Raw genomic sequence first — 144,179 nt, 5'->3', positions numbered from 1 at the left:
GATTTGTTGAGAGCTAAGAAGCCTGCTTCAAAGTCTGCATTTAAGTCGTCTAGTGAAACAAAGTCAGTTCATATTCACCCGACTGATCCCAATGCTGCTCCGACTCATATATCAACAACACTCGACAGCAAATAGGAAGAAGCGCTCATCCAGTTCCTCCGTGAAAACTGGGACATCTTCGCATGGAAACCTTCTGACATGCCAGGTGTACCCAGAGAACTGGCTGAGCACCATTTGCGAGTCGACCCAAAAGCAAGACCTGTCAAAGAGCACCTCCGACGGTCCGCCGTGGAGAAAAGAAAGGCAATTGGCGAGGAAGTGGCTCGGCTTCTGGCAACCGAGTTCATCCGAGAGATTTATCACTCCGAGTGGCTCGCCAATGTCGTCATGGTTCCCAAGAAAGATGATTCACTCCGTATGTGTATTGACCTCAAGCATATCAATCGGGCCTGCCCGAAAGATCACTTCCCTCTCCCCGCATCGATCAAATAGTCGACTCAATTGCAGGATGTGAGCGATTGTCCTTTCTGGACGCGTACTCCAGGTATCATCAGATCCGACTGTATGGACCCGATGAAATAAAAACAGATTTTATCACCCCATTCAGGTGCTTTTGCTATGTTACCATGCCCTTTGGTCTTAAGAATGCTGGCGCCATATTCATGCGCATGATACAGAAGTGCCTGCTCACTCAAATCTGTCGGAATGTGGAAGCGTACATGGATGACATCGTGGTTAAGTCGCGTAAAGGTTCCGACCTGCTGACTGACCTCGCTGAAACCTTTGCCAACCTGAGAAGATATGATATCAAGCTTAACCCGTCAAAGTGTACATTCGGAGTTCCAGGTGGAAAGTTACTCGGTTTCCTCGTTTCCGAACATGGGATCGATGCTAACCCAGAGAAAGTTGGCGCAATACTCCGAATGAAAAGCCTTGTGCGCATACACGACGTTCAGAAGCTTACTGGTTGTTTGGCCACCTTGAGTCGATTCATCTCTCGTCTCGGTAAAAAGGCATTGCCTCTTTACCGATTGATGAAGAAATCTGACAAATTCGAGTGGACTCCTAAAGCTGACGCAGTGTTCACAGAGCTTAAAACCCTGCTTTCCACCCAGCCGGTGCTCGCTGCTCCAATCAGCAAAGAGCATTTACTGCTTTATATTGCAGCCACTGGACAAGTTGTCAGTACAGTTCTCACGGTCGAGCGGGAAGAAGAAGGTAAAGCCTATAAAGTTCAACGCCCAGTGTACTATATCTCTGAAGTCTTAACGCCGTCCAAGTAGAGATATCCGCATTATTAGAAGCTTGTTTATGGAATTTACTTGACTTCGAAGAAGGTTGCACACTATTTCTCATATCACTCTATCACAGTCGTCAGTGATGCTCCATTGTCAGAAATTTTGAACAACAGAGACGCAACTGGTCGAGTGGCAAAATGGGCGATTGAACTCCTTCCGTTGGATATCAAGTTTGAGGCAAAGAAAGCAATCAAGTCCCAAGCAATAGCAGATTTCCTCGTCGAGTGGATTGAACAGCAGCAACCGACTCAAGTCCACTCGAAACCCAGATTGATGCTAGACCTCAAACATGCGGCTGGCGCCTGGGTAGATGAGTTACCATCAGTACTGCGGGGTCTGAGAACAACGCCAAATCGGTAGACTGACCGGACTCCCTTCTTCCCGGTTTATGGAGCCGAGGCCGTGCTGCCAACTGATTTACTTTGTAATGCACCGCGAGTGGAGCTATTCTCAGAGGCAGAAGCAGAACAAGCCCGTCAAGACGTTGTTGATCTTTTAGAAGAAGAGAGAGAGATGGCCCTGGTCAGGTCGACCATCTATCAGCAAGACCTTCGTCGATTCCATGCTTGGAATGTAAGAGGTCGAGCATTTCAGGAGGGAGACCTGGTTCTCCGAGTGGATCAGCAACGTCCACACAAGCTTGCTCCCGCCTGGGAGGGACCCTTCATCATCACCAAAGTGCTCCACAATGGTGCATATCACCTGTACAATGTGGAACACAAGAAAGACGAGCCGCGCGCCTGGAATGCGGAGCTTCTCCGCCATTTTAACACTTAAGCATTCAGACAGTCGAGATGTAATAAGAAGTACCTTTCAGTTTGATTATCAAAGACATGGTTTTGCAGTCTCCTAAATGATTGTTATTACTTATGCATGTGTCCAAAATCCCCCAGTGGGTGGCTTAGCCGCGAATCTGATTCGCCTAAGTTTCAAAAAAAATCCCACCGAGTGAGGAGCAATCCTCTCACTCGGGGGCTTAGCTGCAGTCCCGTACTCGCCTAAGTTTAAAAAATCCTACCGACTGGAGAGCAACCCTCCCACTCGGGGGCTTAGCTGCAGTCCCGTACTCGCCTAAGTTTAAAAAAATCCTACCGAGTGAAGAGCAATCCTTCCACTCGGGGGCTTAGCTGCAGTCTCGTACTCGCCTAAGTTTAAAAATCCAACCGAGTGGAGAGCAATCCTTCCACTCGGGGGCTTAGTTGCAGTCTCATACTCGCCTAAGTTAAAAAAAACTACCGAGTGGAGAGCAATCCTTACACTCGGGGGCTTAGCTGCAGTCTCGTACTCGCCTAAGTTTAAAAAATCCTACCGAGTGGAGAGCAATCCTCCCACTCGGGGGCTTAGCTGCAGTCCAGTACTCGCCTAAGTTTAAAAAATCCTACCGAGTGGAGAGCAACCCTCCCACTCGGGGGCTTAGCTGTAGTCTCGTACTCGCCTAAGTTTAAAAAATACTACCAAGTGGAGAGCGACCCTCCCACTCGGGGGCTTAGCTGTAGTCCCGTACTCGCCTAAGTTTAAAAAATCCTACCAAGTGGAGAGCAATCCTCCCACTTGGGGGCTTAGCTGCAGTCCAGTACTCGCCTAAGTTTCAAAAATCCTACCGAGTGGAGAGCAATCCTCCCACTCGGGGGCTTAACTATAGTCCAGTACTCGCCTAAGTTTCAAAAATCCTACCGAGTGGAGAGCAATCCTCCCACTCGGAGGCATAGCTGCAGTCCTGCACTCGCCTAAGTTTAAAAAATCCTACCGATTGGAGAGCAATCCTCCCACTCGGGGCTTAGCTGCAGTCCCATACTCGCCTAAGTTTAAAACACGCTCAGAGCTACGGTGCAAATACAACGTCTGCTCCATCCTGATCCGCAAGGACGATGAGGTGCAGGTCGACTGCGACCTTATCCTCAGAGCTGCGGCACAAATACAACGTCCGCTCCATCCTGATCCACAAGGACGACGAGGTGCAGGTCATGGATAGCACCAGTTGCCCTTGTCCATGATTCACTCAACTGAGCTGCATCACAGAGTCAGTACCAATTCAGACTAAAAAAACAAGCTCCACTCAGGAGTCAAGAGATTCAAAAGCAACCAAGTTCAGATAAATCCTATGAAGTTCCACACCACAGATTAAAGTACTCGGGCATCAGGCCCGAAGGAGTTTAATGGTTACAGAATCACTCGGCATACCGAGGCAAATTTAATCGGATCATAAAAAGTTTGTTTACTCCGTAGGAGGGGGATTGACAGGCTCGATGAACTCACCCAGGTCGATTCCATCTGCAATTCGAGTAGCGGCAGCAATGAAGGTCTTCATGAAAGACTGGAAGTCGAGTCTCCTGGTGTTGGCAACCTTGATCGCTGCTAGCTTTTCCTCCTTGGCCTCCCTGCAATGGACTCAGACATGCGACAAAGCTACGTCAGCACCACATCGAGTAGATGACTTCTTCCATTCTTGCACTCGACCAGGGATCTCATTGAGTCGAGTCATCAAAGACTCGAGGTCATTTTGGAGCGTCTCCTTCGGCCAAAGCGTCGTGTCGATCCATGACACCGCAACCTTCAGACGAGCGAGGTAGTTTGTGACGCTGGCAAGCTGGGATTCTAGTCGGAGCACGTTCATAGCAGCTTCATCATTGACAGGGGAATTGATGGGGTCCAAGCTTGTCTCGATCGCCCCGTTTCTTCCTCAAAGTTTTGACAGAATTCTGCAACCACAAAGAGCTAATGAGTCGACCAATTTATGGTGACTTGACGACAGCAAAACAGTCAGACAAGAAAAGATACCTTCAAGCATGAGGAATAACTTCTTGGTGAGTGCTCCTAGATAGGCCTCCAGGTCACTTCTCTTATGAGAAATGCCTTCAATCTTGTCGTTCAAAGCTTCCTTGTCTTTCTTCAGACGGGTCACTTCTCGATTGGCCTCGGCAAGAGACGTCTTCGACTTGGCATTGTCTTCCTCGAGCGCCCCGACTGAAGTTAGCTTCTTATCGGCGAGTGTTGTTTTCTCCCGAGCGTCCTTCTGCCCTGCGGCAAGATCATGGTCCTTCTATGCTAAAGCATGTCTCATTTTCTCTCTCTCTATATATATATACATATATATATGTATACAACAAACAAGCACTCGGTTCAGAGAGAAGAACGAGAAGGCGAATAGAGGAACAATCCAATTACATAGTCGGCAAGTTGTTACCTTCCATACCAGCTGCTTCGTCTTTGACCTTCTGCAAGTTCTGCTTGGTCAGATCCATGTCAAGGTTGAGCAGTCTCTGCTTCTCTTTGAATTCAGCAAACTTAGAGATGAGCTCACAAGATTTCTGAAGTTAGTAAAAGATGCATCAGCGGACATAATTGAAGAATATTCGCTTTCGAGTGAAAAGAACTCTAAGACTACTGCAGAATCAAACATTCAACAGTAGTCTCAGGGACTACACCCAATGGGTGCACTTAGCGTGCCCCTACTGGTCCAGGTTCCACTCGACATGGTCCGTCCAGACCGAGTGGAAAGAAAGGAAAAATAAAAATGGCGACAGTTATTCTCAGACCCCAACCGACAGCCCGCAGTCAACCGCGGTCTCGGGGACTACACCCAGTGGCCAGTGGGTGCACTCAGCATGCCCCCACTGGTTCAGGTTCCACTCGACATGGCCCCCACCAGACCGAGTGGAAGAACTGAACAACAAGATATTTTTCATCAAGTCCCCCGCCGAATCACACATTCAACGGCGGCCTCGGGGACTACACCCAGTGGGTGCACTCTACATGCCCCCACTAGTCCAAAATTACAATGGACATAACCTAGTCGACTGAACTGGAAGAACTACTCAGCATAAATTAAAACACCCAGTGGGTGTACAGATGCGAAGAATAGACCAACAAATGGATGCACAATGAAAAGTTTTCGGGTAGCATATCCTAACAGAACAAGCGTCGAGATAGGAGTTAAGTCAGAAATCAACTTACCTGGACATTGGCTCGGAGGGCTGCACTGGCATCATAGGCAGCTTGGATGTTCTCATGCACTGTCTTCACCCGCTCCATCATCAGGTCCGCTTGGCGTATGGCTTCTGCAGCAGCGCTTGTCTGGTCCTCCGGAACATGATGGGTGGTGAAGAACGGAGACTGTGGTTCAGTCGCGACAGCCTGAGAATCCGAGGCATGATGTTGCATAGATGAAGCAGGGGCTGGCACAGCAAAGATGATGAAGGGCATTCACTCGACACTGGAACAACAAAGGTAACAGAAGCCCGGTTCATGTCTCCAGGCTGTTGAGTCTCCGGCTCCGTCACCGGCACCGATTGGGACGTCTGGCTAGCGGACGCCTTCTTGCTCGAAGCCTTGCCCCTCCTTCCCATGGCCCTCTGTGGCACATCTTCGTCATCATCTGGAAGTTCAATGACATTGGGTGTGATACGTCTCCAACGTATCTATAATTTATGAAGTATTCATGCTATTATATTATCTGTTTTGGATGTTTGTGGGCTTTATTATGCACTTTTATATTATTTTTGGGACTAACCTATTAACCTAGAGCCCAATGCCAGTTTCTGTTTTTTCCTTGTTTTGAAGTATTGCAGAAAAGGAAAATCAAACGGAGTCCAATTGACCTGAAACTTCACGGAACTTATTTTTGGACCAGAAGAAGCCTGCAGAGTATCGGAGATGGACCAGAAGAGTCCCGGGTTGCCCACGAGGGTGGGAGGCGCACCCACCCCCTAGGCGTGCCCCCTGCCTCGTGGACAGCCCGGAGATCCACCGACGTACTTCTTCCTCCTATATATACCCATATACCCTAAAAACTTCGAGGAACAGAATAGATCGGGAATTTCGCCGCTGCAAGCCTCTATAGCCACCAAAAACCAATCGGGACCTTGTTCCGGCACCCTGCCAGAGGGGGGAACCCTCACCGGTGGCCATCTTCATCATCCCGGCGCTCTCCATGAAGAGGAGGGAGTAGTTCTCCCTCCGGGCTGAGCGTATGTACCAGTAGCTATGTGTTTGATCTCTCTCTCTCGTGTTCTTGAGGTGATACGATCTTGATATATCGCGAGCTTTGCTATTATAGTTGGATCTTATGATGTTTCTCCCCCTCTACTCTCTTGTAATGGATTGAGTTTTCCCTTTGAAGTTATCTTAACAGATTGAGTCTTTAAGGATTTGAGAACACTTGATGTATGTCTTGTGTGGGATACCCGTGGTGACAATGGGGTATTCTATTGATCCACTTGATGTATGTTTTGGTGATCAACTTGCGGGTTCTGCCCATGAACCTATGCATAGGGGTTGGCACACGTTTTCATCTTGACTCTCCGGTAGAAACTTTGGGGCACTCTTTGAAGTACTTTGTGTTGGTTTGAATAGATGAATCTGAGATTGTGTTATGCATATCGTATAATCATACCCATGGATACTTGAGGTGATATTGGAGTATCTAGGTGACATTAGGGTTTTGGTTGATTTGTGTCTTAAGGTGTTATTCTAGTACGAACTCTATGATAGATTGAACGGAAATAATAGCTTCATGTTATTTTACCACGGACTCTTGAATAGATCGATCAAAAAGGATAACTTTGAGGTGGTTTCGTACCCTACCATAATCTCTTCGTTTGTTCTCCGCTATTAGTGACTTTGGAGTGACTCTTTGTTGCATGTTGAGGGATAGTTATGTGATCCAATTATGTTATTATTGTTGAGAGAACTTGCACTAGTGAAAGTATGAACCCTAGGCCTTGTTTCAACGCATTGCAATACCGTTTGTGCTCACTTTTATCATTAGTTACCTTTCTGTTTTTATATTTTCAGATTACAAAAACCATTATCTACTATCCATATTGCACTTGTATCACCATCTCTTCGCCGAACTAGTGCACCTATACAATTTACCATTGTATTGGGTGTGTTGGGGACACAAGAGACTCTTTGTTATTTGGTTGCAGGGTTGTTTGAGAGAGACCATCTTCATCCTACGCCTCCCACGGATTGATAAACCTTAGGTCATCCACTTGAGGGAAATTTGCTACTGTCCTACAAACCTCTGCACTTGGAGGCCCAACAACGTCTACAAGAAGAAGGTTGTGTAGTAGACATCAAGCTCTTTTCTGGCGCCGCCGCCGGGGAGGTTAGCGCTTGAAGGTATATCTTTAGATCTTGCAATCAAATCTATTAGTTTCTTGTTTTATCACTAGTTTAGTTTATAAAAAGAAAACTACAAAAAAATGGAATTGAGTTTGCCTCATACGCTTCATCTTTTTCATATCTTTCGTGAGAATGATGGAAAGGAAAATTGTGCTCAAGTGCTAGAAGAAGAAGTCTATAAAATGTTTGGCACTAAATCTTTGAATGATGAGCATGATTGCAATGTTGTTAGTATGAATTCCTTGAATATCTATGATGCTAATGATATGCAAAGCCACAAGCTTGGGGAAGCTATGTTTGATGAAGATGATATTTTTTGTCCCCCAAGTTTTGATGAGCAAATTTATTATGATGATAGCATGCCTCCTATTTATGATGATTATATTGATGAAAGTGGGTTTGGAAGAGTGCCAACTTTAGGAAGTGATGATCCCACTATTTCGGAGGATGTTGAATCTTATTGTGATAATTATAAAAGTGGATTTGGAGAGGTCATGACTTTATTTAGTAATGATTCCACTATTTCGGAAGAGGTTCCAAATGATTATGAGAACAAAGTTGCTATCTATGATGATTATTGTGATGACTTGTATGCTATTAAAAATAATGATAACCATGAAGCTTGTCATCATGATTTTAGTTTTCAATTGGATTATGCCTCACATGATAGTTATTTTGTTGAGTTTGCTCCCACTACTATTCCGAATGAGAAGAATTTTGCTTATGTGGAGAGTAGTAATTTCTATGCTTGTAGATCATGAAAGCAATGCTTTATGTGCTAGTTATATTGTTGAATTCATTCATGATTCTACTAAAAATTATTATGAGGGAGGAATATATGCTTGTAGGAATTGCAATAATATCAAGTTTCCTCTCTATGTGCTTAAAGTTTTGAAGTTATGCTTGTTTTGCCTTCCTATGCTAGTTGATTATTGTTCCCATAAGTTGTTTTCTCACAAAATCCCTATGCATAGGAAGTGGGTTAGACTTAAATGTGCTAGTCATATTCTTCATGATGCTCTCTTTATGTTTCAATTCTTATCTTTTATGTGAGCATCATCGAAATCATCATGCCTAGCTAGGGGCGTTAAACGATAGCGCTTGTTGGGAGGCAACCCAACTTTATTTTTGTTCCTTACTTTTTTCCTGTTTAGTAATAAAAAATTCATCTAACCTCTGTTTATATGTAGTTTTATGTCTTAATTAGTGTTTGTGCCAAGTAGAACCTTTGGGAAGACTTGGGGAAAGTCTTTGTCATCATACTGTAAAAAACAGAAACTTTAGCGCTCACGAGAATTGCTGCCATTTTTATTTGGCAAGTGATATTTAGTTAATTATTTTTGTATATGATTAATATATAAATTCCTCACGTCCATAAATTTATTTTAGAATTTTTGGGGTTTCAGAAGTTTGCGTTAGGTACAGATTACTACAGACTGTTCTGTTTTTGACAGATTCTGTTTTTCATGTGTTGTTTGCTTATTTTGATGAATCTATGGCTAGTAAAAGAGTTTATAAACCATATAGAAGTTGGAATACAGTAGGTTTAACACCAATATAAATAAATAATGAGTTCATTACAGTACCTTGAAGTGGTGTTTTGTTTTCTTTCGCTAACGGAGCTTACGAGTTTTCTGTTAAGTTTTGTGTTGTGAAGTTTTCAAGTTTTGGATAAAGATTCGATGGACTATGGAATAAGGAGTGGCAAGAGCCTAAGATTAGGGATGCCCAAGGCAACCCAAGTTAATATTCAAGGACAACCAAAAGCCTAAGCTTGGGGATGCCCCGGAAGGCATCCCCTCTTTCGTCTTCGTTCATCGGTAACTTTACTTGGAGCTATATTTTTATTCACCACATGATATGTGTTTTGCTTGGAGCGTCAATTTATTTTGTTAGGATTTGCTTGCTGTCATTTAGAACAATGTTTTGCATCTTTTATTTCAATAAAAGTGGCATTGATAGCCTTTACTATGCCTATTTTACTAGTCCACATGTTGCTGTTTGAAAACAGAAAGTTTACCGCTGTTGCAAAAATTCCCTAGAAAAGTTAGAATGTGATAAAAGGTTGAAACCTTTTGCATAATAAGCTCTGATAAATTTACTACATTGGGAATTTTCTTTCATAATTTTTGGAGGTAGGGAAGTATGGATCTTGCTGCACTCTTTACAGACTGTCCTGTTTCAGCAGATTGCTATTATGTTTGCATTGTTTGCATATGTTTGCTTCTTTAATGATTCTATTTGAGGATAGGACTATTAAATATGCAGAGGAATTTAGTATGCAATGTTGATTAATAATTTTAGTGATTTGCTACAGAATAGTATGATAAGGTTTTTGCATTGGTTTATACTAACTTATCTCACGAGTCCTTGTTGAGTTTTGTGTGGATGAAGCTTTTGAGATTTAGGGAGACCGTGGTATGAGAGGAATTAAGGAGACACAAAATCTCAAGCTTGGGGATTCCCAAGGCATCCCAAGATAATATTTCAAGAAGTCTCAAACTTCTAAGCTTGGGGATGCCCCGGTTGGCATCCCACCTTTCTTCTTCAACAACAATCGGTTAGTTTCGGTTGATCCTAAGTTTTTGCTTCTTCACAAGATGTTTGCCATTCTTAGAATGTAATTTTATTTTGTTTTGATTGCTGTTTGAATAAAATATCAAGATCTAAAATTATTAAATGAGAGAGAGAGAGAGTCTTCACATAGTTACATAATTATTTAACTACTCATTGATCTTCACTTTTATCTTTTTGGAGTAGTTTGTCATTTACTCGTGTGTTTCACCTATATTCTATGAGTAAATGGTTGAATGAATTGAATATCATAAATCTGAAATTATATATGTTTCATATGCTTATCCCATGGGGAGTAATGGCATTACACATAAGAAGTGGAGGTGGTAAATTTATTGAAGGTTAGCAAACATTGTATTGGTCACTTGAACAATTCATGAAAGAATATTGAAGGAAGAGAGATTTCACATGTAAATATACTATCTTGGACATCTTTTATAATTGTAAGCACTATTTAAAATATGACATGCTAAAAGGTTGGTGTTGGACAAGGAAGACAACATAATGGTTATGTTTTCTTATATCCAAAACAAAGTATATTGTCATGGATCGCCCAACACGTTGAGCTTGCCTTTCCCCCTCATGCTAGCCAAATTCTTTGCACCAAGTAGAGATACTACTTGTGCTTCCAAACATCCCTTAAACCAGTATTGCCATGAGATTCCACCATACCTACCTATGGATTGAGTAAGATCCTTCAAGTAAGTTGTCATCGGTGCATGCAATAAAAATTGCTCTCTAAATATGTATGATCTTTTAGTGTGGAGAAAATAAGCTTTATACGATCTTGTGATATGGAAGCAATAAAAGCAACGGACTGCATAATAAAGGTCCCTATCACAAGTGGCAATATAAAGTGACATTCCCTCGCATTAAGATTTTGTGTGTCCAACTATAAAAGTGCATGGCAACCTCTGCTTCCCTCTGCGAAGGGCCTGTCTTTTCTTTTACCTTATGCATGAGTCATGGTGATCTTCACCTTTCCTTTTTTACATTTTATCCTTTGGAAAGCACATTGTGTTGGAAAGATTCTGATATATATATATATATATATCCAATTGGATGTAAGGCATCCTGAGCTATTATTTTTGACATTACCCTTGAGGTAAAAGGTTGGGAGGCGAATCTATAAGCCCCTATCTTTCTCTGTGTCTGATTAAAACTTTGAACCCATAAATATCGCGTGAGTGTTAGCAATTGTGAAAGACTAAATGATAGTTGAGTATGTGGAGTTTGCTAAATCAAAGCTCTGACATAGACTCTTCCTGAAAATAAGATTAATTGTAATTGTTTGATGACTGATAACATGGTTTGTTAGTTTTCAAGAAAATTTATGATCTATACTTTAACATGTGAATAGCTTGTTACTTGATCATGAGAAGCTTTATGGAATGAGCTACTGTTATGATATATAATGATGCTAGAAAAGGTGATTCAAATTATCATTGATCACACTTGTGCACCTGCTAGCATTCACACTTCATAAATTATTTCTTTTATCATTTACCTACTCGAGGACGAGCAAGAATTAAACTTGGGGATGCTGATACGTCTCCAACATATCTATAATTTATGAAGTATTCATGCTATTATATTATCTGTTTTGGATGTTTGTGGGCTTTATTATGCACTTTTATATTATTTTTGGGACTAACCTATTAACCTAGAGCCCAATGCCAGTTTCTGTTTTTTTCCTTGTTTTGAAGTATTGCAGAAAAGGAAAATCAAACGGAGTCCAATTGACCTGAAACTTCACGGAACTTATTTTTGGACCAGAAGAAGCCCACGGAGTATCGGAGATGGACTAGAAGAGTCCCGGGCTGCCCACGAGGGTGGGGGGCGTGCCCCCTGCCTCGTGGACAGCCCGGAGATCCACCGACGTACTTCTTCCTCCTATATATACCCATATACCCTAAAAACTTTGAGGAACAGAATAGATCGGGAGTTCCGCCGCCGCAAGCCTCTGTAGCCACCAAAAACCAATCGGGACCCTATTCCGGCACCCTGCCGGAGAGGGGAACCCTCACCGGTGGCCATCTTCATCATCCCGGCACTCTCCATGATGAGGAGGGAGTAGTTCTACCTCGGGGCTGAGGGTATGTACCAGTAGCTATGTGCTTGATCTCTCTCTCTCTCATGTTCTAGAGGTGATACGATCTTGATGTATCGTGAGCTTTGCTATTATAGTTGGATCTTATAATGTTTCTCCCCCTCTACTCTCTTGTAATGGATTGAGTTTTCCCTTTGAAGTTATCTTATCGGATTGAGTCTTTAAGGATTTGAGAACACTTGATGTATGTCTTGCGTGGGATACCCGTGGTGACAATGGGGTATTATATTGATCCACTTGATGTATGTTTTGGTGATCAACTTGCGGGTTCTGCCCATGAACCTACGCATAGGGGTTGGCACACGTTTTCGTCTTGACTCTCCGGTAGAAACTTTGGGGCACTCTTTGAAGTACTTTGTGTTGGTTTGAATAGATGAATATGAGATTGTGTGATGCATATCGCATAATCATACCCATGGATACTTGAGGTGACATTGGAGTATCTAGGTGACATTAGGGTTTTGGTTGATTTGTGTCTTAAGGTGTTATTCTAGTACGAACTCTATGATATATTGAACGGAAAGAATAGCTTCATGTTAATTTACTACGGACTCTTGAATAGATCGATCAGAAAGGATAACTTTGAGGTGGTTTCGTACCCTACCATAATCTCTTCGTTTGTTCTCCGCTATTAGTGACTTTGGAGTGACTCGTTGTTGCATGTTGAGGGATAGTTATGTGATCCAGTTATGTTATTGTTGTTGAGAGAACTTGCACTAGTGAAAGTATGAACCCTAGGCCTTGTTTCAACACATTGCAATACTGTTTGTGCTCACTTTTATCATTAGTTACCTTGTTGTTTTTATATTTTCAGATTATAAAAACCATTATCTACTATCCATATTGCACTTGTATCACCATCTCTTCGCCGAACTAGTGCACCTATACAATTTACCATTGTATTGGGTGTGTTGGGGACACAAGAGACTCTTTGTTATTTGGTTGCAGGGTTGTTTGAGAGAGACCATGTTCATCCTACGCCTCCAACAGATTGATAAACCTTAGGTCATCCACTTGAGGGAAATTTGCTACTGTCCTACAAACCTCTGCACTTGGAGGCCCAACAACGTCTACAAGAAGAAGGTTGTGTAGTAGACATCAGGGTGGAGCTGCAAAGCAATTGATTACAAGAAGTTCAGTCGACCATCAAAACGGCTGATAAAGTAAAGGCAAAATGACAAAAGTTATACCCACGTGGGGGGTGACTGCGTCTTCCATCTCCTTGTCAGCATCATCTTGGTATATAGAAGTTCCGGAAGCGGCACTGCAAATTTCAGAATTCACTCGGTTAAAGCAGGAAAACGAATCGACCAAAGTTCAGGTCATGTTAAAACAAAGAGTTTTAGCTCAGTGATTACCCAGAAGCGATAGGGATGTCCACTTTGATCTTGGGCAAGGCCTTCCGGGGTTTTGACGGCATGACTTTGAGTTGCTTCAGGGCTATCTCAGTCGGTGCAGGAGAAGATGTCCTTGTGCGCTTGGAAGTCTGTTCAGTCGGCGGAGTCGCTTTGCCACGGACATTGGCCGGGTCCTGCCTCTGTTTGGAGCGTCTTTCCGTGCGAGGAGGGGAGTCGACCTCCTCACCACTGCTCAAGTCCTCGCTCTCCTTGTCTCCCCTTCCGTCAGAATGCCACTCGCCATTGTTGCCTCCGCTCGCCTCTCCCTCATCCTCCTGCTCTCCGTTGGGCATCGAGTACATCTCAGTGTATATCTGCTAGACACGGGGTCGAGTGGATATCAATCAGTTTCAAGAGCAAACACATAATAGAGCAAGATACACTCGGAACAAAAGAATAAGACCTTGTCAGGTTCGGTGGTGTTGTCGAGTGGAGGAACCCACCTAGACCCCCTGGGGTTGTCTTTGTTGCCAGTGATACCTTGCATTCACTATGCCACCGTCCCCTCATCGACATCCTCCGGGTGGATCCGAGTGTTGTCTTCAACACCGGAGTACATCCACATTGGATGGTCACAGGCTTGGAGTGGCTGAATGCGTCGACTGAGAAATACTTCTAACAGGTCCATGCCAGTCACACCGTCACGGACAAGCTGAACTATTTGCTCAACCAACATATTCACCATCGCTTTCTTAGCTGGAGTTACTCTCAAGGGAGAAGGCTTCTCGACTCGTTCTATGGAAAATGGGGGAATGCCAGTTGACTGACCCAGGGTCGGTTGGTCCTTACAATAGAATCAGGTCGACTGCCACCCCCTGAGTGACTCGGGAAGGATCATAACAGGGAAAGTGCTCTTATTTCTCATCTGGATCCCCAGACCACCTCACATCTGGATCACATGTGTCCTCTCGTCACTCGGATTGGCCTTTTTAACCGACTGAGAACGACAGGTGAAAATGTGTTTGAAAAGGCCCCAGTGCGGTCGACAGCCCAAAAAGTTTTCGCACATGGACACATATGCGGGAAGGTATGTGATGGTGTTGGGAGAAAAGTGATGGAGTTGGGCTCCAAAGAAGTTCAGAAAACCCTGAAAGAAAGGATGGGGAGGCAAAGAGAAACCGCGGTCAACATGGGTCGCAAGAAGGACGCACTCACCCTCTTGAGGTCGCGGCTCGGTCTCGTCCTCCGGAAGCCGCCAAGATTTGTGGGGAATCAATCCCCTGTCCACCAGATCCTCCATATCCTCTTTCTGGATCGTCGACCAGATTCAGTCGCCCTGAATCCAGCCGGGCGACAGGCCGGTCCTCGACGACAACCCTACCCGGCTCGTCTTCTTCCCCTTTGACTTCGTCGTCGCCTTCTTTGCGCGCTCTAGGGCCGCCGTCTTGTCCTTCCCCATTGCGGCAGGTCGAGCTCAGACTGGGCGGTTGCACCAAAGGCAAAGGCAAATGCGGTGGAGAAGTGGAGGAAGAAGGGGGAAATGAGGCGCACAATGCAAAGGCCGTGGCCCGAACGCCTTATATGAGTTGGCTCTCCGAGTGACTGACTTGTGGACCCAGGCGATCCCATCAAATCTCGCAACAGGCGTGCGCATGGTACGTGGCGAAAAAGGTGGCGCGGGGATCAAGGTGCCCCTACCTAATCTACTCCGATTACCATGGTCCTCTCTGCCTCGCGCGCTTCCCCAAATTTCGAATCCCGCAAGATCCAGAAATGGCAGAGCAGTCAATCATACCGGAGATTTTATGCAACATCAGCAGTCGAAGCTTGTCAGCAAAGTTCACTAGACAACCTCTAAATGGTTCAAGGCAACTGAAAATGAAATCGAAGTTGTTGCATGGTTCTCCAATCCAAGTAAAATGCTTTCGTAGCACAAAAATTGGTTCGGAGCCATCTTCAACTTCATTTCCACTCGGACCCAGAACCATTCGGGGGCTAATGACGATGATATGTACCTAGGGTAGGGCAATAGACCTGATATGAACACCCCTCCCAAGGACACTGCCCTACAGTCAAAGACAATCAAAGGGCAGCAAGTTCTACCGACTGAGATAACCTGAGTGTATGCCCACTCGACCAACAACTCCACTCGGATATCCCAATTCCATTCGACAATACGTCATCAATCGACCATACAAGAAACCACTTGGAGTATACAAGATCTAACATCACTCGGGATGGTGATACGTCCATTTTGCATCATGCTTTTATATCAATATTTATTGCATTATGGGTTGTTATTACACATTATGTCACAATACTTATGCCTATTCTCTCTTATTTTACAAGGTTTACATAAAGAGGGAGAATGCCGGCAGCTGGGATTCTGGCTGGAAAAGGAGCAAATATTAGAGACCTATTCTGCACAGCTCCAAAAGTCCTGAAACTTCACGGATGATGTTTTCCAAATATATAAAAAACATTGAGCGCAAGAACTTCACCAGGGGGGCCACACCCTACCCACGAGGGTGGGGGGCGCGCCCTACCCCCATGGCCGCTCCCCCTACCTCGTGGCCCCCCTGGTGGCCCTCCGGTGACCATCTTCTGCTATATGGACTCTTTCGGTGGGAAAAAATCATAAGCCATCTTCTCGGACAAAACTCCGCCGCCACGAGGCGGAACCTTGGCGGAACCAATCTAGGGTTCTGGCGGGGCTATTCTGCCAGGGAAACTTCCCTCCCAGAGGGGGAAATCATCGCCATCGTCATCACCAACGCTCCTCTCATCAGGAGAGGGCAATCTCCATCAACATCTTCATCAGCACCATCTCATCTCAAAACCCTAGTTCATCTCTTGTATCCAATTCTTGTCTGCAAGTCCGGGATTGGTGCTAGTAGGTTGCTAGTAGTGTTAATTACTCCTTGTAGTTGATGCTAGTTGGTTTAATTGGTGGAAGATCATATGTTCAGATCCTATATGCACATTAATATCCCTCTGATTATGAACATGTTTATGCTTTGTGAGTAGTTACTTTTGTTCCTGAGGACATGGGAGAAGTCTTGCTATCAGTAGTCATGTGAATTTGGTATCCGTTCGATATTTTGATGAGATGTATGTTGTCTCTCCTCTAGTGGTGTTATGTGAACGTCGACTACATGACACTTCACCATTATTTGGGCCTAGAGGAAGGCATTGGGAAGTAATAAGTAGACGATGGGTTGCTAGAGTGACAGAAGCTTAAACCCTAGTTTATGCGTTGCTTCGTAAGGGGCTGATTTGGATCCATATGTTTCATGCTATGGTTAGGTTTACCTTAATACTTTTGTTGTATTTGCGGATGCTTGCAATAGAGGTTAATCATAAGTGGGATGCTTGTCCAAGTAAGGGCAGCACCCAAGCACCGGTCCACCGACATACCAAATTATCAAAGTACCGAACGCGAATCATATGAGCGTGATGAAAACTAGCTTGACGATATTCCCATGTGTCCTCGGGAGCGCTTGACATCATATAAGAGTTTGTCCAGGCTTGTCCTTTGCTACAAAAAGGATTGGGCCACCTTGTTGCACCTTATTTACTTTTGTTACTTGTTGCTCGTTACAAATTATCCTATCAGAAAACTATTTGTTACCACTTATTTCAGTACTTGCAGAGAATACCTTGCTGGAAACCGCTTATCATTTCCTTCTGCTCCTCGTTGGGTTCGACACTCTTACTTATCGAAAGGACTACGATAGATCCCCTATACTTGTGGGTCATCAAGACTCTTTTCTGGCGCCGTTGCCAGGGAGTGAAGCGCCTTTGGTAGGTGGAATTTGGTAAGGAAAATTTTATATAGTGTGCTGAAATTTACTGTCACTTGTTATTATGGAAAGTAATCCTTTGAGGGGCTTGTTCGGGGTATCTTCACCCCGACCAGAGTTGCTCCTCAACCCACTGAACCTACTGAAAATGAAAATGCTTGCTTCGAAATTCCTTTGGGTATGGTAGAAAAACTGCTAGCTAATCCTTTTTTGGGAGATGGAACAAAACATCCTGATGAGCATCTAATATATGTGGATGAAGTTTGTGGATTATTTAAGCTTGCAGGTGTACCCGGAGATGTTGTTAAGAAGAAGGTATTTCCCTTATCTTTGAGGGGAGATGCATCGACATGGTATAGGCTATGTGATGATATGGAGTCTTGGAATTACAAACTATTGAAATTGGAATTTCATCAAAAGTTTTATCCTGTGCATCTTGTTCATCGTGATCGCAATTATATATATAATTTTTGGCCTCGCGAAGGAGAAAGCATCGCTCAAGCTTGGGGGAGGCTTAAATCAATGTTATATTCATGCCCCAATCATGATCTCTCAAGAGAAATGGTATTCAAAAATTTTATGCTCGGCTTTCTGATAAGAATCGCACCATGCTTGATACTTCTTGTGCTGGCTCTTTTATGATGAAGACTATTGAATTCAAATGGGATTTATTGGAAAGAATTAAACACAACTCCGAAGATTGGGACCTCGATAATGGTAAGGAGTCAGGTATGACACCTAGTTTTGATTGTGTTAAATCTTTTATGGATACCGATATTTTCCGTAAATTTAGCACTAAATATGGACTTGACTCTGAGATAGTAGCTTGTTTCTGTGAATCTTTTGCTGCTTATGTTGATCTCCCCAAGGAGAAGTGGTGTAAATATCATCCTCCCATAGAAGTAAAAGTAGATGCACCTATTAAAGTTGAAGAAAAGACTATTACTTATAATGATCCATTGTTCCTACTTCTTATGTTGAGAAACCACCTTTCCCTGTTAGGATAAAGGATCATGCTAAAGCTTCAACTGTGGTTCGTAAAAGCAATATTAAAACATATACACCTCCTGAGCAAGTTAAAGTTGAACCTAATATTGCTATTGTTAAAGATCTCTTGTCTGATAATATAGATGAGCATGTTATTTATTTCTGTGATGAAACTGCTAGAATTGCTAAACCTCGTGATGCAGATAAACCTAGACCTATGATAGGCATGCCTGTTATTTCTGTTAAAATAGGAGATCATTGTTATCATGGCTTATGTGATATGGGTGCTAGTGTTAGTGCAATACCTATTGACTTATACAACGAAATTATGCATGACATTGCACCTATTGAGTTAGAAGATATTGATGTCACAATTAAACTTGCTAATAGAGGTACTATTTCACCAATGGGAATTGTTAGAGATGTTGAAGTCTTGTGTGGGAAAACTAAATATCCTGCTGATTTTCTTGTTCTTGGTTCCCCACAAGATAGTTTTTGTCCCATTATATTTGGTAGACCCTTCTTAAATACTGTTAATGCTACCATAGATTGCAAAAGAGATGTTGTTACTGTCGGTTTAGATGATATGACTCATGAATTTAATTTTTCTAAATTTAGTAGACAACATCGTGAAGAAGAATTACCTAGTAAAGATGAAATTATTGGTCTTGCCTCTATTGCCATACCTCCTAGTGATCCTTTAGAACAATATTTACTAGACCATGAAAATGATATGTTTATGAATGAAAGAAGGGAATTAGATGAAGTATTCTTTAAACAGGAACCTATTCTAAAACATAATTTACCTGTTGAAATCCTAGGAGATCCTCCTCCACCCAAGGGTGATCCCGTGTTTGAGCTTAAACCGTTACCGGATACTCTTAAATATGCTTATATTGATGAGAAAAAGATATATCCTATTATTATTAGTGCTAATCTTTCAAAACATGAAGAAAAGAGAATATTGAAAATTCTGAAGAAGCACCGTGCTGCTATTGGGTATACTCTCGATGATCTTAAGGGCATTAGTCCCACTCTATGCCAACATAAAATTAATTTGGAAGAAGATGCTAAACTAGTGCGTGATCATCAACGCCGTCTGAATCCTAAAATGAAAGAAGTGGTAAGAAAGGAGATACTAAAGCTCCTTGAGGCAGGTATAATTTACCCCGTTGCTGATAGTCAGTGGGTAAGTCCTGTCCATTGTGTCCCTAAGAAGGGAGGTATTACTGTTGTTCCTAATGATAAAGATGAATTGATTCCTCAAAGAATTATTACTGGTTATAGGATGGTAATTGATTTCTGCAAATTAAATAAGGCTACTAAAGGAGATCATTACCCTTTACCTTTTATCGATCAAATCCTAGAAATATTATCCAAACATACACATTTTTGCTTTCTAGATGGTTATTCTGGTTTCTCTCAAATACATGTGTCAGCCAAAGATCAATCAAAGACTACTTTTACATGCCCTTTTGGTACTTTTGCTTATAGACGTATGCCTTTTGGTTTATGTAATGCACCTCCTACCTTTCAAAGATGCATGATGGCTATATTCTCTAACTTTTGTGAAAAGATTTTTGAGGTTTTCATGGACGACTTTTCCGTCTATGGATCTTCTTTTGATGATTGCTTGAGCAACCTTGATCAAGTTTTGCAGAGATGTGAAGAAACAAATCTTGTCTTGAATTGGGAGAAGTGCCACTTTATGGTTAATGAAGGTATTGTCTTGGGGCATAAAGTTTCTGAAAGAGGTATTGAAGTTGATAAAGCCAAGGTTGATGCTATTGAAAAGATGCCATGTCCCAAGGACATCAAAGGTATAAGAAGTTTCCTTGGTCATGCCGGTTTTTATAGGAGGTTCATTAAGGAATTCTCAAAAATCTCTCGGCCTCTGACTAATTTATTACAAAAAGATATACCATTTGTCTTTGATGATGATTGTGTAGAAGCATTTGAAATACTTAAGAAAGCATTGATCTCTGCACCTATTGTTCAGCCACCTGATTGGAATTTACCCTTTGAAATTATGTGCGATGCTAGTGATTATGCTCTGGGTGATGTTCTAGGACAAAGAGTTGATAAGAAACTAAATGTTATTCAATATGCTAGTAAAACTCTAGACAATGCTCAAAGAAATTATGCTACTACTGAAAAAGAATTCTTAGCAGTGGTATTTGCGTGTGATAAGTTCAGACCTTATATTGTTGATTCTAAAGTAACTATTCACACTGATCATGCTGCTATTAAATATCTTATGGAAAAGAAAGATGCTAAACCTAGACTTATTAGATGGGTTCTCTTGCTACAAGAATTTGATTTACATATTGTTGATAGAAAAGGAGCTGAGAACCCCGTTGCAGACAACTTGTCTAGGTTAGAAAATGTGCTTGATGACCCACTACCTATTGATGATAGCTTTCCTGATGAGCAATTAAATGTCATAAATGCTTGTCATACTGCTCCGTCGTATGCTGATTATGCTAATTACATTGTTGCTAAGTTTATACCACCTTGTTTCACATACCAGCAAAAGAAAAAGTTCTTCTATGATTTAAGGCATTACTTTTGGGATGACCCACATCTTTATAAAGAAGGAGTAGATGGTGTTATTAGACGTTGTGTACCTGAGCATGAACAGGAACAGATCCTACGCAAGTGTCACTCCGAAGCTTATGGAGGGCACCATGCTGGAGATAGAACTGCACATAAGGTACTACAATCTGGTTTTTATTGGCCTACTCTCTTCAAGGATGCCCGTAAGTTTGTCTTATCTTGTGATGAATGTCAAAGAATTGGTAATATTAGTAGACGTCAAGAAATGCCTATGAATTATTCACTTGTTATTGAACCATTTGATGTTTGGGGCTTTGACTATATGGGATCTTTTCCTTCCTCTAATGGTTATACACATATTTTAGTTGTTGTTGATTACATTACTAAGTGGGTAGAAGCTATTCCAACTAGTAGTGCTGATCATAACACTTCTATTAAAATGCTTAAAGAAGTTATCTTTCCAAGGTTTGGAGTCCCTAGATATTTAATGACTGATGGTGGTTCACATTTTATTCATGGTGCTTTTCGTAAAATGCTTGCTAAATATGATGTTAATCATAGAATTGCATCCCCTTATCACCCTCAGTCTAGTGGTCAAGTAGAATTGAGTAATAGAGAACTCAAATTAATTTTGCAAAAGACTGTCAATAGGTCCAGAAAGAATTGGTCCAAGAAACTTGATGATGCATTATGGGCCTATAGAACTGCATATAAAAACACTATGGGTATGTCTCCGTATAAAATGGCCTATGGAAAAGCATGTCACTTACCTCTCGAACTAGAACACAAGGCTTATTGGGCTATTAAAGAACTAAATTATGATTTTAAACTTGTTGGTGAGAAGAGGTTATTTGATATTAACTCACTTGATGAATGGAGAACCCAAGCCTACGAAAATGCCAAGTTGTTTAAAGAAAAAGTTAAAAGGTGGCATGATAAAAGAATACAAAAGCGTGAGTTTAATGTAGGTGATTATGTATTGCTATACAACTCTCGTTTAAGATTTTTTGCAGGAAAACTTCTCTCTAAATGGGAAGGTCCTTACGTTATCGAAGAGGTCTACCGTTCCGGTGCCATAAAAATCACAACTTTGAAGGCACAAATCCGAAGGTAGTAAATGGTCAAAGAATCAAACATTATATCTCAGGTAATCCCATAAATGTTGAAACCAATGTTATTGAAACCCTAACCCCTGAGGAGTACATAAGGGACACTTTCCGGAACATTTCAGACTCCGAAAAGGAATAGGTATGTGGTACGGTAAGTAAACCGACTCCAAAACAGTTTTTAAGGCAATATTTCTCCGTTTTGGAATATTTAGAAAAATAGAAAAATAAGCAGCAGTCCAAAAAGGACACGAGGGCTCCACGAGGGTGGAGGGTGCGCCCTACCCCCCTGGGCACGCCCCCCTACCTCGTGGGCACCTCGTGGGCACCTCGTGTTCTCGCCGGACTCCATTTTCTTACAAGAAACGTATTTTGGTCGGTAAAAATTCATTATATAACCTGAAGGAAATATGCCCTAGAGGCAATAATAAAGTTATTATTTATTTCCTTATTTCATGATAAATGTTTATTATTCATGCTAGAATTGTATTAACCGGAAACATAATACATGTGTGAATATATAGACAAACAGAGTGTCACTAGTATGCCTCTACTTGACTAGCTCGTTAATCAAAGATGGTTATGTTTCCTAACCATAGACAAAGAGTTGTTATTTGATTAACGGGATCACATCATTAGGAGAATGATGTGATTGACTTGACCCGTTCCGTTAGCATAGCACTTGATCGTTTAGTTTGTTGCTATTGCTTTCTTCATGAATTATACATGTTCCTATGACTATGAGATTATGCAACTCCCGTTTACCAGAGGAACACTTTGTGTGCTACCAAACGTCACAACGTAACTGGGTGATTATAAAGGAGCTCTACAGGTGTCTCCAAAGGTACATGTTGGGTTGGCGTATTTCAAGATTAGGATTTGTCACTCCGATTGTCGGAGAGGTATCTCTGGGCCCTCTCGATAATGCACATCACATAAGCCTTGCAAGCATTGCAACTAATGAGTTAGTTGCGAGATGATGTATTACGGAACGAGTAAAGGGACTTGTCGGTAACAAGATTGAACTAGGTATTGAGATACCGACGATCGAATCTCGGGCAAGTAACATACCGATGACAAAGGGAACAACGTATGTTGTTATGCAGTCTGACCGATAAAGATCTTCGTAGAATATGTGGGAGCCAATATGAGCATCCAGGTTCCGTTATTGGTTATTGACTGGAGACGTGTCTCGGTCATGTCTACATTGTTCTCGAACCCGTAGGGTCCGCACGCTTAAGGTTTCGATGACAGTTATATTATGAGTTTATGAGTTTTGATGTACCGAAGGAGTTTGGAGTCCCGGATGAGATCGGGGACATGACGAGGAGTCTCGAAATGATCGAGACGTAAAGATCGATATATTGGACGACTATATTCAGACATCGGAAAGGTTCCGAGTGGTTTGGGTATTTTTCGGAGTACCGGAGAGTTACGGAATACGGGGGAAGAAGTATATGGGCCTTATTGGGCTTTAGGGGAGAGGGAGAGGCAGGCCGCGCCCCCCCCATTGACTAGTCCGAATTGGACTAAGGGGAGGGGCGGCACCCACTCCTTCCTTCTCTTCCCTCTTCCCCTTCCTTGTCTCCTACTCCTACTACATGGAAGGACTCCTAGTTGGACTAGGAAAGGGGGAATCCTACTCCTGGTGGGAGTAGAACTCCCCTAGGGCGTGCCATAGAGAGGGCCGGCCCTCCCCTCCTCCACTCCTTTATATACGGGGGTAGGGGGCACCCCATAGACACACAAGTTGATCTTCGTGATCGTTCTCTTAGCCGTGTGCACTGCCCCCTCCACCATACTCCTCGATAATATTGTAGCGGTGCTTAGGTGAAGCCCTGTGACGGTAGAACATCAAGATCGTCACCACGCCGTCGTGCTGACGGAACTCTTCCCCGACACTTTGCTGGATCGGAGTCTGGGGATCGTCATCGAGCTGAACGTGTGCTAGAACTCGGAGGTGCCGTAGTTTCGGTGCTTGATAGGTCGGGCCGTGAAGACGTACGACTACATCAACCGCGTTGTCATAACGCTTCCGCTGTCGGTCTACAAGGGTATGTAGACAACACTCTCCCCTCTCATTGCTATGCATCACCATGATCTTGCGTGTGCGTAGGAAATTTTTGAAATTACTACGTTCCCCAACAGTGGCATCCGAGCCTAGGTTTTATGTGTTGATGTTATATGCACGAATAGAACACAAGTGAGTTGTGGGCGATATAAGTCATACTGCTTACCAGCATGTCATACTTTGGTTCGGCGGTATTGTTGGATGAAGTGGCCCGGACCGACATTACGCGTACGCTTACGCGAGACTAGTTCTACCGACGTGCTTTGCACACAGGTGCTGGCAGGTGTCAGTTTCTCCAACTTTAGTTGAACCAAGTGTGGCTACGCCCAGTCCTTGCGAAGGTTAAAACAGCACCAACTTGACAAACTATCATTGTGGTTTTATGCGTAGGTAAGAACGGTTCTTGCTAAGCCCGTAGCAGCCACGTAAAATTTGCAACAACAAAGTAGAGGACGTCTAACTTGTTTTTGCAGGCTATGTTGTGATGTGATATGGTCAAGGCGTGATGAGTTATAAGTTTTGTATGAGATGATCATGTTTTGTTGAAGTTATCGGCAACTGGCAAAAGCCTTATGGTCGTCTCTTTATTGCATAAGATGCAAGCGCCAAATAATTGCTTTACTTTATGGCTATGCGATAGCAATAGTTGCAAGAACAATAGTTGGCGAGACGTCCACATGACGACACATTGATATAGATCAAGATGATTGAAGATCATGGTGTCATGCCGGTGACGATAGAGATCACGACAGTACTTTCGATATGGAGATCAAAGGCGCAAGATGATGATGGCCATATCATGTCACATATTTTGATTGCATATGATGTTTATATTTTTATACATCTTATCTTGCTTTGATTGACGGTAACATTTTAAGATGATCTCTCGCTAATTATCAAGAAGTGTTCTCCCTAAGTATGCACCGTTGTGAAAGTTCTTCGTGCTGAGACACCACGTGATGATCGGGTGTGATAGGCTCTACGTTCAAATACAACGGGTGCAAAATAGTTGCACACGCGGAATACTCAGGTTATACTTGACGAGCCAAGCATATACAGATATGGCCTCGGAACACAGAGACCGAAAGGTCGAGCGTGAATCATATAGTAGATGTGATCAACATAGTGATGTTCACCAATGAAGCTACTCCATCTCACGTGATGATCAGACATGGTTTAGTTGATTTGGATCACGTGATCACTTAGAGGATTAGAGGGATGTCTATCTAAGTGGGAGTTCTTAAGTAATATGATTAATTGAACTTAAATTTATTATAAACTTAGTCCTGGTAGTATTTTGCAAGTTATGTTGTAGATCAATAGATCACGTGTTTGCTTTCATATGTTTATTTTGATATGTTCCTAGAGAAAATTGTGTTGAAAGATGTTAGTAGCAATGATGCGGATTGGATCCGTGATCTGAGGTTTATCCTCATTGCTGCATAAAAGAATTATGTCCTTGATGCACCGCTAGGTGATAGACCTATTGCAGGAGCAGATGCAGATGTTATGAACGTTTGGCTAGTTCAATATGATGACTACTTGATAGTTTAGTGCACCATGCTTAACGGCTTAGAATCGGGACTTCAAAGACGTTTTGAACGTCATGGACCATATGAGATGTTCTAGGAGTTGAAGTTAATATTTCAAGCAAATACCCGAGTTGAGAGATATAAAGTCTCCAACAAGTTCTATAGCTAAAAGATGGAGGAGAATCGCTCAACTACTGAGCATGTGCTCAGATTGTCTGGGTACTACAATCGCTTGAATCAAGTGGGAGTTAATCTTCCAGATAAAATAGTGATTGACATAATTCTCTAGTCACCATCACCAAGTTAGTAGAACTTCATGATGAACTATAATATGCAAGGGATAACGGAAATGATTCCCAAGCTCTTCGTGATGCTAAAATCGACGAAGGTAGAAATCAAGAAAAACATCAAGTGTTGATGGTAGACAAGATCACTAGTTTCAAGAAAAGGGCAAAAGGAAGAAGGGGAACTTCAAGAAGAAGGGGAACTTCAAGAAGAACGGCAAGCAAGTTGCTGCTCAAGTGAAGAAGCCCAAGTCTGGTCCTAAGCCTGAGACTAAGTGCTTCTACTGCAAAGGGACTTGTCACTGGAAGCGGAACTACCCCAAGTGATTGGCGGATAAGAAGGATGGCAAAGTAAACATAAGTATATTTGATATACATGTTATTGATGTGTGCTTTACTAGTGTTTATAGCAACCCCTCAGTATGTGATACTAGTTCAGTTGCTAAGATTAGTAACTCGAAACGGGAGTTGCAGAATGAACAGAGACTAGTTAAGGGTGAAGTGACGATGTGTGTTGGAAGTGGTTCCAAGATTGATATGATCATCATCGCACACTCCCTATACTTTCGAGATTAGTGTTGAACATAAATAAGTGTTATTTGGTGTTTGCATTGACCATGAATATGATTTGATCATGTTTATTGCAAAATGGTTATTCATTTAAGTTAGAGAATAATTGTTGTTCTGTTTACATGAATAAAACCTCCTATGGTCATACACACCAACGAAAATGGTTTGTTGGATCTCGATCGTAGTGATACACATATTCATAATATTGAAGCCAAAATATGCAAAGTTAATAATGATAGTGCAACTTATTTGTGGCACTGCCGTTTAAGTCATATTGGTGTAAAGCGCATGAAGAAACTCCATGCTGATGGGATTTTGGAATCACTTGATTATGAATCACTTGATGCTTGCGAACCATGTCTCTTGGGCAAGATGACTAAAATGCCGTTCTTCGGAACAATGAAGCAAGCAACAGATTTGTTGGAAATCATACATACTGATGTATGTGGTCCGATGAATATTAAGGCTTGCAGCAGGTATCATTATTTTCTGACCTTCACAGATGATTTGAGCAGATATGGGTATATCTACTTAATGAAATAGAAATCTGAAACATTTGAAAAGTTCATATGATTTCAGAGTGAAGTGGAAAATCATCGTAACAAGAAAATAAAGTTTCTACGATCTGATCATGGAGAAGAGTATTTGAGTTACGAGTTTGGTCTTCAGTTAAAACAATGTGAAATAGTTTCACTACTCACGCCACCTGGAACACCACAGCATAATGGTGTGTCCGAATGTCATAACCGTACTTTATTGGATATAGTGCGATCTATGATGTTTCTTACCAATCTACCACTATCGTTCTGCGGTTATGCATTAAAGACAGCTGCATTCACGTTAAAAAGGGCACCATCTAAGTCCATCGAGACGACACAATCTGAACTGTGGTTTGGCAAGAAACCAAAGTTGTCGTTTCTTAAAGTTTGGGGTTGCGATGCTTATGTGAAAAAGTTTCATCCTCATAAGCTCAAACGCAAATCGGAAAAGTGCATCTTCATAGGATACCCAAAAGTTACTGTTGGGTACACCTTCTATCTCAGATCTGAAGGCAAGATATTCGTTGCTGAGAATGGATCCTTTCTAGAGAAGGAGTTTCTCTCGAAAGAAGTGAGTGGGAGGAAAGTAGAACTTGATGAGGTAACTGTACCTGCTCCCTTATTGGAAAGTAGTACATCACAGAAACCAGTTTCTGTGACACCTACACCAATTAGTGAGGAAGCTAATGATAATGATCATGAAACTTCAGATCAAGTTACTATTGAACCTCGTAGATCAACCAGAGTAAGATCCGCACCAGAGTGGTACGGTGATCCTGTTCTGGAAGTCATGATACTAGGTCATGATGAACCTACGAACTATGGAGAAGCGATGGTGAGCCCAGATTCTGCAAAATGGCTTGAAGCCATGAAATCTGAGATGGGATCCATGTATGAGAACAAAGTGTGGACTTTGGTTGACTTGCCCGTTGATCGACAAGCAATTGAGAATAAATGGATCTTCAAGAGGAAGACGGGCGCTGATAGTAGTGTTACTATCTACAAAGCTAGACTTGTCGAAAAAAATTTCGACAAAGTTCAAGGTGTTGACTACGATGAAATTTTCTCACTCGTATCGATGCTTAAAGTCTGTCCGAATCATGTTAACAATTGCCGCATTTTATGAAATCTGGCAAACAGATAAGAAAACTGCAATCCTTAATGGATTTCTTAAAGAAGAGTTGTATATAATGCAACCAGAAGGTTTTGTCAATCCTAAAGGTGTTAACAAAATGTGCAAGCTCCAGCGATCCATCTATGGACTAGTGCAAGCATCTCGGAGTTGGAATATACGCTTTGATGAGTTGATCAAAGCATATAGTTTTATACAGACTTGCGGTGAAGCCTGTATTTACAAGAAAGTGAGTGGGAGCACTACAACATTTCTGATAAGTATATGTGAATGACATATTGTTGATCGGAAATAATGTAGAATTATTCTGCAAAGCATAAAGGAGTGTTTGAAAGGAGTTTTTCAAAGAAAGACCTCGGTGAAGATGCTTACATATTGAGCATCAAGATCTATACAGATAGATCAAGACGCTTGATAAGTTTTTTCAATGAGTACATACCTTGCCAAGATTTTGAAGTAGTTCAAAATGGAACAGTCAAAGAAAGAGTTCTTGCCTGTGTTACAAGGTGTGAAATTGAGTAAGACTCAAAGCCCGACCACAGCAGAAGATAGAAAGAGAATTAAAGTCATTCCCTATGCCTCAGCCATAGGTTCTATAAAGTATGCCATGCTGTGTACCAGATCTATTGTATACCCTACCACTGAGTTCGGCAAGGGAGTACAATAGTGATCTAGGAGTAGATCACTAGACAACGGTCAAAATTATCCCTAGTGGAATAAGGATATGTTTCTCGATTATGGAAATGACAAAAGGTTCGTCGTAAAGGGTTACGTCGATGCAAGTTTTGACACTGATCCAGATGACTCTAAGTCTTCATCTGGATACATATTGAAAGTGGAGCAATTAGCTAAAGTAGCTCCGTGCAGGGCATTGTAGACATAGAATTTGCAAAATACTTACGGATCTGAATGTGACAGACCCGTTGACTAAGATTATCTCACAAGCAACATGATCACACCTTAGTACTCTTTGGGTGTTAATCACATAGCGATGTGAACTAGATTATTGACTCTAGTAACCCTTTGGGTGTTAATCACATGGTGATGTGAATTATTGGTGTTAAATCACATGGCGATGTGAACTAGATTATTGACTCTAGTGCAAGTGGGAGACTGAAGGAAATATGCCCTGGAGGCAATAATAAAGTTATTATTTATTTCCTTATTTCATGATAAATGTTTATTATTCATGCTAGAATTGTATTAACCGGAAACATAATACATGTGTGAATATATAGACAAACAGAGTGTCACTAGTATGCCTCTACTTGACTAGCTCGTTAATCAAAGATGGTTATGTTTCCTAACCATAGACAAAGAGTTGTTATTTGATTAACGGGATCACATCATTAGGAGAATGATGTGATTGACTTGACCCGTTCCGTTAGCATAGCACTTGAACGTTTAGTTTGTTGCTATTGCTTTCTTCATGACTTATACGTGTTCCTATGACTATGAGATTATGCAACTCCCGTTTACCAGAGGAACACTTTGTGTGCTACCAAATGTCACAACGTAACTGGGTGATTATAAAGGAGCTCTACAGGTGTCTCCAAAGGTACATGTTGGGTTGGCGTATTTCGAGATTAGGATTTGTCACTCTGATTGTCGGAGAAGTATCTCTGGGCCCTCTCGAAAATGCACATCACATAAGCCTTGCAAGCATTGCAACTAATGAGTTAGTTGCGAGATGATGTATTATGAACGAGTAAAGAGACTTGCCGGTAACGAGATTGAACTAGGTATTGAGAACATCAAGATCGTCACCACGCCGTCGTGCTGACGGAACTCTTCCCCGACACTTTGCTGGATCAGAGTCCGGGGATCGTCATCGAGCTGAACGTGTGCTAGAACTCGGAGGTGCCGTAGTTTCGGTGCTTGATTGCTCGGGCCGTGAAGACGTATGACTACATCAACCGCGTTGTCATAACGCTTCCGCTGTCGGTCTACAATGGTACATAGACAACACTCTCCCCTCTCGTTGCTATGCATCACCATGATCTTGCGTGTGCGTAGGAAATTTTTGAAATTACTACGTTCCCCAACATAACCTCCCGGGGTTTTTTACTCCCGTATCACGCGAAATCCTCTTGTTTTTGTTTTGAGCTGTTTTCTGTCAGGGTTGTAAAGCCAGGCACTATGTCGTCTCCCTCCTCCTCCAACCATGAGGGCAACGATGCTTGGCTAATGAAGATAGAGCTGAAGAGAGAAGAACCTATGGAGATCAACAAGGATGAAGGGATCAAGAAGGCCATGGAGGACCAAGTTCCAGCAACAGAAGACACCCTTCAACTGGATCACAATCTTCTTACCCCAACAGAAATTGAAGCTTTCAAGATGATTGAGTTGGCTTGTATACAAAATAAGTATCTCACACGTGAAAATATTTTGTTGAAGGATCATATCATCGCACTCAAGGGCATTATCCGCAAGCTAGAAGACCTCCTACGCTCGATGTGCGACTATCCATCATCAACAACTCCACCTTCTTCTCCAACAAAGAAGAATTGAGTATCTGGTATGGGCACTCCACTTGGCAACCACCAAGCTTGGGGGAGTGCCCCGGTATCGTATCACCATCACTTTTATCCTTACCGTTTTTCTTAGTTCGATCCTTTTTGGTAATATTTTGATCTAGTAGAATAAAAGTTCTTAGTATGATCTAGGTGTGAGTTTTGCTTTATGATCCTTCTATGTAATTGAGTCCGTGAGCTATATAATAAATATTAGTGTTGAGTCAAGGGCTTGCTTATTTTTGCCATGATCCTAAGTGAATAAAAGAAAAGAGAAAGAAATAAAAAGAAACAAAGAGATCATGTGACTCTTATGGAGAGTAATGAGCTCACATAGAAAGAGTATGATGAATAAAAGTTATTGAGGGTTGACAAACATAGTTTTGGTCATCGTTGCAATTAATAGGAAGTAATAAAGAAAGAAAGGTCTTCACATATAAATATACTATCTTGGACATCTTTTATGATTGTGCGCACTCATTAAAATATGACATGCTAAAGAGTTGACATTGGACAAGGAAGACAACATAATGGGTTATGTTTTCTTACATCTGAGATAAATTATATTGTCTTGGATCCTCCAACATGTTGAGCTTGCCTTTCTCCCTCATGCTAGCAAAATTCATTGCACCAAGTAGAGATACTACTTGTGCTTCCAAATACCCTTAAACTAGTTTTGCCATGAGAGTCCACAATGCCTACCTATGGATTGAGTAAGATCCATCAAGTAAGTTGTCATCGGTGCAAGCAATAAAAATTGCTCTCTAAATATGTATGATTGATTGGTGTGGAAGAAATAAGCTTTATACGATCGTGTGATATGGAAGTAATAAAAGCGACAGACTGCATAATAAAGGTCCATATCACAAGTGGCAATATAAAGTGATGTTCTTTCACATTAGGATTTTGTGCATCCAACCATAAAAGCGCATGACAACCTCTGCTTCCCTCTGCGAAGGGCCTATCTTTTACTTTTATCTCCGACACTGCAAAAGAGTCATGGTGATCCTCACCTTCCTTTTTACATTTTATCCTTTGGCAAGCACAATATGTTGGAAAGATCCCGGTATATATGGCTAATCGGATGTGAGTTTTCATGAACTATTACTGTTGACATTACCCTTGAGGTAAAATGTTGGGAGGCAAAACTATAAGCCCCTATCTTTCTCTGTGTCCGATTAAAACTCCATACCCATAAGTATTGCGTGAGTGTCAGCAATTGTGAAAGACTATATGATAGTTGAGTATGTGGACTTGCTGAAAAGCTCTTATACATTGACTATTTCCTATGTTATGGTAAATTGCAATTGCTTCAATGACTGAGATTATAGTTTGTTAGTTTTCAATAAAGTTTACGATCAATACTTGATATTTTGATTGAATTATTACTCTAGCATAAGATATCATATGACAAGAATTATATAAGTTGCTTCTCTAAGAATGATCATGATGCCCTCATGTACGTATTTTATTTTTATCGACACCTTCATCTCTAAACATGTGGACATATTTTTTCGATTTTGGCTTTTCGCTTGAGGACAAGCGAGGTCTAAGCTTGGGGGAGTTGATACGTCCATTTTGCATCATGCTTTTATATCAATGTTTATTGCATTATGGGCTGTTATTACACATTATGTCACAATACTTATGCCTATTCTCTCTTATTTTACAAGGTTTACATAAAGAGGGAGAATGCCGACAGCTAGGATTCTGGCTGGAAAAGGAGCAAATATTAGAGACCTATTCTGCACAGCTCCAAAAGTCTTGAAACTTCACGGATGATGTTTTCCAAATATATAAAAAACATTGAGTGCAAGAACTTCACCAGGGGGGCCACACCCTGCCCACAAGGGTGGGGGCGCGCCCCCTACCTCATGGGCCCCCTGGTGGCCCTCCGGTGACCATCTTCTGCTATATGGACTCTTTCGATGGGAAAAAATCATAAGCCATCTTCTCGGAGAAACTCCGCCGCCACGAGGCAGAACCTTGGCGGAACCAATCTAGGGTTCTGGCGGGGCTGTTCTGCCGGGGAAACTTCCCTCCCGGAGGGGGAAATCATCGCCATCGTCATTACCAACGCTCCTCTCATCGGGAGAGGGCAATCTCCATCAACATCTTCATGACTCTTTTGTAGGTTGCTAGTAGTGTTAATTACTCCTTGTAGTTGATGCTAGTTGGTTTAATTGGTGGAAGATCATATGTTTAGATCCTACATGCACATTAATACCCCTCTGATTATGAACATGTTTATGCTTTGTGAGTAGTCACTTTTGTTCCTGAGGACATGGGAGAAGTCTTGCTATCAGTAGTCATGTGAATTTGGTATTCGTTCGATATTTTGATGAGATGTATGTTGTCTCTCCTCTAGTGGTGTTATGTGAACGTCGACTACATGACACTTCACCATTATTTGGGCCTAGAGGAAGGCATTGGGAAGTAATAAGTAGATGATGGGTTGCTAGAGTGACAGAAGCTTCAACCCTAGTGTATGCGTTGCTTCGTAAGGGGCTGATTTGGATCCATATGTTTCATGCTATGGTTAGGTTTACCTTAATACTTTTGTTATATTTGCGGATGCTTGCAATAGAGGTTAATCATAAGTGGGATGCTTGTCCAAGTAAGGGCAGCACCCAAGCACCGGTCCACCCACATACCAAATTATCAAAGTACCGAACGCGAATCATATGAGCGTGATCAAAACTAGCTTGACGATATTCCCATGTGTCCTAGGGAGCGCTTTACATCATATAAGAGTTTGTCCAGGCTTGTCCTTTGCTACAAAAAGGATTGGGCCACCTTGCTGCACCTTATTTACTTTTGTTACTTGTTGCTCATTACAAATTATCCTATCACAAAACTATCTGTTACCACTTATTTCAGTACTTGCAGAGAATACCTTGCTGGAAACCGCTTATCATTTCCTTCTGCTCCTCGTTGGGTTCGACACTCTTACTTATCGAAAGGACTACGATAGATCCCCTATACTTATGGGTCATCAGATGGCAACGGTCAGGCGTTCACTCCGTAGTATTAATGATCAGTTATAAGACTTTATTGCTGGCGTTGCCAATAACGCCTCTTCTTTATGTACATTGAACTCCTTGTAACGTGGGCTGGCTGGGGTCCTGGCGCACTCTATATAAGCCACCCCCTCCACTGAGACAAGGGTTCGGACCCCCTGTAACTTCACGCATAATCCAATCGACCGAGCCTCCGGGCACCGAGACGTAAGGCTGTTACTTCCTCCGCGAAGGGCCTGAACTCATACATCTTGCATGCACAATCTCACCGTAGCTAGCATCTTGCCTCTACATTCCTACCCCCCCCCCTATTCTACTATCAGACTTAGAACCATGACACTAAGGGTTATCCACAAGTTCAAGGGGTTGACTACGATGAGACCTTCTCACCCGTAGCGAAGCTGAAGTCCGTCCGAATCATGTTAGCAATTGCCGCATTCTATGATTATGATATATGGCAAATGGACGTCAAAGCAGCATTCCTTAATGGTTTCCTTAAGGAAGAATTGTATATGATGCAGCCGGAAGGTTTTGTCGATCCTACGAATGCTGACAAGGTATGCAAGCTCCAGCGCTCAATCTATGGGCTGGTGCAAGCATCTCGGAGTTGGAATATTCGCTTTGATGAGATGATCAAAGCGTTTGGGTTTATGGAGAAGCCTGTGTTTACAAGAAAGTGAGTGGGAGCTCTGTAGCATTTCTCATATTATATGTGGATGACATACTATTGATGGGAAATGATATAGAATTTTTGGAAAGCATAAAGGCCTACTTGAATAAGTGTTTTTCAATGAAGGACCTTGGAGAAGCTACTTACATATTAGGCATCAAGATCTATAGAGATAGATCGAGACGCCTCATTGGTCTTTCACAAAGGATACCTTGACAAGATATTGAAGAAGTTCAATATGGATCAGTCCAAGAAGGGGTTCTTGCCTATATTGCAAGGTGTGAAATTGAGCACGGCTCAATGCCCGACCTCGGCAAAAGATAGAGAAAAGATGAGTGTCATCCCCTATGCCTCAGCCATAGGGTCTATTATGTATGCCATGATGTGTACCAGACCTGTTGTGAACCTTGCCGTAAGTTTGGTAGGGAGGTACCAAAGTAATCCCGGCATGGAACACTGGACAGCGGTCAAGAATATCCTAAAGTACCTGAAAAGGACTAAGGATATGTTTCTCATTTATGGAGGTGATGAAGAGCTCGTCGTAAATGGTTACATCGATGCTAGCTTCGACACAGATCTGGATGACTCCAAGTCACAAATCAGATACGTGTACATTTTGAATGGTGGGGTAGTCAGCTGGTGCAGTTGCAAGCAAAGCGTCGTGGCGGGATCTACGTGTGAAGCGGAGTATATAGCAGCCTCGGACGCAGCACGGGAAGTAGTCTGGATGAAGGAGTTCATCACCGACCTAGGAGTTATTCCCAATGCGTCGGGCCCGATGACTCCCTTCTGTGATAACACTAGAGCTATTGCCCTTGCCAAGGAGCCCAGGTTTCACAAGAAGACTAGGCATATCAAGCGTCACTTCAACTCCATTCGTGAATATATTCAGGATGGAGACATAGATATTTGTAAAGTGCATACGGATCTAAATGTAGCAGATCCGTTGACCAAACCTCTTCCACGAGCAAAACAAGATCAACACCAGAACTCTATGGGTGTTCGATTCATCACAATGTAACTAGATTATTGACTCTAGTGCAAGTGGGAGACTGTTGGAAATATGCCCTAGAGGCAATAATAAAGTGGTTATTATTATATTTCCGTGTTCATGATAATTGTCTATTGTTCATCCTATAATTGTATTAACCGGAAATCGTAATACATGTGTGAATACATAGATCGTAATATGTCCCTAGTAAGCCTCTAGTTGACTAGCTCGTTGATCAATAGATGGTCATGGTTTCCTGACCATGGACATTGGATGTTATTGATAACGGGATCACATCATTAGGAGAATGATGTGATGGACAAGACCCAATCCTAAGCGTAGCACAAGATCATGTAGTTCATTTGCTAAAGCTTTTCTAATGTCAAGTATCATTTCCTTAGACCATGAGATTGTGCAACTCCCGGATACCGTAGGAATGCTTTGGGTGTACCAAACATCACAATGTAACTGGGTGGCTATAAAGGTGCACTACAAGTATCTCCGAAAGTATCTGTTGGGTTGGCACAAATCGAGACTGGGATTTGTCACTCCGTATGATGGAGAGGTATCTCTAGGCCCACTCGGTAATGCATCATCATAACGAGCTAAATGTGACTAAGGATTTAGCCACAGGATCATGCGTTATGGAACGAGTAAAGAGACTTGCCGGTAACGAGATTGAACGAGGTATAGAGATACTGACGATCGAATCTCGGGCAAGTAACATACCGATGGACAAAGGGAATTGTATACGGGATTGATTGAATCCCCGACATCATGGTTCATCCGATGAGATCATCGTGGAACATGCGGGAGCCAACATGGGTATCCAGATCCCGCTGTTGGTTATTGGCGAGAGAGATGTCTCGGTCATGTCTGCATGGTTCCCGAACCCCTAGGGTCTACACACTTAAGGTTCAGTGACGCTAGAGTTGTTATGGGAAATAGTATGTGGTTACCAAAGGTTGTTCGGAGTCCCGGATGAGATCCCGGACGTCACGAGGATTTTTGAAATGGTCCGGAGATGAAGATTTATATATGGGAAGTCCTTATTCGGTCGCCGAAGTGTTCGGGGGGTTACCGGTATTGTACCGGGATCACCGAAGGGGTTCCGGTGGTCCACCTGTCCCGGAGGGCCCTATGGGCTGAATATAGAGGTGAACCAGCCCCTAGGTGGGCTGGGCGCCAACTCCCCCCAGGGCCCATGTGCCTAGGGTTGGGGGAAACCCTAGAGGGGGCGCCCCACACCTAGCTTGGGGGGAAAGGCTCCCCTTGGCCGCCGCACCCCCCTCTAGATGCATCTACGGGGGCCGGGCCCCTATCCCTTGCCCCTATATATAGTGGGGGTGGGAGGGCAGCTGTACCCTTCCCCTAACGCAACCCCTCCCCTCACCTACACCTCCTCCTATCCCTACCGAAGAACCACGAGCTCCATCACCACCACGCCGTTGTTTTGTCGGAGTTCTCCCTCAACTTCTCATCTCCCCTTGCTGGATCAAGAAGGAGGAGACGTCCCCGGGCTGTACATGTGTTGAACGTGGAGGTGCCATTTTTCGGCGCTTAGATCGGAATCGACTGCGATCTGAATCGCTGCGTGTACGACTCCACCAACTGCGTTCTTGCAACACTTCCGCTTAGCGATCTTCAAGGGTATGAAGATGCACTCCCCCTCTCTCGTTGCTAGCATCTCCTAGATTGATCTTGGTGACACGTAGGAATTTTTTTTTGAATTATTGCTACGTTCCCCAACAGCTTTCTGTTGGAGATGCACCACCAGTGAATCCAGAAGTCAGTGGGTATCCATACAACATGGGATACTATCTTGTTAATGGCATATATCCAGCATGGTCTACTTTTGTGAACACAATATCAAACCCCTAGGGTAACAAGAATATTCACTTTGTGAGGCGTAAGAAGCATGTAGAAAGGATGTCAAGCGGGCATTTGGGGTTTTGCAAGCTCGCTTTGACATTGTTCATGGCCATGCATGATTCTCGCACCAAAAGAATTTGTGGTGCATCATGACAACGTGTGTGATCTTGCATAACATGATCATAGAGGATGGGCTGGGACAACCTGACTACCGAGGGACTCTGATACCAGTCTTGGTGCAATCGTCATGGTCACCCGCCTACAGTTTTCGCCATAGAAACTTTACAAGATGAGGATGGTTATGATCCTAAAAGGTATGATGCCACATAGAAATTCCTAAATAGGTAAAGTCACCACCATAAGCTGAGGTGAAAGATCGAGTTGTACTTTTCAAAACTCTGCCCCCAGACTATCGCTATGAGTGGGGAACAAAATTTATATACCACTTGTTAAGCCATAGATGGATGAATGATGACTCCAGAAATTTCTTGAAATGCATCAATGGATCAAAAGCCGTGCGGATCATGAAGAACTTCGTAATGATCTCGTGAGCATTTGTGGTTGCTTCATGGTAAATAAACTTCTTCCTATTATGTTCTGCTTCAAATTATTTGGACAATTTGTTATGTTTCAATTTGAATTTGGATTTCGAATCAAATTTCATATATTGTGGATTTGGAAGGATTATCAAGTATGTGTGTCTGAAATAACATTATTTCAATTATTTTATTGATAGTATAGACACGCACGGGCCATTTGTATGCTTACCTAATGGAAATAGGAAAAAATGGATTTTAGGGGAAGATGTATATGGAAATTGAGAAAATACCTCACATGGGAACTTCCCCTAAATTATATGGGCACCCTATAAAACCACTTTTACAGCGAGTTTTTTTACATGAACTGTTGAAGATGCTCTTATTAGGGTAAAGTACATGACAAATCCCATTTGCCGCTCTCTGTAGCAAAGTGTTGGGAAATCATATAGCGGAAGCGAGTGACGGGGACATCATTGTTAGCCCTACTTGGGGCACACTTGTTTGTTTTGCCCCTAGTTTAGAAAAAACTCATTTCTATCCAAACATGTTTGCTCCTGTTGTGATTTTTCTCTCGTCATGGTTTGTCGGGTCAATGGCCTTTGACCGTGAGAGAAACATTTTCTAAGACCCTTTTGCCACTGCTTACAATATCTAATAAAACAATGTGTCACTTACATGTGGGACCCAACCAAATAGAAAAGGAAAGAAAATTCTCTCTACATGTGGGAGCCAACCAAATTGAAAAGAAAAAACCTCTCTCTTCTCTCTCACACTACCGTCTTTCCCTTCTATCTCTATCTCTCTCTCTCACACCTATCAATGATAGTTCTTTGGATGAGCAACTTGTTGCAATTAAAACTTATGTTGTTAACCTTGGTTTGCGGATTATGCTAATTACATTATTGCAAAGTATATTCCTCCTAACTCTACCTATCAACAAAAGAGAATTATTTTAGGGACATTTACATCTATGCCCCTAATTTGCGCCCACTCTCAGATTTACCCCTAATTTCAAACCCTGCTCAAATTTGCCCCTCCGCCGTTAGGTGCACTTACAGAAATACCCTTCTGTGTCGTTACCGTCCGGTCAAAGCAGGTCAAAGGCGGTCAAAGGGCTTTGACCGTCCTGAAAAAAATAGCAAAACAATTCTAAAAAATCTGAAAATTTGTGGGACCAAAGATACTCAGGTTCGCAAGGTGCGTGCAAAGTTTCATGCTATTTGTACATTCCAGGAGCTCGTGTCAGAGGAAAAACAATAAATATGTAAGCCTATGAATAGTAAATTCAAAAAATAGCAAGACAATTCAAAAAAATATGAAATTTTTTGGCATCAAAGAGGCTCGGGTCTGCAAGTTGCGTGCAAATTTTTGTTGTGTTTCGACATTGGAGGGCCTTGTGGAGAAAAAAACAAAATTTTGCTCGGGAAAAAACTTGGGAAAAAATGACTATTTTTTTCTTGCTAGAGCTCCTCGCATGTCATTTGATCACAAAAACTTGCAAGCACCTTGTGCACCCAAGCCACTTTGATGCCAAAAAATTTCATATTTTCTTAAATTTTCTTGCTATTTTATTTCAAATTTATTGTTCACAAGCGTGCAGATTAACTGTTTTTCCTCGCCACGAGCTCCTGGAATGTCCAAATAGCACAAAAATTTGCATGCACCTTGGGCACATAAGTATCTTCGATATCACAAAATTTTAGATTTTTTTGCTATTTTTTCAGGACGGTCAAAGCTGTTTCACCGGACGGTAACGATGCAGAAGGGCATTTCTATAAGGGCACCTAACGGCGGAGGGGCAAATTTGAGCAGGCTTTCGAATTAGGGGTATATTTGATTAGGTGGTTTGAGTTAAGGACAGAAATGCAAATGGCCCATTATTTTATGGCTTGGGACATTATTTTTGGGATGATCCTCATCTCTATAAAAAAGGAGTAGCCAATATTGTTAGGCATTGTATACTTGAAAGTGAAGACGAGGATATATTGAGGAAGTGTCACTCCAGTTAATATGGAGGACACCATGCTGGAGACAGGACTACACATGAGGTACTACAATCTGGTTTTTACTGGACTACTTTGTTTAAAGATGCACAGACGTTTATTCTATCTTGTGATGAATGTTAGAGGATATGCAGTACTGGTAGACGTCAAGAAGTGCCTATGAATTACTCTTTAGTAGTGGAACCATTTGATGTTTGGTTTTTTTATTATATGTGACATTTTCCTATTTCTCATGGGTACACTCATATTTTGATGGTTGTTGATTATGTGACTAAGTGGGTAGAAGCTATCGCTACAAAATGTGTTGATCATAAAATTTCCATCAAAATGCTTAAAGATGTTATCTTCCCTAGGTTTGGAGTCCTTAGAGACATAATGATAGATGGTTGTTCTCACTTTATTCATGGTGCTTTTAGAAAAGTTTTGGCTAAGTATGATGTTAACCATAGAGTTACTTCTCCTTATCATCCTCGGTCTAGTGGTCAAGTAAAACTAACAAACATAGAAATAAAGTCAACCGTACAAAAGACCGTTAATAGATCAAGAATGATTGGTCAAATAAACTAAATGATGCACTCTGGGGCATATAGAACAGCTTATAAGAATCCTATGGTATATTTGTGCATAAAATGATTTATGGTAAAACTTGTCATGTTTCTTTGTAAGTAGAGCACAAAGCTTATTGGGCAATTACTATGACTTCAAGCAAGCGGGGGAGAAAAAATGGATATAAATGCCTTAGATGAGTGGAGAAATGAAGCTTATGAAAGTGCCAAATTATTTTAAAAAAAGTTAAGTTTTGGCACAATAGGAGAATCCAACATAAGGAGTTCAAAGTAGGAGGCCATGTACTATTATACAATTCTTGTTTCAGAAATTTTGCAAGTAAACTCCTGTGCAAATGGACTAGTCCTCACACCGTAGTAGAGGTTTATCACTCAGGGGCTATCAGGTTGGAAGATGAGCATTGCGGGAAACCGAGGGTTCTCAATGGTCAAAGGTTGAAGCATTATATTGTCGGTGATCCAGTTGATGTGGAGGTAAATGTAGTGCACCTAATCAACCCCAACTAATTTATTAAAAAATAATATCATAACCTTTCAAATCCCAAAATTACAAACGTAAGGAAAGGTACACAAAGATCTCCTGAAAATTCCAATAAAATTATTTCGGAAGTTTCTCAAATAAATATCCAATAAAATTGGCCACATAAGGGACATGTGGCTGTGGGCCCTAGGCACCTGCCTTATAGGGGCGCCTAGGCCCCTAGGAATCCCCCTCCTGATAATTCTTGGCGAGGTGACCCCTTAACATACTATACATTTTTTGGTTATTTTCTGATCTCCATATCATGATTTCTTCTCTATTTGTTTCAAGAGTTGATTCTGTTTGGGTTTCTCCCATGGTTCAACCTATAACCATGGCTTCTTCGGGAACCTCTGCTGGGAGGGCCATGATACGTCTCCGTCGTATCTATAATTTTTGATTGTTCCATGCCAATATTATTCAACTTTCATATACTTTTTGGCAACTTTTTATATTATTTTTGGGACTAACATATTGATCCAGTGCCCAGTGCCAGTTCCTGTCTGTTGCATGTTTTTGGTTTCGCAGAATATCCATATCTAACGGAGTCCAAACGGGACAAAAACGGACGAAGCTTATTTTTGGAAAATATGGAAAATTCGGAAGGAAAATCAACGCGAACCAGTGCCCGAGGTGGTCACGAGGCAGGGGGGCGCCCCCCCCCTTAGGGCGCGCCCCTACCCTCGTGAGCCCACCGTAAGGCGGTTGATGCTCTTCTTTTGCCGCAAGAAACCTAATATTCAGAAAAAATCACGGCGAAGGTTTCAGGCCAATCGGAGTTACGGATCTCCATATATATACGAAACGGTGAAACAGAGCCAATACAGAATGCAGAACCAGAGAGAAACAGAGAGATAGATCCAATCTCGGAGGGGCTCTCGCCCCTCCCATGCCATGGAGGCCAAGGACCAGAGGGGAAACCCTTCTCCCATCTAGGGAGGAGGTCAAGGAAGAAGAGGAAGAAGGGGGCCCCTCTCCCCCTCTCCTCCGGTGGCGCCGGAACGCCGCCGTGGCCATCATCATCATCACCGCGATCTTCACCAACACCTCCGCCATGTTCACCAACATCTCCATCACCTTCCCCCTCTATCTACAGCGGTCCACTCTCCCGCAACACGCTGTACCCTCTACTTGAACATGGTGCTTTATGCTTCATATTATTATCCAATGATGTGTTGCCATCCTATGATGTCTGAGTAGATTTTCGTTGTCCTGTCGGTGGTTGATGAATTGCTATGATTGATTTAATTTGCTTGTGGTTATGTTGCTGTCCTTTGGTGCCCATCATATGATTGCGCGCGTGGATTACACCATAGGGTTAGTTGTGTGTTGATAGGACTATGTATTGGAGGGCAAGAGTGATAGAAGCTTCAACCTAGCATAGAAATTGATGCATACGGGATTGAAGGGGGACCAATATATCTTAATGCTATGGTTGGGTTTTACCTTAATGAACATTAGTAGTTGAGGATGCTTGCTGATAGTTCCAATCATAAGTGCATAGAATTCCAAGTCAGGGATGACATGCTAGCAGTGGCCTCTCCCACATAATACTTGCTATCGGTCTAGTAAAGTAGTCAATTGCTTAGGGGCAATTCCGCAACTCCTACCACAACTTTTCCACACTCGCTATATTTACTTTATTGTTTCTTTATCTAAACAACCCCTACTTTTATTTACGTACTCTTTATTATCTTGCAAACCTATCCAACGACACCTACAAAGTACTTCTAGTTTCATACTTGTTCTAGGTAAAGCGAACGTCAAGCGTGCGTAGAGTTGTATCGGTGGTCGGTAGAACTTGAGGGAATATTTGTTCTACCTTTAGCTCCTCGTTAGGTTCGACACTCTTACTTATCGAAAACTGTTGCGATCCCCTATACTTGTGGGTTATCAAGACCTTTTTCTGGCGCCGTTGCCGGGGAGCAATAGCGTGGGGTGAATATTCTCGTGTGTGCTTGTTTGCTTTATCACTAAGTAATTTTTATTTGCCGTTCTTAGTTGTTTTCTATCTTTAGTTATGGGTAGGAAACGCAAAATACCAAAAAAAAATTAGTTGTACCTACTGAACCATTGTTTGATGAACCACTCAAAATCTATCACACTGCTGAAGCTTTTTACTTGGATCATCTTCGATCCCTTTGTGCTCGTGCCGAAACCCCAACTAGCTTAGTTGAGGGCAAATCTTTAGATGAGCATGCTTGTTATGTGTGACACTGTATATCTGAAAAAGGGAAACTATTATGGAGTCAAATTCAACGTTTGCAATGCTATGCTTGGAATTTATGTGAAATATATGATTTCACTTGTTGTTCTGAAAACCCTAAGAAACACCTTCCCTATCAATGTGAGTTTAGTAATAATGGAATCGTATCTTCGTATGCTAAGGGTGTTTATAATTACTATGATGTTCAACAAATTGAAGAATTTGTTGCTTTTAAGGGTGCTTCTGAAATTGCTTCTTTGATTGAAAAGTATGATGCTACTCTACACAAATCTGAAAATTTTGCCATACTTGAATATTGTTATGAGAATTATGCTTCTAATGCTTATGTTAAACTATATATTGAGGACTACTCCGATGTCCAAGAAGAGACTAATATTTTGCAGGAGTCTATGGAAAAAGAAATTGATGAAACTGTGAGCTCATTGGATGAAAAAGATGAGGAGGAGAGCGAAGAACAAAAGGAGGAAGAGCAGATTGATCACCCGTGCCCACCTTCTAATGAGAGTAACTCTTCAACTCATACATTGTTTAATTCCCCTTCGTGCTTACCGAAGGATGATTGCTATGATGACTGTTATGATCCCATTGATTCTCTTGAAATATCCCTTTTTGATGATGCTTGCTATGCTTGTGGCCAAGATGCCAATATGAATGATACTTATGGAGATGAACTTGCTATAGTTCCTTATGCTAAACATGAAATTGTTGTTATTGCACCCACGCATGATAGTCCTATTATCTTTTTGAATTCTCCCGATTATACTATATCGGAGAAGTTTGCATTATTAAGGATTACATTGATGGGTTGCGTTTTACTACTACACATGATGATGTTGATGAATATAATATGCATGTGCATGCTGCTCCTACTTGCAATTATTATGAGAGAGGAACTATATCTCCACCTCTCTACGTTTCCAACATGATAAAATTGCAAGAAACTGTTTATACTATGCATTGGCCTTTACTAGGTGTGCATGAATTGTTCTTTCATGACATGCCGATGCATAGGAAGAGAGTTAGACTTCGTCATTGCTTGATATATGTTGCTTTGTGCTCACTACTAAATTACAAATCATTGTTAATTAAAATTGTCTTTGATATACCTTGGGATCCGGGTGGATTCATTACTTGAGCACTACATGCCTAGCTTAATGGCTTTAAAGAAAGCGCTGCCAGGGAGACAACCCGGAAGTTTTAGAGAGTCATTTATTTCTGTTGAGTGCTTTTATATATATAGTTTAAAAACAACAAAAATAAAGAGGGGAACCCAAAACTTTTTCAAAAAGGAAAGCGAAAGTGAGAAAGACAAGCATTGTTGAAGTGGGAGAGCTCCTTGAACTTTATTCATGCTCACGACAACTTTGTGAATCTTGATTACAGAAACTTTTCAATAAAAATAATTATCCCCTTGTACAATTCCATTTTATTATAAAAATAATGTGCCAAGGTTTGCCTTTAGGATGTTTACATTTGCTTGATGGTTTGTACGGTGCAGGACAGAAACTTTGGCTGTAGTGCATGATTTTACATTTTTAGCTGGAACGTCGAATGGTTCTGATTATTTTTGCACTGTCTTCCTATACAAATTTTTTATTTTTCCTAATTTTGGTAGAATTTTTCAAGTATCAGAAGTATGGTGAATGTTCAGATTATTACAGACTGTTCTGTTTTAGACAGATTCTGTTTTTGATGCATAGTTTGCTTGTTTTGATGAAACTATCAATTTATATCAGTGTATTAAGCCATGAAAAAGTTATATTACAGTAGACACAATGCAAAAACAAAATATGAATTGGTTTGCAACAGTACTTAGAGTAGTGATTTGCTTTATTATACTAACGGATCTTACCGAGTTTTCTGTTGAAGTTTTGTGTGGATGAAGTGTTGATGATTGAGAAGGTTTCGATGTGAGAAGAAGGAAGAGAGGCAAGAGCTCAAGCTTGGGGATGCCCGAGGCATCCCAAGTAAATATTTAAGGAGACTCAAGCGTCTAAGCTTGGGGATGTTGGGGAGGCATCCCCTCTTTCTTCAACAAATATCGGTATGTTTTCGGATTCGTTTCGATCATGGGATATGTGCAAGTCTTGGAGCGTCTTTTGCATTTAAGTTTTTATTTTTATTTTTATGCACCATGCTGGTATGAGATAGTCCTTGGTTGATTTATAGAATGCTCATTGCACTTCACTTATATCTTTTGAGTATGGCTTTATAGAATACTTCATGTGCTTCACTTATATCATTTGAAGTTTGGATTGCCTGTTTCTCTTCACTTAGACAACCGCCATTTGCAGAATGCTATTTTGCTTCACTTATATTTGTTAGAGCACGGGCATATATTTTGTAGAAAGAATTAAACTCTCTTGCTTCACTTATATCTATTTGGAGAGATGACATGAACTGGTCATTCACATGGTTAGTCATAAAATCCTACATAAAACTTGTAGATCACTGAATATGATATGTTTGATTCCTTGCAATAGTTTTGCGATATAAAGGTGGTGATATTAGAGTCATGCTAGTGGGTAGTTGTGGATTGTAGAAATACTTGTGTTGAAGTTTGTGATTCCCGTAGCATGCACGTATGGTGAACCGTTATGTGATGAAGTCGGAGCATGATTTCTTTATTGATTGTCTTCCTTATGAGTGGCGGTCGGGGACGAGCGATGGTCTTTTCCTACCAATATACCCCCCTAGGAGCATGCGTGTAGTACTTTGTTTCGATAACTAATAGATTTTTGCAATAAGTATGTGAGTTCTTTATGACTAATGTTGAGTCCATGGATTATACGCACTCTCACCCTTCCACCATTGCTAGCCTCTCTAGTACCGCGCAAGTTTCGCCGGTACCATAAACCCACCATATACCTTCCTCAAAACAGCCACCATACCTACCTATTATGGCATTTCCATAGTCATTCCGAGATATATTGCCATGCAACTTCCATCATCATCATATACATGACTTGAGCATTCATTGTCATATTGCTTTGCATGATCGTAAGATAGCTAGCATGATGTTTTCATGGCTTGTCCGTTTTTTGATGTCATTGCTACGCTAGATCATTGCACATCCCGGTACACCGTCGGAGGCATTCATATAGAGTCATATCTTTGTTCTAGATATCGAGTTGTAAGTAAATAAAAGTGTGATGATCATCATTATTAGAGCATTGCCCCACTGAGGAAAGGATGATGGAGACTATGATTCCCCCATAAGTCGGGATGAGACTCCGGACTTTACAAAAAAAAGAGGCCAAAGAAGCCCAAATAAAAAAAGGAGGCCAAAGAAGCCCACCAAAAAAACAAAAAAATGAGAGAAAAAGAGAGAAGGGGCAATGTTACTATCCTTTTACCACACTTGTGCTTCAAAGTAGCACCATGTTCTTCATATAGAGAGTCTCTTGAGTTATCACTTTCATATACTAGTGGGAATTTTCATTATAGAACTTGGCTTGTATATTCCAACGATGCGCTTCCTCAAATGCCCTAGGTCTTCATAAGCAAGCAAGTTGGATGCACACCCACTTAGTTTCAGTTTGAGCTTTCATATACTTATAGCTCTAGTGCATCCGTTGCATGGCAATCCCTACTCCTCACATTGATATCTATTAATGGACATCTCCATAGCCCGTTGATACGCCTAGTTGATGTGAGACTTTCTCCTTTTTTGTCTTCTCCACATAACCCCCACCATCATATTCTATTCCACCTAAAGTGCTATGTCCATGGCTCACGCTCATGTATTGCGTGAAAGTTGAAAAAGTTTGAGAACGTCAAAAGTATGAAACAATTGCTTGGCTTGTCATCGGGGTTGTGCATGATGTAAATATTTTGTGTGGTGAAGATGGAGCATAGCCAGACTATATGATTTTGTAGGGATGAGCTTTCTTTGGCTATGTTATTTCAATAAGACATAATTGCTTGGTTGGTATGCTTGAAATATTATTGTCTTTATGTCAAAAGATAGATTATTGCTTTGAATCACTCGTGTCATAATATTCATGCCATGATTAGACATATGATCAAGATTATGCTAGGTAGCATTCCACATCAAAAATCATCTTTTTTATCATTTACCTACTCGAGGACGAGCAGGAATTAAGCTTGGGGATGCTGATACGTCTCCGTCATATCTATAATTTTTTATTGTTCCATGCCAATATTATTCAACTTTCATATACTTTTTGGCAACTTTTTATATTATTTTTGGGACTAACATATTGATCCAGTGCCCAGTGCCAGTTCCTGTCTGTTGCATGTTTTTGGTTTCGCAGAATATCCATATCAAACGGAGTCCAAACGGGATAAAAACGGACGGGGCTTATTTTTGGAAAATATGGAAAATTCGGAAGGAAAATCAACGCGAACTAGTGCCCGAGGTGGTCACGAGGCAGGGGGGCGCCCCCCCTTAGGGCGCGCCCCCTACCCTCGTGAGCCCACCGTAAGGCGGTTGATGCTCTTCTTTTGCCGCAAGAAAGCTAATATTCGGGAAAAAAATCACGGCGAAGGTTTCAGGCCAATCGGAATTACGGATCTCCATATATATACGAAACGGTGAAACAGAGCCAGTACAGAACGCAGAACCAGAGAGAAACAGAGAGATAGATCCAATCTCGGAGGGGCTCTCGCCCCTCCCATGCCATGGAGGCCAAGGACCAGAGGGGAAACCCTTCTCCCATCTAGGGAGGAGGTCAAGGAAGAAGGGGGCCCCTCTCCCCCTCTCCTCCGGTGGCGCCGGAACGCCGCCGTGGCCATCATCATCATCACCGCGATCTTCACCAACACCTCCGCCATGTTCACCAACATCTCCATCACCTTCCCCCTCTATCTACAGCGGTCCACTCTCCCGCAACCCGCTGTACCCTCTACTTGAACATGGTGCTTTATGCTTCATATTATTATCCAATGATGTGTTGCCATCCTATGATGTCTGAGTAGATTTTCGTTGTCCTGTCGGTGGTTGATGAATTGCTATGATTGATTTAATTTGCTTGTGGTTATGTTGCTGTCCTTTGGTTCCCATCATATGATTGCGCGCGTGGATTACACCATAGGGTTAGTTGTATGTTGATAGAACTATGTATTGGAGGGCAAGAGTGACAGAAGCTTCAACCTAGCATAGAAATTGATGCATATGGGATTGAAGGGGGACCAATATATCTTAATGCTATGGTTGGGTTTTACCTCAATGAACATTAGTTGTTGCGGATGCTTGCTAATAGTTCCAATCATGTGCATAGAATTCCAAGTTAGGGATGACATGCTAGCAGTGGCCTCTCCCACATAATACTTGCTATCGTTCTAGTAAAGTAGTCAATTGCTTAGGGGCAATTCCGCAACTCCTACCACCACTTTTGCACACTCGCTATATTTACTTTATTGTTTCTTTATCTAAACAGCCCCTACTTTTTATTTACTTACTCTTTATTATCTTGCAAACCTATCCAACAACACCTACAAAGTACTTTTAGTTTCATACTTGTTCTAGGTAAAGCGAACGTCAAGCATGCGTAGAGTTGTATCGGTGGTCGATAGAACTTGAGGGAATATTTGTTCTACCTTCAGCTCCTCGTTGGGTTCGACACTCTTACTTATCGAAAACTGTTGCGATCCCCTATACTTGTGGGTTATCAGGCCACCTCCAAGGACAAGAAGAGGGAGGAGGAAGAGAATTTCCTTGTGAAGCTCATCAACCCCTACTTCCTCTCCGTTTAGGCTCAACCTAGGTCCACCATGGAGGAGGATAACTGCATATCAGGGACGTGGATGTCCGAAAGAAAGAGGAGCTCAAAGCAAGGTTGGAGACCCCAGAGGAAACTATTGCCGGGTATGAAGGTGTGATATTTGAAAATCTTGATGCACATCATATTGTGACAACAAAATTCAAGGCTAAGGTTGAGGAGGTGGAGAAGGAGAACTTGCAACTTTGTTGGGAAGTGGGATCTTTGGAGGAGTTGCTTCAGTTTTCCCAGAGTGGGATATGTGAGATGCGAAAACTACTTCATGAGTATGAGTGCATGTTTAGGAAGATGGTTTGAGTCAGCCTTGCATGGTTTGCCAGATGCCAAATAATAATCATCTGCCAAAGAATTGAAAAGTGGTAATAGGCATTCCTCCTTCCTTGCTTCTATCAAACCTTGGGAGAGGTTGCCAGGTATCTCACCTCACATCTTTAGGTTATGCATTATGGTTAGTGTTTTAGTGGATTATCGATCTTTTGAAGTTAGGTTGCAAAGTGAGCTATCGCTCCTTCAGAGTGATTGTTGATGTATCTAGTGATACGAGGTTATATGTAATAAAGAGAGGGCTCAAGTTTTCCTTTTTCTTTTGTTATTATACGTTCTAGCATTGCCGCACACCTCATAAAATATATGTTGTGGGTGGACATGACTTTACTGACACTAAGAATTGGAATATGGATGCTAACTTGGTGAATAAAACTGTACCTGGTCTTATAATGGATTCATGAAACTCAGTACAAAAAGAAAGGATGTGCATATGCAAATATATTATCTCCAAAATCTTTGGATCAATAACTAATCTTCAATTTGCAAACTCCAGTGAACTATCTATTATAGTTAGGCATGGAAAACAACTATGTGATCATAGGTTGAACCTTTCTAGCCAAAACTATATGTACTAATAAGCATGAATTATGCTTGTGCATCCATAACCTGAGCCAAGTCGGTCCCGCAAGTGTTCATTGTACCTACCTATGTGACTGAGTAAGGTCACTCCAAGTAAATTTTCATCCTCACACGCAACAAACTACCAACTAAAAACTTCTCTGTTTGAGTTTTTGTTGTGCGTGAATGATAATTTTCCGCGAACTTGTGATGGGGGCACCATCACAAGGGGAAATGGGGAAATTATCGTTTCAACGGACTAAACTCTTGAATGTCCAACATTAAGCGCTTGGCAATCCACATGCTTTCCTCCGGGAAGGGCATTTTGTACTTCTATGTTGAGTCAATCCTTTCTTGAAACCTATTCTTTTAGGGTAAGCTTTGCTTGTTGGAGTAAGACCCATGCTCGATGGTTACTATGACCATATGTGTAGCTTGTTTACTGAAGTTGAAATAAACCTCAAGATTCATGTGAATAGCCAAAGCAAATAAATTTGCTATAAACTTTGATCTTCTCATGCATGGCTATAATTTTGCAGTCTAAAAATTTACTCACTTGAATGATAGTCCTTATTATTGGAAAAAAATATATAAAAAGATAGTTGAGCATATGTCACTTCTTATTTAAAGCACTATAATAGACCTTTCTTGAAGAATTAAGATGAAAAAATCATTACATGATCTGAGTATGGTCAAACATCTTGCATAACATCCAAACTTAGAGTATCTAGTGCTTGGTAAAATTGTCATGGCCTCCACATGTGCTTCTATTTTGAGTGTTGTTGTGTTATTATGTGTAAAATACTTTCGCAAAGTATGATTATTGCATGCCTGTATTATTTTATTACTGGCCTCTCACTTTTGCTCGAGGACAAGCAAGGTCTAAGTTCGGTAGAGCTGGTACGTGCATTTTGCATCACATTTTCAGAGGATAAATACTCTACTTTTATGTCATTTCAATTATTAGCGATTAGCAAGCAAGTTGAAGTGATAGTCACAAAAATTATCTGAGATGTACAGTTTAAACGAGGATAAAATGAGTGTAAAAGCCAGTCATCAACACCCCCGAGGTTAAACCTCGATGGTTCTCGATCAAGCAACATTGAACTCGACATTTAAACCGAAATAACGAGAAGATTTTGGTTCACTTACGATTGATAATGCCTAGATCGTAAGCAAGGTCTAAGCTTAGAGGAGCTGATGTGTGCATTTTGCATCACATTTTCAGAAGATAAATACTCTACTTTTATGCCATTTCAATTATTACTGATTAGTGGGCAAGTTGAAGTGATAATCGTAGAAAATATCTGAGATGTCCAATTTAAACAAGGATAAAAATGAGAGTAAAAATCATTCATCACCATTCCCAAGGTTAAACCTCGAGCGTTCTCGAGAGCAACGTTGATGATAAGGAACTCGACGTTTAAACCGAAATAACAAAAAGATATTGGTTCACTTACGATCAATAAGGCCTAGATATCTAAGATGTCCAATTTAAACAAGGATAAAAATGAGTGTAAAAACCACTCATCACCATTTCCAAGGTTAAACCTCGATCGATCTAGAGAGCAACATTGATGATAAGGAACTCGACGTTTAAATCAAAATACCAAAAAGATATTGGTTCACTTAATAACGCCTAGATATCTAAGACGTCCAATTTAAACAACGATAAAAAATGAGTGTAAAAAGCACTCATCACCATTCCCAAGGTTAAACCTCAATCGTTCTCGAGAGCAACATTGATGATAAGGAACTCGACATTTAAACCGAAATAACAAAAAGATATTGGTTCATTTACGATCAATAACGCCTAGATAGTCTGCCGCTTCTTTCACCTGAAAACTTAGCATGGCTAGACCAGAGGCAAGGTTATTATGCAAGCTTTGTTAGGCCAAGATGGTTAGAACAAAGTATTCATTATAGAAGCATGAATAAAATAGTAAATTAGTATCATTTTATTTCATCTACCTAACACTTCCTTGTCGGAAACAGTTGAAATAACTTGGTATGAAAAACTTATATTAGGAGCATGAGAGCATGTCAAAGAAAAAACATAGCGTTCGAGTATCTCATTAACACCTACAAGTATCGTTAGATCAAGACTCTTCAAGGCATGGTCAATGCATTTGCTCCAGGGTGATGCCTCGCATGCCATGTAGGATCATGTGTCAGGAGAAGTAGGTTCGGACGGGGAAGCAGGATCCTCTGCAGGAGGCGGATGCTTGGAGAAAAAAAGTGTGATCTGATGTAAAAAGCTGAAAAAAATTGAAGTGGAGAATAGAGATGTATGTGTGTACTAGTCTTTATTTTCTATTCTTTGATGATGCCCACTAGTGGCAGCAGCATTGAGAAGAGAAAAAATCAATGTAGATACCCTCAAACTACTTTTTCTCATGAGGCATATGTACCCACCATAGTTAATGCCCTCAGTGCCGCTTCTTTCATTATTTGTCTGAAACTTTCTATCTCGGTAACGACCAAGACCATGTCAAAAAAATGATATATGCAAACTGAGGATTTGTCAGGCCGGCAAACTCATCCACATTGGACCAGATCAGGTCTTTTAAGCGATAGCATACCTGTCAAAGCCATGACAGCAGACAGAATCATCCCAATTGGCGCCAACCTGTGAGATTCCAAATATCCTAATAAACTAGCAACAGATGCAAATCATGCCATCACATTCAAATGGTCCCGTTCTCCCCCTCGCATCTTGCTGGAAGAAAAGAGAAGAGATTCCACTTTTTACAGGAATGTCTCGTACGGCACTAAGCGAGGCAGCAAAGCGTAATCATGTACCACCATGCGCTGCTAAAGCCTGAGCAATAGAATTCTTTGCCATGAACATTCCAGCACATCGGACCAAGAAAGGAAGGCATCAGATCAGATCAGGTAGGGTTCATCATAGAACCCACCGTCGATTGTGCAAAGGCCACACTACACAGCAGATCACTCACCATTTCAAACAGATTACGATGGAAAGCTAAATAGCAGAGCATTTGGGTGTAGGGGCCAAATGAACCGGACAAGAAATGAGCAAGAGAATCCATTCATGTGACAACACCATGTAGGATCAAGAGACTTCATATTATTCATTTAACAAGATTGAGGTGACACATGACAAAATCAGAACACCATCCGTATTTCTCTAGTAGCCTCACCAGGCATCTGATTAAATTTGATTGAATAAACCGAACATATGTGTCCAAAATCACAAGTGAGAAGCACAAGTAGGAATAGATATTACAGTCTTTGAATAGGAGAAAACGGTAACCGATAGGCCAGCCGAAAACTTTGTCCACGCTAACAAAGAAACAGCAACAAAATAGAGAGACGAAGCAGGAGGGTCGCGATAAAGGCCCTCTTGGCTTTCTTTCTTGGGTCCGAAGAATTAGAAGCATTTCCTGTGCACAATGGATGGGCCAGACTCGTCGTACTCAGCCTTTGCAATCCACATCTGCAAGCGCAACAACAAGCAACACTGTAAGCAAAGCAACCAAAATCCATGAATGAAATGAATGAAGTACGATGCTGCAATGTTTATATACCTGCTGGAAGGTGCTGAGAGATGCCAAGATGGATCCTCCGATCCAGACACTGTACTTCCTTTCAGGAGGAGCAACAACCTTGATCTTCATGCTGCTAGGAGCCAAGGCAGTGATCTCCTTGCTCATCCTATCAGCGATTCCAGTGAACATAGTGGTACCACCACTAAGAACAATGTTGCCGTACAGATCCTTCCTAATATCCACGTCGCACTTCATGATGGAGTTGTAGGTAGTCTCATGAATACCTGCAGCTTCCATCCCAATGAAGGATGGCTGGAAGAGAACCTCAGGACAACGGAAACGCTCAGAACCAATGGTGATAACCTGCCCATCAGGCAGCTCATAGCTCTTCTCCACAGAAGAGCTGGTCTTGGAAGTCTCCATTTCCTGGTCGTAGTCCAGGGCAATGTAGGACAGCTTCTCCTTCACGTCCCTCACAATTTCCCGCTCAGCAGTGGTGGTGAATGAGTAACCACGCTCAGTCAGGATCTTCATGAGGTGATCGGTGAGATCACGCCCAGCCAAGTCGAGACGAAGGATAGCATGGGGGAGAGCATATCCTTCGTAGATGGGGACAGTGTGGCTGACACCATCTCCAGAGTCCAGCACGATACCTGACAAGTTCAAGAGGGCACATTGAGTTATTGATAAATGAAAAAAATACTTGTTACATTGACAGTGTATGAGGTGATGACAATTAACTGCCTATCAGGTTTGGTTGACAAATATTAACCAGATGTCACAGAACAAAACTAGTGCTACCACAAAACGATTTGAGAAATTTTACAGATTAACCTCATCTACATGTGAGCATGCTAAATTCCAGGGTTCCTGATTCAAAAGACCAGAGTTGGATATAGATGAGCTCACCTGTGGTACGACCACTGGCGTACAGCGAGAGGACGGCCTGGATGGCGACGTACATAGCAGGGGTGTTGAAGGTCTCGAACATGATCTGTGTCATCTTCTCACGATTGGCCTTGGGGTTGAGCGGCGCCTCAGTGAGAAGGACAGGGTGCTCCTCTGGGGCGACACGGAGCTCGTTGTAGAAGGTGTGATGCCAGATCTTCTCCATGTCGTCCCAGTTGCTGACGATACCGTGCTCGATGGGGTACTTGAGAGTCAAGATACCCCTCTTGGACTGCGCCTCGTCACCAACGTAGGCGTCCTTCTGCCCCATCCCGACCATGACACCGGTGTGGCGTGGGCGGCCCACGATGCTGGGGAAGACGGCCCTGGGAGCATCATCTCCAGCGAACCCAGCCTGCAAACACCACCACCACGAGTGTTATGTTACAACGAGCACTGCGGCATTTCCCTGAACCAAAGATGCAAGACGCTTGCACAATGCGGTGGCTTACCTTGACCATACCGGTACCATTGTCGCAGACGAGGGGCTGGATGTCCTCGGCGTCGGCCATTTCTACCTACAGCAAAAGCTCGCACAAAGCTACAGTTATTGCACATCGATCGATCGATCAATCAAAGGAGAATCTACGCAATCTAGCAGTGAAGGGTGCCGGGTAAATAAATGCAGAGATTAAAATATTTTTTCTCCGTCGAAGAAACAGTGCGAAAATTCTTTCTAGCAGCATGATGGGACTATCAATCAATTCACGAGGAACCCTGTAACTCCGCAACTTAATACTACTATAAGAACAATTAATAACGAAACAGAGAGAGAATGGTTCTCCGGCGCCGCGGCGCAGATCGGGGCGCTCCGGCGCCCGAAACGGCCCAGATCGCGGGCCGCAGCAGATCTGCATTCCCGCGGCGGCATGAATGAACAGCAGAAAAATACAGGGGCGGCGCTCCCATTCCGCGAGATCCGGTCGGATCCGCGGCGGGGAGAGGGGGGGCGGGCGCCCGCGAGATCAGATCGATCGGCCTGGTGGCAGGCGCGGGGGAGGGAGGGAGCGCGCAATGCGGGGCGGATCTCATCTGGGAAGGGGAGGAGGAGGAGGAAGAGGAGGAGGGGGCATGAGATGGTTACCGGGAAGGGGGGGACGGGGAGCGGCGGTGGCGGTCCGGTGGCGCGACGGAGGGCGGAGACGGTGGAGGAGGCGGGGGTGAGCGGTAGGGTTGGGGTGGTGGGGTGGGGGGTATGTATAGCGGGGAGGCGGGCGACGGGGCAGGGGACGGCCGCACTCGTCGCCCCGGCTGGCTCTCGCGGCCCCACGACCCGGCTGGCGTTGGTTTTTGTTTTTTCCGGGGAGGGGAGGACGACGTGCGCCCCGGTGCCCGTGGTTGTGCGCCTGTGCGTGCGGACAACTCAGGCTCGCGGCTGGCACTCGTTGTCTTCGGTTGGGTGGTGCGCTGCTGGCCGAATGCGCCAACGTGATTTTTCTTCTCCACATTCTTCTTTTGAGAATTTTCTTCCCCGCATTTGGTACATGATTAGTCATACTTTTTTTTTGGAAAGAATTGGATGGCGAACCAACATGTCGTTGGATGACCAGGAGAACGATGGTATTTTCAGCTCACCAGGACTCAAATTCTAGACTTGACATTTGGTGCTCGTATTATTTCTGGATTTACTTGTTTCAGTCTTCCGACGATGTTGTTCATTGCGAGGAGACATTCCCGTTCACTATGAGGCAAGGGCTATTGCACGTACAACACAGTGAGGGCAACCCATTTGTACTAGGCCCATGTCATACGGAGTTGCCCCCGCTCAGCTTAGTTTTCAGCTTATTTTCTTTTAGCCCATCAAGCATGCTAAGCAACCCAGCACAACTTACGTAACTAGGAAATTGAGATCTACCACTTAAAAAAGGGGAAATGTTGGAGAGCAGCAATTCGATGCCCATACTCATCTGGACCCACGATGAAGAAGGAAAAACTCAAAACAAATACTAAAAAAATTTAAATTCTTTTTACATGGTAGATAATTTGGTGCGTGAGGTGCGCTTCAAATTTCAGATCATTTGGATATCTAAATAACTCTCGGCAAAAAAAGACAATTTTGGGTTGTAAAAAAGTTTATTGCTCATGTATTGTTCTAGCCCTAATTTGTCTTTTTTGTTAAGAGCTACTCGTATGTTCAAATGGTCTGAAATTTCGGACACACCTCACGCACCAAATTATCTATAATCTAAAAAAATAGATTTTTAAAAAGATATGAATTTTTCTTGACTGGGTGTAGATGAGTCTGGGCTCAAAAATGGATATTCAAAAATGTTAGATTTGTTCTAAAAAGCAGAAAATGTGAGATCTTCCCGAAAACAAAATTACAAAAAGTTAGACGGAGATGCAACCCAACAGCCACGCTGCATGCAGCCCTGCTTGCCCATGCCCTTGCCTTATAGCATCTACAACCGAACCCCTCAAACCCGTCTCAAACGCCCGGGCAGGCCGCCCGGTCGATGCCGGTCACGAAATTTGGACCCAGACGGGTGAGGGAGTCCTGGATTGAGGGGTCCTCGGGCATCCGGCCTGTTAGCCATGGGCCGGACTAATGGGCTGTGAAGATACGAAGACCAAGACTGCATCCATGTCCGGACGGGACTCTCCTTGACGTGGAAAGCAAGCTTGGCGACCGGATATGTAGATTCCCTTCTTTGTAATCGACCTTGTGTAACCCTAGATCCTCCCGGTGTCTATATAAACCGGAGGACTTAGTCCAGATAGGATACTCATTATCATAGCCATACAAGTTAGACCTCTAGGGTTTAGCCATTACGATCTCGAGGTAGATCCACTCTTGTAATACTCATATTCATCAATATCAATCAAGCAGGACGTAGGGTATTACCTCCATAGAGAGGGCCCGAACCTGGGTAAACATCGTGTCCCTTGTCTCCTGTTACCATCGACCTTAGACGCACAGTTCGGGACCCCGTACCCGAGATCCGCCGGTTTTGACACCGACATTGGTGCTTTCATTGAGAGTTCCACTGTGCTGTCGCCAAAAGGTTTGATGGTCCCTTCAATCGTCCGTAATGACGTTGTCCAAGGAGAAATTTTCCTCCCGTGGACAGATCTTCGTGTTCGGCGGCTTCGCACTGTAGGCCAATTCGTTTGGTCATCTGGCAGATCGAAAGCCACGCCCCTTACCATCAGGTCAGATTCGGAAGCTTGAACTACGCCGCGGACATCCGTGGAGACTTGATCTTCGCCGGATTCGAGACCGCGGTAGCCGCTCCCTGTTTCCCCGATGATCATGACCTAAATCTGTCATCAGGCCACATTCAGGAGATTGCTCCTGTAACCGCTCTGGCCCTAGATCCGGAGCAGACTGTGCCATCCGAGGACGGGAGGATCAACCCCACCACGGAGGCCATAGATTCCACGGCGTTGGAGCCGCACATAGACCTAACCTCTCAAGACATCTTTGTCACCGGAACTCCAGACTCGTCTCCGGCCGTACGTTCCGAACCACGTGAACCCGCGGACGCCGAAATTGATCATTTATCGATCTTCAAGTTCAGCGCCGCAGACATCTTCCAGCACTCGCCTTTGGGCGATGTGCTAAATCATTAAAGAACCTGTCCTTGGCGGAGGACTCATAGCCGAACTATATCCGGCTCGAACTAGGGGCTGACGATGGAGAATTTTGCTTCCCACCCGCCACCCACTTCATAGCCATGGTCGAGGATTTGACCGAAGAACTTGATTACGACTCCGAAGACATCGACGGTATGGATGACAATGCCGGAGAAGAAGAGGCCCAGAACCCGCCGTTCACCGAACGCTGGACGGCCACTTCCTCGTATGATGTATACATGGTGGATGCACCAAAGGAGAACAGCGGCGAGGACAAAGAAGATCCAGCTGAGGATAAACCTTCTGAAATACAGTCCAAGCGCCAGCAGCAGAGGCGCCACTCTAAGTCACGCCGCAGTAAAGACAGCAACACCGGCACAGGAGAAGATAACACTCCAGAAGGTGCCGAAAACAACGAATACCCCGTCGATACAGCTAATGAACAAGATGAACGAGAAGGAGGGCAGGTTAGCCCCGGTAAACAGGCCACGCATGAAGACTCAGAGGACGGAAGTTATCTTCCGCTTTCCGAAGATGAGGTGAGCCTCGGCACCGACGATTTCATCATGCCTGAGGCTAATCGCCCCCGCAAGGAGCCTGAAAAAGAAGCAGCAGCAGCTTCAAGCTGACCAAGATCTGCTCAATGATAAATGGACGGATGTCCTAGCAGCCGAAGAGTACGGCCTCAAGCACCCAACCAAAAGCTACCCAACACGCAAATTGCTACCTCAGTTTGACGAGGAGGCGCCGAACTACATACCTCCATTGTATAATGCGGCTGACCGACCACCGCATGGTCGAGACAAAATGACAACTCTCGCCGAACACCAGCCAGCCCCACCTCAGCCCACAGGCAGAGGTAAATTAGCCCATGTTCATACATATGACCTCCGGCAAAACCTGAACAATAAAGCAGGACTTACTAGATCAATCTACGGATCGCGAGGGCGTGCCTCGACACGCGATGACGACCACCTATTCGGACGTGACAAACTTAGTCATGTGCAGGCCGAAAACCGCGGACGGACTCAATCAGAGCTACGTCGCGGTACGGGCCGATATAGAGGCGCTGCACACCCTCATTGCTTCACTGATGAGGTCCTGGATCATGAATTCCCAGAAGGGTTCAAACCCGTGAATATAGAATCGTACGATGGAACCACGGACCCTGCGGTGTGGATCGAAGACTTCATTCTCCACATTCATATGGCCTGCGGCGATGACCTCCACGCCATCAAATACCTCCCTTTAAAACTCAAGGGGTCAGCTCGGCACTGGCTCAATAGTCTGCCTGCAAATTCTATTGGCAGCTGGGAGGACATGGAAGAGGCCTTCCTCGATAACTTCCAAGGTACATATGTTCGACCTTCGGACGCTGATGACTTAAGCCATATAGTTCAACAGCCCGGAGAGTCCGCCAGGAAATTCTTGACTAGGTTCTTAACTAAAAAGAACCAAATCGTCGATTGTCCGGATGCCGAAGCCCTAGCAGTCTTCAAACACAACATCCGTGACGAATGGCTCGCTCGCCACCTCGGCCAAGAAAAGTGATACGTCTCCAACGTATCTATAATTTTTGATTGCTCCATGCTATATTATCTACTATTTTGGACATTATTGGGCTTTATTATCCACTTTTATATTTTTTTTGGGACTAACCTATTAACCGGAGGCCCAACCCAGAATTGTTGTTTTTGCCTGTTTTAGGGTTTCGAAGAAAAGGAATATCAAACGGAGTCCAAACGGAATGAAACCTTCGGGGAACTTGATTTTCTCAACGAACAAGACCCGGGAGACTTGGACCCTACGTCAAGAAAGAAAAGAGGAGGCCACGAGGTAGGGGGCGCGCCTGCCTACCCCAGGCGCGCCCTCCACCCTCGTGGGCCCCTGTTGCTCCACCGACGTACTCCTTCCTCCTATATATACCTACGTACCCCCAAGTGATCAGATACGGAGCCAAAACCCTAATTCCACCGCCGTAACTTTCTGTATCCATGAGATCCCATCTTGGGGCCTGTTCTAGAGCTCCGCCGAAGGGGGCATCGATCACGGAGGGCTTCTACATCAACACCATAGCCTCTCCGATGAAGTGTGAGTAGTTTACCTCAGACCTACGGGTCCATAGTTAGTAGCTAGATGGCTTCTTCTCTCTCTTTGGATCTCAATACAATGTTCTCCCCCTCTCTTGTGGAGAACTATTCGATGTAATCTTCTTTTTATGGTGTGTTTGTTGAGATAGATGAATTGTGGGTTTATGATCAAGTCTATCTATGAACAATATTTGAATCTTCTCTGAATTCTTTTATATGATTGGTTATCTTTGCAAATCTCTTCGAATTATCAGTTTGGTTTGGCCTACTAGATTGATCTTTCTTGCAATGGGAGAAGTGCTTAGCTTTGGGTTCAATCTTGCGGTGTCCTTTCCCAGTGACAGTAGGGGCAGCAAGGCACGTATTGTATTGTTGCCATCGAGGATAACAAGATGGGGTTTTCTTCATATTGCATGAGTCTATTCCTCTACATCATGTCATCTTGCTTAAGGCGTTACTCTGTTTTTAACTTAATACTCTAGATGCATCTTGGATAGCGGTCGATGAGTGGAGTAATAGTAGTAGATGCAGGCAGGAGTCGGTCTACTTGTCTCGGACGTGATGCCTATATACATGATCATACCTAGATATTCTCATAACTATGCTCAATTCTGTCAATTGCTCAATAGTAATTTGTTCAGCCACCATAGAATACTTATGCTCTCGAGACAAGCCACTAGTGAAACCTATGGCCCCCGGGTCTATCTTTATCATATTGATCTCCTACTACTTAGTTATTACCTTTGCTATTTCCTTTGCCTTTATTTTACTTTGCATCTTTTATCATAAAAATACCAAAAAATATTATCTTATCATATCTATCAGATCTCACTCTCGTAAGTGGCCTTATAGGGATTGACAACCCCTATTTGCGTTGGTTGCGAGTATTTATTTGTTTTGTGCAGGTACGAGGGACTCGCGCGTAGCCTCCTACTGGATTGATACCTTGGCTCTCAAAAACTGAGGGAAATACTTACGCTACTTTGCTGCATTATCCCTTCCTCTTCGGGGAAAACCAACGCAGTGCTCAAGAGGTAGCAAGAAGGATTTCTGGCGCCGTTGCCGGGGAGGTCTACGCAAAAGTCAACATACCAAGTACTCATCACATACCCTTATCTCCTGCATTACATTATTTCCCATTTGCCTCTCGTTTTCCTCTCCCCCACTTCACCCTTGCCGTTTTATTTGCCTCCTCTTTTGTTTGCCTTCTTCCTGTATGTATCCTTATTTGTGTTTCCATGTGCCTTCTATTTGCTTGCATCTTTGCTTGCTAAAAATCTATTGATATGGATCCACTTAAAGTGTTCTACTTGGATCCTTCGATCCTTATGTGCTCGTGCTGAAACCCCAACTAGCCTAGTTGATGGGAAATCTTTAGATGAGCATGCTCATTTTGTGTGTCATCGTTTTTCTGAAAAAGGGAAGCTCTTATGGTATCATATCAATAGTTTGCTATGCTTGGAATCTTCGTGAAATTTGTGATTTTACTTATTGCTCTAAGAACCCTAAAAACACCTTCCCTACCTATGTGAGTTCAATGATAATGAAATCTTATCTTCTTATGCAAAGGGTGTTTATAGTTATTATGATATCGAACAAATTGAAGAATTTGTCGTTTTTAAGGGTGCTCATGAAGTTGCTTCTTTGATTGAAAAGTATGATTTTACTCTCAATAAATCTGAAAATTCCGTCATACTTAAATATTGCAATGAAAACTTTGCTCATAATGTCTATGTCCAAGAATTTATTGAAAGAATGAACGTTGCTTTGGAAGAAAATAATGATATGCATGAATCTATATATAATGATGATTCCGATGATTTGGTTGAAATATCCCTTGACGAACATGATGCCTGCTATTCTTGTGGCCATGATGCCAATATTTATGAAGATGAATTTGCTATAGTCTTTATGTTAAACATGAGATCGTTGCTATTGCACCCATACTTGATAGTTCCTTCGATGAAAAGCATGGTTGCAATGATGTTATTATAAATTCTCTTAATGTCAATTGTGTTAATGATATGCAAAACCCTAAGCTTAGGGATGCTAGTTTTGCTATGACTACTATTTGTTGCAATGATCATGATTGGGGTTATTCTACTTTTGATCTTGAAAATTTATTTAAGCCCCATGATGAATATGAGATTGATAATAGTGTTTGCAATATTATTGAAAGTGGGTTTGGAGAGGTCATGACTTTAGTTAATGTTAATCCCACTATTTTGGAAGAGTTTCAACTTTGCATACATGTGGATCTTGTTAAGAATATGTTTTGTGATAGCTATATTGTCGAATTTGCTTATGATCCTACATGTAATTATTATGTGAGAGGAAAATATGGTGGTAGAAATTTTCATGTTACTAAATTACCTCTCGTTATGTTGAGATTGCTATTGTTTCTTTCCTCTTCCTTGCATATGCTAGTTTTTGTTTGCCTGGATAATTTGTTTGCCTATAAGATACCTATGCATAGGAGGTATGTTAGACTTAGATGTGTTTGTCACGTGTTTTATGACGCTCTCTTTGTGCTTCAATTCTTATCTTTCATGTGAGCATCATTGAAATATTATGCCTAGCTATAAGGCTTTAAACGATAGCGCTTGTTGGGAGGCAACCCAATTTTATTTTTATTTCTTGCTTTTTGCTCCTGTTTAGTAATAAATAATTTATCTAGCCTATATTTTTGGTTGTGTTTTTGTGTTTAATTAGTGTTTGTGCCAAGTAGAACCGTTGGGAAGACTTGGGGAAAGTCTTGTTGAACTTGCTGTAAAAAACAGAAACTTTAGCGCTCACGAGAACTACTGTCATTTTTATTTGGAAAGTGATATTTAGTTAATTCTTTTTGCAGATGATTTATAGATAAATTCCTCACGTCCAGAAATTTATTTTAGAATTTTTGTGGTTCCAGATCTTGAGCTAGCTACAGGTTACTACAGACTGTTCTGTTTTTGACAGATTCTGTTTTTCGTGTGTTGTTTGCTTATTTTGATGAATCTATGGCTGGTAAAATAGTTTATAAACCATAGAGAAGTTGGAATACAGTAGGTATAACACCAATATAAATAAATAATGAGTTCATTACAGTACCTTGAAGTGGTCTTTTATTTTCTTTCGCTAATGGAGCTCACGAGATTTTCTACTTTAAGTTTTGTGTTGTGAAGTTTTCATGTTTTGGGTAAAGATTTGATGGATTATGGAACAAGGAGTGGCAAGAGCCTAAGATTGGGGACGCCCATGGCACCCCCAAGATAATCTAAGGACACCTAAAAGCCAAAGCTTGGGGATGCCCCGGAAGGCATCCCCTCTTTCGTCTACTTCTATCGGTAACTTTACTTGGAGCTATATTTTTATTCGCCACATGATATGTGTTTTGCTTCGAGTGTCTTGTATTATTTGAGTCTTTGGTTTTTAGTTTAACACAATCATCCTTGCTGTACACACCTTTTGAGAGAGCCATACATGATTTGGAATTTGTTAGAATACTCTATGTGCTTCGCTTATATCTTTTGAGTTATATAGTTTTGCTCTAGTACTTCACTTATATCTTTTAGAGCACGGTGGTGGATTTGTTTTATAGAAACTATTGATCTCTCATTCTTCACTTAGATTATTTTGGGAGTCTTAATAGCATGGTAATTTACTTAAATCCTAATATGCTAGGTATTCAAAGTTAGTAAAATTTTCTTAAGAGTGTTTTGAATACTAAGAGAAGTTTGATGCTTGATGATTGTTTTGAGATATAGAGGTAATAATATCAAAGTCGTGTTAGTTGAGTAGTTGTGAAATTGAGAAATACTTGTGTTGAAGTTTGCAAGTCCCGTAGCATGCACGTATGGTAAACGTTATGCAACAAATTTGAAACATGAGGTGTTATTTGATTGTCTTCCTTATGAGTGGCGGTCGGGGACGAGCGATGGTCTTTTCCTACCAATCTATCCCCCTAGGAGCATGCGTGTAGTACCGAGGTTTTTGATGACTTGTAGATTTTTCCAATAAGTATGTGAGTCTTTATGACTAATGTTGAGTCCATGGATTATACGCACTCTCACCCTTCCATCCTTGCTAGCCTCTTCGGTACCGTGCATTGCCCTTTCTCACATTGAGAGTTGGCGCAAACTTCGCCGGTACATCCAAACCCCGTGATATGATACGCTCTTTCACACATAAACCTCCTTATATCTTCCTCAAAACAGTCACCATACCTACCTATTATGGCATTTCCATAGCCATTCTGAGATATATTGCCATGCAACTTTCCATCATTCCGTTTCATCATGACACATTCATCATTGTCATATTGCTTAGCATGATCATGTAGTTGACATAGTATTTGTCGCAAAGACACCGTTCATAATTCTTTCATACATGTCACTCTTGGTCCATTGCATATCCCGGTACACCACCGGAGGCATTCATATATAGTCATCTTTTGTTCTAGTATCGAGTTGTAATCATTGAGTTGTAAATAAATAGAAGTGTGATGATCATAATTTTTTAGAGAATTGTCCCAAGTGAGGAATATAAAAAAAGAGAAAGGCCATATAAAAAATAAGAGAAAAAGAGAGAAGGGACAATGTTACTATCCTTTGCCACACTTGTGCTTCAAAGTAGCACCGTAATCTTCATGATAGAGAGTCTCTTGTTTTGTCACTTTCATATACTAGTGGGAATTTTTCATTATAGAACTTGGCTTGTATATTCCAACAATGGGCCTCCTCAAGTGCCCTAGGTCTTCATGAGCAAGCAAGTTGGATGCACACCCACTAGTTTCTTTTGTTGAGCTTTCATACATTTATAGCTCTAGTGCATCCGTTGCATGGCAATCCCTACTCCTTGCATTAACATCAATCGGTGGGCATATCCATAGCCCATTGATTAGCCTCGTTGATGTGAGACTTTCTCCTTTTTTGTCTTCTCCACATAACCCCCCTCATTATATTCTATTCCACCCATAGTGCTATGTCCATGGCTCGCGCTCATATATTGCGTGATAGTTTATAGGTTTGAGATTACTAAAGTATGAAACAATTGCTTGGCTTGTCATCGGGGTTGTGCATGATGAGAGCATTCTTGTGTGACGAAAATGAAACATGACTAAACTATATGATTTTGTAGGGATGAACTTTCTTTGGCCATGTTATTTTGAGAAGACATAATTGCTTAGTTAGTACGCTTGAAGTATTATTATTTTTAATGTCAATATGAACTTTTGTCTTGAATCTTTCGGATCTGAAAATTCATACCACAATTAAGAAGAATTACATTAAAATTATGCCAAGTAGCACTCCGCATCAAAAATTCTGTTTTTATCATTTACCTACTCGAGGACGAGCAGGAATTAAGCTTGGGGATGCTTGATACGTCTCCAACGTATCTATAATTTTTGATTGCTCCATGCTATATTATCTACTGTTTTGGACATTATTGGGCTTTATTATCCACTTTTATATTATTTTTGGGACTAACCTATTAACCGGAGGCCCAGCCCAGAATTGCTGTTTTTTCCTGTTTTAGGGTTTCGAAGAAAAGGAATATCAAACGGAGTCCAAACGGAATGAAACCTTCGGGAACGTGATTTTCTCAACGAACAAGACCCGGGAGACTTGGACCCTACGTCAAGAAATAAAAGAGGAGGCCACGAGGTAGGGGGGCGCGCCTGCCTACCCCAGGTGCGCCCTCCACCCTCATGGGCCCCCTGTTGCTCCATCGACGTACTCCTTCCTCCTATATATACCTACGTACCCCCAAACGATCAGATGTGGAGCCAAAACCCTAATTCCACCGCCGTAACTTTCTGTATCCACAAGATCCCATCTTGGGGCCTGTTCTGGAGCTCCGCCGGAGGGGGCATCGATCACACAGGGCTTCTACATCAACACCATAGCCTCTTCGATGAAGTATGACACTACAAAAAAAAGACACATCCGTGACATTTTGGGCCGAACGAAATTTTTTTCTGTCATACATATGACACTTCTATGACGATAATTGTGACAAAACCCGGTATCATCATAGATGTGGTGGGCTCCTACTTCTATGACAAAAAATCATGACAGAAAATGGGCTTTTCGTCCTGGGCGGGCCGGAGACGCAGCTGCATGACATTCTTTGGGCCGTCCATGACGGAAAAAACCGTGGTAGAAGCAAGGGCGAGGAAAATTTCGGGGAGTTCCCGGTTACGGTGGGAGGTCGGGGGCTGAGCGATGCGCGTTTCTCTCGTACACGTACGTGCGTGTGTGCGAGGCGTTGGCTCTAACTGAACCCGAGCGATTGCACTGCAGGCTACGCGTTACTGAACCCGAGTGATCGATCGATGGCTGTTAACTGAACCCGATCGAGCGATTCCTTCGCTACTGCTGCTAACTGAAGCCGATCGATTGGATGAACAGTGAGCGTTGCGGGGGGGGGGGGGGGTGGATGAACAGTGAGCGGTGGCGTTGCCTCTGGATGAACAGGACCCCGTGGTGTGGTGGAGGGCTAGATGAACAGTAGACGGTGGAGGGGTGCCCGTGGAGGGGTGGTTGAACAGGACCCCATGGTGTGGAGGGCTGGATGAACAGTAGACGGTGGAGGGGTGCCCGTGGAGGGGTGGTTGAACAGTAGCCGGTGGAGTAGCGCGTGGTGGAGGCTGGATGAACAGGAGCCCGTGGAGGCTGGAGGAGGTCGACGGTAGCCCGTGGAGGCTGCAGGAGGTCGACGGTAGCCCGTGAAGGCTGGAGGAGGTCGACGGTGGAGATGAACAGTATCCCGTGGAGTCCCGTTTTGCGGTACGCCACACCCCTCCCGATGAACAGGATCCCCGTTTCGACCGTAGGAGGTCTGTTTCGTCCGTTTTGCGGTACGCCACACCCCTCCCGATCAACAGGACCCCCGTTTTGACCGTAGGAGGTCCGTTTCCTCCGTTTTGTGGTACGCCACACCCCTCCCGATCAACAGGACCCCCGTTTCGACCGTAGGAGGTCCGTTTCCTCCATTCTATGGTACGCCAGGCCTCGTTTCCATCGCCTGTTCCATCCAAGCCCTCCCGATGAACACGACCACGCATTCCGTTCTGACCCAGCCAGTTGGCTCCCACGCGTTCCGTTGCCTCCCGATGAACACGACGCATTTCGTTGCCTCCCCATGAACACGACGCATTCTGTTGCCTCCCCGTGAACACGACGCGTTCTGTTGCCTTCCCATGAACACGACGACGACGCTGTTTCTCCGTTCCGACCCAGCCATGTACACGAGCCCTGGCCGTACATATGCGCGAGTAGGCGTTCGAGACCCCGCCCGGATGTACACATACGTGGACGTATTTTCTTTCTTGCACCCTGGCCGCTGTACGTACGTGTACATGCTACGTGTGCGCCTCTACTACGACATGTGCGCGCCTCTACTATGACACGTGTGCGCCTCTACTACGACATGTGCGCGCCTCTACATCGACCAGTATGTACTTACACGTTCGCGACCAGAATGACAACGCTACGTACGCTTCGACTAGGTGGGTCCCGACTGTCAGGCACTTCCTTACGTGCGAAGATGTAGCTGGTGGGTCCCAGCAGTCAGGGGGGCGAATCATTTTGTTTTTTTGCCCGGACGCACTTCCTTGCGTGCGAAGGTGTAGCTGGCGGGTCCCAGCAGTTAGGGGAAAACATTTTTTTCGAGAAATACGGTGTCCCTCCGGTGGGTCCCTGCTGACAGGTGGAGGAATAATTATTTTGCACGTAACAAGGAGGCACTTCCTTGCTGTGGCCGTGGACCCAGCTGTCAGCCTCTCCATGTACAGTCCACGTCCGATGGAAGCCGTTCCTTGACCACGTTGACCACACCGCGCCGAGAGCACCAGGGCGGTGGACGACGGCGAGGCCTAGGAAGGGGACGATGCGGAGCCGGGAAGACGCGGCAGTGGATGCCCACACGTAGAGGAGTACGAGGGTTCACTGGTTCGCTGCGTGTGAGGCTGTCGTCGCCGAAGAATAACAGGGGGTGTGGGTGAGTAGAGGGATGGCCTGGCCAGCGGTGGGAGTAGTAGGGGCGGTGAGGCCTCCGCCGCGTCGCAACCGACCACGGGAGGCAGGAGCACGAGGCACGACCGACGCTGGTTTGGGCTGCTGGAGCAAGAAGACCAGAGGTTGAAAAAGCACTACGGCCATTGGATGGACATCGTACGGTCACTGGAGCTAGAATCGTGCATATTGACTAAGTTGACAAAGCCCTTCGTCCCCGTCAACTTAGTAGGCCCACAAGTCAGCCTGCCACTATACTAGGTCCCAGCTAACAGGGGGAGTATTCATTTTTTTGTGCGTAATAAGGAGGCACTTCCTTGCGTGCAAAGATATAGCTGGTGGGACCGAGCTGTCAGCGGCGGTAACGTTTTTTTCGCAAAATACAGAGGCCCTTTCTGTGGGTCCCTGATGTCAGGTGGAGGAATCATTATTTTGCGCGTAATAAGGAAGGCATTTCCTTGCATGCGGCCATGGACCCAGCTGTCGGCCTCTCCACGTACAGTCCACTTCAGATGCATGTCGGTCATTGACCACGTTGAGCAGGCCGCGCCGAGAGCACCAGGGCGGTGGACGACGGTGAGGCCTAGGAAGGGAACGACACGGAGGCAGGGAAGACTCGGCAGTTGTTTCCCACGCGGAGGGGAGTACGACTGTACGAGGGTTTACTGGTTCGTCTGCCGTCGCCGGAGAATAACAGCAGGTGTGAGTGAGTAGAGGGATGGCTAGGCCAGCGATGGGAGTACGGTGGGGCGGTGAGGCCTGCGCGGCAGTAGAGCCAGCCGCGGGGAGGAGGGAGCAGGCAGTCCCGCCGGCGCTTGTTTGAGCGGCTGGAGCAGGAAGAGCAGAGATTGAAGAAGCACGACGGCCGTTGGATGGCCATCCAACAGTCACTGCTTGTGCGTCAACCTTTTTTTAGGAAAACCTCAAATCTGTGGAAAACAACATACAACCCATCTGCCATTATTTCTAATAATTTACAGCCCATTTGCTAATTATTAAGGTTTTTTGAGCCCATATTCTTTTTGTTAGCATTACAACCCATATTGTGGCCACGGTTAAAAAATTATACGAAATTTTGCATATTTCGGTGCGGTTCGAACTGTTTTTAATTCCGAAATTTCGACTCACATTCAAACTGATTTTAAAAATAAATGTATATCTATATAACCCAACAAATTCTACACGCATAAAAATTAATGTAATTTAAAATCTTGAAATAAAAAAAGATATTTGAAACTAATTGTCGGTTTGATGTGTTTTAAAAATGCACATCCCATTTCTCATTACTGATGGGCCATTTTCTCGTCCAGCCGAATGAAAGCTCTCCTCGTCTTGAAAGATTTGCAGCCCAACAGGCCCGACAAAGCGACTTACTTGGCAAATCACAAAAAAACTGGGCTGTGGCCGTGGACCCAGCTGTCAGCCTCTCCACGTACAGTACTCTTCCGATGGAATGTCATTGACCACGTTGACCACGTCACGCCGAGAGCACCAAGGCGGTGGACGACGGCGAGGCCTAGGAAGGGGACGACGCGGAGCCGGGGAAGACGCGGCAGTGGATGCCCACGCGGAGAGGAGTACGAGGGTGCACTGGTTCGGCTGCGGTGTGAGGCTGCCTCGCCACAGGGCTGGCTAGCGGTGGGAGTAGTAGGGGGCGATGAGGCCTCAACGACAGCACAGCCGGCCACGGGAGGCAGGAGCAGGCGGTCTCCCCGACGCTGGTTTGGGTGGCTGGTGCAAGAAGAGCAGCGATTGAAGAAGCAGCAGGACCGTTCGATTCAAATCCAACGGTTACTGCTGCTAGAATCGTTTGTTGACTAAGTTGACAAGCCCTGCGTACGCGTCAACTTAGTAGGCCCATAGGTCAGCCTCCCAACCGGTGCGCCCCAGATGTCAGTGGGAGGAATCATTTTTTCGCGTAATAAGGAGGCAGTTGATTGCGTGCGGCCAGGCCAGCGGAGGGAGTAGGGTGGGCCGGGGAAGCCTGCGCGGCATCACAGCGGGCCACAAGAGGAGGGAGCAGGAAGTCCCGCCGGCGCTAGTTTAGGCGGCTGGAGCAGGAAGATCAGGGATTGAAGAAGCACGTTGGCCGTTGGATGGACATCCAACAGTCACTGCTGCTAGAATCATGTGTTCTATGACAAAGCCTTGCGTAAACAAGTCAGCCTCGAAATCTATGACGTGTACAGCCCATTTGCTATTATTTTTATAAGTTTTACTCATTTTCTAATTCATATGGAATTTATTGCAGCCCGTTTTCCATTTTTAGAATTGCCGGCCATTTTCTGGTCAGTACCAGGGTCAAAAAATCAACTAAATATGTCAGAAATTTTGAAAATTTGCAATTTTTTGCTAGGGGACGAAATATTCTTAATCCAAAAATTAATAGCCATACTAAAATAAATTAGTACTATGTCATGTTAAATCCAATGAAATACGTATAAGATATCAGTGAAGAACAAAAACAAAAAAAGAAACTTATATCCCATTTGCTATAATTTTTTTGGAATTTTCAACCCCTTTTGATATTACTTTTAACAGACATTGACCATACTCTTAAGCCAGGCCAGAAGGCATCCCTCCTCGTCTTGAAAGATTTGCAGCCCAGTAATTCGGAGAAAACAAATAGGCCTAGCTTGGGTATTCTTCAAAAAGAAATAGTGTGCTACCTATTTTCCCAAAGAACTGGTGCATGGGCATTTAGCTTTATTTATTTATTTATTTATTTATTTACTTATTTATGTTTAGGGGACCATGAGCATGTACCTAGGCCGGATTCATGTGAGACCTTCCCTTCCAGTTAATTATGGGCTTCTCTATTGGGCCTTCATCAGTGGGCTGCATGTTATCAACAAGTGGAAAATGTGTTCCGTACGAAAAATAGTATGCGCTACGTATGGTACGGGGCACTAAAGGATCAAACCATGCAACGACTTCCAAAACATTGTGTTTGTCGTTCTAACAATACATTTATTCAACCAACAGACGAAATATACTACTGATTGTACATTGAAAACAATAGCAGCAGCAACCAGGGCTGGGGGTGCAACAGAAGCAGTAAGCAGGCCAGAAGAGTGAAGACACAGCTCTCTCTTCCAAACCAAACATCAGCCATCATTACAAAAGGGCTACCAAAAAAGAACAAGTGTATGCATCAAACTAAATAAAGATCCTACTACACCAAGTGTACGCATCTAACTAACTGGCTCAGTTAGACGTTACTATTTATTAAGCTGTGGAGATTGACTGACGACTTGAACCAGATGGGTGCCTGACGGGGGAAACTCCAGCCAGCAGGTCGAAGTCTGATACTTGCGACCCTCTCTCCTACTTTGGGCTGCAGAGCGTGGCGGCACATATCAGGGTATGGTGCATGCAGAGACGCATGGTACGCTGTGTACACACAGTTTTGCCTAATGAACGAAACCATGCTGCCATCATGATCCTTGCCGTCGGTTATCTCCTGGTTAATCGGATAATTTAGTCCGACAAACAGAGAGCGTGTACCAAGGCTACTTACCAGCCTCCAGTCAAAAATTCCTGAAGGCCCAGAGAAGCTGGGATCCTGCTCAAAGACCTTGCAGTGACTGTGATTGTATTCCGCGAAACAACACGTCCGGTATGTGCGAACGATCATCAATCTTTCGCCGTCGTCTGATCGAGCCAGGAACCACCTGCAACTGCCATGCCGCTTTTCTTTGAAAGTTTATGGGATTAGGAAGGGTAGGGACACCAGGCGGCCTACAACATCATATCAAGTTGGAGTCAAATAAAAAAGGGCTCTTGATTTAGTCAATCTTAAGAACAGCATGTTATGAGCATGAATATTTTTTCAGCAAATGTTGACAGTAATATAAGCAAGCCATCATGATATCATAGGAAAGTAACATACTGCTGTAACAGCCGTTTGTAGCGATGACTGGAGTAGGCCAGCAATACGTCCAGCCATAGAAGGAGTCGACAGCGTAAATGAAGCCCTTGTGTTCAATGGCATCAGAGAACCATGGAGGATGTATGATCCTGCGATGGACGTGCAGATTTATCCACTTACCGTAGTGACCTGTCAGATAGGTGAGACCGTGGTTGAAGAACGCAATTAGCCTGAAGTCTTTATAATTCGCAGATCTTGTGGGCACTTGGCAGATTACAACCTTGAGCAAATCAAACTTGGTATCATGTTGGCTACTGTAAGATTCTGAGTATTCTGGGCTGCGGTGCCAAAGCAGTGAAGTGTTAATCGAAGGAAGGGGGATCAATTTCCGGGTGTAGACCTCCACGAGTATCCAGCTGCCGCGACCGTCGACGAGCACCATCCAAGACGTGTTCATGCCAACCCAGTACATACCATTAATGTAGTTGAGGCTGACAGGGATCGGATCACAGTCAAGGGGGTTGATGATCGCCACCCTACGATCGTTATGCTGTGTGACACGCCGTTTCTGAAGATCAGGCGACATCAGCAAGCAAGGAGCTGGCTTAAAAAGCTCTGGCCTGAGGGCTTTGAGTAAACGGTACAGCCCCGACGAGCATGCGGCTAGCGGCATGGTACTGAGATTGTCCACACGCGAAACAATGAGCTTGATTACCTCTGTGGGGAGCGAATTCCAGCCACTCTTTCGGCGGACGCTGCTCGGTTCTGCCATTGTTAGTGCTTGGGTTTCGGACGAGGGGGGAGGTGCCTTAGCGGGGATGGAAGATTGGACGAGATTATGTGCGGACAAAGATGGAGAAGCGAATATGTGCTGCGGGAAGTGGACAGGTGATGATGACTACAGCATGCTGCTTGACTTATGAGACACATACCAGCAATGTAGGGTCATGTCGATGCCAGACAACTTGCTTGAGTGATCACAGTACTGGTACTCCCTATAGTGCTATGCCCCAACTTGCTTGAGTAGAGTAGTAGAGTAGGACTCTGCTCTACTACTAGCACCGGAGGAGTAGTATATTCTAATATAAAATAGTTACAAACTTCAATGCCCGAGCATGGAACGACTATGAACCATGCTCAAAGACTGTGTCTACGTGGTGTTTGGACATGGGCAACAACCTCAACGCCAACGGTGCTGCTCCCGTTGCACCGTATGTGTTTCTGTCCTTCCTGTTCGAAATCGTGGTAGAATTCATGATTTATTTTGTGCTTATTTGGATTAAATCTCGTAGTAACTTGCTCATATATTCAACTAGCGCAACGTCCCCTACAGCCACTCTCGTTTCATGGATGGCCTGGTCGATGCCTCGAAGGAGCCCTTCGTCCACTGTTATGAGTGCCTGATGCCGTTTTGTGGCTCGCTGGCGGACATGGTGCATCACCTCACGGATGCGTGCAGCGGTCACTGCTGGCCCTTGGCGGAGAACATCAAGTACGAGACGTGCTACCCATTCACCATGCCGGAGTCGCTGGAGGATTGACGTGAGAGGGAGGGGGAGGAGATAGCGATGAACGTGAACGTGAGGGGGAGGAGATAGCGATGTCATGGGAGGTGCAGTATTTATAGCGAGCAATGGCACACCTACGTAAGATATGGACTGAGCTGCACTGACTTAACTGCAGGTCCAGTTGCGTCACTGACATGTGGGCCAGACCCCTGTTGGGCCCACGCATTAGTGACCCAATGCACCTGCAGTTAAGTAACAACTATGTGGGCATATTTGTTGGAGTAAATTATGGGGGAGCGAAGGGGTGGAAATATTGCTGGTCACAACGGATTGGACGAGCGTGGGGGAGGAGAGTCATGCATGCAGATTTTTTCACACGGGGTGGAGTGGTGGGACCGCCGGAGGGAGAAGGAGAGTTTGGCAGGCATATTGTTTCCACACATGGAGAGGAAAAGATTTGGAGACGAACGGGCTTCCTGCAGGTATGGGGAACGGTGCATAATAAGTCATCTTGCATGCCGGGCTAGGTATAGTCTCAAGTCATTAAAAACATACACGCCCCACACATGTTCATATTTCAAGGTGCACTGAATTATTGCATGGCGATGATTAAGGCTGGCCATAATGGTGGTATCTTAGCTAGTATCATGCACACATGAATAGCAAACATGCTAATGTGGCAAAGAATTAAAGAAGAGAGGGGGTTAGAGTAACTAGTGTTCATGCATGCATTGGTAAACACATTTTTTGTGAAGAATGATAGCACTAGTTGAGTACTTTTTCAGACTTCAAAAACTATTCCACCGCCTCTACTATCTTGCTAAGAGTAGGTGAAAATTTTGAATTGAGCCCTTTAAACTAGAAGGGAGGTAGTGGTACTCTAATAGCTAACCTTGTTGTGATGACATGATAGGACATGGCACGCACCTGGACGAAGGAACTAGTCTGCATTGTGCATTTAAGTTTTGTCTGAAGTCAATGTACCTCTACTTTCACCAGACTTATAGAAAAATGTGTCAACATTCACAATGTCAAATCAATATTTTTACACTCATTATAAAACGTAGTTCTTATACTCATTATAATCAGTATTGTAGATATTGATATTTTTAGTATAAATTTGGTCGTGGGATTTCATTGATGCCTGTCAAAGCATGGAGGAAGCGGAGCTTAGGGCTTGCATTGCCAGTCTCTACATAGGTATTTCTCTTCATAATCCTGTAATTTTAGAGACTGGTTGCGCTTTTGTGGTAGCGTCTCTTGCATCGGGGGACTATGATAGGTCTGCTATGCGTGACCTGAAGATGAAAGCGTTGAGCATCTCGAAGTTGATCAACAATCTTCAATTGTCAAAGATTAGCCGTTCGGCCAATAAGGTGGCACACTTAATCGCTAAGTATAGCTTTGACAATAGATTAGATGATATTCTTGTAAATAACGTACCACCCTGTGTGGTGAATATTGTATCGAATGAGTGTACTAGTGTGGCTGGTTAATTAATATAAGGTGGTGTTCAAAAAAAAGTATAAATTTGGTCAAACACTTTGCAAACGGTTGACGGGAGTAAAAAGGACCAGAGGGAGTATCATGCATGCGGAGTAGGCAAAAAAATTGCTTGTCTAAAAAAGGCAAAAAAATTGCTCATTTATAGCCGATCGAAGTCTCAAAGGACGCGACCGTGCGAGGGAGGCAAAGGTCGTGGGAGGCGTGACGTTTGACAGAATTAAGTGAAGTTACATCCACGCGCCGGCATGGCGTGCGAACAGGCAGAAGCTATACCGTCAGGCCTACGATATGGGTCTAGTAGACATGACATCTAGTGGGTCCCGCATAGTTCTCGAGAACTCTTTGGGGGCTTGCAGCCGTTTATCCATTGGGCAAGCCAGCAACCCCACGCCGTTCGTACGCCCTACTCGTCCCCGTCTTCTACCTTACAACAGTTCGCTCCTAGTCGTCCCGTCCTTTCACATTAGTTCGCTCCCAGTTTTTTTGCGGGGTACAACAGTTCAACTTCTCCTAACCCTCCTCCAAAATCCATGGCCTCCCAAATCTCCATGGTCGCTGCTGAGTACCAGGTTAGAGCCATCACCGACGATCAGTTCATCGTCATCTACACACGTGGATCCGAGACGGTGAAAGCATGGCTTGCTCGCTTCCTGCGCATGTTCAACAGTTCAACGGATGAGTGGGTCGCTGGGCTAGATGTTGAGTACACCACTGTCCTGGGACGAGAGAAGGATGTAAAGGACGAAGAGAGGAAGAAGCCCGCCATGATCCAGGTTTGCGTACATAACGTTTGCTTGGTCTATCACATATGCCATGCCGACGTTGAGTGCCAGGATTTTAAGAACTTTCTCAAGGACAAAAGAGTAAAATTCATTACTGTAGGCTTTAAGAACGACAGGGATGTCCTGCGTCGGATAGGTCTCGTTGTAGGCCAGCCCTTCGATCTCCAGAAGGCAAGCCTGGTGTCCTCCTCTCAACCTTCAATGCTGGCCCTGGCAGCAGCCATGATTGATCCTTCGTACGGTAAACTGAAGAAACCTCATCACGAGTTTCATCATGCATGGGAGTCGAAGACATTAGATGAAGATCGCATCCTGTACGCAGCAATGGATGCCTACCTTTGTTTAAATATCTACAAGGGTTGGATGAAGAAGCAGAGCCCAGTGTCCGGTTCAAGCAAAGAAGCGTCGGCGAAGAGGAAGAGGAAGAGGGACGAGGAGGAAGTCGAGGACGTGGACTCAGACTCTGAGTAGGTGGCAGTGCCGTCGCTCATGCTGGTTCTACTGCAGTGTCAAACAGACTAGTTGCTTAGTTTATTTTCAAGGGTGTGTTGTGTTGAGGCCCCAGCAGAACTATGTTTATGTTCTTTCTCGTTATTTGAAATCTTTAGTATGTACAGTAGTACTAGTACTATGTCTTACTACTGTTCTTCTTGCAGTTGGTACTACTACTCGTATCTTCGTGTTCCTACTGTACTTAATACGTTCGTACTAGTAGTATAATTTGGGTCAGTCTGTTTGTGAAAGAAGTTCGACGGAGCGAAGGAAGAAGACGACAGAAGAGGTGGAAGAAGCCCTTCTAGCCATCCATGTTGCATCAAACGGCTCACATGAGTCGACTGACCCAAATTGCTCCTTCAGATTGCAGGATCCACGTGGCATTCAAGGTCTCAAAGGTAGATTCCGCGTCCGCACCCGGTTTGCGGGCTTGACGCGCACGCGACCGGCTTCCGCCGCGACAGCCACCATGCGCTCCTCCTCCGCGTGGCCGGAGACGACAATGACACGGTAGTTCCTCCTCACCGGTGTGCTGGAGCACGCGCTCGTCCTCCTCTTCATACACTGCGTGCATAGACGCGGCTCCACCAGCTGCTCGCGTGCTTGGCAGCGCGGCGGCATCACGAGGAGGGACTGCAGATGATGTGAGCGGGCGAGCCTTCGGCTTCATGGCACAGGGATGGCGGCGGCACGACGGTGATGGGCGAGAAATTGTTGGCCGGAGCAGGCGGGCACCGGCATGCGCAACGGCGGCGGCATATTGATGAGTGCGCGTGTGGGAGCTTACATTAGTTATATATATATAAGGTCGGTCAAACTTAAAAGAAAACCATACTAGTACACGTAAACATTAGACTTAGGCAGCGCTTTTATTAGTTAGTACCACAACCATGATACAGAATCACGTGCAAGCGCATGAACCGCGGCCGCGCGGTCGATCGAATGGTGCATCATCGTGTCGCGCTCAAAGGACATCCACCGAACCTTTTTGTGTGTGAAAACAATCCTCGAATATTACTCAACTTTTTTTCCTGTGAAAGTTCTTGACGCTGCAATATTTCCATATATTTGAATTTAGCTCCAGTTCGTGTTTATTCAGATTTGGACGTTTTAGGTGCGCCCTAGTTTTTTTAATACTGATTTTGTGTGTGACTGAGAGAGAACGTGTGTATGTGTCCATATGTGTGTTGTGGCGGAAGGGCAATGTGGAGACGGTGTGCGTGTGATACATACATAGAGAGGTGTGAATGTGCAAATGATCATGCATGAGTGAGACATAGACAGATGCCGATACGTTGTGTATACATGAGAGAACGGTCTTCTAGTTTAGGGCCTGTTTAGTTCCAATAAGTCACCTGACTTATAAGTCAGGTGACTTAAAATCAGTGACTTATAAGTCACGCCTGTTTGGTTGTCATCTGACTTATAAGTCACGTGACCACACCTTCCCACCTTGTTTTTTAATGTAAAGGTGATGGGACCCACGTAAAAAGGGGTCACTTATAAGTTTTAAGTTGGGGTGGAGCAACTTATGACTTATAAGTTGGGGTGACTTATAAGTTGGGTCCGTTTGGCAAAATAAGTCACTTTTTGCACTTTTCGACTTATAAGTTGGTGACTTATTTGGAACCAAACAGGGCCTTACTTGTGTGTGTGTGTGAGAGAGAGAGAGAGGGAGAGAGACAGAGAGAGGAGCATCCGTAACACAACAACCATCTCTCTCGATTCGTCCGTCCCTCGCACGGTCGCATGCAACATATGCATCAACGCGCACATTTTGACACCCTCACCCGGCCCCTGCCCACCTCAAGGCCCACACAATCTCTTCGTGAATACCCATTTCTCTCCTTAGGTTTGTTTTCTCTCAATATCTGACACACACACATAGAGACACACGCTGCACAACACACACACACACACACACCCTCGAGCACACAATTCATCCCCATCCAAGGTTATACGGCGACCACTCTCGCTTGTGCTTCTTTGCACCCCAACATGCACAACACCTCAATCTTCAAATAGGGCATCGAGCAGATCGAAGACGGCGACCACACCGCGCTAGAGAATGCGGGGTCATTTGGAAGCAGGGTGATGTGACGACGGCTGACTGACTCCTCCCCCCACCCCCTCTCTCTCTCTCTCTCTCTTGCACAAAATTACCAATCCCTCTCTCCCCCGCAAAAAATTGTCAATCCCTCAACCCACGAGATCCTTCCCCTCTCATCCATGTTTTCCAGCTCTATCGTCAAACATGTTGTCTCTTTCTCCTTCCACGTATACAGAATCCAGATGCACATGCATCTCATGTATATTAGATGTATCCATCTTTCTCATAAACCTAACTTCTTCCTCTCTCTTTCTCTCTCTATCTCTCTCTCTGTCTCGTTAGGTTTGTCTCCTACTCTCTCGTCCACATACATACAATCTTTCCCGCCCTATCTGCTCCATCTTCAAAAGCTCTCTCTGCACGTTTCATTCACACATTGGGATATGTCAAAATGTTGCTTCTATAATGGTTGATGTAGAGTTATGGTTGTTTTTGTTGCATCCTACAAAGTAATAACTATGAAATGCATTTAGATTCTCATTTGACTGGGATTATGTGAGTTTGAGCATGTTGTGAAGTACTATAGACCTTGTATACATCTTGGGATTCGACAATGATTGTAACTATTGGATTGTATAGACCATTACATTCGAAGTCAATAGCCTAATATATTTATTTCACAATTTCAACAAATGATTAGTTCACTACAAACTAAGAAAACAAATGTGTACTCCCTCTGTTTTAATTTAAGTCCGCATACTAGCATTGGTCAAAGTCAAGTTTTGTAAACTCTCAGAAAGCTTATAACAAAAAATATTAACATATACAATAACAAATAAATACCATTAGATTTATTATTGAATGTACTTTCACATCATACATATTTGTTATGGTAAATATTTGTATTTTTCTATAAACTTGGTCAAACTTTAGGAAGTTTGACTTCGGTCAAACCTAATATGTAGAGTTTACTACTACTACTCGCTAGTTGCTTAGCCGAATCACTCAACACGCCACACGGGGAGTCCAGTGTCACAAAATTTTGAGGTCGGCGGGAAAATCTCCCACGACCCTGATTCGAGCAGTGGGAAGTTACCATCATAGCCTTCGGAACAGGCCTACAGATGACGCTTGGTAGGGGGTTGTTTTCGTAACTTCAGGTTCACCCTACCCAGCCAACCCCACCCGGCACCTAGAGTAGTACACCGGAATACTCCCCATTTTCTATCCCCACCACAAAATAGACTTCACCACGGCACCGCAGCCTTCGTGCTCCTCCCCTTCACATCGGCGCACTCGTCCACCGCAGCGCATCTGCCTCATCGACGACCTCGTACGCCACACTGGAGCCGGTCCACCGTCGTCGTCGTACACGGAGCCTCTTCCCCGGCATCGTCTTCCACGGTCTCGGATCTGCTTCCCGGAAGCCGACGCCAAGCGCAGAAGTACCACCATCGTGGACAATGAACTGACTCCCGTTGCCGACCATGACTCACAGAGGCCGCCGCGACCATCGTTCTCCTCCTCGATTGGTAATGTGTGTACTGAATCACTTAGCAGTACATGTGCAGTTCCAATTTTGTTCACACCTACCCTTCAAATTTCCTGGGTGCTATTGTTCCCGTAAAATTAATTGGTTATAGCCTCCATTGTCCAACAGAATATCAGCTTGTAATTGTGCGTCGCTCCTGTATCGCGCTATGCTTGGGTAGGTTTTTCATCTGCAACCAGTAGTGTGGCAAATGATGGAAAGGTTTTTAGAACTAGCAAGATGCCCATGCGTTGCACGCATCAAGATGCATTTGTATGAGTAGTTTATCTTGTGGGAGAAAAGGATGAACGAGGGAAGGCCTTATTTTCAAAGGAAGTAGAGATGAATATTAAATATAAAATAAATATAACAGTAGAGAAGAGAGTAGAGATAACATGTTGAGATTTTTAAAGCGCCGCGCGTTGCGATTCCGTTGGAGATGCTCTAACAGGGCAGACGAGTGCTTTAATGTTGCCCACAAGATGTGCGAGTATTACTAGTGCGAACATGCAGAGGAACAATGAAGACCAAACACGGGATATTCGGGACATCTTCAAGGAGCGTGGCAAGTTAAAGAGGAGCTGCACTGAACCTGTAAAACGAGCTTTGGTAAGTAACACCCTTTCAATTACTTTCGTGTAGCCTCGTGTTCTTCGATGTGTATATGTTGTAGTTTCTGTTTCTCTTAAGCGTGGTGTTCTTCGATGTGTAATAAGAAGAGTCTTAATCGTCCTAATGCTTTCATTTTTAGCTTGATGTAGGAAGTGGGTGTTCGCACCTTGTAGTCTGTTTTTATTTTTTTCCTTTTGAATTCACTTCTCCAAGTTCTGTTTATCTGGCTTCTACTAAATGGGTCTAGGTTGCTCTGAGTATTGATCTAAAAAAGAAGTAACTTCATGTCAGGATGCAGTTCCTGCGAGGAGGGAAGTATGGTCAACCTCGAGATCATGTTTCCAAAATGAGGCTGGATTACACACAAGGTGCCAGTTCCCTAATGATGCTGGATTAGACACAAGGTGCAAATTCCCAGATGATGCTGGATTACACACAAGCCAGGTGGAGTCGTCAGCTGTTCGTGTCCTCGTGGCAATAGTAAAGGCTGAAAGAAAGCGTGCAACAGCCCTTGAGAATGTAGCTGAGTTCCTGAAGAAGCAAAAAGAGCAATCAGATGCTCTCTTCACCCAAGCCAAAGAAGAGATGGAAGAAGCCAGAAATAAGCTAGCAGAGGCAGAGCAGGCTAGGCGTCTCTTGCTATCTAAAACTGTTGTCAATACAAAATTTCCTTCATAATAGCTAGGTTCAAATGTTTATCCAGTCAGCATGCCTGTTGTGATGTCCGTGCATCTACTGATGTGGCACAAAATGTATTTTTTTCGGGTCATGTAATAACAGCAATTACTTTCCAAACAATAACAGACGAAGCATTGGACATGGTATAGTTCATGCGCAAGCCCGACATTCCAAGTTAAACTTCCACATCAAACTCATGTTCACAGATATCTGCACATTCATACATAATGTCCACAACCATGATTCACTTCAAAGCCAAAAAATGTGAGGAGAGTTATAAATAAAGAAATTCCTCTACCAGTGCGAGCACAACAAGTCAAGACCATGCGTAAATTAATTATATTTTAGTCATTTTTTGTGTTCTAAAATGCCTGCCGGCTCGCGGAAGGACGTGTTGCCGGCACACGCGCGGATTCAATGAAGGCAGGCGGGGTAGTCTTAAGCTAGTTGCACGCGGCGAGGAGGCATGCTCAGCCGGGCCTGCAGCGAGTGCAGCCCTCTTGGCCGGCGCGCCGGTTCAATGCCTGTGCTATGAGAGGTCGCGTCCGTGTCAGAGCAATTACGCAGCAAGGAGGCGTGCTCAGCTGACTATTCCTACCAAGGTGCTCCACCACGTACCTGGTACCCGCGAATGCAGCAATCGTGCACCTAGGGTTTTAGGGTTTATTTGTTAACGTCGCCTTTACGTAACACTCATGTGTGCGAGACAGCGAGAGGCCGACTGCATGCGTGCGCCTCTTCTCTTCGTATATGTACTCCACCGTTGTTTGGTGTCCAAAAAATTATAATAACTACTAGCAATGTGCCAATGCGTTGCCACACGATCAAAGTAGATTAATACATATTCACCGATTTGATAGAAAAAACTCTAGTTTTGAAATACGTATATCACTAAAAATATGTTATGTTTCACTCAAAATATATTCCTTTGGCGGTTTTGATGAGATAAGGGAGGAAATGTTGTTGGTTTCAAGATTCGAGAAGTGGTATATGTCTAATTTCTACTCTTACTAGCAAGATGCCCGTGCGTTGCACGGAACATCAAGATCTTGTGGGAGAAAAGGATGAAGGAGGGAAGGCCTTATCTGCAAATGTGGTGAAGAGTGCGGGTAAATTGCCATATTTTCCTTCCTATCCGTCAGATATAAATCGGACGACCTACATTGCAGGATGGCAGGCCCACCATCATCACCAACTCTATTTTTTATCCCTACTCTTATAAAAAGCATTGTCGGTGATGATCGTGTGCCTGCCATCCTGCAATATAGGCCGTCCGATCTATATCTGACGGATAGGAAGGAAACTATGGCAATTTTGCAAAAAGATACCCACACCCCTCTCCACATTTGTAAATAAGGCCTTCCCTGGTTCATCCTTTTTCCCCACAAGATAAACTACTCATACAAATGCATCTTGATGTTCCGTGCAACGCATGGGCATCTTGCTAGTTGTTGCAAAAAGCCCATGTGTGTGTGAGAGAGAGGGAGAGTGGAGGAGGACGGAGTGCATGTGTGACAAAGACACAAGGAGTGTGTGTGCGATAGGTATCAGCTTAAAATGAGGCGATAGTGTGTGTGTGCACGATCGAGAGGGCGTGTCTCAAGAAGGGAAGAAAAATCTACATAGATACAAGGAGTGGGAGAGAGACATGTATGCGATGGTGGAAGCACGAGTGTGCGGGTGTATAAACCTATCTAGAGGCTAGCTAGTCAATAAATGTTTGTGAGAGAAATACGAGTCGGGGTGCGAAAGTGAGAGTTTTGTGTGTGAGAGAGAGACGGTAGTCGGGAAGGGGAGTGGAAGCAGGAGTTGTGTGTGTGTGTGTCTGTGTGAGAGAGAGAGGAGACGGTAGACGGTGTTGTCTGATCGGTAAACAAATGAATAATGTCAGTCTGGGATGGAGACGAAAAGGAGACCGCAACAAATGTTGTGTCTACAGGAAAGAGAGAGAGTAATTTTAGTGGTATGAGTCATATGTAGAGACATATGGGGTGTGTGAGAGAATCCCATAGAGAGAAAGACAAAGTGAAAGACGAGTGGAGACTGTGTGTGTGGTGGTGAAAAATAAAGCTTAGGTACCGAGTGATACCAGCGAACAGTAGAGACATGAGAGATAATGAAAACCATGTAATGTATAATGATAGGGAGAGTGTGACACTTCTCAAGGGAGACATCGAGAGACCATGTTTGCAAGGATAGGAGAAACATGAAGTGAGCGTGCGGGTGAGCTGGAGAAAAGAGAGTGATAGCTACCTGAAGGAGCATGCATGCGAGAGAGATGGGCGTGAAAGGAGTGAACAAAAAAGGGATTCAAATATTTGAATTCGAGATGATGATACATGTAATCCATACTTGAACCAAAATTGATCTATCAAACATGCATACTCATATGAATTCACGCACATCTATGTTATTTAATATGTTGATATTACTGATCCATACATTTTAGTAGAACATAATTTGGTTAAATTTTTTCGAATTCAACCTTAAGATTTCGAGATCGTTGTATTTGTAAATCATATTATACATATAAAGGAGTAGAATTCTTTGTTGTGCTTTTGAAAGTATATATAAAAAATGATGTATATAGAATGTAATTCCAATTGAAAATGGATCCCGCCTTAAAAAATAGAATACAAATGGGATTCGAATTGAGTTGGCACAGTAAACGTGCACTCTGCGAAATTTGAACAAAGTGGGGAAAGTCGCAGTAACCGCCCGAAACCAAAATCTGTGAGATGGAAATCACTACTGCCTATCCCTGCCACACAAAGCCTATCTGCTGGATTTCTATAGGTTTCGATAGGGGTAGGTTTGTAATTTCACCCAAACGTGCCGTAACCGCCTCTTACCCGCATTCATACACGGTGGGCACCAAAACACAGTGTGCCCTCGGCCGAAATCGACTCCCTCCCTGATTCATGTTCATACACGGTGGGCGCCAAAAACAAACTCTTGTCGGCAAATATTCGGTGTATGCGAGATTACCGTCCTATCCCCAACCGACTAATGTTGCTGTGATGTAGTAGAAATTTGAAACGGGGGCTAAGTTTGTAAATTTCCTCGCATTTGAGACAAGCGCGCCCTGAATACATGGTTCCCCCCTTCCTCTCTACCTCCCTTTTCCCCATTCGTACTCCGTGGGCGCCAAAACACCCTCTCCACCCCACCCTCCTCCGTCCGCTGCCGTCCGCCACCCCATCCACTGCCGTCCTCCTCTACCATGCCGGAGCTGATACCCCGACGCCACCGTCCATTACAAGAGATCGACCTCTCTCATCCACGGCTTCGGACCGGGATCCTTGCATCCCGTCCTCTCGCTTCATCGCCGCCGTTGTCCACCTTGCCGGTGCCGCTCCTACGACCATCTCGTCCACCGTGCCCCGCTGCCACCGTCTACCCTCCTAGATCTGCTTCCACGCCGCCGACAGCCATCGCTACCGCAGCACCATCAAATTCTCAGCAGATGCGTACACGGCGCCGCACCAGAGGCGGTACTCTAGCGTATCTGCTCAACTTATTTATCGCATCAAGAAAATAGATCGCCACTGCTTTACTCTGATTTCTTGTCTTGGTTGCAAAGTTGCCTTTGTCCGGTTTGCACCTTCAGATTCGCCATGGCACGCTCAACACTATACTCCCAATGCTTATGATTTTCCCCTTTTATATTCCACACTAGTTAAATCACAGTAGACTAAATTTCAAAATTGGGTCAGTCGATTTTTCAAAGCTCGCCGGAGTTCGCCGGTGCGATCGAAGGGGCTCGGGTGGTTGTGGGGCCTCGCCGAACAAAGAAAACTCGACGCGGGTGGGGGTTGGGGTAGAGGTGGGGGTGGGGGTGGCGGAGGAACACAGATGGTGGGGGCCGGTGGTCCGGCCGGCGGCCCGTGCGGTGTTCTGTATGGGAAGAATCAGAGACGAGTAGGAAGAAGGGTTAGGAGACGTAGGATCTTCATCCAACCGCCTGAAATGGTCGAGAGATAGCTGGGAGTTGCATTCTTAATGCGCTCTGGTTCATCATGTGTGGGCACTGCGCAACCAACATTTTATTATCCAAAATCTGCTTGCTCTTCTTTACCATGTTCCTCTTCTGTTCTTCTTTAATATGTACTCTCTCCATTCCTAAATACAAGTCTTTGTATAGATTCCACTATGGACCACATATGGAGCAAAATGAGTGAATCTACAATCTAAAATGTATCTGGATACATCTGTATGTGATCCATAGTGGAAATCTCTACCAAGACTTATATTTTGGAACAGAGGGAGTATGCTAGTAGTAAAGTATGTTCCTTGTACTGAAGATGAGCAGGGACATTTGCAGTGTAGAGGTCTATAAGGTCAGTTGTGATGGACACTTTGAGCCTCTTTGATTCGTAGGATCTTGTAAACATAGGAATAGGATTTGTAGTGGCCTGCCCACTTGAATCCTATAAGAATAGCAAGGAAATGCGGGAGCTGTGTCGCCTTTGAGAGTTACACTGATATTAACAATACCGCACCTTCACTTGAAGAGAGCTGGTATTCGAAGCCTTTCTAGCTGTACCGGCAATACTAGCACATATATTCCAGCAAGTTCCACTTTGCTGATTTTACTCTGATGCTTAAGGTTTTCCCGTTATATTTACACTATGATCTGTGTAGCTGCTTTGTGTCGCACTAGCAGGAGTCCACTCTTGAAGCTAAACACTGCAATGACTTACAAAATTGGCACCAAGGCATTGAGTGCCATTCTGGATGCAATGAAACTCATACGCTCCCCATCTGTTGATTCTTGTTCAGAATATGATCCTAATGACTATTCTAACCTCGAGGAGTCAAAGGCAGATGGCCTGTCCTGTTCACCCATCAAGGTGCCTGTTCTAATTTGGCAATGTTTTATTGATTGCGGGTATCTTGCATATGTTGTCTTGCATTTCTTCTACTTTGTTGCGCCGCCATCTGCTTAGTTTACTCATCATATATGTCGAGATGCCATGCCCATCCATTATCAATACATATTCCATCTGTCATCATACCATGTTTTTCCACTCAAATGATGTTCTTGTGCATCAGACATCAAAAAGGAAGAGGGTGATTGCCGAACCTGAAGGAGCACCAGCAAAGTCCTTGAAAAACGTGATGGTGCCGGAGAAATCAGACAACACCCCACTTATATTGGCTGTACAACCAGTGACACAAAACGTAGGACCGACTCCAGCAGACTATACCCATACTTCACTGGCCACACCACTAGCCCCACCACACAGGACCTGGACTCCAGCAAAAGGTATACCGATTTCATTTGCCATAGCACCAGCTGTACCACAGAAAAATCCCACTCCAGCAAAAAGTATAGCAAGTCCACCGGCCGAAGACCTACCCCAACTGCAGAGACGGTCAATTCTTGCAGATTGGAACCCCATTCCATTTATTCCCAGTTTAAAAGATAATTCTTTCAATGTTGTTAGGGACTACGTGCATATATTCCCATAATGGAAAGATTATTGTGAAGACAAACACAATTTTCACATCTTCCTGTCCAACTTACGTGTAAGTGCTATTATTCATGGTTATTATTTTCCTGTTTTCTGCTGATTGAACACATCAATGATTTACATTACATTGTTGTAACTAGGCGAGGGTTAATCTGGATAGTCATGACGAGCAAAGCTTGCTTGTGCTTTTCAAGGAAGCATTGCAGCAGTATCGGTGTTACCTGAGGAAATCACACTTTGATGGCAAGTCTATAAACGAATTTCCGGTGAAGTCTCCTGTGCTAAATTTAGAAGACATTGAATGGAAAAACCTTGTTATGCACTGGTCTCGTTCCCAGGATGAGGTACTGTCTATGAAATCACATGACAATTTGAACTTCTACTTTTCCGCATGTGCCTTACGGATCTTTTTTGCAGGAAATCTGCTCTAAGAAGAATTCCGGTTTGACAAGAATGACAGGATATTGCAAATATGCTGCTTGGTGCTTTGCTCTTGTTAGTACCTGTTGTCATGTATCACTGTACTTGCATACATACCTGGTTCATTATGTGACAGCAGTATGCATGATAGCTTGCTTATCAATTATTCGCTCCAAATTATCTGATCTGTACGAATGGTTACATTAGTGTAGAATATATCCAATGCCAATGTTTTTTAGCTCTGCATTGTTCTTGTAAGTACATGCTGTCCTTTATTAGTGTACTTATAATGACAGGTAGTTGTTCATGTAGCATCACTCTGCAGCTTATTTTCCTTTGCCCTCCATTTTCTACACATCAGATCTATATTTACTCTTACCCTAAGGTTGGTACTGAAGAAGTTTAGCTGTGCATTGCTCTTGGCTGTACCTTTTGCCTGTATCGCCGCACTTACATTTATAGCTACTTGGTTATGTAGCATCACTCTTCATCTTATCTTAAATATTCTCCATTGTTTCGTATATTATCACATCTATATTTACTCTTAACAAAATGTAGAATAAAGGCAATGCTTTTGAAGAAGATTCTGTGGTAAACTTCTTGAATTGCCCCCCATCAGCATGGACAAGGCCTTTATAGAGCATGTCTTCACCAATAATGTAAGTTTGTCCATCTCAAGCCTTCAAACTTTGTTGTATATATTTGGTTAGGCATGACTGCAACAACTGTTTATTTTTGGTGTTTGCATCAAATTGCTTGTTTAAAGTTTATTATGTAGTTCATAAACAAAAGTTTGTCCTTTCTCAATTTAAGTTTTCAGTTGTACAGCCAAGTTCCTTCTTCATACCATGTAAATTAAACTATACAGAGCAAGTGATCTTCTTTTGCACTGCATGTATGCTTCTGTTCTTCATCTGTAATCCAGTGGTGTGGTGAACCTACCCACTACAGCACAATGTCATATTCTGCAATGTCTTAACTATGAACAATGTCATATCATTCTACTATTATTTAAACCATCTCTTTATTTGCCAATCTGAAATGGTATAAATTGACAGCACACTAACCATTGATACTTATGAGTTCTTGATCTATAATCCAGTGGTGTCGTGAAGCTGCCAACTCCTTCACAATGTCATTTCCTGCCATGTCTTGACCTGAACAATACCATATTGTGTTAATGCAATTTTAAACTGTGTCACTTTATTCGTCAGTAAGAAATGTGATGAATTGTCAGCACTGATAATTTTATGTGCAAAAACTTGTCATCTGTCTGCTTGTCTATCTTTCAGAGTGAGGAAGATATAAGTGTTGAACAAGCGTAGTCTCATCATCTTGCTCAGCTGCTTGCGCTGCAGCTCCCCAGCAGGGTTAACCTTTCTTGAACTCTATTGAAGTGCTGCCGGTTTTGTATATTATTTTGTCGGTGTGTTTATTTGCACTGGTGGCGATCTTCAATGCCTAGTGTATGTAATCTGCTGTCTGCTTGTGCTTTATTATCATAGTGGCAAACTTTGATGCCCAGTGGATGTAATATGCCGTAATTTCTTTATTGTATAGTCTAGGTTTTTTCTTATTCACGATGTTGCATTTATTTTATTGTATATATATCCTGCCTTCGCAGTAAACTGGCCAAACCGTAAAATTACGGTACATAATTGGGCCGTCATGCAATCACGATGTAGGTTGGGCCTGAAACGTGCCGAACAGCTCACGGGCCGGTAGCAGCCCGAAATGAACCCCGACCCATGATTGTGCGAATCAAATCATGGGCTTTTAACAGTCCAAAATTGTCTCGGTCCTTGTTTGGCCCAATCAGATATCGGCTGCGAGCAGGCCGGATGCAAACCGGGCCGTAGTTAGGCCCAACTATATGACGGGCTTTTAACAGGCCAAAATTAATATAGGGCCGAAATGTTAAACGGGCCCTTAACAGGACAAAACTAATATCAGGCCGAATTACTAAGTGGGCCTTTAGCAAGTGGGCCCAAAAGCATAGTGTCCACTTGACAGGCCGAATCTGATATGGGCCATAATTGAGCCCAAAGCCTCTTAAAGGGCCGGACCTGATCTGGGCCGTAATTTGGCCCAGAACGTGGTAGGATTTTAACGGGCCAGATCTCATATGGGCCACTATTAGGCCCGAAGCGTGGCAGGCCATTAATGGACCGGATCAAATATGGGCCGGCATTTGGCCCAAAACATGGCAGCCAGTTAATGGGCCGACCTACTAGGGTCCTCAAAATCTTGTGGGCCTACAGCTGGGCTGGCCCATTAATGCCGGCAAAATCTTGTGGGCCTTTAGCTGGGCCAGCCCATTATGATCCGCAAGAATCTTGTGGGCCTTTACCTGGGCCAGCCCATTATGGCACACAAAAATCTTGTGGGCCTTTACCTGGGCCGGCCCATTATGGCCCGCAAAATCTTCTGGGCCTTTAGCTGGGCCAACCCATTATGGTCTGCAAAATCTCGTGGGCCTTTAGCTGGGCCGGCCCATTATGGTCCACAGAATATTGTGGGCCTTTAGTTGGGCCGGCCCATTTAAACTTGATGGGCCGGTCCACGTGTCAACATATCATAGGCGCGTCTCGCCCATTGAATGAGTGACACATGTGCCAACGCGGACCTGACACGTGTTTCCTCCAGCCAATGATGATTTTACACGTGGAAAATCCCCATTGGTCGGGGCTGTTAACGGGTTATCGGATCCAAAACCCGACCCGATAGCTTAACGGCGTTCCGTTATGGTGGATGCCACATGTCGGTCACCCTTGACGAAAGCACTTCTGTGACGCGCGATTTATCGTCATGGAAGTGGACACTTCCGTGATGATAATTTTGGTAATGTCATGGAACACTTGTACGACAGCACAGGTATGACTATCTTGATTCTGTCATAAATTTGTCATGGATGTACATGCATGACAAAAAACGCGACGTACTGTGACAAACATGTATCATCACGGAAGTGTATTTTTTGTAGTGTGAGTAGTTTACCTGAGACCTACGGGTCCATAGTTAGTAGCTAGATGGCTTCTTCTATCTTTTTGGATCTCAATACAATGTTCTCCCCCTCTCTTGTGGAGAACTATTCGATATAATCTTCTTTTTGCGGTGTGTTTGTTGAGACCGATGAATTGTGGGTTTATGATCAAGTCTATCTATGAACAATATTTGAATCTTCTCTGAATTCTTTTATGTATGATTAGTTATCTTTGCAAGTCTCTTCGAATTATCAGTTTGGTTTGGCCTACTAAATTGATCTTTCTTGCAATGGGAGAAGTGCTTAGCTTTGGGTTCAATCTTGCGGTGTCCTTTCCCAGTGACAGTAGGGGTAGCAAGGCACGTATTGTATTGTTTCCATCGAGGATAACAAGATGGGGTTTTCTTCATATTACATGAGTCTATCCCTCTACATCATGTCATCTTTCTTAAGGCATTACTCTGTTTTTAACTTAATACTCTAGATGCATGCTGGATAGTGGTCGATGAGTGGAGTAATAGTAGTAGATGCAGGCAGGAGTCGGTCTACTTGTCTCGGACGTGATGCCTATATACATTATCATACCTAGATATTCTCATAACTATGCTCAATTCTGTCAATTGCTCAATAGTAATTTGTTCAGCCACCATAGAATACTTATGCTCTCGAGACAAGCCACTAGTGAAACCTATGGCCCCCGGGTCTATCTTTATCATATTGATCTCCTACTACTTAGTTATTTCCTTTGCTATTTCCTTTGCCTTTATTTTACTTTGCATCTTTTATCATAAAAATACCAAAAAATATTATCTTATCATATCTATCAGATCTCACTCTCGTAAGTGGCCTTATAGGGATTGACAACCCCTATTTGCGTTAGTTGCGAGGATTTATTTGTTTTGTGCAGGTACGAGGGACTCGCATGTAGCCTCCTACTGGATTGATACCTTGGTTCTCAAAAACTGAGGGAAATACTTACGCTACTTTGCTACATCATCCCTTCCTCTTCGGGGAAAACCAACGCAGTGCTCAAGAGGTAGCAAAAGGCCAAAATCCATGGCAGCCCTCACGGCACTCATGACCTGCTTTTGTGCGGGCGAGGACAGTTGGTTGGCCCGTAGCAAAAACAATGCAAGCGATGTCGGCACCCCTAAAGCTAAAACTAGCAAAGGCAAGTCTCGACGCAACAGATACAAGCGACAACAGTCAATGCCGGATTCAAGGGCTCTAAGACCGGTCAGCGGAAGAAGCCGTTCCAAAAGGACAATTCAGGCCCATCCAGCTTGGACCGCATACTTGATCGTCTGTGCTAGATTCATGGCACCCCAGACAAGCCACCCAATCATACAAATAAAGATTGCTGGGTTTTTAAACATGCTGACAAATTGAACGCCGTGAACAGAGAAAAGGGATCGCAAAGCAAGGACGATGACGAAGAGCCCCAGCAACCGAACACAGGGGGACAGAAGAAGTTTCCCCCTCAGGTTAAAATGGTGAACATGATATACGCTACCCACATCCCCAAGAGGGAACGCAAGCGCGCGCTCAGGGACGTCTACGTGATAGAGCCAGTCACCCCAAAATTAACCCATGGTCGTCATGCCCGATCACCTTTGATCGCCGAGATCATCCGACCAGTATCCGTCACGGTGGCTCAGCCGCACTGGTCCTAGACTCAATAATTGATGGGTTCCACCTGACTCGCGTCCTTATGGACGGAGGTAGCATCCTTAATCGCTCTATCAGGATACAGCGCGAAAAATGGGCATTAACCCGTCTCGGATCAAGCCTACCAGGACTACCTTCAAAGGAGTCATACCAGGTGTAGAGGCCCACTGTACGGGCTCAATCACACTCGAGGTTGTCTTCGGATCTCCGGACAACTTCCGAAGCGAGGAGCTAATCTTTGATATCGTCCCATTCCGCAGCGGCTATCATGCACTGCTCGGATGAACCGCATTTGCTTGATTCAACGCAGTACCACACTATGCTTATCTCAAGCTCAAGATGCCCGGGCCGCGCGGCGTCATAACGGTCAACGGAAATATGGAACGCTCCCTCCGTACAGAAGAGCACACAGCTGCCTTAGCAGTAGAAGTACAGAGCGGCCTTCTTAAGAAGAACCTTAATTCGGCTGCCGAGCCAACGGACACCGTTAAGAGGGTCCGAACTACTCCTACAACAGGAGAGCTCGGCTCGTCAGGAGCTCGACTAGCAATCCGGCCTCCGTCGCAGTTCCGATCAAGTGGTGGCATTCGTGCCGCACGTATATAACTACGCGCTCGAAATCCCATGGGCATCGACGGAGGCATAGCTAGCTTGTGGTCCGTAGTCCGGCTCAACCAACGTCGGATACACATATACTTTCATTTTTACTTGTTTCCTTTTCATGTCTCAATCCCACAGGCACCATCTGATGGCCTGGTTATCGGTCCTCTTGAAGGATAAACACACCAAGGCGGCGAGAAACGCAAACATATGGGGGACTTTTTAGGTGATTCCGTTAAAGATAACTTTACCTGTTTTCAGGACCCACATGCAGCTCTCCCTTGGTTTCGGCATGTCAAATAGCCTGTTGCTTATCGCACTACCTGTATCAATGTGCCTTGACGTACTAATTAAATTACAATGAGAACAGTTTGCGGCTGGAGCTGTAGGACTCCAGCTTTTTTGTACCTTTTCTGCTTTCTTTCTTTTTTTAGCTCCCCTGTGGATAATCCTATCAGGTAGCACCCGTACACTTTGGTACGCTCGATGCTTGCTAGGGGCTTCATAGCACCCCACATTACAGCAACAAAAGTCCGAACACTTTTTATAAGTATAGTTCGGCACCCCGAATTTAGCATTATATGCATTGGCTCCGAATCATGTCTTTGGTCAATAGTTGGGTTGCCCGGCTCATGTGCTTGCTACCTTACGAGCCTTGACAAGTTCGGCCTCCTGAGCTGACTCATTGTACTCCAAGGTCTCGCACTTCCTCACCGCGTCGTGGAGCTCCTGTTGGACTTCGTTGACCCGGGCCTTGAGCCTCTTACGGACGGCCTGCTCCTTGACAGCCTTCCCCTCGGCTTCGACCAGGGCCGCTTTCAGGGCCTCTACCTCGGTCATCGCCTCTGTTCACATCATGGTATTTCAATCATTGCGTATCATTTCCCCCCTTTTTTTGAATCCATAACAGGTTATTACTTACCTTGTTTTTCCTGGAGCTGCCTCTTCACCTGGCCTAGCTCCTCCTTGACCTCCGCCAGTTTCTGCTTCAGCCCAGAGACATCAGCAATATGCGAGGCCGCGGCCAACAGCGAGGCCTGCGCATACATTTCAGACAGATTTGGTTAGTTTCCTGCAATAGGAGATTGATCCTCTGTCCGGTTTTTCTTTTCGAACACCGGACAGTGTCTCAGGGGCTACTGTCTATATTTGGGATTTTCTCCTTTTTTGCGCTGCTTACCTCAAAACCTGTTAAAAGGCTGCTGCAGGCTTCGGTTAGTCCACTTTTGGCGGACTGAACGCTTTCAATTACCGTGCCCATAAGGACACGGTGCTCATCCACAATGGAAGCGCCTCGCGGCGCTTCTAGCAGATTATCTGGTACCCCTGGTTGGATAGGGGTCACCGATGGAACTGGCATCCCCCTTCTTCCTAAGGAGGTCGCGTGCCGGATTCCGGAGCAGCCTCGGTCTCCGGAATTGAGTTCGGCTGAGGGTCGAACTGAGTTCAGTCCTCCCCACCAGTCTCCATGGGGATTGATTCTCCTTGGTGTCCGGCGACGGGATTTTCGCCTTCTGGCGCCTCCTGAGCCTCTCCCCCGCCCGGAAGAGTCCTTCGGGACAGCACCTCCGCATCATCCTTGGCCTTGGGGAAGTGAGCGGCTGGCGGCGAATCGCTGGCCATCACCTTGGAATCCAGCGAGCCTCCTGACGAGGATCGCGGGGAGTTGTTGTGGGCCGGACTACAATAAAACATAACCAATCATCTCAATGCAGTGAGGAGGAGAAACTTATGGGTGGATACAAGTCTTAGTACTTATGATGTGGCCCGAGGCTTAGCGCGGGGGCGTTTCTCTGGACTGTCGTTGACGTCCCATGCGGAGTTATCCACGAGGGATCCCTTCCCCTTCTTGGGCGCCTCCGCCTCCGGTGTTGTGGAGGCCGCCCTCTTCTTCCTCCCCCATCAAGGGGGAGTCGCTTTCATCCTCCTCATCCTCATCGTCTTCGGCGGCGGAGGAACGGGTCTTGTCTTCGGACATCACGTCCAAAGTTCCCTTGCGGTGGGGGCCACTCCGAACCCCCTTGGCCTTTACCGTGGCCTTCTTTTCTGGTGCCTTGTAAGGCGCCGGCTCCAGCATCTTCGCTAAGCGCGGGATGACTGGTTCTTCAGGCAGGGGAGCCGGACATCGGATCTGCTTCGCCTTCTTCAACCAGAACTGAAAAACTAATGATAATAAAAGCTTAGATATCACCCTTGAAACAAGCAAGTAGGGGATGTGTTGAAAATAATATAACTCGTTGGGGAGATGGTTTATGTCATGACCACGGTGCAAATCTGTGGCTGGCGGTATCTCGTTTCCCTTGAAGAGCAACTTCCAGGCATCTTCATGAGCTGTTTCGAAGAGCCTCCCCAAGGTGTGGTGCTTTTCGGGTTGAATTCCCATAGAGGGCGGCTTCGGCTCTGGCAGGGGAGGATCCGGCGCACTAGCATCACTTGGATTACGTCGACAAGCTTGATGTCCCTATCGATCATGCTTTGAATGCACATTTGCAGCGCAATCAGCTCGTCTGATGAACACCAGTTCAGGCTCTTCTCGACCCAGGAGGTGAGTCGGATGGGAGCGCTGGAGTTGAATGCGATGGCCGCGGCCCAGGTGGCGCCGAGGGGTTTAGTGATGTAGAACCATTGTTTCTACCATTCCTTGGCAGACTCCACGAATGTGCCTTTTGGCCAAGAGACATTGGTGAGCTTGCTCACCATGGCGCCCCCGCACTCTGCGTGCTGTCCATCCACCACCTTGGGCTTCACGCTAAAGGTTTTGAGCCACAGCCTGAAGTGGGGTTGGATGTGGAGGAAGGCCTCGCACATGACGATGAACGCCGAGATATTGAGGAAGGAGTTCGGGGATAGATCGTGGAAGTCTATCCCGTAGTAGAACATTATCCCGCGGACGAAGGGGTGGAGTGGAAACCCCAACCCACGGAGGAAATGGGGGAGGAACACTACCCTCTCATCGGGCTTCGGTGTGGGAATGATTTGTCCTTGGGCTGGAAGACGGTGGGAGATTTCCTTCGCCACGTACCCGTCCGCCCGAAGCTCGGCGATGTCCTCCTCCTTGACGGAGGAAGCCATCCACTTGCCTTGACCTCCAGATCCGGACATGGTTGAGTGCTTTCTCGAGTGGGGAACAGATGAGAACTTGGGCGCTGGAGCTCAAGAGTGGAAAAGGCAGGAAGAAGGCGTGGGGGAAGAAGGAGGAATCTTATCTCCTTATAAGGGCAGTGAATATTGAACGCCACCCCACTCGCCTCAAAGTTCGCCTGCTCCCAAGAGATGTATAAACGGCACGGTTGGGTTACCCACGCTCATATTGATGAGGATCCCGCGATAAGGGGACACGATCTCTGCTTTGACAAGACGTGTCAATGGCAACCGCGTCTTGAAATGTGGAGCGGCAGGCAAAAAACGGTTCAAAATTATGACCGGATGGACGTGATGTCATGTTGTAAAAGTTGTCAGCGGATTGGACTCGTGTATTATTATATTATCTCTACAATTGTGTGTGGTGTGTGTTACAGGTCCGGACACGATCAATTCGTCCAAAGACTATGTTGGAGTTCGAAAAGAGGAACCCGCCTTGCAATGCCGAAGACAACACTATGTGCCGGATACCTTGTCATTGAAGCCAGGTTTAGGGGCTACTGAGGGAGTCCTGGACTAAGGGGTCCTCGGGCGTCCGGCCTGTTAGCCATGGGCCAGACTGATGAGCTGTGAAGATACGAAGACTGAAGACTGCACCCGTGTCCGGACGAGACTCTCATTGGCCTGGAAGGCAAGCTTGGCGACCAGATATGTTGATTCCCTTCTTGGTAACCGACCCTGTGTAACCCTAGATCCTCCCGGTGTCTATATAAACCGGATATTTAGTCCGGATAGGATACTCATTATCATAGCCATACAAGTTAGACCTCTAGGGTTTAGCCATTACGATCTCGAGGTAGATCAACTCTTGTAATACTCATATTCATCAACATCAATCAACTAGGACGTAGGGTATTACCTCCATAGAGAGGGCCCGAACCTGGGTAAACATCGTGTCCCTTGTCTCATGTTACCATCGACCTTAGACGCACAGTTTGGGACCCCCTACCCGAGATCCACCGGTTTTGACACCGACAACGGGCCCCTCAAACGGCCATCAAACGTCTAGGCTGACCGGCACCCCCCATATCCAGCCCAAATATGTGGCAGATATGGGGGCGCCCGGGCACGCCTGCCACGTCGGACCCGGTCTATGCTGGCCCACCCGACCCCACTTATATTTCTCCTCATCCTCTCGCCAGAGCAAACCCTAGCCACTTCACTCCACTCACCTTTACTCCCCTCCGCCACCCAAGCTCACCTTCGGCGGTTTGTGACCTTCTCCGCCATGGCAGGCAGTAGATTGGACTCCGACTAGTCCGAATCTGTCAACTGGGGCGTCATACCCTATGAGTTGGAGGAGGAAATGGTAGTTCGCATTGCACTCCGCCGCTCCCAGGAGGATAGCGCCCGGCCGACGGACGGAACCGTCCGCCCCGACGTCATAGCGTCGGCTCACCAAGCGCTCGAGTCCTCTTGTGCTGGATTCTCACGGTCCGGGCCTGAACACCTCTCCTTCCCCATTACCGATCGAGCAGAGTATGAGTCCCACCGGGAACGAGCGGCCCACCGTGGGAAGGGGAGGATAAGGGCCGCCGAGACCCGTATCGTAGCAGAAATGGTGGCGACGGAGGCGGCTGATGCGGCGGCGCGGGCGGCTGCAGAGGAGGAAGCCATATGCGCCCGCATTGTGAAGAAACGATGGCAGAGGAACACACGCGTCCTCGCCCTGAGCATAATCGGGCGGTCCGTGCCATGGCTGGACTGCCACCGAAAGAGGAGAAGGAGGAAAGCGACGACGAGGACAGCTCTGGCAACGAGCAGATCCGGCTCAATCCATACCGCGTCTTCGACCGGTACTTCCACGAGAAGGACGGCAAGGGCGCCGGGAAGGGCAAGGACAGCTGTGGATGAACTCCCCCATAGCCAAACATGCTAAATTTTGGTAGTCCGATGGCATATTTGTTGTAGTGTGATGGAGTAGCCGAACGATGCATGTGCATCGACGTAGTTGCATGAGTTTGTGCGAATTTGAGAAATGGTAATTGAGATGTCCGGATGTAGATTGCATTTTTTACACTACAAAAAAATACACTTCCATGATGATACGTGTTTGTCACAGTAGGTCGCGTTTTTTGTCATGCATGTACATCCATGACAAATTTATGACAGAATCAAGATAGTCATACCTGTGCTGTCGTACAAGTGTTCCATGACATTACCAAAATTATCATCACGGAAGTGTCCACTTCCATGACGATAAATCACGCATCACAGAAGTGCTTTCGTCAAGGGTGACCGACATGTGGCATCCACCATAATGGAACGTCGTTAAGCTATCGGGTCAGGTTTTGGATCCGATAACCCGTTAACAGCCCCGACCAATGGGGATTTTCCACGTGTAAAATCATCATTGGCTGGAGGAAACACGTGTCGGCTAATCATTGGGACAGATGTCATCCACTCATTGGACAGAAGGCACCTATGATACGTCAACACGTGGCACGGCCCAACAGAGGCCCATTCCTGTGAAAAGGCCGGCCCATTTGACTTGGTCAAAAGGTGGCGGGCCGGCCCATGGAAAGCGTGTTAATGGCCTGTTCGCATATATCCCATTTACAGCATGCTAACCCAAGGCCCATTACGCCCTATCCGAATTAGGCCTAGTAGCGTCATCTGGGCCATCCAATATGATTCCAGCCCGTTTTCACTTCTGGCCCATGTATGGCCCATGACATCTTTCGGCCCATATGAGGCCCTATGTAACTCTTGGCCTATTAATGGCCCGTGGTGAAACTGGTCGGTAATGAATAGTGTATCTCTTTACACCCATTTACGGCCCTTGGTGAAACTGGCCCGTAATGAACAGTGTATCACTTTATACCCATTAATGGCCCATTATTTCTTTGGGCCATTTCCAGCCCATGTTATCTTTCAGCCTTCTCAGAGCCCATTTATTCTTGGGCTCATTTCCAGCATTCGTTTACTTACGGCCCGTTACTGTCATTTTCTGCTTGTGGGCCAAATTCAGCCCGTGGTTATAGTCGGCCAGTTTGTGGTCCGTTAATACGTTGGGCCATTTTCATAGCATCATCAAATACGACCTATTAACGATGGCCCATTTACGGCCATAATGCGGCCTGTTATTGGCCCATGTTTGGCCAATTGATCATACGTCTCGTATAAGGCCCATTGATGATACGACCCGTAGAAGGCCCATTGTTTCTACGGCCCGTAGAAAGCCCATTGTTTCTACGGCCCGTAGAAGGCCTACTGTTTCTACGGCCCGTAGAAGGCCCACTGTTTCTACGGCCCGTAGAAGGCCCACTGTTTCTATGGTCCGTAGGAGGCCCAGTGTCACTACAGTAAATATTAGCCCATGGTTATTGTGGCCTAGTTTTAAAAAATAGGTTATTGCAGCCACTAGTTAACCGTGGAAAAAGAACTGCAATGGCTACAAGCAAACAAATAAACAAGACAACAAGGAAATAAATAAGCAAGCAACTAACGCTAGGCTATCACGACTATTACACATATTACATCCATTGGGAATCAAAGTTCGCCACCAGTGCAAATATAGGGAACAAAGCAGCATATCATATACACTGGTCGTCAAAATTGGCCACCAGTGCAAATAAATGCGGCAGCAAAACAAGAGCATAACTGAAACAACTTCAGAAGAGCTCAAGAAACGTTATCCTGGGTATCCATCATGCTGGCAATAAGCTTAGCAAGGTGATTAGCTTTGTCCTGTTTGGCGCTAAAATCCTCCAACACTTGTTGTTGCACCAAAAAGTATGCATCTGAATGCTTCAGGGACTTCCGCAGTCCTTCCACTTCTTGTCGCAGCATAGCTGAACGATGTCTTTCAGCTTGTAGTTGAGACTCAAGAAACTGAACTGATTCAGACAGTGAGTTTGAATAGCTTGTGCAAGCGGTAGTGGCCAGTAAGTCCAACACCAAACCAAGATAGGATGTGTCACTATCCTGAACCTTATCTGCATTACTTCCTTTACTGTTGCTTAATAAGGCACTCTTCCCCAATATTCTGTTAGCATTCTAAAAGAAGAAACAAGCAGACACATAACAAGTTTAGCATGTACTAGTATATGAAACTCATTTCGGTGAACCAGTTCATTAGTAAGGTGGACAGGATTAAACTACCAAGTCTTCTATTGCCAAGTACTAGTACATAATAAAAGCATCAAACAAACATATATCTATGTCCTATGGTAGCAATGGAATCTTAAATTAGAACAGTTGTTCTTCAGGTTTAGGCACTTGTTCTACATGAACAGAGTACAGTAAGACGCAACAATATAATACTTAAAAATAGAAAATGAGCTCATAGACCTTACCACATTCTTGGTTCGGGACCAGTACAGAACAAGGCGTTCCCAGTCATCGTCCAGTAAATGTGTCTCAGGAGAAAGTAAGGGAATTTGATGAGTTTCTTTGCCGGTGAAGTACGTTTTCTTCAGGTAATTCCGATACTGCCACCAAGCATTCTTGAAGATAGCAGAGGTATTAGCACAGGTTACCTCATCCTGAGTTTCCAAATCGGTCCTTCTCTATAGAGAAAAATGGGAAAATTTGTTGTATTATAACCATCATGGAGGTAGGATGTATGGGACGAAGCAAAATAATTGCCATGAATAACATTACTTACACATAACTCCTGGAGAAACACCTGCAACTGGCATTTTACTTCATCTTCAGTATAATATTTCCAAGATGGGAAGATACGCACATACGATTTAACAACATCAAATGCGATAGATGCTAAACTACGACTAGCTGGTTGTGCTTCCTCCACAGGAATAGGCGTACTAACTGGTGGAGTTGGGGTTCGCCGTGATAGTTCTGGTCCTTTGGGCACTGGAGCTGCCTTACTAACTACTCTTGTTTGGGAGCTCTGTGGTGGAGATGGTGCTGTGTCAACAAGAACTGGGTTACTATCGGCTGGGGTTGGGGTTAGATTGGGTGAAGCTGGTTCTCTGTCCATCGTAGTAGGGGTACAATCTGCGAGAGTTTGGGTTATGTGTGGTAGGGCTGGTTCTTGTGCATGTACAACCAGGGTTCTATCTCCACCAAGAGGTAGCACTGTTTTATTTGAAGACCGTGTTTTTAGTCCGCTAGATACTGGCATCACCCGCTCCAATTCAAATGGCTGATAAACAGGAAACATAGTTGAATATACAGACATTGTATGAGAGACAGATGCAATAGATAGTGTGGAAAAAGAGGGCATGAAATATTTGACATGTATATTGTTTAACTAAAACGGATAACATGGCATAATTTCACATATATGATGTCTATCTAAACTAGATAGCATGGCATAACATAATTCAAAGATATGATGAATAACTAAACAGGATCGCATGACATAATTCACCTATATGTTATCTAAGTAATCAGGATCGCATAATTTAATTCACATATGTGATTTATATGCTAAATAGAGGGCATTCGATATGATGTCTGAACTAAGAATATGGTGTTGAATATTGTGTATATGATGTCTAAACTATGCAATGCAAGACACCGTATGCATGATATGAGCAGTATAACCGTGCCAAGTTAGAGAATACACCTCAGTCGGGGAATAGGACTGGTCATCTGTCTCTGAATCCATCTCTGAGGAGCTATCGGGACCCAACAAGAGATCTGCTTCGACAGGTAGCACTGTCTGCTCTGAAGGCCTTGTTTTCACTCCAGATTTTTCCATCTCCCACCCAAATGGCTGATTCACAGGAAGAGTAGTTTAATGTACAAACATTGTCGACAAATGGAAATGTAATGAAGAAAAGGATGGGCAAGATATCATTCAAATATATGATGCCTGGTTAAACAGGATGGCATTGCACATTTCACATATATTATGGCTGGCTAAAAGACATGAGACTGCATAATTCCCATATATGATATAGAAACTAAATAGGTGGCATTACAGAACATGTCTAAACTAAGCAGATGACATATATGATGTCAAAAGTAGGCACTGCAAGGCAACGTATGCATGATATGACTAACATCATCATGCCAAGGTAGAGCAAACACCTTGGGGAGTAAATAGGAGTGGTCAGCGGCGTCCGAATCCGCCTCAGAACAGATATCTTCCTCTGGATTACAATTTGGAGAGGGGTGGGGAGGGTTTAACATTGAACCCACCATGGAGCGATGTCTGCATGACATTGTATTGCTGCACAAAACTCTTCTCTTTTTCTCTACATGTTTAGCATGACTGTGTACAATATCTGACATGCATACGAAAAAATATGGTGAGATTATGTAAGGAGAGCATGCAGAAATTTAGAGTGATGGTAACAACCAGTGGATCGATGTTTTTCCGTTGAACCAAAATAGCCCTAATGGATCGACGTGAATGTATAGTAATAAGTGATGCAACAAGTGTACAACCTCTTTGCCGTAGCCGTGTCGACCTCAGCATCATTGGGTTGGTCGCTGAAGCAGTTGAGGCAGAGGTGGTTGTCGGAGGTGTGGAGGAAGATCTGAGGAATCTGTAGACGGCGTCCAGGGCACTGCTCTGTTGTGATGGATCGTTCTATCGTTGGAGCAGCACCGGTGAGCCGTAAGACGTCAAGGCTGAAGCAGCACAAGACAAACATCATCAATCTCAAGTGGGATTCTAATAGCATCTCCAATAGATGATGCAAAATGGATGTAAAATTAACATCACCAAAAACCACCTGACTACAACAGATGAGGTAAAAACTGTTGACTCTGAACTTAACTGTCAAAACTGAAATTTACTGTGGAATCTGAATGCTGCTGTCGAAACTGGATGCAATGGTAGCAGAGAGGCACTTGACATGTAGTTTAGGGAGGGCCTGCAGTTCATCTTCAACCTGCACCCCCCGAGCCGCCAGCCACCACCGGCCAAACCGCCGGCCCCAGCGCCGCCTCGCCGCCCCGAAACAACTCGCCACCGCCGCCCCGGCCAGCCCTCTAGCCCCCCGCCCCCACCCTGAACCCTAAGATAGATAGTGGGGTACCTCTCCGGCAAGCCCCCGTCCCTGCTGCGGGTGGTTCTTCCTTAACTCCGGCGAGCCCCCCAACCCCTGAAAATTGACTGAGCCAAAAGTCGATTCAGTCGACTGAAGTGTGGCTTAATCGGAGCAGAGCAGTAGCACGAGCGAGGGGGAGAGCAGCAGCAGCAGCTGGGCGAGCGAGCGATCGAGCGAGAGTCGGAGCAGCAGCAGCATATCCGTCTGGTATGGACGCCGCCGCCGAAGGGGCCTCGCACTGGGGGAGAGCAGTCATGGAGATGTCGCCCGCGGCACCAACTTCAAGGTAGCCGCTCCATGGGGGTGTGGGATGGAGCACCATCGGTGTCGGGAGGTCGAGTTAAGGAGAAGGTGCGATGCGACGAGTGTACAACCTCTTTGGTGGCGCCGAGTAGGCCTCAGCTTCGTCCGAGGAGTCGGTGAGGATGCTGCAGTTCTGATGGAGCAGGTTAAGGCGGCGCTGTGGGGATGGAGCAGCCGCGATAGACGAGGCGATCGTCGGAGCAGCTCCTTGGAGGTGTAGGACGAGGCGCCTGAACCAGCGGGACGGCGAGATGGACGACGGATCCTCATCCGGGGAGGTGGACGAGGGACGTCGAGCTGTTGCGGTGGACGACGTCGTCGGGGAAGAGGCTCCGGCTGGGCAGCGGTGACATGGCAGACGGAGGAGGGTGGGGTTTCGCGGCTAGAGCGGAGAGGTTATGGCGGCCTGGGATTTCGAATGGCGAAAAGGAGGCGATGGGAGGGGGTGAAGCATGACTTAGGAACGCGCTTGTCCAAAATGTAGGGTGTGTTACAAAAGTACCCCCCACCGATTTGAACTAGCGGCCCTTTCGGCTCAGGGTTAGAAGGGGGATTTCGTGTGTCGGGATTTGGCAGCTGGAGGGAGTTTTTGCGCGCGTTGTAATTTCGGGATAGCAAGGCGCGGGTTGTGAAGGCGCCAGTTTTGGGAGCACGATATCTGAATTTTCGGGATATAACAAGACACGGGTTGAATTTTAGGGACAAGCCTAACGTGTAGTAATATTGTACTTGTACGTACCAAATCGATTCGCACTTCCCTCAACCAAAAACAAAACGAAAAAAAATAAAACTATTCACACCACACAAAGAGAGAGTCTTGCCCCTTTTTCCTATACAAAAGCTATTCAAAGCTACTCCCTTCTTCCATCTATATAGGGCCTAATGCGTTTTTCGATGCTAACTTTGACCAAATATTAGAGCAATGATATATGACATGCAACTTACACAAAGCACACCGTTAAATTCGTCTGTGAAAGGTTCTTTCAATGATATAATTTTCACATTGTGCATGTCATGTACTATTAATCTTGTCAATAGTCAAAGGCGGTCTTAAAAATCTCATTACGCCCTATATAGATGGAAGGAGGGAGTATGAATCCATGTTATGTCCGATTAATTTTTTTCGCTTGCTGTATAATGCATGTAACCTACTCATACCAACATTTTAGTGCATTCCAAATGTCTATACTACCGCTGCAATTCGAACTAAATTTGAATCTGTTTCTCTATTTCAATAAGAATCTACAATCATGATTGTTGCCAACTTCAACCATCATAGTTTCCTTGCTATCCGCCAGATATAAATCAGACGGCCTATAATGCAGGATGGCAGGCACACCATCATCAACAACTCCGTTTTTTATAAGAGTAGAGATACAATATATTAAATGTAGTATACCATGTTCATAACCACACCATGTGTATCACCGTTATATATATATTCACACATCCGTCGGTTTGAAACACTATGATAAATTCTTCAAATTTCCGAATTCGCTTTTTATAATGAAGTATATATGATCTCTATTCGTCTTTTACATCCACACAACCCTCTTACCTTTGTAGCTAGCGCTAACTTTCTCTTGTGCATGCACACGCCCGCATCCCTCTCACCCTCCCTTAGCATTCTCTAGCTCCATCATGCAAATTCATCTTTTCACTTTAGGTCGTTCACCCACGGTGTGTGTAGGCCCCCCAGCTCCTTCTTTACGGCACACATCGATCGATATGCCTCTCTAGCCAGGTGTGCCTAGCACAAACACAAGCTTCCCCTCTTATCTTGTCACCGTCCATGCCTCACTCCCACCACTCTTTTCATCGTTCTCGTACTCGCACACTCCTCCCCCTCGATATAGTATGTGAGGGAGTCCTGGATTAGGGGGTCTCCGGACAGCCGGACTATATCCTTTGGCCGGACTGTTGGACTATGAAGATACAAGATTGAAGACTTCGTCTCGTGTCCGGATGGGACTCTACTTGGCATGGAAGGCAAGCTAGGAAATACGGATATGTATATCTCCTCCTTTGTAACCGACCTTGTGTAACCCTAGCCCCCTCCGGTGTCTATATAAACCGGAGGGTTTTAGTCCGTAGGACAACATACAATCATACCATAGGCTAGCTTCTAGGGTTTAGCCTCTCCGATCTCATGGTAGATCAACTCTTGTAATACTCATATCATCAAGAATAAATCAAGCAGGACGTAGGGTTTTACCTCCATCAAGAGGGCCCGGACCTGGGTAAAACATCGTGTCCCCTGCCTCCTGTTACCATCCGCCTTAGACGCACAGTTCGGGACCCCCTACCCGAGATCCGCCGGTTTTGACACCGACATTGGTGCTTTCATTGAGAGTTCCTCCGTGTCGTCGCCGTTAGGCTTGATGGCTCCTACGATCATCGATAGCAATGTAGTCCAGGGTGAGACTTTTCTCCCCGGACAGATCTTTGTGTTCGGCGGCTTCGCACTGCGGGCCAACTCGCTTGGCCATCTGGAGCAGATCGAAAGTTACGCCCCTGGCCACCAGGTCAGCTTTGGAAGCTTAAACTACACGGCTGATATCCGCGGAGACTTGATCTTCGACGGATTCAAGCCCCTGCCTTGTGCGCAGCGCGGTCACGATGAGTACGATTTAGCTCTACCATCGGACCGTATTCAGGAGATCGCACCAGCAGCCGCTCCGAGCCTCAATTCGGAGCCAGTTGCACCATCCATGGACGGGTGGATGGATCCCGTCACGGAGGTCGTATCCTCAGCGGCGATCGAGCCGAATATCAACCTTACCCTTCATGAGAGCCGTGTTGCCAAACTGCCGGATCCTTCTCCGGCCACGGACTCCGAACTGCCTGTGCCCATTCTCGTCGAATCCGATTGGGCGCCGATCATGGAGTTTACCTCCGCGGATATTTTTCAGCACTCGCCCCTTGGCGACATACTGAACTCATTAAGGTCTCTCTCCTTGTCAGGAGAGTCCTGGCCGAACTACGTCCGGTAGGATTGGGATGCGGATGACGAAGAAATTCGCCGCGCACCCACCACCAACTTAGTAGCCACTGTCGATGACTTAACCGACATGCTCGACTTCGACTTCGAAGACATCGATGGTATGGACGATGATGCGGGAGGCGAAGAGGAACCACTGCCCACAGGGCAATGGACGCCCACTTCATCACATGACGTATACATGGTGGACACACCCAAAGAAAATAACGACGAGGAACGGAAGGACGCAGCGAAGGGTGGTTCCCTCGAGCAGCAGTCAAAGCGGCGGCGTAAATGCCGCTCCAAATCCCGCCTCGGCAGAAATAACGATCACATAGACCCAGCGTTAGAGCAGGGTGAACCATTGCCCGACCACGGCAACACGGAAAATCAAGCCAAACAACCCAACCCCGTCGAAGATAACAGGCCGGACGACATCACACCGGACAGGCGCCAGGAGCAACATAATGCCCACCAAAGGCTTGTTGCCACGGCGAGGAGTCTGAGAAAACAGAAGCAAAGGCTCAAGGCTGCACAAGACACACTCAAAATCAAATGAAGTGAAGTACTCAACACGGCAGCGAAATACGGCAGTAATCGCCACACCAAGAGCTATCCGAAGCGAAAGTTGCTACCTGAATTTGATGAGGAGGCCTTAGATCCTCCACAATTAAAAAATAAAACGGCCATCCAATCGGATAGATGACCTCATAGACAACATAAAGCGGCAATCGACGCCGCACATAAACCAGTACGCGATCCGCGTAAGGGCTCGCATCAAAAAGACGGTGCAACCAGATCCATCTATGGACCACGCAGGCATGCTCCAACATACAATGCAACACAACAAACATCCGAACACCATGGTACACCCAAATACAGGGGTGCCGCACACCCTCTATGTTTCACGGACGAGGTGCTGGACCATGAATTTCCAGAGGGATTCAAACCCGTAAACATAGAGGTGTACGGCGGAACAACAGACCCTGGGGTCTGGATTGAGGACTACATCCTCCATATCCATATGGCTCGAGGAGATCATCTCCACGCAAACAAATACTTACCCCTCAAGCTCAAAGGGCCAGCTCGGCACTGGCTTAAAAGCCTCCCCGAAAACTCCATCGGAAGCTGGGAAGAGCTCGAAGACGCCTTTCGGGCAAATTTTCAAGGGACATATGTCCGACCACCGGATGCAGACGATTTAAATCATATAACTCAACAGCCCGGTGAGTCAGCCCGAAAACTTTGTAACATGTTCCTCACTAAAAAGAGCCAAATAGTTGACTGTCCGGACGCCGAAGCCTTAGCATCCTTCAAGCATAGAGTTCGAGACGAATGGCTTGCCAGACACCTCGGTCAAGAAAAGCCGAGAACAATGGCAGCATTAACAAGCCTCATGACCCGTTTTTGCGCGGGCGAGGATAGCTGGTTAGCCCAATGCAGCACCAGCGACCCAAGTACATCCGAAGTCAGGGATGGAAACGGGAAATCACGACGCGGCAAGAATAATCGCCGAAATAAAGAAGACATCCCGAAGAGCACGGCGGTAAACGCCGGATTTACAAGCTCTCGGCCTGGGCAGCAGAAGCCGGCCTCCAAAGGCAACAGAGACGAACTGTCCGGCCTAAACAAAATCCTGGACCAAATATGTCAGATCCATAGCACCACTGATAAACTTGCAAATCATACCCACAGAGAATGTTGGGTCTTCAAACAGTCCGGCAAGCTCAACGCCGAACACAAGGGGCAGGATACACCAGGTGAAGACAAGGACGAGCCTCGCAAGCAAAGCAAAGGGGAACAGAAGAAATTCCCACCAGAAGTCAAAACAGTCAACGTGTTACACGTGATAAAAGGGAGAGACAAAGCGGCACCTTTAGAGGAACATGCCCCAGGGCCTATCACCACGGAGCTCCGCCACTGGTCGTCCCAACTGATCACCTTCGACCATCGGGATTACTCGGCAAGTATCCGGCATGCAGGATGGGCTGCCTTGGTATTAGATCCAATAATTGATGGATACCACTTCACCCGAGTCCTGATGGACGGCGGCAGCAGTTTAAATCTGATATATCAGGACACAGTCCACAAAATGGGGATAGACCCAACAAAAATTTGCCTCAGCAATGCTACCTTTAAAGGAGTAACGCCAGGCCCGGAGGCTCACTGCAGGGGCTCCCTGCTACTAGAGGTTATATTCGGCTTCCCCGATAACTTCCGCAGCGAAAATTTAACTTTCCACGTCGCTCCGTTCCAAAGTGGCTATCAAGCACTACTCTGACGCGAAGCTTTCGCTCGCTTTAACGCAATACCACATTACGCTTCCCTCAAGCTCAAGATGCCCAGTCCACGCGGCATCATTACAGTAAATGGAGACATTGAGCGCTCTTTGCGCGCCGAAGACAGTGCGGCCGCCTTGGCCGCCGCACACTAAACGGCCTCACCAACTCAAGCATTTGACAGGTCGTTAAGACCACGGACACGGCTAGACGAGTCTGGCTCAGCTATATGTAATTAATACAGGTTTGATGGCTATACCCCTATTACAATACAAGGGGCTCAATGCGCGTGCAAAAGTGGCAATAAGGCTCACCTTTACTCATTTTCAACTATATATTGTTTATTTAGTATAACTTAACTTTTGCACGGCAACTTTTCAATTAAGCTCCTCTCTTTTTCAGATGACCATCGTGCTACACCCGTCCAGGATATGGCACAACGGAGACACAGGCGCAGACGCGCAACAGGGACCCGTTCCAAGGATTCTTTGTAGATTAAGACCCTGTGTAAACCTTTTTTTACTGTCTCTTGTTGATTTACATCCCTCGGATTCTCAGTACAACCAAGAAGGATGCTGACGTCTTGGCATGTGGCCATGCAAGAATAATGCACGTACCCGGACACCAGGGGCTTATTACAAAAGGTACTGTTTAGACCCAGTTTACACCATAAAGACCGAATACCTTAGGGAGTGTTCGGCGTCGCGAGTTTTGCCTTATATGCATCAGCTCCGAATCATGTCTTTGGTCAAATGTTGGGTTTGCCCGGCTCCTGTGTTTTGCTGCCTTACGTTCCGCTCTATCGGCTAAGGCGGCACCAGGAGAACTGCTGTGATTGTGCCCTGATTCATTCGGACGAGCACCTCAGTAGAGAAAGCCGAAAACTGACTGTCATGATACAGCGTGAGACTGGTCAAACACTCGATGACCTATTGGGATCTTCGGGATTCCTTCGCATTAACGAAGGGCCGTTACCCGGCCAGGCATGTACGCACCCCGAATCCGGACGAGTGCGGAGCCACCAGGGGCTATATAGTAGCCCCACTGTCAAACTCCTATGGCTAAGTGAAAGTGTTAAAGCATTAGTCCGGTTGCCTAGTTCGCTACGCTATCACCTCCTTATTAGGACTAAGACGTTGGATTAAGTGTGAATACGCGTCTTCTGCGAACACCCCCGCATTGTATGCGCGGGGGCTGAAGCCGACGACTGCAATCTTTCAGGTTATATACATGTATACATAAACGGCCGCACATGAGGCATCACAATACTTTCGGGCAAAAGTATAAATACAGCCTTGATAAATTCAATACAACGTTGTTTTTACAATGGGAATACATGTCACTCAAACATAACATTCTTCGAGCACTGGGCCTCTATCGTACGAGCGCCCTCAAGAACTTCTTCAAAATAGTGCTCGGCAGCCACTCGGCCTATGGCCGAACCATGCGCCGCGACAGTGGTGGCATCCATCTCCGCCCAGTATGTTTTGACACGGGCAAGGGCCATCCGCGAGCCTTCTAGGCACACTGACCTCTTTATCGCATTGATGCGTGGCACCGCACCAAGGAACTGCTACACCAAGCTAAAATAGCTGTTCGACTTTGGCCTTTCTGGCCACAGAGGATCCATGACAGACCTCATGGCGAGTCCGGACAATCTATTGAGTTCGGCCCATTCGGCAAGCTGATCAGTCAATGGAAGCGGACGCTCTGGAACATTGAATTGCGACCAGAACAACTTGTCCACTTCACGATCTGTTTGATCTCGGAAGTATTCAGCCGCATCGACAGCGCTCGCCGCTAAGTCCAGATATGCGTTGGCCGAACTCCACAACCGATCCAGAGGGGCATACCGCGGATCGCCGAACTTCCTCCGCAGCATAAAGGGCTTCCCAGCCACAATGTCCCCGGCTTCACGCAGTTCCTCCTTCTTCGCTCTCATTGCAGAGTGGGTGCCTTTGGTCGCCATTGTGGCCTTTTCAAGGTCCGTAGCCTTCGTCCGGTTTTCTACTTCAAGAAACTGGCAGCGGTCGGCAGTGTCTTTTAACTTCTCAGCCATTTTGGCCATTTTCTCTTTGCTCTCGCTATGAGCGGCCCTCTCGGCTTTCAACTCTTTGGCCGCCTTCAAAGCGTCCGCATTACTACTCCTTGCTTGCTCCTTGGCTTGGGCAAGCTCCGCCCGCAGGGCATCCACGGTGGCAGCTCCATCTGCAGTCACAACATATTGAAGATACTGGCATTACGCTGCTCTTACTATGTGACATTCACTATAAATATCACCTACCCTATGCCTCGTCAAGCCGCTTGTTAACAAGCTTGATGTCGTCATCCGCCGCCTCTAGTCGCCGTTCTAGTTCGGCAACCCCATCAGTCCGGCTAGCCACCGGAGCTTCAGACACCTGCACATAACGGCAGTCTGGTTATTACCTGGGACTACGATCCTCTATTCACCGCGGTTCTCGACGACAACTAGAGTCTTAGGGGCTACTATCTACACAGGGCGCACCTAAAAATGTGCGGATGCATATCATTTCACGTACCTCAAAGCCCGTCAGTAGACTCTTAAAGGCTTCATGCAACCCGCTTTCGGCGGACGAAATCCTTTCAATCATCATACCCATTAATGTACGGTGCTCTTCTGAGATAGTGGCTCGCCCTAGCAGACCCCTCAGGGCGTTCGACCGCATACTAGACGGTGCCGGATTCTTTTGGTTGCTCTCTTCAAGAGCCAGATACTGAGGGCTTCGGATGACCATGGGATTACCTTCTGGCCTTGCCGGATCCGGAGAAACTCTCCGTGATGACACTTCAAGGTCGCCCGCTTCTTGAGCCGGGGAGTCCGGGGGAGGCGTTTCGCTCTCCATCATCTCCGGAAGAAGATCCCCCGAAGACGAGCTCTGCTGAGAAGGGCTCAGATCCGAACTGCAACATAGATGCTTCGGTTATCTTCCTCAGAAGTAAGGTAGAATATCTTCACTATTAAGTACTTTTTGATTACTTACAGCTCGTTAGAGGGCTGATCCCCGCGCGGACTTTGTGCGGCAAGAGAACCCTCCGAGACAGGACCCACTGGTGGAGTTTTCTTCTCCCGTTTGGAAACCTTGGTTTCCGGGTCATCAGAGGTAGTCCTCTTCCTCCCCCGGGGCGAGGGAATGTCAGATTCCTTCCCTTGGTTATCCTCCCTCACGGAGGCGCTCGTTCCCTCGGTTGGAACAGGTAGCGGTGGAGGCCCGCTTTAGCCCTCTCTATTCCCCCCTTCATCTTCCTTTGAGGGCACCGGGCAAGGTGCTGGCTCGAGCATCTTTTCCAGCACCGGATTGTCCAAGACTTCGGGAAGGGGAGCCGAACACCAGATCATCCACGCCTTTGTTATCCAGTCCTGGTCAAAGAGTGATCCTTCAGAATGATGTCATGATAAAAGAAAGACAGTGTGTTCGGCTAGAGGATTACTTACTTGGGCCGTGGTGCGGTTGCTGCTCAGGCCCACGTCCTCGGAGGTGTCCGGACACGCTATTTGGGGTCCGAAGAATGACTTGTACATCTCCTCGTGCGTTAGGCCGAGGAAATTCTGAATAGCGCGCGACCCTTCTAGGTTGAATTCCCATAAACGGAGAGGCCGACGTTTGCAAGGCTGGACTTGACGAACCAGCATGACTTGCACTACCATAACCAAACTAAAATCTCCCTCGAAGAGATCCCGGATGCGGCTCTGCAGTATGGGCACATCCTTGGCTGGACCCCAGCTCAGCCCCCTGCTGATCCATGACATCAGTTGTGGTGGAGGGCCCGAGCGAAAGGCGGGGGAAGCTACCCACTTGGCACTTCTGGGAGCAGTGATGTAGAACCACTCCTGTTGCCATAATCCGGACACCTCTGGAAAGGAACCTTTTGGCCACGGAGCTCCGGCAATCTTTCCTATTACTGCACCCTCGCACGCTGCATACTGCCCTTCGACCGTCTTCGGCTTCACATCAAAGGTCTTGAGCCACAGGCCGAAGTGAGGGGTAATGCGGAGGAAGGCCTCACATACGACAATAAATGCCGAGATGTGGAGAAAGGAATCCGGGGCTAGATCGTGGAAATCAAGCCCGTAATAGAACATCAAACCCCTTACGAAGGGATCCAGAGTGAGGCCTAGTCCTCGGAGGAAGTGGGAGATGAACACGACGTCTTCATTGGGTTCAGGAGTAGGGACGACCTGCTCTCGGGCGGGCAACCGATGTGAGACTTCGGCAGTCAGGTATGTTGCCTCCCTCAACTTCTTGATAGCCTCTTCCGTGACGGAGGAAGGTATCCACCGACCCTGGAGGCTGGATCCGGACATGATTGAAGGTCTGAAGCACCTGACCTAGGCTTTGGGTGTTAGCACTCAAGGCGGGGGAAGGATTCAATTGAGCACGGGAGGAAAAAAGTAAAAGCCTTGACCCTTTATAAAGAGGGTGAATATCAAGCGTCCTCCTCGTGGCCGTTTGGGACTTGCCTAAAATCTAGGAGTCCTAGGCGTGGTTGGGTTACCCACGACCGTATTGATGAGAATCTCGTAATAAGGGGGACACGATATCTGCTTTGACAAGATGTGTCAAGAAACTGCCTCGCGTTATGTGCGGGGCTAGTTAAAGAAAAATGGTTCGAATAATCACCGAGCCATGGCGTGATGTCATGTTGCCAAAACATGTCAGCAGATTAGATTTGTGGAAATATTATTCTCTCTATGGTGGTATGTGGAACTTATTTTGCAGAGTCGGACACTATCCTTGTATTCAAATTCTTCCGTGGTGTATTCGGAGGAGGAACCTGCCTTGCAATGCCGAAAACAATACTGCGCGCCGGATTCATCGTCATTGAAGCCTGGTTCAGGGGCTACCGAGGGAGTCCTGGATTAGGGGGTCTCCGGACAGCCGGACTATATCCTTTTGCCGGACTGTTGGACTATGAAGATACAAGATTGAAGACTTCGTCTCGTGTCTGGATGGGACTCTACTTGGCGTGGAAGGCAAGCTAGACAATACGGATATGTATATCTCCTCCTTTGTAACCGACCTTGTGTAACCCTAGCCCCTCCGGTGTCTATATAAACCGGAGGGTTTTAGTCCGTAGGACAATATACAATCATACCATAGGCTAGCTTCTAGGGTTTAGCCTCTCCGATCTTGTGGTAGATCAACTCTTGTAATACTCATATCATCAAGAATAAATCAAGCAGGACGTAGGGTTTTACCTCCATCAAGAGGGCCCTAACCTGGGTAAAACATCGTGTCCCCCACCTCCTGTTACCATCCGCCTTAGACGCACAGTTCGGGACCCCCTACCCGAGATCCGCCGGTTTTGACACCGACAGTATGCCTCTCGTACCACCTCCTACATGCATCCCTCTCTCTCTATCCTTCTCCTCGTGCCTCATTTGCTTCTAACACACACATGCATGTATACCGATCGATCTCCCAACATATACCTAGATCGACTTTAACTACCCCCCGATCGATCGACGTACCTCACAAGTTATGTCTCTCCTTTCTCTTACAAAGGGCGATTGATCTTCCTATGTAGTTACGTCTGCTTACCACAGCCACATCTCCCCCCTCATCATTCGTGCATGCCTCCTGACCCGTCTCTCACACGCACGTGCACAGACAACAAGCAACCATCTCCTCTCTTATTGATATTGCGGGCATGCCCTCTGTTTGTCTAGCAAGCCTATCCCACCATTTGTTAGAAGCAACTCCACTACCACCCCCTCCAACACTCTAGCTCTGTCTCTCTCCCAACCTTATTCATCTCCTGCACATATGCATGGATGCCGATCGATCTCCCTTAATACATGAGGTAGATCGATCTCCTTAATACATGAGGTAGGCCTCTCTCCTCCTCCACACATATACCAGCCATTGTACCTCTATAGTTAATTGGGCCTCCCTCTTCCCCCACCACACACTGATAGTCGAGCGCTGCAGGTAGGTATCCATGCCACAGAGATAAACTGCACATGTCCCATCTCATGTTCCAGTAGGCCAGCCACTCTATATCTTTGACGTGGGCACAGACAAATTCGATGGCACTCTTTATCGATCGCGCGCGTGCACACACACACACCATCCCTCTCTTCGATTCTATGGACACCTCAAGCCGATGATACCTCCACTCTCTTCTCGTGGATCGCCCCCTCTATATATATGTTATATCCAGGACTCTATTTCACACACATTGCATATGTTAAATTTTTTGATTGACCCCCCCAAACTCTCAAGAACCCACACACAATATCTCTCTAGGTTTGTATCTCTCTCACACAACCCCACGTAGGTGGTGTACGTATACAAGAAGAGAATAGGTGCACCATGCACGTACTCACGCTTCGTGCCCAGCCACACCCGCGCGGGTACACGGTGGAGATCATTTCTCCGCAGAAGCTGAATTTGTTTTTGAAACATCAAGTGGCCAGAGACTCGAAAACTTATTTGCCCATTAGTGACTTGTCAGGGCGGTGGATTTTAGTTTGTACGATAATGCTGCATCCACCTAAAGTAACGAAAGTTCTTACGTAAACTTCCTAGCAATTCCCACTTCATAGGTGCAGCATTACTCCTAACATTTGTAATATCATTTTGAAACTTGTAATATTGTCGTGTCCTATTCCCACGTTTTCAAAATCCTGCGAATCAAACAGGTCCTAAGTTGGTGATGATGTTGTGCCTCCCATATTTCACCAATAGCCGTCGGATCTAGATCTGACGCATACAAACCAAGCTTGTCCATTTTTGCAAAAAGATGCCCGCACTTGTTCCCTGTTTACAAACAACTCCTTGTCTCTCACAATCAGCCTCGTCTCCTCCCCACCACATCTCGGAGTAGAAGGCCGTGGAAAAATCTGGCGCGATGGCCGCTGCTTGAGCCGTCCGCCCCCAATCTTGGTGCTCCATGCAATGCACGGGCATCTACGCACGGGAAATTATGTCGAACATGGCTAGTTGTAAGCAGGCTAGCTCTACAGCCATGATGATAGTGACTGCAGACGGTGAGGATGACTATGGTATGCCGAACACGACGCCTATACTCAGGTGTCATCTCCGGCGCAGGGTCTTGTCACTTCACTGTGAGGAGCAGCACGTAATAATTTGACCAACGGGTAGTACAGTGCTAGTACTCCTACTACTACATTGGTAGTACTACTACTAGTACTAGTAGCACCACCGTCTGGATTTAGGAGTACTACCACGTCCATCTGGATTTTATTATTTGACTAGCAATATCTAGTAATGCATGTCACCAAAGATGTACTACTCCCTCTGTAAATAAATACATGGTGTTTTATTCCTATCGGCGAGAGAACTTAATGTTTTTTTGCTACTCCTAACTAGAGTACTAATAGGATTACATGCAATGAACAAAACACTGCATGTCATGTTTGGTAGTCTCAAGTCATTAAAAGCATGCACGACCCACATCTCTCATTGGTTGATATGTCACGAAATAAGAAACAAGGAGGGAGTTAATGCACTGTGCCTAAGTATTTTGGGATTATTTGGTTTTCGTAAGGTGACTTACACAACATTTTGTTTACATGCACTAACATTTTATTAGTTAAATCAAAGGTCAAAACTTGGCGCAAAATGCAAAGGGGACCAATAAACCGGTAAACATCAAACTTCTCTCGTTTGGCCCCAACTAGAGGTCCGGTGAGATGACTATACTGCACCGGCACGGAGGGGGACGCAGCTTCATTGACTTACGGCAACTGCCTTTGGGTGAATGACACGTGGCCCCAGGGGGTGGCTGGCCCACCTATCATACAGCCAAAGGTAGGTGCAGTAGAGGGCCGACGAGTAGTACGGAATCCTACGCACCTACGCACGCTAACCAGGGGCTGAGTGATCACTCGAATCGCAAGATCAGTTGACTAGAAGCTACGCTAGACCCATGGAGGCGATGAGCGCGAGCATCAGCCGGCTGTGCCAGATGGTCCACGACGCCGGCCTGCGGCCTGGCACCGAGGAACGTCTCCAGGTAGTATTGCTTGAGGCCGCCAGGGCGAGGGGCCGCTTGGACGACAGCTTTGTCTCCTTGTTCGACGAGGTCATCGTCGGTTTCCTCAACAAGTTCACCGTCGTCAAGAAGCTTGCGGGCGACTTTGACATAAGCCTCCAGCCGATGCGCCCAGGCTCTGCGATGCCCGCCACCCTCAACAGCCACTATGGTAACAACCTCTTCGACGCAGTGGTGGCCCTGCGACTGTCCGCCGTCGCGCCGGAGAATGTCCACCTCGAGGTTGCGCTCGCCGCGCAGCCCTGGCGCAGCAAGACACCATCGACATAATCACCCACGTCTACGCGCAAATCGTCCACAAGGACTACCACATGCAAGACGAGGACGATAGGATGCTGGCCTTCTTGGAGCGCAGGGCAACCTTGGACGACACTATTCAGAAGCACATTGAGCTCGCCGCCAACGCCACTGCTCCTCACACGTCGGTTGGTGACCCGGCGCACTAGGGTGTGAGGATGTCGTTGAACGTTGATGGATCCGTATGTATTTTTATCTTTTCGTCAAATCCATGTAGTAGTATATGATACTACAGTAATTATCTTACCTTTCACATCAACTTCATAATTTTCGTACGTACTCCATGCATGAACGGCGCCAGAACCAAACTTCTCATTACTCTAGGCAAAATCGTTATTTTCTATCTATCGGTCGCGCCATGCAGCAGAACCAAATTTTACAACTTACGAGTTCAAAAGGAAAAGCCTGCCGTGTTCGCGTCGCACCTCCACACGGTTGGTCCGGCACGCCGCTCAAGCGGGAATGCGTGCGGTGTTGCATTTTCACTTACAAGTGGGACCGCATTGAGCAAACCGACTATCGGCAAACCCCCACCCCGCCCACCACACGAAGGCTGAGAAAACAGGAGGGGGAAGAGATGGTTGTAGCACGGACTCCAAGAAAATTGGTGTCGTATGGGACTCGTGTGGGTGGCGTGTGCCGTACTGCTAGACGTGAATGCTAGTTATGGCCCATGCCACCCCACTATATCGAGCCTATATCGAGGTACGTAGAATAATTTCCTGCAGTCCGTGCTCAGCCCTCCTCTATCTCTCTTCTCAGCCAACCAGCGGACGCACGGAGCCCATCGTCTATTTGCTCACATGCAGCCCCACATGTCAGTGAAAATGCAAGAGGACCCACTGAACCTGCACATCTTTCACCTCGACATGCTGGTGATGAAAAACAAATCCAATAAAGATCTTCGGTGGCCGCTTTTGGAGTTACTCAAGAGTAGTAAGATTCTATTTACAGTTTAACACAAGATGCACATCTCGTGGCTTCAACTACCACTCTATTTTCTTTCATGACACGACCTGGATGCTGGATGTCCCACGTGTCGGCAAAAGGAGGAAGAACACGACCAAATCTTCGGTTCTGCTCTCGGATTAGACTAGTTGTGCTAACTTAAAAATTTTATTGTGTACTCCCTCCGTTCCAAAATACTTGACTTCCATTTGTCCAAAAATGGATGTACCTATATACTAAGACATGTCTAGATACATATATATTTTGACAAATAGAAGGCATGTATTGTGCAACGGAGGGAGTAGAATGGATGCAAGTTTTTGTATTGGGAAGAAGAGTGCATCCATATATTGATAGAGCGCAATTTAGTAGATGTTCTATCACTTTTAGCTAGCACAGACGCAAGATCGAGCCTCCGCAGATCAAGATGAATGCATCGAGAAGGCACTAATCCAACTTACAGGAGTAGTAAAATGTATTCTTGTGGTTCTTGTTTTATTTGGTCTTGCTTTTCTAGTCAAAATTATCATTGGAGTTCATGCAAAACGGAGGTGCGTTTGGGGTCGTGCGTTGGAGTTGGCCTTACAAGTGGGACCGTAGTTAAGGAAACCGACTATCGGCAAACCCCCACCTCGCCCGCCGCGCGATGGCTAAAGTTAGAGAAACAACGAGGTTGAAGAGATTGCTCTAGCATGGACTCCAAGAAATAATATGGTGTCAGATGGATGTCGTGGTGGTGGCGTGTGCCGTACTCCTGGACGTGAATGCTTGTTCTGGCCCATGCCACCCTACTACTCCTACTACTTACTCCTACTAGTATAAAGTATACTAGTATCAAGGATTCGAGGTGCTGGTTACGTACAATGAACACATTAACATATGGCTACAGTAAAAACACCCGCCCGACGCGCGAAGCATGTGAAGCTAGTACAAATTTAGAGAAGCGACTCGAAAGCCATTCATAAATTTAGTAAGTTTATCATAGGCATATCATTTTATTACATACAACAGGTCATCAACCCACATCGACAACGAGGATACATTGTAAATACTAAAGTTTTCACCACACAACAAATAACAAGCCATGAAATGAACTTCAACTCAACCATTCCGCGGCGTTGGAAACGCTTGCTTTGAACCACAAGTGATTCTCTGGGACGGACCATCTGTTGTCGATCTGGAGACCAACGCAGGACCGATCATCCAGGCTGAAGCGGCCTACTATATCAGTACCAGGGTAGGGAACCACCCAAATGTCCGAGGTATAGACACAGTTGCTTCTCATAAATGTGTCAACAACAGTTGGATCGCCTTTCACCATCATCGGATAGTTTTGTCCAAGGAAGAGTGAGTTTTCTCCAAGACTATCAATTCTGTGCCAGGGAGAAGGAGTTGGCGCTAGCACACTAGTTTCCATCCCGAATACCATGCAACGGGTGTTGGAATAGGTCCGAAGAGTGCGACCATGGGAGACACCTGCTTCCTTAGCAGTAACATCATCAGTGGGCTGTATACACACAAGAAGAGGTGATCCATCGGAATTAGTTGCCAGGCGCCACAGAGTATATGGGCGTTGCTCGTGATCATCACCATCGGCATCTCCCCCTTGGTTATAAATTTTTTCAAGTATAGGTGGTGGGATGTTCACAGGACCTTGGAAACACAAGAAGAAGGTTAATTAGTAAAGGGAAACTTGCTAACCCGCATGCATGTGGATGAAACAATTATAATTACGGTGGAAGACAAACGTACCGAAACTACTAGGATGCCATGCAAAAACAGTGCCATGAGTGGTGGCAGGAAACACAAGGCCCTTGTATTGAATTGCATCACAGTACTCATCCGTGTACAGAAACTGATTTTTGATCAATATCCATCGAGTCGAACCACGAAGGACGGCAACAAGCTTGTCAAAGATAGCAACAACTTGATAGTTGTTGTAATTCCAAGAGCGGTTGGGAACTCGAGAAATTGCTATCTTCCGTAGAAGACAGTCACCATGATCGTATTTGAAAGTGCGTACATTACCGGTGTGCTCAACCTCTGGGCAATGTGCTGCGATTTTTGGAAGTGGAACCTGGTGACGAGTGTACACATTCACAAGTTCCCACTCGCAGCTGGACCCAATGTAAACAACCCAATCTCCATTTGCGTCCGCCCAAGCCTTGCCCTCAAGCGATGGCATCTTAACATCATACGTATCATTATCAAGCGGCATCAACTGGCACAGGGCGAGGCCTCCGTCGTGCCGGCGCCAGTCATCAGGGTCACGGCGAAGAAGATAGGGGAGATAAAACCGCTCCTTGACTCTTGGGTTCTTTGTAATGATGTTATTAGTTGAGTCGAGAATGGGCTTGAACGAACCTGCCATGCTAGCCGAGGTGATGACATCGCACTAATCAATGAGTTCCTCCACCACGTCATCTTTCAGATCGGGGCAAGAATAATGGGGTCGTTTCCGGCCTGTTCCCTCCATGGAGAAGACGATCGAACAATGGTAGAAGAAAGGGTGAAGGGCTGAAGGAAAATGGAGGAGGGAGAGGAAGAGCGTGCGACAATAGTTCCAAATCGAGAGGGAAAGGCGAAGAGTCGGTGGACGGTTGCGAGTTTGCCACATTTCACGAAGAGGCGCCCCGGCCTACACGTCCGTTCGGAAATACTCCTACTACTCGCCGTCGTCTCACTAATATGTTGGAACGGGACCACATGTCAATGAAACATGGTGTGTAATTTCTCGTGCAAAATGCGATCTGGCCGCGTTGGCCCGAGGTGCCGCATTAGTTATCGACCTTTATTTTTTAATGGCGTGCCGATTAGTTTTGAAGCACGACTAACTGGTACTGTACATGGAGAGGATGACAGCAGGGACCCGCCAAGGTCATGGCAGTACGCAAGCAAGTGCCTCCTTATTTCAAGCCAATAAAAAAATGGCTCCTCCTAGTGGATTTCTGACATCTCGGTCCCATGCCATTGTCAACTTAGTCGATAAACGAGAGAATTGCATAATGAGTGGCTGACACCAGGGACCCAGCAGCTCGCCCAGTTATTTTTGTTTTGGGTTAATGATAAATGCCACTCCAAATCTGGTGTATCCGAGAAATGCCACAGCAATTTCCAAACTTTGAAAAATGCCATTTCATGCCATTTCTAGTGGCATTTTTCAAAGTTTGCAAACTGCAGTGGCGTTTTTCAAAGTTTGCAAAAATTGCAGTGGCATTTTTCAAAGTTTGGAAATTGCAGTGGCATTTTTATGAATCGCCATAATTGGAGTGGCATTTATCTAATTTGTTTTTGGGACGGAAGCAGGGTGTCAACTAGGCTGTGCCGGACACTCTGGCCTGTCTAGACAGCCTTATCTTTTATGTTTACCACAGACCATCCCAGCAGTTTTTTTTCTTTCTGAAAATGGCTAGCCCAGTTCTTTTGTGATTTGTCAAGTAAGTCGCTTTACCAGGCCTGTTGGACTACAAATCTTTCAAGACGAGGAGAACTTCATTGGGCTGGCCGAGAAAATGGCCTATCAGTAATGAGAAATGGGCTGCACATTTTTAAAACACATCAAACCGGCAATTATTTTCAAATATCTTTTTTTTCATTTCGAGATTTTAAATTGCATTGATTTTTATGCATGGACAATTTATTGGATTTTATATTGATATATACATTTATTTTTAAAATCAGTCTGAATGTGACTCGAAATTTCGGTATTAAAAACAGTTCAGACCGCACCGACATATGCAAAATTTCGTATAATTTTTTAACCGTGGCCACAATATGGGCTGTAATGCTAACATAAAGAATATGGGCTCCAAAAAAACCTGTAAGAATTAGCAAATGGGCTGTAAATTATTTGAAATAATGGCAGATGGGCTGTATGCTGTTTTCCACAGGTTTGAGGCTTTCCACAGATGGCCTGTATACTGTTGGATGTCCATCCAACGGCCGTCATGCTTCTTCAATCTCTGCTCTTCGTGCTCCAGCCGGTCAAACAAGCACCGGTGGGACAGCCTGCTCCCTCCTCCCCGCGGCCGGCTGTGCTGCCGCGCAGGCCTCACCGCCCCACCGTACTCCCATCGCTGGCCTAGCCATCCCTCTACTCACCCACACTTGCTGTTATTCTCCGACGACGGCAGACGAACTAGTAAACCCTCATACAGTCGTACTCCCCTCCGCGTGGGAAACAAAAACAACGGCCGAGTCTTCCCTACCTCCGTGTCGTTCCCTTCCTAGGCCTCGCCGTCGTCCACCGCCCTGGTGCTCTCGGCGTGGCGTGGTCAACGACCGACATGCATCTGAAGTGGACTGTACGTGGAGAGGCTGACAGCTGGGTCCACGGTCCCACGCAAGGAAATGCCTCCTTATTACGCGCAAAATAATGATTTCCTTTGTATTTCGCGAAAAAAACATTACCGCCGCTGACAGCTCGGACCCACCAGTTATATCTTCGCACGCAAGGAAGGGCCTCCTTATTACGCACAAAAAAATGAATACTCCCCTGCTAGCTGGGACCCACTATAGTGGGCCTACTAAGTTGACGGGGACGAAGGGCTTTGTCAACTTAGTCAATATGCACGATTCTAGCTCGACTGACCGTACGATGTCCATCCAACGGCCGTAGTGCTTCTTCAACCTCTGGTCTTCTTGATCCAGCCACCCAAAGCAGCGCCGGTTGTGCCGCCTGCTCCTGCCTCCCGTGGCCGGCTGTGCTGCCGCGGAGGCCTCACCGCCCCCACACTACTCCCACTGCTGGCCAGGCCATCCCTCCACTCCACTCACCCACGCCCCCTGTTATTCTGCGGCGACGGCAGCACAGCCGAACTAGTGAACCCACGTACTTCTCTCCGCGTGGGCATCCACTACCACGTCTTCCCCGGCTCCGTGTCGTCCCCTTCCTTGGCCTCGCCGTCGTCCACCGCCGTGGTGCTATTGGCGCGGCGTGGTCAATGTGGTCAACGACCGAATTCCATCAGAAGAATACTATACGTGGAGAGGCTGACAGCTGGGTCCACGGCAGCCGCAAGGAAGTGCCTCCTTATTACGCGGAAAATAATTATTCCTCCACCTGATAGCAGGGACCCACCGGACGCCCACCAGTATATCGCGAAAAAATGTTTGCCCCTGACTGCTGGGACCCACCCGACAGGCCACCGTATTTCGCGAAAAAAACATTCCCCCTGCTGTCAGCTCGGACCCACCGGAAGTGCCTCCTTATTAGGCACAAAAAAAATGAATACCCCCTGCTAGCTGGGACCCACCTTCGTGGGAGGCTGACTTGTGGGCCTACTAAGTTGACGGGGACGGAGGGCTTTGTCAACTTAGTCAATATGCACGATTCTAGCTCCAGTGACTGTACGATGTCCATCCAACGACCGTAGTGCTTCTTCAACCTCTGGTCTTCTTGCTCCAGCCACCCAAACCAGCGCCGGTCGTGCCTCGTGCTCCTGCCTCCCGTGGCCGGCTGCGATGCGGCGGAGGCCTCACCGCCCCCTACTACTCCCACCACCGGCCAGGCCATCCCTCTACTCACCCACACCCCCTGTTATTCTGCGGCGACGGCAGCCTCACACCGCAGCGAACCAGTGAACCCTTGTACTCCTCTACACGTGGGAATCCACTGCAGCGTCTTCCCCGGCTCTGCGTCATCCCCTTCCTAGGCCTCACCGTCGTCCACCGCCCTGGTCCTCTCGGCGCGGCGTGGTCAACATCGTCAAGGAACGGCTTCCATCGGACGTGGACTGTACGTGGAGAGGCTGACAGCTGGGTCCACGGCCGCAGCAAGGAAGTGCCTCCTTATTACGTGCAAAATAATTATTCCTCCACCTGACAGCGGGGACCCACCGGACGGGCCACCATATTTCACGAAAAAAACGTTTGCCCCTGACTGCTGGGACCCACCAGCTACATCTTTGTTGGGGAACGTTGCAGAAAACAAAAAAATTTCTACGGTTTCACCAAGATCCATCTATGAGTTCATCTAGCAACGAGTGATCGTATTGCATCTACATACCTTTGTAGATCAGGCGCGGAAGCGTTCAAAGAACGGGGATGAGGAAGTCATACTCGACATGATCCCAATCACCGGAGATCCTAGCGCCGAACAGACAGCACCTCCGTGTTCAACACACGTACGGTCAGCGTGACGTCTCCTCCTTCTTGATCCAGCAAGGGGGGGAGGAGAGGTTGATGAAGATCCAGCAGCACGACGGCGTGGTGGTGGATGCAGTAGTCACCGCAGCAGGGCTTCGCCGTTCTCTACGGAGGAGGAGGAGGTGTTGGAGGGGAGAGGGAGGCACCAGGGGCATGGGTGCGGCTGCCCTCCCTCCCCCCCTCTATATATAGGGTCCCCAGGGGGGGCTCCGGCCCTGGAGATCCAATCTCCCAAGGGGGCAGCGGCCAAGGGGGGTCGAGTGCCCCCAAGGCAAGTGGGGCGCCCCCCACCCTAGGGTTCCGAACCCTAGGCGCAGGGGGAAGGCCCAAGGGGGGCGCACCAGCCCACTAGGGGCTGGTTCCCCTCCCACTTCAGCCCATGGGGCCCTCCGGGATAGGTGGCCCCACCCGGTGGACCCCCGGGACCCTTCCGGTGGTCCCGGTACAATACCGGTGACCCCGAAACTTGTCCCGATGGTCGAAATAGCACTTCCTATATATAATTCTTTACCTCTGGACCATTCCGGAACTCCTCGTGACGTCCGGGATCTCATCCGGGACTCCTAACAACTTTCGGGTTACTGCATATTCATATCTCTACAACCCTAGCGTCACCGAACCTTAAGTGTGTAGACCCTACGGGTTCGGGAGACATGTAGACATGACCGAGATGGCTCTCCGGTCAATAACCAACAGCAGGATCTGGATACCCATGTTGGCTCCCACATGCTCCTCGATGATCTCATTGGATGAACCACGATGTCGAGGATTCAAGCAACCCCGTATACAATTCCCTTTGTCAATCAGTACGTTACTTGCCCGAGATTCGATCGTCGGTATCCCAATACCTCGTTCAATCTCGTTATCGGCAAGTCACTTTACTCGTACCGTAATGCATGATCCCGTGACCAGACACTTGGTCACTTTGAGCTCATTATGATGATGCATTACCGAGTGGGCCCAGAGATACCTCTCCGTCATACGGAGTGACAAATCCCAGTCTTGATCCGTGTCAACCCAACAGACACTTTCGGAGATACCCGTAGTATACCTTTATAGTCACCCAGTTACGTTGTGACGTTTGGTACACCCAAAGCACTCCTACGGTATCCGGGAGTTACACGATCTCATGGTGTAAGGAAAAGATACTTGACATTGGAAAAACTCTAGCAAATGAACTATACGATCTTGTGCTATGTTTAGGATTGGGTCTTGTCCATCACATCATTCTCCTAATGATGTGATCTCGTTATCAATGACATCCAATGTCCATAGTCAGGAAACCATGACTATCTATTGATCAACGAGCTAGTCAACTAGAGGCTTACTAGGGACATGTTGGTGTCTATATTCACACATGTATTACGATTTCCGGATAACACAATTATAGCATGAATAAAAGACAATTATCATGAACAAGTAAATATAATAATAATCCTTTTATTATTGCCTCTAGGGCATATTTCCAACAGTCTCCCACTTGCACTAAAGTCAATAATCTAGTTACATTGTGATGAATCGAGCACCCATGGAAATCTGGTGTTGATCATGTTTTGCTCTAGGGAGAGGTTTAGTCAACGGATCTGCTACATTCAGGTCCGTATGTACTTTACAAATATCTATGTCTCCATCTTGAACATTTTCACGAATGGAGTTGAAGCGACGCTTGATGTGCCTTGTCTTCTTGTGAAACCTGGGCTCCTTGGCAAGTGCAATAGCTCCAGTGCTGTCACAGAAGAGTTTGATCGGCCCCGACGTATTGGGTATGACTCCTAGGTCGGTGATGAACTCCTTCACCCAAATTGCTTCATGCGCTGCCTCTGAGGCTGCCATGTACTCCGCTTCACATGTAGATCCCGCCACGACGCTCTGCTTGCAACTGCACCAGCTTACTACCCCACCATTCAAAATATACACGTATCCGGTTTGTGACTTAGAGTCATCCAGATCTGTGTCGAAGCTAGCGTCGACGTAACCCTTTACGACAAGCTCTTCGTCACCTCCATAAACGAGAAACATTTCCTTAGTCCTTTTCAGGTACTTCAGGATATTCTTGACCGCTGTCAAGTGTTCCTTGCCGGGATTACTTTGGTACCTACCTACCAAACTTACGGCAAGGTTTACATCAGGTCTGGTACACAGCATGGCATACATAATAGAACCTATGGCTGAGGCATAGGGGATGACACTCATCTATTCTATATCTTCTGACGTGGTCGGACATTGAGCTGAGCTCAATTTCACACCTTGCAACACAGGCAAGAATCCCTTCTTAGACTGATCCATATTGAACTTCTTCAATATCTTATCAAGGTATGTGCTTTGTGAAAGACCTATGAGGCGTCTTGATCTATCTCTATAGATCTTGATGCCTAATATATAAGCAGCTTCTCCAAGGTCCTTCATTGAAAAACTCTTATTCAAGTAGGCCTTAATGCTGTCCAAAAGCTCTATATCATTTCCCATCAAAAGTATGTCATCTACATATAATATGAGAAATGCTACAGAGCTCCCACTCACTTTCTTGTAAATGTAGGCTTCTCCATAAGTCTGCGTAAACCCAAATGCTTTGATCATCTCATCAAAGCGAATGTTCCAACTCCGAGATGCTTGCACCAGCCATAAATCGAGCGTTGGAGCTTGCACACCTTGTCAGCATTCCTAGGATCGACAAAACCTTCCGGCTGCATCATATACAATTCTTCCTTAAGGAAACCATTAAGGAATGCCGTTTTGACGTCCATTTGCCATATCTCATAATCATAGAATGCGGCAATTGCTAACATGATTCGGACGGACTTCAGCTTCGCTACCGGTGAGAAGGTCTCATCGTAGTCAACCCCTTGAACTTGTCGATAACCCTTAGCGACAAGCCGAGCTTTATAGATGGTCACATTACCATCCGCGTCTGTCTTCTTCTTAAAGATCCATTTATTTTCTATGGCTCGCCGCTCAACGGGCAAGTCAGTCAAAGTCCATACTTCGTTTTCATACATGGATCCTATCTCGGATTTCATGGCTTCCAACCATTTGTCGGAATCCGGGCCCGCCATCGCTTCTTCATAGTTCGAAGGTTCACCGTTGTCTAACAACATGATTTCCAAGACAGGGTTGCCGCACCATTCTGGTGCGGAACGTGTCCTTGTGGACCTGCGAAGTTCAGTAGCAACTTGATCTGAAGTTTCATGATCATCATCATTAACTTCCTCTCTAGTCAGTGCAGGCACCTCAGGAACATTTTCTTGAGTTGCGCCATTTTCCGGTTCAAGAGGTAATACTTCATCAAGTTCTACTTTCCTCCCACTTACTTCTTTCGAGAGAAACTCCTTCTCTAGAAAGGATCCATTCTTGGCAACAAAGATCTTGCCTTCGGATCTGAGGTAGAAGGTATACCCAATAGTTTCTTTAGGGTATCCTATGAAGACGCATTTTTCCGACTTGGGTTCGAGCTTTTCAGGTTGAAGTTTCTTGACATAAGCATCGCATCCCCAAACTTTTAGAAACGACAGCTTAGGTTTCTTCCCAAACCATAACTCAAACGGTGTCGTCTCAACGGATTTTGACGGAGCCCTATTTAAAGTGAATGCGGCAGTCTCTAAAGCATAGCCCCAAAATGATAGCGGTAAATCGGTAAGAGGCATCATAGATCGCACCATATCTAATAGAGTGCGATTACGACGTTCGGACACACCATTACGCTGAGGTGTTCCAGGAGGCGTGAGTTGTGGAACTATTCCACATTTTCTTAAGTGTGTGCCAAATTCGTTACTCAAGTATTCTCATCCACGATCTGATCGCAAGAACTTGATTTTTCTGTCACGTTGATTCTCAACCTCACTCTGAAATTCCTTGAACCTTTCAAAGGTCTCAGACTTGTGTTTCATTAAGTAGACATACCCATATCTACTCAAGTCATCAGTGAGGGTGAGAACATAACGATAACCACCGCGAGCCTCAACACTCATTGGACCGCACACATCAGTATGTATGATTTCCAATAAGTTGGTTGCTCGCTCCATTGTTCCTGAGAACGGAGTCTTGGTCATTTTACCCATGAGGCATGGTTCGCATGTGTCAAATGATTCGTAATCAAGAGACTCTAAAAGTCCATCTGCATGGAGCTTCTTCATGCGTTTGACACCTATGTGACCAAGGCGGCAGTGCCACAAGTATGTGGGACTATCATTATCAACCTTACATCTTTTGGTACTCACACTATGAATATGTGTAGCATTACGCTCGAGATTCATTAAGAATAAACCATTCACCATCGGAGCATGACCATAAAACACATCTCTCATATAAATAGAACAGCCATTATTCTCGGATTTAAATGAGTAGCCATCTCGTATTAATCGAGATCCTGATACAATGTTCATGCTCAAACTTGGTACTAAATAACAATTATTGATGTTCAAAACTAATCCCGTAGGCAAATGTAGAGGTAGCGTGCCGACGGCGATCACATCGACCTTGGAACCATTCCCGACGCGCATCATCACCTCGTCCTTCGCCAGTCTCCACTTATTCCGCAGCTCCTATTTTGAGTTAGAAATGTGAGCAACTACACCAGTATCAAATACCCAGGAGCTACTACGAGTACTGGTAAGGTACACATCAATTACATGTATATCACATATACCTTTCGTTTTGCCGGCCTTGTTGTCTGCTAAGTATTTGGGGCAGTTCCGCTTCCAATGACCACTTTCCTTGCAATAAAAGCACTCAGTCTCGGGCTTGGGGTCCATTCTTTGGCTTCTTCCCGGCAGCTTGCTTGCCGGGCGCGGCAACTCCCTTGCCGTCCTTCTTGAAGTTCTTCTTACCCTTGCCTTTCTTGAACTTAGTGGTTTTATTCACCATCAACACTTGATGTTCCTTTTTGACTTCTACCTCTGCTGATTTCAGCATTGCAAATACTTCAGGAATGGTCTTTTCCATCCCCTGCATATTGAAGTTCATCACAAAGCTCTTGTAGGTCGGTGGAAGCGACTGAAGGATTCTGTCAATGACCGCGTCATCCGGGAGATTAACTCCCAGCTGAGTCAAGCGGTTATATAACCCAGACATAGTGAGTATGTGCTCACTGACAGAACTGTTTTCCTCCATCTTACAGCTGAAGAACTTGTCGGATACTTCATATCTCTCGACCCGGGCATGAGCTTGAAAAACCATTTTCAGCTCTTCGAACATCTCATATGCTCCGTGTCTCTCAAAACGCTTTTGGAGCCCCGGCTCTAAGCTGTAAAGCATGCCGCACTGAATGAGGGAGTAATCATCGGTACGTGTCTGCCAAGCGTTCATAACGTCTTGTTCTGCAGGGAGAACGGGTGCTTCACCTAGCGGTGCTTGTAGGACATAATCTTTCTTGGCAGCTATGAGGATGATCCTCAGGTTCCGGACCCAGTCCGTATAGTTGCTGCCATCGTCTTTCAGCTTGGTTTTCTCTAGGAACGCATTGAAGTTGAGGACAACATTGGCCATTTGATCTACAATACATGTTGTAAAGATTTTAGACTAAGTTCATGATAATTAAGTTCATCTAAATCAAATTATTCAAAGAACTCCCACTTAGATAGACATCCCTCCAGTCATCTAAGTATAACATGATCCGAGTTAACTAGGCCGTGTCCGATCATCACGTGAGACGGACTAGTCAACATCGGTGAACATCTTCATGTTGATCGTATCTTCTATACGACTCATGCTCGACCTTTCGGTCTTCTGTGTTCCGAGGCCATGTCTGTACATGCTAGGCTCGTCAAGTCAACCTAAGTGTTTGCATGTGTAAATCTGTCTTACACCCGTTGTATGTGAACGTTGGAATCTATCACACCCAATCATCACGTGGTGCTTCGAAACAACAAACTGTCGCAACGGTGCACAGTTAGGGGGAACACTTACTTGAAATTATTATGAGGGATCATCTTATTTACTACCGTCATTCTAAGTAAACAAGATGCAAAAACATGATAAACATCACATGCAATCAAATAATAATAGTGACATGATATGGCCAATATCACATAGCTCCTTTGATCTCCATCTTGGGGCTCCATGATCATCTTGTCACCGGCATGACACCATGATCTCCATCATCATGATCTCCATCATCGTTTCTCCATGAAGTTGCTCGCCAACTATTACTTCTACTACTACGGCTAACACGTTTAGCAATAAAGTAAAGTAATTTACATGGCGTTTCTCAATGACATGCAGGTCATACAAAAAAAAAGACAACTCCTATGGCTCCTGCCGGTTGTCATACTCATCGACATGCAAGTCGTGATTCCTATTACAATAGCATGAACATCTCATACATAGCATATATATCATTCATCATTCATCACAACTTTGGCCATATCACATCACAGAACACTTGCTGCAAAAACAAGTTAGACGTCCTCTAATTGTTGTTGCAAGTTTTACGTGGCTGCAATAGGGTTCTAGCAAGAACGTTTTCTTACCTACGTGAAAACCACAGCGTGATTTGTAAACTTCTATTTACCCTTCATAAGGACCCTTTTCATCGAATCCGCTCCAACTAAAGTGGGAGAGACAGACACCCGCCAGCCACCTTATGCAACAAGTGCATGTCAGTCGGTGGAACCGGTCTCACGTAAGCGTACGTGTAAGGTTGGTCCGGGCCGCTTCATCCCACAATACCGTTGAAGCAAAATAAGACTAGTAGCGGCAAGAAAGTTGACAACATCTACGCCCAAAACAAATTGTGTTCTACTCGTGCAAAAAGAACTACGCATAGACCAAGCTCATGATGCCACTGTTGGGGAACGTTGCAGAAAACAAAAAAAATTCTATGGTTTCACCAAGATCCATCTATGAGTTCATCTAGAAACGAGTGATCGGATTGCATCTACATACCTTTGTAGATCACGCGCGGAAGCGTTCAAAGAACGGGGATGAGGAAGTCGTACTCGACGTGATCCAAATCACCGGAGATCCTAGCGCCGAAGGGACGGCACCTCCGTGTTCAACACACGTACAGTCAGCGTGACGTCTCCTCCTTCTTGATCCAGCAAGGGGGGAGGAGAGGTTGATGAAGATCCAGCAGCACGACGGCGTGGTGGTGGATGCAGCAGTCACCGCAGCAGGGCTTCACCATTCTCTACGGAGGAGGAGGAGGTGTTAGAGGGGAGAGGGAGGCACCAGGGGCATGGGTGCGGCTGCCCTCCCTACCCTCTTCTATATATAGGGTCCCCAGGGGGGGCGCTGGCCCTGGAGATCCAATCTCCCAAGGGGACGGCGGCCAAGGGGGGTGGAGTGCCCCCCAAGGCAAGTGGGGCGCCCCCCACCCTAGGGTTCCCAACCCTAGGCGCAGGGGGAAGGCCCAAGGGGGGCGCACCAGCCCACTAGGGGCTGGTTCCCCTCCCACTTCAGCCCATGGGGCCCTCCGAGATAGGTGGCCCCACCCGGTGGACCCCCGGGACCCTTCCGGTGGTCCCGGTACAATACCGGTGACCCCGAAACTTGTCCCGATGGCCGAAATAGCACTTCCTATATATAATTCTTTACCTCTGGACCATTCCGGAACTCCTTGTGACGTCCGGGATCTCATCCGGGACTCCGAACAACTTTCGGGTTACTGCATATTCATATCTCTACAACCCTAGCGTCACCGAACCTTAAGTGTGTAGACCCTACGGGTTCGGGAGACATGTAGACATGACCGAGATGGCTCTCCGGTCAATAACCAACAGCGGGATCTGGATACCCATGTTGGCTCCCACATGCTCCTCAATGATCTCATCGGATGAACCATGATGTCGAGGATTCAAGCAACCCCGTATACAATTCCCTTTGTCAATCGGTACGTTACTTGCCCGAGATTCGATCGTCGGTATCCCAATACCTCGTTCAATCTCGTTATCGGCAAGTCACTTTACTCGTACCATAATGCATGATCCCGTGACCAGACACTTGGTCACTTTGAGCTCATTATGATGATGCATTACCGAGTGGGCCCAGAGATACCTCTCCGTCATACGGAGTGACAAATCCCAGTCTTGATCCGTGTCAACCCAACAGACACTTTCGGAGATACCCGTAGTATACCTTTATAGTCACCCAGTTACGTTGTGACGTTTGGTACACCCAAAGCACTCCTACGGTATCCGGGAGTTACACGATCTCATGGTCTAAGGAAAAGATACTTGACATTGGAAAAACTCTAGCAAACGAACTATATGATCTTGTGCTATGTTTAGGATTGGGTCTTGTCCATCACATCATTCTCCTAATGATGTGATCTCGTTATCAATGACATCCAATGTCCATAGTCAGGAAACCATGACTATCTATTGATCAACGAGCTAGTTAACTAGAGGCTTACTAGGGACATGTTGGTGTCTATGTATTCACACATGTATTACGATTTCCGGATAACACAATTATAGCATGAATAAAATACAATTATCATGAACAAGGAAATATAATAATAATCCTTTTATTATTGCCTCTAGGGCATATTTCCAACAATCTTCGCATGCAAGGAAGTGCCTGACAGTCGGGACCCACCTGGTCGAAGCGTACGTAGCGTGGTCATTCTGGTCGCGAACGTGTACATACATATATACTGGTGGATGTAGAGGCGCGCACGTGTCATAGTAGAGGCGCGCACGTAGCATGTACACGTCCGTACAACGGCCAGGGTGCAAGAAAGAAAATACGGCCATGTATGTGTACATACGGGCGGGGTCTCGAACGCCTACTCGCGCATACGTACGGCCAGGGTCTCGAACGCCTACTCGCGCATACGTACGGCCAGGGCTCGTGTACATGGCTGGGTCGGAATGGAGAAACAGCGTCGTCGTCATGTTCATGGGGAGGCAACGGAATGCGTCGTGTTCATGGGGAGGCAACGGAATGCGTCGTGTTCATCAGGAGGGCTTGGATGGAACAGGCGATGGAAACGAGGCCTGGCGTACCGCAGAATGGAGGAAACGACCTTGTGTTCGACTGGCCACGTTCGAAACGGGATCCTGTTGATCGGGAGGGGTCTGGCGTACCGCAAAAAGGAGGAAACAGACCTCCTACGGTCGAAATGGGGGTCATGTTCATCGGGAAGGGTGTGGCGTACCGCAAAACGGAGGAAACGGACTTGTGTTGGAGCGCTACGGTCGAAACGGGGGTCCTGTTCATCAGGAGGGGTGTGGCGTACTACAAAACGGGACTCCACGGGATACTGTTCATCTCCACCATCGACCCCCTCCAGCCTCCACGAGCTATTGTTCATCCACCCTCGACCTCCTCCAGCCTCCACCTGCGACTGTTCATCCACGGGCTCCTGTTCATCCAGCCTCCACCGCACGCTACTCCACCGGCTACTGTTCAACCAGCCCTCTCCACGGGCTCCTGTTCAACCACCCCTCCACGGGCTACTGTTCATCCTGCCCTCCACCGTCTACTGTCCGTCCTGCCCTCCACGGGGTGGTCCTGTTCATCCAGCCCTCTATGGGGTCCTGTTCATCCAGCCCCAACCGGCTCAATCGATCAGGGTCCTGTTCATCTAGAGGCAACACCATGGGGTCCTGTTCATCCACCCCCACCGGGAACTGTTCATCCAACCCCCCCCCCCCCGCAACGCTCACTGTTCATCCAGAGGCAACATCGATCGGCTTCAGTTAGCAGCAGTAGCAAAGGAATCACTCGATCGGGTTCAGTTAACAGCCATCGATCGATCGCTCGGGTTCAGTAACGCGTAGCCTGCAGTGCAATCACTCAGGTTCAGTTAGAGCCCAACGCCTCGCTCGGGTTCAGTTAGAGCCAACGCCTCGCACACACGCGCGTACGTGTACGAGAGAAGCGCGCATCGCTCGGCCCCCGACCTCCCACCGTAACCGGGAACTCCCCAAAATTTTCCTCCCCCTCGCTTCTACCACGGTTTTTTCCGTCATGGACGGCCCAAAGAATGTCATGCAACTGCGTCTCCGGCCCGCCCAGGACGAAAAGCCCATTTTCTGTCATGATTTTTTGTCATAGAAGTAGGAGCCCACCACGTCCATGATGATACCGGGTTTTGTCACAATTATCGTCATAGAAGTGTCATATGTATGACATAATTTTTTTTCGTTTGGCCCAAAATGTCACAGATGTGTCTTTTTTTGTAGTGTTAGAAGTGTCCGATCAGTACCCACGGACACATCCGTGCGCGTCCGCGGGCGTTTAAAGGGCCGGATTTTTCAATTCCAGCTGTAGATACTCTTATCACCCCCAGCGTCCGGCCTAGCCGCCCGCCATGCACGCCGGCCGGCTTGCCGTTAATTCTTTTAGTCCTTGCGAATTTGAAGATCATTGCCTCTGCGTGCTGTTTTTGTTTTGTTTTGAAATGGTCTGCGTGCTATTGATGCAACACCAACAAAACGTAGGTATTAGGGTTCTTCATCAGTTTCTCTTTCTTATTATCTGTTATAATTTCTAAATTCGTGTTCTTTTTCTATTTCATTGTTTATAACAAAAGGTGATCATTTTTTACCTTATTTGCTTTATTGACAAGGAATCTTAATGACATGATAGTTCTTTTAGGGATAATAACTATGTGATAGTTAAAACATAAAAGATCATTGTCTGAAGAAATAAAAAGATAATGTGGTAAACATTTTCTCATTTGTCAATGTTTTTTATGTTGCATTCTCTCTTAATCTTAACTTTCTTTTCTTACTCAACTTTCGTTTCTTATAACTTTTGGGCTAGAAAGATTATCCAAGAAGATAGGTGACTTCTTTTGCTATTTAGGAACACAAACATGAACATATCCCAGGGCATTGTGTCTAAAGTGATTAGTTACCTTGACTTTTGCGGTGAAATAGACATAATTTTGTGTGATAGAATTATCTTAATAAAACATATTATTTTGCGGTGTTGCTTCTTACTCACTATATATATATGGTTGTGTGTGGTCGTTTTTGTAAATGTTCTAGCTATAACCTCCTATACATCTTTGCCCCCCTCTCATTTTTCATCCTACCTCCGCCACTGCTGTGAGGTGCCTGTAGTGACTTCGTAAAATCTCAAGATGCTATGCCGACCCAGTCTCTAGAAGGTGCTCATAGGGGTAGGATGTACGTGCATGCGTTCATAAAGGTGAGTGTATGTTCATGTATGTGGGCGACTTTGATTGTACTATGTTCAAAGAAATCATAGAATTTTTTCACGAATGTGCAAGAGCTTGCGTATCTTTCATTGATCAAAGGAAAATAGTACATAGAGCACAAGGTGCCAGAGCAATTCCAAGTTCCTAACGAGAGAGGAGATGGGAGAAATGGGGTTATAGGGGGGAGGAGAGAAAACGGCCTTGATACGTCCATTTTGCATCATGCTTTTATGTTGATATTTATTGTATTATGGGATGTTATTACACATTATGGTACAATATTTATGTATTTTCTCTCTTATTTTACAAGGTTTACATAAAGAGGGAGAATGCCGGCAGCTGGAATTCTGGACCGGAAAGGAGCAAATCTGAGAAACATATTCTGCACAACTCCAAAAGTCCTGAAAATTTACGAAGAAATATTTTGGAATATATAAGAATTATTGGGCAAAGAAAATACCATAGGGGACCCACCAGGTGGCCACAAGCCTGGGGGGGCGCCCCTAGGGCTTGTGGGCCCCCTGGTAGGTCTCCGGTGTCCGTCCTCTGCTATATGAAGGGTTTTACCTGGAAAAAATCATAAGGAAGCTTTCGGGACGAAGCGCCACAGTCTCGAGGTGTGTAGGATCGAAAGTATGTCTAGAGGGGGGGGGTTAGACTACTTGACCAAATAAAAACTTAACCTTTTCCCAATTTTAGTTCTTGGCAGATTTTAGCTAATTTAGGACAAGTCAAGCAATCATCACATAATTCAAGCAAGCATGCAAAGAGTATATAGGCAGCGGAAAGTAAAGCATGCAACTTGCAAGAATGTAAGGGGAAGGGTTTGGAGATTTCAAACGCAATTGGAGGCACGGATGTTTTTCCCGTGGTTCGGATAGGTGGTGCTATCCTACATCCATGTTGATGGAGACTTCAACCCACGAAGGGTAACGGCTGCGCGAGTCCACACAGGGCTCCACCCAAGGGTAACGGTTGCGCGAGTCCACACAGGTCTCCACCCACGAAGGGTCCACGAAGAAGCAACCACCCACAAAGGGTCCACGAAGAAGCAACCTTGTCTATCCCACCATGGCCATCGCCCACACAGGACTTGCCTCACTGGCGGTAGATCTTCACGAAGTAGGCGATCTCCTTGCCCTTACAAACTCCTTGGTTCAACTCCACAATCTTGTCGGAGGCTCCCAAGTGACACCTAGCCAATCTAGGAGACACCACTCTCCAAGAAGTAACAAATGGTGTGTAGGTAATGAACTCCTTGCTCTTGTGCTTCAAATGATAGTCTCCCCAACACTCAACTCTCTCTCATAGGATTTGGATTTGGTGGAAAGAAGATTTGAGTGGAAAGCAACTTGGGAAGGCTAGAGATCAAGATTCATATGGTAGGAATGGAATATCTTGGTCTCAACACATGAGTAGGTGGTTCTCTCTCAGAACATATGAGTTGGAATGATGTGTGTGTTCTGATGGCTCTCTCATCGAATGAGAAGAAGGTGGAGGGGTATATATAGCCTCCACACAAAATCCAACCATTACACAGTTTTCCAATCTCGGTGGGACCGAATCAATAAACTCGGTCGGACCGAAAATGTAAACCTAGTGACCGTTAGAGATTTTCGGTGGGACTGACATGCAACTCGGTAGGACCGATGTGGTTAGGGTTTGGGCATAACGTAATCTCGGTGAGACCGATTACACAAACTTGGTGGGACCGAATTTGGTAATTAGCTAACCAGAGAGTTGGTCAGGCAAACTCGGTGGGACCGATTTGCTCTTTCGGTGAGACCGAGTGGAACTCGGTGAGACCGAAAAGTTACAAAGGGGAAACACTGAGTTTACATTGCAATCTTGGTGGGACCGATTCGCTCTTTCGGTGAGACCGAAAAGTTACGAAAGGGAAACAGAGAGTTTGCAACCCATCTCGGTGAGACCGAGATTCTTATCGGTAGGACCGAATTGCTAGGGTTTGGCAGTGGCTAATGACAAATGAAACTCGGTGGCGCCGGATAGGAAGAATCGGTAGGACCGAGTTTGGCTTAGGGTTTAGGTCATATGTGGATATGGGAAAGTAGTTGAGGGTTTTGGAGCATATCACTAAGCACATGAAGCAAGAGGCTCATTAAGCAACACCTCATCCCTCCTTGATAGTATTGGCTTTTCCTAAAGACTCAATGTGATCTTCGATCACTAAAATATAAAATGAAGAGTCTTGAGCTTTTGAGCTTGAGCCAATCCTTTGTCCTTAGTGTTTTGAGGTTTCCACTTTCACATCCATGCCATGCCAATCATTGAGCTTTCCTGAAATAATCATCTTGGAATAGCATTAGCTCAATGAGCTATATGTTGTTATGAATTACCAAAACCACCTAGGGATAGTTGCACTTTCAATCTCCCCCTTTTTGGTAATTGATGACAACATATAGATCAAAGCTTCGACAAATGATAATAAGCATGAAATATATCGTCGCTTTGAGAAGTATGTGATAAGTAAGAGCTCCCCCTAAATTTGTGCATATTTAAAATTTGCTTTAGACTGCAAATGCACAAAGAGTTAGAGTCATGGGTTACTCTTCCATGTCACATACATCTTGGTGGAGCGCTCAAAATGATAAGAATGAAATACATGCACTCATCACCAAGAATAGTGAATGATCACACAAGATAGATAGTATAATGGCAATAAGCAAGCATTAAGTGTAGCTTATGATCAAACACATGATCATCAATGTCTCACAAATAATGATGTAGTATCTCAAGCACTCAAAAGCAAACAAGTTTGAAAAACCACCAAATAAAGCAAGAGAGAAAAGCAACTCTCTCTCTCTCTCAGCCTATGATCTATACATCTTCTCCCCCTTTGGCAACAAGTTACCAAAAAGTTCCTAGAAAATGCATAGTGCTAGATAGACGCTCAGGCTTGATCTTCTCGTGGTGGTGGAGTCCGGATCACTCCAAGGATGAAGGCTTCGGTAGATGCTGAAGTAGTCGCTGGAGTTGGAGCTGAAGTAGATGCTGGAGCTGAGGCTGTAGCTGGTGCTGAAGTGGTGGCTCTGGTGTCAGCAACTGGCACGGCAGATGACCTCAGACCTCTTGGCACTCTAGAAAAGGCATGAGTGGTAGTCCTGCCTCTCCTCTCCTGCATGTCCTCCTGGAGCTGCTCCACTGCAGACTGAACTTCCGTTACCTTGACATCCAAGTCAAAGAACTTTTGGTGCATGATTCTCTCTAGGCTCTGCTGATTCTGAGTGAGGGTGGCTAGACTTTGCTCAATCCTCAGCGTGGATGCAATCAAGTAACCAAGCTGCTCTTGTTTGGTCTTCAAGAAGTACTCAGATGCCTCCTCTTGAGTAGGCATCTTGGCAGCTTTTTCCTTCCTTGCCTTCTCCTTCTTTGCAAATGCTTGGGCAGATGATGGCTCGTTGTCAGTCATGACAACTTGATTGTCCTCAAAATCTGGACGGATGGGCAGGTGTTCCTTGTCCAATAGATATACGCCTGTGCCCATCTGGGAGTTGATGAGCTCCTGAATTTGAGGGGCATATCCGCAGCTCCTCTTCTGATCTGCTGCAGTCCTCTTGATAGTTTCTACTATGAGGCTCATCACCTTGAACTTCTGAGGCACATCAAACACATGTAGCAAGTTGATAGCATGGCCTCTGATCATCTTGTGATCACCTGACTTGGGCAATAGGGTGTGCCTCAAGATCCAATTGATAGTCAGGAGCCCTGACAGAAGGTAATGTACTGATCCAAACTTGAAGGTATCAAGTGCTTCATTTGGGATCTCCTTGTACATATTCGACATTGAGTTGTGGTCCATCTTCTTCTTGGCATAGATATCCAAGTCATCATCTTGCTCCTCTGGGGCATTAATGATCTGTGCCCACTCAGCAACTGTGGATTGGTACCTTGTACCCTCAGACATCCATGTGATCCTCCCATCCGGATAAAAGTGAGCCGTGGAGTAGAATTGCATGATCAGCTCCTCGTTCCACTTTGTGAGCTTCTGCCCAACAAAGTCAGCTACTCCACAAGCATGAAAGCTGTCATATACTCCTGGGTAGTGTTCCTCCTTCTCCCTCATGTAGGTCCAGTCAACCCATCTCATGTCACAGACGATTGGCTTCTTATCTAGCAAAACAGTCTCATAAAAATCCTGCTGCTCCTTGGTGTGAAACCTGTAGTCCACGGCAGTTCTTCTCCTTGAAGCATATGGGTCTGCTTCTCTCCATTTTCTCAGCCCTGGATCTCTCCTGAGCTTCATGTCCTCAGCCACAGGATGAGCATCGTTGTGGTCTGGGATCTTGGGCTTTAGCTTTCTCAGGACATTCTCCTCCTCATTCTCAGCAACAGTCTCAGGCACTGGGGCCTTGTTCTTCTCAGCTGCAGGAATGCTCCTTGTATTTCTCTTAGGCTTTGGCTTTGGAGCTGGCTTGGCCATGGAAGCAGCTCCCCCTGATTTTATGGCATCTCCCATTAGCTTGGGTGCCTTGGGCGCTGGTGCAGCTGCCTCTTCTTCTTCTTCTTCTTCTTCCATGATGGAAGCTTTGCCAAGTACTCTAGCAACAGTCTTCTTTACCCTTTCCTTCCTTTTCTTGCCCTCAGCTGCAACTGGCTCTATGGGCTTCTCAGTTGACATTCTGGCCTTTGACATTGGTTGCCTGCCTGCTGGCCTTTTGATTTTCAGACCTGGCTTAGTGCCTTGAGCTGGCTCAATTCTCTTGGAAGTGGCCTCTTCCTCTACCACATAGTCCTCATCTTCGGAATCTGAAGTCCTCTTCTTCCTTTGTCTCGTGGCAGCCTTTAGCAAATTGCTAGGAGTGCTCCTGCTGCCTTCATCAGAAGAACTTGAGGGACTAGTGCCCTCACTCATCACCACTTGCTGCTCTGACATATTTTGGCTATCACTTTGATCAGACATGCTGCTAACTGACTGCTGACCCTGTGAATAGATTATAGAAGAGATAGAGTGGATGAGCATCACAACATGCAGAGATTTTTTTGCAAAGAATGATCCAAAAACTTAGTTTTAGTTTCCCACTGAAATCATCTCGGATCTACCGATTTTCAAACTCGGTGATACCGAAGCAGTTTTGGAACCTAAACTAGTGAACTCGGTAGGACCGAGTCACAGTTCAGTGGCACCAAGACTGCTAGGGTTTCACTGAGTTCAAAAATCGGTCACACCGATAAGTAATTCTCGGTCAGACCGAGTCTCACTTGTGCAATGGCATAAGCCAAATCGGTGGGACCGAGTTTTTCAACTCGGTGGGTCCGAGATAGTTTCGGCGGAAACCTAAACCTGGAATTTTCAAATCAAACCTAATCTATGAGCATTTCGACTGGATAGAAGTTGATCAAACGTGGCTAGAATCAATATGATCACAATGTGCTAGGAATCAGATTGGGGAATAGCACAAAGATCAAGTCCATACCCTAGTTCGGCGGGGACTTGCTACGGCGGCAACGGCGGGGCAGAATTCCCGTTGACGGCGACGGAGACCAGCGACTGGAGGCTGCTGGCGGCGAGAAGACGATCCGGAGACCTCGATGGCAGAGCAGGCTATCGCGCGGGCGAAGGGTTTCGGAGAAATTTCCAAAATTTTGCCCGTGACTATATATAGCCCGACCCTGTCGGTGTGACCGAGTGGAACAACTCGGTGGCACTGAGATTCATAACTGCAAGCAGTTATTGAAACTCGGTGTGACCGAATGGTTCAAATCGGTTGCACCGAGATCGAAAACCTAGATAAACTTAATGATCTCGGTAGGACCGAAAGTGGAGTATCGGTCAGACCGAGAATCATAAAGAGGTTTTGGAAGTTTAAGTCTATGATGAATTGGGGACTCCGAGCGCTCCTCACACAGAGTGGTTCGAATCTGACTTGATCAAATTTTGTGATGCAGCATGAATAGAGTTTGAGACGAGAAAAGCATAGATAGCTAGAGGAGGTTCTTAGGCATTCTTGTCCATCCACTTGGCAAAAGAAGATAAAACCAAACAATCAAAACAACAAGTGGATGTCCTCGAATGAGTAAATTATGCAACCAGCATGCTCACACAATAAGATGGCAAACGAAATATGTGGCAAGGCATGCACAACCAATTCTAGCATCTATCAAGCAATTTGCGATGACTAGGTCATCTATATATGAGTATATTGACTTAGGAGTCAAGTGAGAACACTTGATCATAGGTCATACTCATCGTTTAAGCTCAAGTGGGGTTACCACTTTTACATAAAGCAGTGATTTGTTCACATCTTTAGAGTTGCTTTAGCTCAAGTCTTAGAGTAAAGCTCCCCCTAGAGTTGCTTTTGGGTTTTGTCGATGATGACTTCATGTAGATATTAAAGATGTGGATGCTCAATGTTGATGTAGATCTCTTGGAGCTATCCATTTGAGTGAATTGCACTTTCAATATACCTACATGGGTTAGTCCCACAAGGAACAAGCAAGGATATCCATAGACATAGAGTGATGCACACAAAAGATGATGTCCATGAAAACTTTTAGGTTACCTTGTCCCTTGTCTTACCAACAAGAGGGTTTGTGACTCCTTGAACTAGTGCAATATGTGGAAGTTGATTGCACTTGTTCTTGCCAAAATGATAAGAGTGAAGTATGTTGGCGGAGTCTCCCTCAAGAACTCTCTAGTTCTTCTTCTTTTGGATCCACACCATCTTGATGGGAATCCTTGGAGTTGTAGTCGTACTTGATGAAGTGGAACTTGAAGTAGTCTTGGGAATCCACTTGACTAAGGTCTTTGGAGCTCCTTCAAATGCATCAATTTCCTCTTGAAGCTTGTCCTTGCCTTTTTGCTTGTAGTCTTGTGGTGGAAGATCATCTTGAGCTTGTGTACCCTTGAAAGAAGTATACTTCTCTTGCTGAGGGACAAACTTTGTCCTGGGGTATTGATCTTCTTCCCACTCAACTCCATTGGCATTGAACTTTCGTTCAAAACCAATACCTTGATTCTTCCGGTGCATTCCTTGCTTGCGCACAATTTCCTCGAATTGCTTACTCCCGGCAAGGCTTTTGTACACTCCTTTCTCTATAATTCCCTTCAATAAGCTATTTTCTTGCTCAAGTGTAACTTGGCTAAGAGAATCATTAGTGGAATCAAGAGAACTACTAGAAGCAACAATATTGGATTTAGCATGATCATTGTTACTACTAGAGGAAGAATCTTTCTTGTTACTAGACTTGACTTGAGGCATGTAAGTGGATAAGAGTAAACGCTTGGCAATGTAAGAAGAACTTTTCTTGCGAAGATCATCATTGATTGCCTTTAAGAACTCATGCTCTTGCTCAAGATTGAGCTTTTCAAAGCGTAATTTCTCATGAGCTCTTAGAAGTTCTCGATGATCTTCGAAGATGGTTTCATGAGCTAACTTAAGAGTGTTTAGTTCTTTAGTTAGGGCCTCAATTTTCTCCTTATCATTGTCATTCGTTTTATCTTGATTAGCATGATTAATTGGTCTTTCATCATAATATTCATCACTAGAGTTGTCACCAAGCAAATCATCACCTAACAAGTCATCTTCATCACTATTGAAATCAACATACTCGGGGTGTGTTACCTTAGGACCTTTGGCCATGAAGCATCTTCCAATTCCTTCATTTGGTGAGTCAAATATGTCGTAGGAGTTGGTTGACACAAGTGCTAGACCGGCAACACCTTCATCTTGAGTATCTTCGGAGTCGGAGTAATAACTTCTCTCAGAGTGGTTGTCGGAGTCGGAGCCGGATACCCATTCACCAACATGAGCTTGATGTCTTCGTCTTGCGTAGCTCCTTGATGATTTTTCCTTCCTTTCTGAATCCTTGCTTTTCCGTGAGTATCTTCGTTCATAACGATCATCTCTACTCCTTCTCTCTCTTGGTGGTGATCCTTTGCTTCTTCTTTTTGGAGAATCTTCTCTTCTCTTGTAGGGAGCCGTACACTCATTGGAATAGTGTCCGGGTCTTCCACAATTGTAGCAGTTTCGCTCTCGACTAGAAGATCTTTTGTCATTGTAGGACCTTGACTTGGAGTTTCTATCTTTGTTTCTACTCTTGTAGAACTTGTTGAAGTTCTTCACCAATAAGCTCAATTCTTCATTGAAGTCTTGTTTCTCACTTGATGATGTAGGGGCTTCACATGAGGCTTTATCGGCACCACTTGATTTGTTGTGAAGTTCCTCTTTATCCTTAAGTGACATCTCATGAGCAACAATTCTTCCAATCACCTCCGTTGGCTTGAGATCTTTGTAATTGGGCATCATTTGGATCAATGTGCACACGGTATCATATTTTCCATCCAAGGCTCTTAGAATCTTCTTGATGATGAATTTATCGGTCATCTCTTCACTTCCTAAGCCGGCGATCTCATTTGTGATGAGAGCAAGCCTAGAGTACATTTCAGCGACACCTTCACCATCCTTCATCTTGAACTTGTCAAGTTGGCTTTGAAGCACATCCAACTTGGATTCCTTGACGAAGTCGGTACCTTCGTGCATATCAATCAAAGTGTCCCAAATTTCCTTTGCATTCTCAAGGCGGCTGATTTTGTTGAATTCTTCGGGGCACAATCCGTTGAAGAGAATATCACAAGCTTGAGCATTGTATTGCAACATCTTCAACTCATCCGCGGTAGCTTCACGGTTCGGTTCTCTCCCATCAAAGAAGTCACCTTGCAAACCAACACATACAATAGCCCAAACGGCGGGGTTATGTCCAAGAATATGCATTTTCATTTTATGCTTCCAACTAGCAAAATTAGTACCATCAAAGTAAGGACCTCTACGGTGAATATTTCCCTCGCTAGACGCCATACTCTCCTAGGTTGTGAAACCAAGGCTATGACCACCAAAAGCTATGGAGATCAAAGCAAATGGAGACCAAAGCTCTGATACCACTTGTAGGATCGAAAGTATGTCTAGAAGGGGGGGGGTTAGACTACTTGACCAAATAAAAACTTAACCTTTTCCCAGTTTTAGTTCTTGGCAGATTTTAGCTAATTTAGGACAAGTCAAGCAATCATCACATAATTCAAGCAAGCATGCAAAGAGTATATAGGCAGCGGAAAGTAAAGCATGCAACTTGCAAGAATGTAAGGGGAAGGGTTTGGAGAATTCAAACGCAATTGGAGACACGGATGTTTTTCCCGTGGTTCAGATAGGTGGTGCTATCCTACATCCACGTTGATGGAGACTTCAACCCACGAAGGGTAACGGTTGCGCGAGTCCACACAGGGCTCCACCCAAGGGTAACGGTTGCGCGAGTCCACACAGGGCTCCACCCAAGGGTAACGGTTGCGCGAGTCCACACAGGGCTCCACCCACGAAGGGTCCACGAAGAAGCAACCACCCACAAAGGGTCCACGAAGAAGCAACCTTGTCTATCCCACCATGGCCATCGCCCACACAGGACTTGCCTCACTAGCGGTAGATCTTCACGAAGTAGGCGATCTCCTTGCCCTTACAAACTCCTTGGTTCAACTCCACAATCTTGTCGGAGGCTCCCAAGTGGCACCTAGCCAATCTAGGAGACACCACTCTCCAAGAAGTAACAAATGGTGTGTAGGTAATGAACTCCTTGCTCTTGTGCTTCAAATGATAGTCTCCCCAACACTCAACTCTCTCTCATAGGATTTGGATTTGGTGGAAAGAAGATTTGAGTGGAAAGCAACTTGGGAAGGCTAGAGATCAAGATTCATATGGTAGGAATGGAATATCTTGGTCTCAACACATGAGTAGGTGGTTCTCTCTCAGAACATATGAGTTGGAATGATGTGTGTGTTCTGATGGCTCTATCATCGAATGAGAAGAAGGTGGAGGGGTATATATCGCCAAGCTTGCCTTCCACGCCAAGGAAAGTCCCTTCCGGTCACGGGACGAAGTCTTCAATCTTGTATCTTCATAGTCCTGGAGTCCGGCTGAAGGTATAGTCCGGCCATCCGGACACCCCCTAATCCAGGACTCCCTCAGTAGCCCCTGAACCAGGCTTCAATGACGACGAGTCCGGCGCGCAAATTGTCTTCGGCATTGCAAGGCGGGTTCCTCCTCCAAGTACTTCATAGAAGATTTTGAACACAAAAGTAGTG

At 45.3% G+C, this 144,179-nt stretch overlaps 1 protein-coding gene across 1 annotated transcript; it reads right to left on the bottom strand.

Moving 5' to 3' along the window:
- Positions 1-52,747: 52,747 nt before the first annotated feature.
- Positions 52,748-55,273, bottom strand: LOC125550412 (actin-1). Its single transcript, XM_048713403.2, has 5 exons — positions 55,120-55,273; positions 54,488-54,553; positions 53,997-54,390; positions 53,127-53,740; positions 52,748-53,035 (listed from the first exon to the last, which is right to left on the bottom strand). Exons 2-5 carry the CDS (start codon positions 54,545-54,547, stop codon positions 52,970-52,972), a joined length of 1,134 nt encoding a protein of 377 aa, XP_048569360.1. The 5' UTR covers positions 54,548-54,553; positions 55,120-55,273; the 3' UTR covers positions 52,748-52,969.
- Positions 55,274-144,179: the final 88,906 nt, after the last annotated feature.

This window comes from Triticum urartu, chromosome 4A (assembly GCF_056163025.1).
Source record: "Triticum urartu cultivar PI428250 chromosome 4A, HENAU_Tu73, whole genome shotgun sequence".
NCBI classification, from domain to species: Eukaryota; Viridiplantae; Streptophyta; class Magnoliopsida; order Poales; family Poaceae; genus Triticum; species Triticum urartu.
The sequence above is the reverse complement of the archived record's forward strand: the minus strand, read 5'-3'. Positions and strand labels throughout refer to the sequence as shown.

What these genes read in the sequence shown, in the direction of transcription:
- LOC125550412 (XM_048713403.2), bottom strand. Translation starts at nt 54,547, where the DNA reads ATGGCCGACGCCGAGGACATCCAGCCCCTCGTCTGCGACAATGGTACC. An exon ending in ATGGTACCGGTATGGTCAAG is followed by an intron (nt 54,391 to 54,487) that starts GTAAGCCACCGC and finishes TGGTGTTTGCAG; the next exon opens with GCTGGGTTCGCTGGAGATGA. An exon ending in CGCCAGTGGTCGTACCACAG is followed by an intron (nt 53,741 to 53,996) that starts GTGAGCTCATCT and finishes TGAACTTGTCAG; the next exon opens with GTATCGTGCTGGACTCTGGA.